The sequence below is a fragment of the Rhamphochromis sp. 'chilingali' genome (assembly GCF_963969265.1).
Source record: "Rhamphochromis sp. 'chilingali' genome assembly, chromosome: 16".
Lineage (NCBI taxonomy): Eukaryota > Metazoa > Chordata > Actinopteri > Cichliformes > Cichlidae > Rhamphochromis > Rhamphochromis sp. 'chilingali'.
The window spans coordinates 27904148-28021140 of NC_137943.1; the positions used below are offsets into that span (position 1 = coordinate 27904148).

At 40.8% G+C, this 116993-nt stretch overlaps 2 protein-coding genes across 6 annotated transcripts; both read right to left on the bottom strand.

The window, feature by feature from the left end:
- Positions 1-1487: 1487 nt before the first annotated feature.
- On the bottom strand, positions 1488-115444 carry cadm3 (cell adhesion molecule 3). Of its 5 annotated transcripts, XM_080861481.1 has the most exons (12): positions 115163-115444; positions 113391-113548; positions 70196-70345; positions 47249-47401; positions 39382-39519; positions 24052-24222; positions 23395-23485; positions 13040-13212; positions 12235-12660; positions 11787-11807; positions 8078-8203; positions 1488-5668 (listed from the first exon to the last, which is right to left on the bottom strand). In XM_080861481.1, exons 2-12 carry the CDS (start codon positions 113479-113481, stop codon positions 5550-5552), a joined length of 1659 nt encoding a protein of 552 aa, XP_080717607.1. In that variant the 5' UTR covers positions 113482-113548; positions 115163-115444; the 3' UTR covers positions 1488-5549. The 5 variants fall into 5 exon arrangements, with proteins under 5 accessions (XP_080717607.1, XP_080717604.1, XP_080717603.1 ...); XM_080861478.1 differs by lacking the exon at positions 12235-12660 and having other exon boundaries at positions 8078-8194; XM_080861477.1 differs by lacking the exon at positions 12235-12660.
- LOC308383452 (E3 SUMO-protein ligase ZBED1-like) lies at positions 98920-102689 on the bottom strand. Its single transcript, XM_080861413.1, has 4 exons — positions 102383-102689; positions 100368-101428; positions 99906-100222; positions 98920-99697 (listed from the first exon to the last, which is right to left on the bottom strand). The coding sequence occupies exons 1-4, from the start codon at positions 102584-102586 to the stop codon at positions 99342-99344; spliced, it is 1938 nt and encodes a 645-aa protein (XP_080717539.1). The 5' UTR covers positions 102587-102689; the 3' UTR covers positions 98920-99341.
- Positions 115445-116993: the final 1549 nt, after the last annotated feature.

The window sequence follows — 116993 nt, forward strand, 5'->3', positions numbered from 1 at the left end:
TTAAAGCGTAAAAGCCACCAGAACACCTGTTTAATTGCAGCTAAGAAGTTTCATTGCCTGCAAATACAGCAACATGTAAATTGCGTTAAAATTGCATAATTCACCACCCAAATGAGGTCAGCTTTGGCAGTGCACGCATTTGTTGGCACCTACATCAATGCATTTTTGTTCAGTTTGAGCGGGATCACATTTCTGAGGGTGAAAACTAATTAATTTATTATAACGGCATTCTGTTTATTCATCCCAACTGCGCTTTTATATGTAGAACAACTTCCGCAAAAAAATAGTTCTTTATCTTTAAATGAATGGAGAGCACGCATCATCCATCTGTTTTGATGCGACTACATACTGTGCAATTAACCAGTAGCATGTGCACAATATAAGGCTGATTATTAACCTCCAGTACCAACATGTGCTAACAATTTTCCCCAAACCGCAGAGCAAACTAAATGAGAGGACGCAAGGGAAAGATAAGAGCAATGAAAGGAAACCACACAGAAGAAAGAAAGACTTAATAATCGGTTTCAGACATAATAAGATGAATTTTGTTGCCAGTGTCCAATGTAAGTTAATAGAATTAAGTGAGAACATCAGTCAGTAGCTTTCTTAGTTTTATAACCAAAGATCATTTCTGTTTAAACAAGAGTGTTCAGTTTACTATGTTGCACTGCCATCTGTTGGACCTTCTTTTTAGCTGCATGCTAGAAACAAAATATGCAGTGTGGCTCATCTGGACCTGTTGATAACTTCATTCTGTGGCTTTTAGATTTATGAGCCATTTTATCACATCAATTACTTTCTGGGGGGAAAAGTGTTTTTCAAGCACAGAGACTGATGAAAAGTAAGATGTTTAATCACTGGAAAGAAAGAAAAAAAAAACAGGAAAAAAAAACCCCAGAATCCGCTGACAAAGAAAAGAAAGCTCATAAATCTCATAAGCCTGTTTAAAGTCCTAATCAAATCACTACAGATCTAGCATATAATATTCTTTTAAATATATATATATATGTATATATTTCTTATATTTTAGCTGAAGAGTATTTCCATAGGCACAATGCTTCGATTCAAATTGAGTCTAGAATCAGAAACTGTCCAGTCCATCTAGTTCAGAGAGAGATAGGAAGCTATTCTCAACAAATATTTCTCTGATATGATGAATATGAAGGCATTTAAAATCTTAAATAACAGAGAGCGCCTTAGAGGTCTTTGATCTTGAAAAGTCTCAGTTTTTTAAGAAAATGTTGCATTTTTCAATGATGCAGTAAACTGCCGGGACCACAAAATTTTACAGCGTGAAACAGTAAACACAGGTACTAATAACATTAAAGACGAGTCTGTGCTGAGTTATTAAATGTGATTAGCAAAATATGTGTTTAACCACACTTTCATATTAAAAAAAAGTTTCATAAGAAAGCTCTAATGGGCATTTCAGACCTGGAATTTTTACTGTTTCCCAGCATAAAGAACAAATGATAAGACACGTGAAATTAACCCAAATGCATGTTTATTGAAGTCAACAACTGAACTGTTATTTTAACAAAAGTAACCCCGAAAAACAAATACTTTATGAACGTAACAGCCAACAGATGCAAAACCCACCACTGCATGCGGTTGGGCCTCACCTTGATGACATCATCAGCCATAGTACAAATTAACATACATGACAGCACTACTCCCATGTGATATGGATATTTATTCAAAAGGAAGACTTGTCATTCAAAATAATAATGATAAGAACAAAGACATTGTCTGAGTTACTGAAATAAGAACATTTTTGTGAATGCAACACACATGAGAGTAAATCTGAAGTTTGTCTGGGTCAATTATTACACGCTTCACACTCATACACAAACACACACACACACACACACATATGTACAAATACACCATAGTAACAGACATCAAGCCTGCTGTGCATATCCAAATGTGTGTGTGGATGTGTTTGTATCCAAAGTGTATGTGCAAAGTATGTAGCTCGTAAGAGTATCTGGTAAAAGGCAACACTATATACATGAAATTAATTAAAAATCGTTGTTGAAACAATAACATATGCAAAAAACTAAATGTCTAACCTTCAAGTTTTGGAACATCTAAATTCAAGGAAAGAAAAAAAGATATCAATTGAAATGAAAACAATGAGATTATGCACAACTTTAATGAAACATAATTTAAAAATTAATTGGCTTATTCTACAAAATGAAAAGAGATGGGCGGCAGCTAGTGTGCGGCTGCCTGAAGAGGAGGTGGCGCGTCTGGTGGAAGGGCAGGACAGCTCGTACCGACCGAGGAGGGAGAAGAAAAGCTGTTGTTTGCTGGCATCTGGTGACAGTCAATCATTACTGCACTGATGCACTGAAATGCAATTAGACGTGAGTGCAAATCTCAGTCCAACACTATACCCCTACGTGGTTTTGATAAGGGCATAACGAGTCCTTTGCCAGTTGCTTCACTGCTTTTCTGCTGTGTTGAGGCGGTGCAGACGGATTTCACTGGGACATGTTTGCAGATCAGAGAAAAGCAGGGAGGTCAGCCGGTTAGGCCGCTGCTTCTCGTCTCAGGAGACGAACTTGTCATCACTGCTCATCTGCAACACTATCTACACTTTCCAACCATTTCTCATGCAAGCTACATGCTAGCAGACTAACTAAGACAAAGGACAGGACAATAAATTACAGGCAAATACAGGTCCATTAGTTTTTAAAAGACACTACACTTTGGTGAGTATGAGTCAGATATTCCTTTCTCCATTCACAGAGCAGAACTAGACTGAGGTTAAATACAAATCAATGGTAACATCTTCAAAGTGGACAACAATCTCTGTGAGACAGAGCCAATCCTCTGATCTGCAGGCATGATAGCAGTGAAATGATAGCAGAAGAGTGTTGTAGAGCAAACATCAGATAAACAGTGCAAGCTCAAACACACAGAATCCAAGCACTGTTTAACCCGGGTTCGCTACTACATCACCAGTCACTAAATAGTCTCACCAAGAGCTCTCGGCAGAAAAAAAGAACAACAGCTGACCCTGCTTCAGGTCGCATTACCCTTTGTAGAATAGCTAGCTTATAGACATACTACTTGCTCACAAAGAAGAAAGCTAGGTAGCGGTTAACAACAACACGGGGAAAGGAATGCAAAATCACATTCCCTGAACATTCCCATAAAATGTGTACAAAAACTATCAAAGACATAACTGTCTACAGGTAGACTGACAACAACAGCAAGTGGATTCCTCTCCAAACACTCCCAAACAGTGCTTCGAAGAGCCATCAGCACACGCCAGCAAAGCTATAGACGCTACTTCTACTGTACGTCTATGTGAACTCGTGGATGAGAGACCAGGAAGGAGAATCAGACATCAATCAGAGATGGAGTGGGGGAGACGAGTGATGAGAGGAGGGGACATGGGGTGAAGGTGGATCAGGACGCAGACGGGATGATTGATTAAAGAATGCAAGAAATGGACGGGCAGAGCAGAGGGGGAAAAAAAGAGAAGAGGACATTTAAGTTACTAAATGACTTTCTTCAGGGTTAGTGCCGCCCAGACTCGGCACCCTGCCCACCAAACCAAAGCTTGGCATGTGTACAGTCTAGAGCCCAGAGCCTCTTAGTTAGATTGCAATCAATTTCAATGACCGGGCCAAGTGGAGCTTTCAGTGCTAAGGCGAACTTCCAACCTTAATAAAACACTGTGCATTTATGGGAACCTTTTGCTAAGCTGGTAAATGATTCCTGCTTGCAATAACACACACACACACACACACACACACACACACACACACACACACACACACACACACACACACACACACACACACACACACACACACAAAAAAACAAACAGTAACAGAAAGGTTTTTTGCCGGGAAGTTTGTCATAATGCATGTAGCCAGTCCTATTTGGCCCTGTAGTGGAAAAGCAAGCAAGCATTTTCACCTCTGAAAGCAGCAAATGTGCCAACCTCTTAGAGGAAGTCATGATGTCACTACTCAATGAATTTAGCGCCAGGTGGCCTCGCCAAGACAAGCAGTCTGCTGCAGAGAGAAAAACGGCGAAGGTGAACCGTGGGATCAGCGGGGCCAGCTGGAAGGAAAGCCACAGTGGTCCACAAGTACAAACACTGGGCAGCAGAATTCAAGATAAACTCCACCACCAACTTGTCGCCGTTCAAAGCTCTCGACCGAAGGTGTGCTGCTGATTAGCATTTAGGAGCAGAGAGCCGACAAAGCAGGGAGAAACTCCATTCATCAGCGAAAAAAGGAACTAAGTACATAAACATTGTTGAAAACCTGAACATCAAAATCAAAATACAAGTTAGGAATTCGATTCATGGACTCCTGGGCTGACAAACTGACAAACACTGTAAAAATGTTAACACTGACAATAACATACTGAGACACTGACGAGAGAAAATCCCTCACGAGTCCCCAAGAGATCAAAGAAAAAAAGAAAAAAAGATCAAAGAAAATCAGAATATACAAATATTTGCAGTTAATGTTAGTCTTCATCGCAACATCATTGTTGTTATGTTTCTATTTTTTACCCAGATATTGATATTTCGACTCTGCATTTCCACGCATGTAATAAAAACAGGCAGGCTTTTTTTGAGTATATAAGTTACTGTAATGCAGTAACAGACTGTATGAGTTACAGGAGAGGGGGGGTGGAGAGAGAAAGAGAAGGGGGATAGAAGGAGAGACAGAAGGCAGAAACAGGACAGAGAGAGTGTATTTACAGCACACCAAACATTTTCTGTCAAGTAAAAAGAATGCTATATAATTCTATATATATATATATTTATATATGTATACTGGAGCCCCTGGGCTTTGTAGCACAAGGTGGGAATGCTGTTTTTGCATGGGTGTTGCATGTTTTTGTGGCGTTGCATTGTGGAAAACTCGATGGCTCGTACCGGGGTTTGCGAGGATGTAGGAAGAGGTTTGATGGCATAAAAAGATTAAACCGTGAGAGAGGGAGATTATGTTTGTCAGTAATAATTTGCTTTAGATGGATTTCTCTGTCACGAGGAGGCTTATAGAGGGATTCTGCCTTGTTAGATGTAGAGAATGAGGAGAAAAAAAAGTGAATAGACAGACCTGGTTTGGATTAAATGTTGAGAAGACTTGTGTGACAATGTGTTAATGTGTCAGAATTCGGATGCGTGTTAGTAGGAGGCTCCCGTTTGTTATTCTGAGCATCTATGAGCATTCACGTCTGTGTGAAAACAGATTCACCCCTTAACTGACACAAGTATGTTACATGTTCGTGTGTGTGTTTGAGTGTAACATTAGTTCATCCATATGTCAGTGCAAAATCTCACTTCCCTGTATCAATGCAAAGAGGGTAGTACCAGCTGAAGCTCAACTCAGCCCAGAGTCCTTTCCCCCCATTCCCATCCCAATCATCCCTCCAACAGAGTGAAGAACTGAAGCATCGTGAAAAAAAATCGAAGTTTCCTTTCCTTCACTCTTCCCCTCTCCTCCAATCCACGTCCTCCAACTTTTTCTCCGCCTCCTCCCGCTTCTTTCCTCCACCACTCTGTTCTCTATCTAGATAAAGTACTCTTTCTTGTCCTCTGCTCCGGAGTGACCTCCTTCTGCGTTGATGATGGCTGTGTCGGCATCCGGGGCATCATCTGAGCCCTTGGCCTCGTGGGTCAGATACGTTCCTGTGGCAGGAGAGAGAAAAATTTGGAGAAGTAAGATTAAATAAGGCAGCGAAAGTGCAACATTGTAACTGTAAAAATTAACCAGACAAAGACCAGCAGAAAATAAACCATTGCAGTTTGCTACACAGTGTGTTGCTAGCTAAAGGTCCAGCTGCTTTATTTAAACCTTACATGCAAGTTCTCGTGTTTTTAAATCATCCATCCATCCATCCATTCACTTCCGCTTATCCTTTTCAGGGTCGCGGGGGGCGCTGGAGCCTATCCCAGCTGTCATAGGGCGAGAGGCGGGGTACACCCTGGACAGGTCGCCAGTCTGTCGCAGGGCCAACACACAGAGACAGACAACCATTCGCACTCACTTTCACTTGCACATTCACACCTAGTGGCAATTTGGATTATCCAATTAACCTATCCCCACAAGTTGCATGTCTTTGGACAGTGGGAGGAAGCCGGAGTACCAGGAGGGAACCCACGCAAACACGGGGAGAACATGCAAACTCCACACAGAAAGACCCCGGCCTGATGGTGGAATTGAACTCAGGACCTTCTTGCTGTGTGGCAACAGTGCTAACCACCGTGCCACCGTGCTGCCGTTTTTAAATCAGATCATGAAATTATGTTTTTTCATATTGTGAAATGTGCTGCTAAACAAACTGAGGCAGACTAACTGTGCTATTATAAGGCTGCATGAAAATACTCTGCAGATAAACAGGTGAGCTTGCTGTACTGTGATGGATTAAAGTAAAGTGTGTGACTGGTGCACAGTGGCTGTGGTTTCATGGCCAGAGTTAGGTTACATCAAGTGTAGCAGAGATTAATATGGATTTTTGCTGATGATGCTGAGATCCATTGACTGAACTCTATCTTCATACCAACTTTATACCATCTAGAAAAAAGAGTGTACTGACAGTGTAGATGGAAATCAGCCAGAACAACTCATGAAACATCTGCTGACACCTGGTTCAATTCAGGTGTGCAAATGACAAAGAGCAGCAGGTCAGCTGATCACAGCCTGCACACTAAGAAAATCTACGAGAGCTCTCGAGTATAATTAGAATAACAAAAAGTATGCATTCCCATCTAGCCATTCATTTTATCATTATGTTAATATAGCACAAGGTTCAGTTAACTTTGCACAAAAATAGAAACATCCTTGTTACTTTCTTACTTTGAGTACATTTCAGAGCCTGCTATTTTGCTTTTACATTAGTAAAGAAGTTAAATCAGTACTTCAACTTTTACTGGAGTAATTATTAACAGCAGTATTTCTACTTAAGTACAGAACGTCTTCATGCCAAATATCTCTAGGGAAGAGACAAACCCCAAGTTGCTCTCTGATGCCTCCATCGCAGCATGAATGTGTATAAATGTTAGCTAGAAAGCAGAGAAAAAGTGATTGTGTGAATGGGTAAGAATGGGTGAATGCTCAGGTAGAGCAGAGAAGCGCTATTTAAGAACCAGTTTATTACTATTACCGTTTTAATATGATGTTGGTGCCTATTTTAAAATAATGTTAGGTCATCATAAGTCTGTTGAATCAAAGGTAGTTAGGTAAATAACCCCATCACCTATAAGGCTTTTACTTCTTACACAAATTTAAATGTAAAGGTCTGAGTGTTATTAGCTTTTTATTGCATGTACTGGTAGTTTACGTCTAATGAATAGGATAACTAGCATTGTGCCCACTATACTCATCACAAATTAGAAACCATATCCATTTGCTGACAAACAATTGCCTGAAACAGTCAGAGGTAATTGGTAGTGAAGGGAAACGGACATCATTCCTAGTAGATCTGGCACTTGTAAACAACAGCCAGCAGGCAGTCGCTTTCAATATTCTACCAGCTTGAAGCACCTAACTCAGGGATTGAATCTGGTTGAGTGGTGGTGGAGTTTGTTTTAATCAACCACCCCACCTGGGTACTGAAACAGGTCTTTATTGCCTCTGAACTTTGCATTACAGTATTTACTGTTTCCGTCCTAAAATTGGACTGAACGCATTATTTTAAATTCCAAATAAAAGTTGGTGATGTAACGAAAAGAAAAGGCTGGTGACACATCGCCGATGACAGGCAGTCTAATTTAAAAAGGGGGGTTATGTGAACCAAAATGTTTTAAAAAGAAATAAACATTCTCTTTGTGTGAGTCATTCATCTTCTTATTCTGATTTGAGCATAAATAAATTCATTAATTCCAAGTTTTAAGCTTATAACTCACATATACTGTAGGTGTAACTGCATTTGCATTTCTTTGTGTTCCTTCATTTGTTTGCATATTTGCAGGTGCGAGATCCAGTCTTGGAGCTCATGTATCCATATTTATGCAAGTGTATCTCTGTGTATACTCGTGCACGCATGAATGAGTGTGCGTCCGTGTGTTCATGAGTCCGTGTTTGTGGGAGGCAGTGACCTTTGTGTCTGATGAGGTATCTGCCGAGGACGATGAGGAGGCAAAGCAAGATAAAGACGATGACAGCCACTACCCCTCCGATCACGGCGTGGTCCACCCCCGAAGTCGTCGACATGGCTGTGGGGTCTTAAGAAAAGGTCGAGCAGTGTGGAAGAAAGAAGAAGAAAGGGGGGAAGGGGAAAAAAAGAGAAGGCATGATAAAGAAAAAGAGAAAAAAAAGCAAGAGAAAATGAGGTAGAAGCAGCGAGAAATAAGGGGAGAGCATGACAGAGAGACAGAGATTGAGAACAGAGGGGGAGACGAGGGGGTGGAGGAATATTGGTGGAAACGGATGATGAAAGGCGGTAGAAATAAAGAGAGTGAGAGAGAGAATAATGGGGAGAGTGACAGAGAGAATACAGAGCGAAATGACAAGAACAGGGGAGCAGAGAAGACTTGTCAATATATAAAACCCACTGAGGCAAAGTTTCAGAAGACAAAGACAGGGATGTGAAAAAGCCAGGCGAAAGAAAGAAGGCCACTGAGTCACCTTAAAAATTGTTTGCAGTCTACAAACCAAGTACCAATCACTTCGTGGGAACCTTGCGGGAACACACACAGACTCTTGATGTTGGCTGAAATCCTGACCCCTTCAGCCGTGGTGATTTCACTGTGACTGATTGATTTTATGCTCCTCTTTGAATTAAAATGTTCGGTCTTGAGAAATCCAAGGCAATGCACCAAACTGTACCAGAGTCCCAAACCTCCAGGGGCTCCCAAAGCCCCAGATTCTGCTTTTAGGATGATTTGATTAAGTATACATTTATCTAGCAGATTCATTCAATCACGGAGGATTTAGAATGAATATGTTTCATATACTCTAGCACATTTCAGAACTTCTTGTTGTTAATTTTAAATCATTGACATTCCATCAAACAAGTAATGAGTAAGAGTTCTTCATAACTTACTACAGTTTAAAATGATTGTCATGTATTGCAGGATAGTAACACTTAGCTTTTTAATGATTTAAAAGCTGTATTATGAATATATGTTTAAAAAAATATATACAAGTTGAAATTGCAGTGCAACCAGAAAATGCAGCAGATAATTTATTTGTTGCATCTTTTGAAGTTTATGATTCTTCAGTTTAGTTTTAATCCAGTACTTTGTGCAGTATTTGCCTCTGTATTTCCTTTTTTCCCCTCCTGTGTCAAGTTTATTCTTATGTCTGTGTTTCCCTGTTTAGTTGTTTTTACCCATTTAGTGTTTTGCTCTGCTAGCTAGTTGTGTCTTGTATTTAGTTTTATTCCCTCCGTGAGTGTTTTATATTGTCTGCACCCGCGTCTTGTTTCTGTCCAGCTGTGTCTAATCCCCATCAGCCCTCATTGTGAGCTAATATAATCCTATCATTCCTTTGTCCAGTGTCACAGAGTCCGTTTACCCTCCCAGTCTGTTTTCTGCCAGTCTGTTATTCCTGCTTCCTTCTGGATTTCTGTTACTTTGATCATGAACTTTATTGCTGGACTGCGTATTTTCATTTTACTTTTTCTGTGTCTACATATCGGTATCTGAATCCTGAGTTTCCTTCTCTCCACAGGAGTTTGCAAGCTCTGCAGACTCATTACACATAAATAGATTTCCCTAACCATTATGTGTAGTTATCTATGAGTCCTTACTAAGATAATATGACACAACAGTTTAAAAATAATCTTGTTTTTTATTGATTGCTTATGCTCTACACGACTCTGCTTGGATCAGCTTGTTGTTGTGTTTGTGGTGTTCCAAACAAATGCTGCCACCAGGGAAGTTGCAGGCCACCTTCAGATAGACAAACTATGCAACATCAACACCTAGAGATGAAGGCTGCTTCTCACGTCTCTTCTTTATTTTGTTAATCTTCATTTATTGGCCGTTATAACAGCTGACACCATCAAATCAGCAAATAGCTCAGCCAAGTCACGCTGTACATGACATAAAAGAAGTGTCATAAAAATACAGGAAAGACCTAACGGTAGCACTTTAGGATAATGTCACACTATTAAGCATTTGCAAGATATTATAAAGGTATTAGCAAGTGCTTAATTCATCATTCATATAACATTACTCCTCGTTAGTATGCCATTTATAAACACAAATATGTTTGTCGATCTGTTACACCAGTAACACCTATCATTGCTACTACATAACAGCTAGTAACAATGATAATCATGATCATAGTCATAAGTATTTATCTGTATTTTTTAAACGTCAAACTAAGGAGGAGTAATGCTATATAAATGATGGATTAAGCGCGTGCTAACGCCATAATAATGTTCATAATTATAAAAGTGCTAACAACTTAACAAAAATTTCATTTATGTAGCGTCTACACTTCAACACAATTATTTCAGAACAGTTTTTCATTTTTCTTTTTTTCTTGACTTGGGTAAGTTTCTGAATAATGTTCAGTTGACTTTAAGAGAAGACATCCTTTTCTCTTCTTTAAAGTGTTTTTTTTTCTGTTTGTTTGTTTGTTATGTTTTGAAGAGATGAAGGCTTTTCAGCCAACAACAGAAAATTTTGAGTTCCTCTTGTTGCCTCAAATCAGCCACTTAATCAACTTACTCTTCAGAAGAGAAAGCGATCTAAGTGGAAATAACACAATACATCAATCATTTCGCCTGGCTTTTTAGAACTGATCAGACACTGGGTGTTCATTATTTGAAAGTCACTTAGGCAGGAACAACTGAAATGCAGCGTGTCTTATACCAAAAAACACAAAAAACACACCTTAAAAAGATATTAGAGGAATAAAAAGGAACGATTTTGGAGAGGCTGTTTTTTTACCTGGCAATCAGCAAGTTAAAACAATGTGGAGGACAAGCTATTTTTCTTTACACTCAATTGGATTGCAGAACAGAGACACTAAAGCACAGCAATAGCTACTGTCAACCAGAAATAAAACTGAAAGTGAACATGGAAGAAAAGAACATTTTACAACCAGCTGGGTCACCAAAGGATGTAGTGAAGGGCCTTTTTGTAGGAGAAATATATTTCAGCCAATTGGAGACGTGAAGGGCCTGACAGTGGTGAACCAGAGGCCAGCTCTAGACAAGAGAATGGGAGAAAAGAGGAAAAGGGGAAAGCGGAGGGTAGGACTCTGTACGTCGATCAGAATAACACACAAACACAGAGAGTCGGGCACACACTCTGGTTGGCCAGCGTGGAGGTGAGAGAGGGGCATGCTGACGAGGCGAGACTGAGAATGAGCCCATAAATCCTGCTGTCAGCATCAAAGGAAAGCAGACAAGACCCAAGAACACCTCGAAGCCTGACCCCCCTCCCTCCTTGGTACGCGCACATACACACACACACAGAGAGAAACACACACAGAGGAAGTGGAACACTGTGTAAATGACTTGTACCACTTAAGGGGTCATGCTAGTCTGTGTGTCTTTGGGAGATAGAAGTGAGTGTGGATGTGAGTGTGTGCAGCACGTGGGAATGGTGGGTACTTGTGTCTGGAGCCAGTCTGTGTATGTATGGGCAACAACAAAGCATTATGTGGGCAGAGTATAAAATATTCATCCCTCTACTCACAAGTTCAAAGTGTCGCCAGACTACTTTTTCCCCCCAGAATCACAGACAGTCAAAAACAAAACTACAAAGAGTCAGGCGGACAGACAGGTGGACGAAAAGTTGGAACGACAGAAAACAAAAAGACCACAGGTGACTGGTGGAAAAGTTATACCTGTAATGTTGCGTGCTTCATCTTCAGAAGTGGATGGGTGGATGGATTGTTGAATGTATGGATGGAGGGAGGGATGGTTGGTGGTTAGGTAAGTGGAGGAATGTTTGTTAAGGAAGAGATTTGGGGTTCAGGATAATCAACGGGAGGAAAGAGGAAGACAAGAAAAAAATGTGAAACAGCTGTGACACAGCCAAACAAATGCCATTTTTTCCTTTATGGAGTGCTCCGTCATTTCCTTTGTTGCCACGCTTTTTTCTGTGTTTGCGTGTGTGCGCGCATGTAACACAAGGTCAGAATATTTTTGACTGCTACACAATTCAAGATCAATTTTTGGTACAGCGGGAAAACATAAGAAAGCTTCAAACGTTTTGGATTTTCTCGGTTATATTAAGATTCTCGCATCTCTTTGCTTACAGGTGTGTGTGCGTAAGTGTGTAACTGGTTTTACCTGTGAAAGTGTTAACTCCATTCAGCTGGACTGAAACTGGGGGCGTAAGGGAGGAGGCAGGGGATGAGTAGGCGGGAGTGGCAGTGATGCTAGAAGAGCTGGTGGAAGGAGGAGTTGGGGATGAAGTGGGGTGGGGGGAAGAGGAGTCTGGAGAGAATGGCAGGTTGGGGAAGAGAGCGTTGGAGAGGGTCATGGTGGAGGATTCAGAGATGGTGGTTGACACATCAGTTGATGAAGGGGAGGAGTTTGAGGAAGAGGAGGTGGTGAAGGGGTCAGTAGTGGAAAAGGGGTCAGAGTAAATGGAATCAGAGCCAGAGCCGAAGAAGCTGTCGGTAGGAGAGGAAGATGGGAGGGAGGAAGAGGGGGTGAAAGATGAAGAACCAAGTGAGGGAACTGTGACTTTTGGGGAGTCTGGGTCCATGGGATCTTTGAGGAGGTCGAGAAAAAAAATGAAGCGCAGCAGGAGAAAAAAACGGGTGAGCAAAGCGCAAAAACGACCACGAATTGAATGAACGGGTCACATAAAAGCAAAGGGAGAGAAGCGCAAGAAATGAACGAAAGCGGTTGGATGGTTGTGGTCAGGCGCGGTTGGATGAGAAAAAAACAAAAAGAAAAAACAAAGAGAGGAGGAAAGAAACAAAAGAAAATCAGAAGAGAAAAAAGATGGAAGTACAAGCAAAGCCACAACAAACAAAAGAAGGAATAAAAAAACGTGATGAAGAAAGAAAACATCCCAGAGTCCCTCTCCTTCCTCTTTCTGTCACCACACATCCCTTTTTTCCCTCTTTTTGCTTTTTCTCCTTACCTTGCACCAAGAGTGTGTACTCCCCCTCGCTGCTTCCAATGCCGTTGTCAGCGTGGCACACGTAGACGCCATTATCTGATTTGTTGAGCATCGAGAAATGCAGGACAGCACCATCAGGTTTGGCCTGTAAGGGGAGCCCTCCATCTTTCTTGTCCCATGTGTAGATAGTGGGCCTGGCAGACAGAGAGAATGAGAGACCTCAGCTGAAACATATACAGTCTGAACAATCAAAAGATTCTACAGTGATGAGAGAGGGGAGCTGTGACAAGTGCTTCAGGAGAAAGAAAAAAAGGTTGAGCGAGACAGGCGAAAAGAAGGAAGGGTCAAAGGAGCGGGGAAACTGGGAGGAATAAAGACAGAAAAAGAAAAGATAAAAGCAGGAGAGCAGAGCAGAGGAGACACGAGGAGAAACAGGAGGAGAAAAAAGGAGGGATAGGGAAGTTGTTGCAGGAGACAGCAAAGTAGATGAATAAAAAAGAAAGATGGAAAAAATAATGGCACGGCTTGAAGAAGAAAGGCACTTAAAAGCGACAGAAAGAGAAGAAGACAACAGAGTGAAGATCAGCATTTCAAATCAGGCTGCGCTAAAAAATCCATTCTGCATAACAGATTGTGAACGAGAGAGATAGCGAGACGAGCTTTGATAAAAGAATCAATTATGTAAATGTGCAAGTCCTTAAGCACTGTACAGTAATTAGGATGACGGGGAGTCTGAATCGGGCACAGACCTGAATATACTGGACTGATTAATCACTCTTGGAAATGTGAAAAAACTCCTAGCGACACCTAAAGGTGCGATCCGTAACTTCACGGCTTTGGCCAGGTTGGCATTCGTACGCTAACTGTAAATGGCAGGAATAATGAGCCTCTTTGAATAAGCTACTTCAAACCAGTATTTAAAACCTAGCTGGATGAGTCGCAGCTGTAAAGGAGTAACTCTGTTGGTCTTTGCTGCTGGGTAAAATTCTCCAAATGGCTGAAAGCTAATGAAAAACACAATCTGCTCCCTTGACACTTCCTGCGGAGATAACGCTTGGAAAGACCAAGTGTCAAAGTTTCGAGTATGCTTCATTTTAGGCAAAGAAATCCTAACAACCCTGAAGGGAAAGCCTTTCAGTGCCCCGAGGCAAATAAAAGATGATTATTCAACCATAAAATGTTTAAAAATCAGCATGTCGTTTCAGTGCATTGTGTGGTTACCTGCAATAAAATGTAATCTTCTGTTGTTTTACACCGCTTCCAAATGCTTGATAATGTGCAATTAACCGAACAATTAACTCCACATTTACAGGCTGTGACTCGTGTAGTAATATTAAACATAATGCTCGATATACGTTTACGTACAGCGGGGCAGCTTAAGTGGAGAAAGCGGATTGGTGAGATCACGATAATGATCTGATAATTCCCAGCATGCAGGTCTAAACTCTGCGCTTTATTCTTGGCTGTGAGCCCCGCTTAGGTGGAAAGTTTTCAATTAGCACACATGCATTAGTAAACACTGTACAAAAGTCATGATACGCTTGAAGACATTCCTTATTGCAATTATGGGTACTTTGGAGCTGCATACGCCTCCCTCTCCCAGTTGTAATCATTATCACTGAGAAGAATGAGCTTTTGGGTATTTCTGCTAAATTATTAATATAAGATTTGTTAAATTAAGCTAATTTATAAAATCTTTGTAATTCAAGAGTTATTTCAACCGAACATATCATGTCAACAGATAATGGTATTTTTACAATTAGAGATTATAAATGGATAAGCCTTGTGATTTTTTTTATGTTGTTTTTATTTTTGATTAAATCCCAGAGACTACACTGTTACTCTCGCTCTTTCCAACCCACTCTGTGGCGCTCAGTCCCAAGGTCACTGTTTCCTGCAGAATATAGACAGCCTTGAAGCTGCTCTAATTACCTTTTTTGTATTAACAATGGGTGAAATGATTATGCTACTAATTTTTTTTTTCTGTTTTCATCAGACAGACAAATTCAGCAGTTGAAGCTTGCAAAGATTTGGAGGATTTAGATGCTAAAGAGCCACAGCCGACCCTTTGGGAGTTTTTAGAGACTAAATCAGCAAAGGTAAAAGAACATCGCTCAGCAGACTCAACTTACAAATGAATGGCAATGTTGCTCTGTGTGTGCATGTGTATAAATAAACTTCTGTTTGACAACCTGTGTGCTGTAGAAACACAACAGCGGTATTTAACTTACAGCCAGTGGGCCAAACTGGGCCCACCACAGGCTGCCGGCTGGTGCACTTATTCATTAAATCAAATTTACTAAAGAGGCTCCAGCTACGTTTAATGTTGTTTGAACTCCTTCAGTTTAGGGCTGCCACGATTTGTCGATTAGTCACGATTACGTCGACTATCAAAATCGTCGACGACTGATTTAATAGTCGACGCGTCGTTTGAAACTTTGTACGATCACAAAAGACGCAGGAATAAGTGGCAGGATTTAAGAGTGTAATAACGGACTGAAACAGAAGATGGCAGCATTGCATGTACAAGGATGTCAGCTACCGTTAAACCCCGAAGAAGAAGAAGAAGAAGCAGCTGTGTCCCAGAATTCATAGCGCGGCCCAGCGCAGTTTCCAACAGTGGCGGCAGCTAGTTAGTTTTAATGTTACTCTTATTATTCTTTCTGGGTCACAAAATAAACGTTTAACATATTTTCAGGCGAGAATGTAGCTGTGTAAACCTCAAATATCTGCTCAGTTTATCAGGACACCACATATTTTCAAAAGCGCTCCGACGTTTTCGGAGACATCTGTTACCCACTAGCTCGTTAGCGAGCCGGGGGCTAGGTCACTAGCGCCGTGAGAACACCGGACTCCCCGCAAATCGTTTTCAAACCCACTGCCGTCTTTTGCTACTCAGGTTAAATATATATGAGTCACTTAGATAACTTAAAATGTTATTGTTTGGCTTTTTTTTTTTAGTATTTTATTTGTTCCTGAGTAAATCAGTTTGTCTGAGATTAAAGTTATAGTTTTTACACAGCTGAATAAACGTCAAGCAGACAGCTGATTATCAGAAGTGTGAGATGCTCCAGAATATACTCCAGTGTCCTGTTATATTTTAGATAGCAAGGAGTTTATTAATCTTCACCGAAACAATCTGCAAACTTCATTAAAATTCAATAAACTATCATCTTGTCTTTATTTTTAGTTAGCACAGACCTTAAACACTTAAAGCTGTAAGCCAGGGGTGCTCAATACGTCGATCGCGATCGACCAGTCGATCGCAAAGGTAGTATTGGTAGATCGCATGGCATTAAAAAAATAGATGCCAGCCTATCATCCATCCCATCACTTGATTGATACAGGGAAGCCAGTCAGATGACAGCAGATTTTTTCTGACGCTTAGGTCGCTGCGCATGCGCAAACAGCGGCGCGAAGTGTAGTAAAACTGACAAGCTAGTCAGCGAGTTAACTCCAATTTTTAGCTCTCGGTTTTTTCTCTTAAACCTGGCCGTCAGCAGCTACTGTCCGGACTATGCATCCCTGGCTGATTCAATTCAGTGCAAGTCATCAGAGTAAACTCAGGTAATGACAAAAAATTTACATAGTTAATTGTGTTGTGAAATATTGGATATTGCGGTTATGCATGTATATACATTGTAGATATAAAGAATCCTCAATATATTTATAAATAAGTATATGTTTTGGATTTTTGTAGTGGGTAGATCATTTTGACTTGGTCATTTTATAAGTAGCTCACATGCGGAAAAAGTGTGAGCACCCCTGCTGTAAGCTAATGATAGTTATATAAGAGCAGATGCTGCTGGTGCAATAAGCTGTAGTTTTACGTCTAATGGATGATGATCTGATTAGTCGACTAATCGCAAAAATAATCGGTGACTAGTCGACTATCAAAATAATCGTTTGTGGCAGCCCTACTTCAGTTGTAACCAAAGCATTTGTAACTAATTCAGATAATAAATAAAGTAAAATATGTGCTTTATCCGTATCCACAGGCATCATATCTATGCTTCCATGAAATTAATGCAGTTTAAAAGTCACTAAATCTGAAAATAAAATTGATGACTTGGAGGCCTTTTAATCATTATTCACTCTTTATTTATTTAGTGCTGTTAGGATAATTAACTGGACCCTGATTTCCTGTCATTTAAAAAAAATTACCCCCAGGCAAAGAAGTGTATGGAAAGGTCCTCAAGGCTGAGTATACCTGCCAGCAATGTGGCTGTATGTTAGTGACAAACAGTGCGTTGCAAATGCTACTCCTCATGTCTTTATACTTTCCTTCCAAGCAGACTTTCTTGTATTTTTTAAAGTGGTCTTAGGCAATAGCTCTCGAGGCATTTTGATCTTTTACGGTTTTTCTGCTTTTTCTACTCACTCTCAACTCAGTTGTTGTACCTGATCTTTTTCAGAGGAATTTTGGGAATTACAAATCTGTTAATGTAGAATTTCCAGATTATCTGTACTTTACTTGAGTATTTTTTTTTACGTTTACTAAATTTTTTAAACAAATATCGGTACTTTCTACTCTTTAGATTTTCAAAACAGACTTGTTACTTTCGGTTTAACACATTTGAAGGGAGTTTTTATTTCATGTCACTGCGGGCCTTCAAACATTAAACACATAAAAGACAATCCTAATAGCATATCAATCACCAGGGGTTATTGCATTAAAAAAAAGATGAAAGAGGCAAAACCATACAAGCTATGCATAATTTATATTGCCAGTCAAGGTGGGCCGGCGTTTGTTTTTTTCTTTGAACAAGTGGAGATGTTTTTAAGTTGTGTTCGCAGTACTTCAGTACTTCTAGCTAACCCTACAGAAGAAGAGCAAGTACAAAGGCAGTAACATTTTTTGAGTGGCAGGTAATTTCAAATGTAACGTTATTATCAGCTCAACAAATATCAGCAAGCGCACAAAGTGTGCAGTTTGTCACACAGTGTGTCTGCCTGCTAAGGGTCCAGCTGCTGTTCTTCACAGGGAGAGAAAAGAGTGCAAAATAACTTCACTCAAACAAACAGAGTTATACTAACTGTGTGTTATTGGCAGGTTGCATAGTGGATGTGGTGTTCCTGGTTATAGTTAGGTTACATGAAGGATAGCAGAGATTAATATGAATTTTAGCTGATGACACTTAATTCACTGAATTCCACCTTCATACCAACTTTATACTGGTATAAAGACAGAATAAACAATGTCGGTGTAGAGGATAGGAATCAGCCAAGATAGGACTGCTTGCATCTTTTTGAATACAGTTGTGTAACTCCACAAAGGTCAGCAGGAGCACAGATCAGCTCATCACAGCCTATATACTAAAAGAATCTACTGGAGCCCACAATATAAATTATTGTAAGCTATTATTCTTTTCCCCACTGTGAGCCACTACACCTGAATAAAATTTAGACTAAAGTAAAGTTTATATTCCTGTTTGCTAACATTATTTTATTACATTAATATAGCACAAGGTTCAGTTGCACAAAAATAGCTGATAGAGAGGTCCTAAAAATGACTTTTTACTTTCTTGCTCTGAGTACATTTCAGAGCCTGTACTTTTTCACCTTTACTTGAGTAAATAATTTAAATCAGTATAGAATATCTGTACTTTTGCCACTTCTGATAAACCGGTGTCTACGCATAGCAAACAACAAAAGAAACTATTTTCAATCTTCATGCATTTAACTACTAGCAGCCTGTTGCACAAACAGCAGGCTGCCTCATTTAATATAAAATAAAATGCCAATGATAACACATTGTGATTACCATGAAATAGTACTTTTGCAACAGTAAGGTGATTTTCAAAGAGTTAATAACTTAAAACCTGGCACATCTCTGCAGCGTGTCCTTTAAAAATTTTGAGAAACTGCACAAGTATAGGACAAATGAAGAGGTCGCAGTGCAAAAAGATACCTGCAGCAGATGAACATTATGTAAAAGTCACATCTTTAAAAAATAGGAAAAAATCCAGCGAAGACCTGACACAGGACCAGAAAGATGCATCTAGTCCTTAAGCTGATTCCTGTTTGCCGAAGCCACGTCAAAAATGTTCTCGAAATGATATTGGCAAATGAATGTGCTAAGTTACACAAAAAACTGGACTGAAAATCTGTGAAAAACATGCCTGGATTTGGATCCAAATGAGAAATTTTTAGTTGAAATTTTTGTCATGATGCACAGTCATGAAATGTCAGGAAAGAGGTACAACAGTGAGTCCCCACAGCCATCTGTAAAAAACACTGTCGTAGTTTGGAGCTGCACTTCAGACTGTGGTGTTGGGGATCTTGTCAAAATTGATGGAATTATGAAAGCAGAAAAGATTTTGATCCACCATGCAATACCATCTGGAAAGCATCTGATTGGCAACAACCTCATTTTTCAGCATGACAATGATCCCAAACACACTGCCAACATAGTAAAAGCAAACCTGGATAAAAACAAACAAACAATGGAACAGTATCAGTCATGGATTGAGTCTCCCAAGGGCTCAGCATTATTGAAGCAGTGTGGGATCATCTTGACAGAGTATCGAACAAAACACAGCCAACATCCAAATAAGAGCTCTGAATGTCCTTCCAGAAGCCTGGAGAAACTATTTCTTGAGACTACTTGAATAAATTACAAGAAAGTGTGCCTGAGAGAGTCTATGTAGAAGAATAGAGGTGGTCATACCAAATATTGACTTTCAAGCTGATTAGAATTATAGTATGAGCTTTGTTTTTGCCTTGCTTACTGCATTTCCATCTATGTTTGCATGTCTAAATAAACTGCTGCACCTATTTCCCATTTTCCTAGCAACATATAAAGAAATAAGATGTGGATCAAGACTTTTGCACAGTACTGTAAGCTATATTACGCTTTGGCTACAAATATTTGGTCTTTTTAAGAAAACTGAACTACAGGACATGGACGGCCTTGTCCGTTAACAAGCCACAGGTTAGTAATCTTGTAACGTGTCACCTGCTGTTTTCTAAACATAGCCACAACCTTGCAGACTTAAGGAAGCTTGCAAGCATTAGGTCAAGGTTATGTCAGGCTTTTAAGCTGTAAACATGTTAAGTGAAAAGTCTGGGGAGAGATTAACTCAGTTATGTGACTTGAAGAATAGAAATGTAAAGCGATTGTGAGCACTACCCCGTGTTCCTGATCAAATAAATGGGAACTATAATAGAATGTAGCGCACAAATCCTTTTCTCTTCTATTAGAAAGTTCTTGCCGCTGGGTGTCAAGGAAACACAGTATAGAATTTGATACGCTGTTATTCTTTTGAACCTGACAGTATGTGACCACAGAGAGAAAAGTGTGTATCCTGGAATAGAGTGTGACATTCATTGAATTTGATTGGGGCGGGCGGTTAAAAAGGAGGACAGGGAGCTGAGTGGCTGGGTGTGTCGGAGGAAAGGTGTTGTTGCAGTGATTGGGTTTTGACTGACAGCTGCAGGGGCAACCTGTATCTGACTCGATTGGACACTAGCTCATCCACAAGCAGCGGTGCACATAACTGAGCACACTCCCCTCTCTCTCCCTCACACACACACACTCTTGTTTGCGCTCCCCCTTTCTGTCTTAGTCATTCTCTGCTTGTCACCATATCTTTCTGTCTCCCCTCTGCCCACGCTTTTCTCCGCTTACCTCTCCCCTCCTGTCAGTTTGTTTTCCTTTCCTCTCTACCTTTATTTTCTTTGCCTCTTTTTTTCTCTCTTCACTTCTTCTGTGTGTGTTTTTTCCACTGCCACTCAGCAGTCATTCTTATCTAAAGCCTCTCCATGTACTCCATGTAAATTTTTACAGTGGGTGATCCCAATAGGAGCACCCTGAACGTTTGCCCTGTCAAAGCCATTTCAAAGTAGACACTGCAGATCCATTTATTATAACAGAACAAGACTATTCCTTATGCAGAACAAACATGATTCAGTGGACGGTTGAAATGTTTCCCAAACAAATGGATTTCTAGCATTGGTGGTCCCCTGACTGTGGCACACTCTCCATGCCTTGCTTCCATGCTGCCTATAATTTATCCACAACCATGCTGCCTGTTACAGCACGTACATGCAATGACAGTCACCTCCTCCTCCCCCGCCCCCTGTGCATTCCACCTGCCAATCAAACTTACCAGCTAGTCTTCTTCCTAGCCACTCCTGTGATGAGCTGACAGGGAAAGAGAATGAGTAGGGAAGGGATGACAGCAGAGTAGAGTGGGAGGGAGAGTGAGGAGGGGAGGGATGGGGGGTTTAGAGGGAAAAGGTGTGAGGAGAGATAGATGAGAGTTATAGGAAAGGACGAAGTTAGGAGGAGGAGGTGGAGGAGGAGGAGGAGACCAAAGGGTGGAGGCATGACAAGGCGAAGAGGCGCGAACGAGCTATGAGTGACAAGGCGGCAGAGAGATACGTGATGATGGAAGGAGGAAGAAGAGGGAGAAGAACTACAGATCGATGGAGATTCATCTATAATGCAGAAAGGCCAGGGGAAAGTGCTTTTGTGTGGGCAGGATTTAAGACGCGGCTTGCAGTTTGTTTCTGTGTGCATGCGGGTATCAGAAAAAACATGTACACGCTGTATCAGTGAACACACCAGAGCTTGTTTGAGCAGATTTTTGTTTTTGTCCGTGTGTGCTCGCACACAAGTCCTGTTTGAACAAGAGACCATTTGCACAAGAAGGCATCAGAAACCGAACATGTTAATTTTTGATTGCTTACAAGTGTTTCTGTGTGTGTGTGTACTTACTGTGACTGCTGTTACCCGCATAATTAGTGTGAGTGTGCGTGTGCTTTTTTTATTATACGATTGTGTACCTATGCTGTGTGACCTGACACCTTTACAGTGAGAAAATGTGACAGTATTTACACGCGTGTCTGTTTCATTGTATGTTGCTCTAAAATGCCTCAAAATTCGATTGAGGTCCTCCACACAACCAGGGTGAGAGCTTCGATTACAGTAAAGCCAGCCTGAACTGTTCATTACAGGCAGGGCTCCCATCCATATATCTTACAGTAAAACAGGCCAAAGTGCTATATAAGAGGCAGCATTTATCTGTGGTCATGAACTCGGGTTTACTAGACAGGAATCATGTCAAGCAATTGCACTTACTTCAGAAAAGCTACAGGCACTCCACAAAAGGCATATAAACCCTGAATTAACTGTCAAGAAAAAAAAATGGTAGCACATGTTGAAATTTTAGAAAATATTTCTGCTTTAATGATCATTGCAAGCAGGAAGAGGTGCAAGGAATGCGACTTAAAAAGTATTTTTTGACATCAAATACAATGACATCTCGCACCAAGAGTAAAAGCTGATGTCTCTTAACCATGACCACTAATGATTCTATAACCAATCGTAGCACTGTTACGTCTTTATTTAGTCCATTTTAGCCTGCCTTTTTTATTAATCCTTTATTTATCCAGGCAAAAAAATCTCATTGAGATTAAAAATCTCATTTCCAAGAGAGACCTGGCATCATGGCAACAGAGACCTGGCATCATGGCTTTTAAAGCCCACAAAGTAGAGATCAGAGTAACACTTACGCAACTTTAATACCAGGGTGGAAGTGTGAAGCTAAGTGGTTGCAACACCTTTAACTTTGGGTTTTTGTTTGTCAGCGACTGATCATATTAGTTTTAAAAGCTTTTCGGTAACTACAACAATAGGTGAATCCATTAGTGTCGACATTCAGCAGTGATCCTGCTGTCTTCAGTTCAGTAAGAGTGAATTCAGCCTGTTGCTCGGTCTAACCTGTCAGGATCAGTTGAGCACAAAACTAGCAATTATTAGCGTTGCATAGAGAGATGGTAGTTCAGCATCCTGTTATGTTGGACTGAATTATTAGTTACTGATAGTTAAACCTTGAAAAAAAAAGGTGCAACTTGATTGCTTTACCGCTCATTCAGCGGGATTCTTCGGTTCTAAAAGAGTCACTGTGATTGTCGTTTTTGTGATGTTTTTGTGTCTTTCACAATCATTTTTTTCTTTGTTCTGTGACACACTGTGAATCACAGCTCAGCATACAAGAGCGCCATCAGTCACAAGTGGGAGGAGCTTTACTGCCAATTCAGTCAATGACAAGGTTCACTCACTCCAGTCATTTAAAAATATTTCAGCTGTGAATCATTGAGTTTGGGCAAAGAGGAGAGCCTTGGTTTTCTCGCAAGCTGCTGGAAAATGCTGAAACATGACCATGACATTATGTGCTACATAGTTAAACCAGATATAGGATATTGTTTGGGATAGTATCTTTTTTATTCACTTTTTAAAATATTGTTGTTCTGACTAATAATTGTGCCTCGAACGGGGTACGTGTGACTGGGTGCAAGTGGTGTCTAGACTCCGGCTAAATCAGAGAGCACTGTATGTGTTTAAGCACTGAGGAATCTGTTTGTCTTACTCGGGGTTGCCGTTGCCGACACACCGAAGAGAAAACTTCTCCCCCTCTCTAGGCAGAGTGCTCTCAGGGTGTATCATCACGTTCGGGGAATCTGTAAGTGTACGACAGACACACCCACAAATATACACAGAGACACAAATTAAAGTTATATAACAGAAGACTTGTAACCGTGCGAATATGCACAATCCCATTCATCCCCATCTCCATCTCCTCCCATCTGCATCCTGTAGGCGTCACCATCTCTCTGCCTCCCACTATGACATAACCCCTTACACAACATCACTTTCCACCGGCGATGCAGTACTGTCATATTTCCCACAGGGTGGCAGCAGTGACACAGACTCCATAACTCCAATTATAGTTTCATTTTAGATGATAACCCTCTCTCCTTATTCACTGTGACTCAACTCTGGCTAAGTGCACCAGCAGAGGAAGGTGAATTTCCTGTGTGGTCATGATTACAGGCAGCTAATGTGGAATTATTGGAGCAAAGATCAAACCGAAAAAGGGGAAAATGGGCTTATACTGCCCAATAAAAGAAAAGGTCAGGATAGAAATAAAGAAACAGAGCAGTCTGAGGTTTTCCACTGCTTCTCACCCATCCCCGAGTAGCTTCTGTACCTGCCTTCCTTCCCCCCAATTTCCCAGTTGACTTACACAACACCCGCAGAGCCTGCTCGCTCCTCTTGTCCCCCGGAGAAAGAGAGGGGTGGTTGACGGCGCAGGTGATGAGCGTGTTGTCATCGCTGGCGCTCACCTCCAGGGTGAGCTCGCTGCTCACGTTGTACGTGGGGTTGCCATCAACAGTCTCCACCACCTGTGGACCGCCTGAGGTGAAGAGAACAAGAAGAATACGGTTAGGAGGAGAGCGCCTGCATCTCAAACTGGCACTGGTACAGTAGTCTTGAACAAAAAATTCACACAACTCACAAGCTATGACACAGAAAAGGACTTTGCACTGTAATTAGGATGTGGCGGTTTCATGTGCAGAACGACAATGACCCCCATTTGTTCCCATTAAATGAAAAATGCTTTTGCAGTTACCTTGTGCCCTCGGGTGTTTTGTTCTGCGATGTATCATTTTGTTCCGCATACACTGTATGTCTGACAATCCATTTCAAACCATATTTTAGCAATGTGAGAAAATATCATTGTTTTCTCTCGTCATCATCATTTCTTTTCCCTGCTGACTCATTCAGCAATGCATAAATCATTCTGTCCAATAAGACTTCACATCACAGAGAATCTTTGTGTTCAAAATAATTAGCTTATGGTACCTTAACCAGAGCAGGCATTAGTGAGTCGACAGAAAATTACTCAACAACACTTATAATTGATCCATATTTTAAGTGATTAACCAAGCCAAATCATTGCACATGTTCTTCTTTGTCAATAATAGGATGTCAATCGAAGACATCTTCTTTCCACTGTTTGAAAATAGTCTTATAATTGTTAACTGCAGCACCACATTTGTTCCATTTTGCAATCAACTACTGTGGTTGTGGTTGAATTTCCTCAAACTCATCCATTGACAGTTGAACACATGGAAACTGTTTCTTCTGGCAACACTTCTTTTAAATTCTCATGTAATCAAAACACATCTCAAAGCTTTGTATCTATCTTCACATGTGTTTTCTGTAAGGGTAAAACTTGCACAATGGCAGCTCCAAATTTCAGCTCTCTTCAGCACCCACAGCCACTGCAATGTAACATCAGTAAACTGCACACAGCACTCTCATGTTTACTAACCAGGCCAGTCTGTGATGTTTCATGCTGAAGGACACCAAAGGGACAAGAGAGGCTAAAGATCTAATGCTGCTAAGTCCAGCTTTCTTTGGACTCGCTTGCTCGCTGTTGCTTAGGAGACGGATTGCATTGCATATGATTTGATCCATCACTGTAGACAGACAAGCAACTGTACTGAAGCAAAGAATTTATCCTGGCAAATAAAGAGCATCTGCAACATCTTCCACACAATCTGTTGAAGCTCTATTTCTCAATTTAAAATGATGAAACAGGTCAGATATTATAGAAAAACTTTAAAGTAACAATATGCTCCAATTTGCATATACTGTAGAAACATTTCAAAAGCTGTTATACTTCTTTCCTTTAAATTCATGGAAGCTGCCACGAAAAACTGTGCTGAAGAAGAACTGGGCAGACGTGCCTGCGCCTGAGCGAGCAACAGCAGCATCGCTGCAGTCATAGTATGAAAGCATAAACACAGTTGAGTTGTTGTCAGCCAGAAATCGCATTCTATTGTAAGAAGAGATATCAAACTGGGTGGTCAGACCGTGAAAGTGGTTGGTGAATCTGGGAAAGTGGACCAGAACCTTATCATTTACTCCTGCATGGGTTGACGCACACACTCACACATGCACGCACAAGCATGGGCACATGTAGGTCAAGCTCATGAATAACATATACACAGCGGAGACAGATAGTGGCAGGAAAGAGGATTGAAAAACACACACCTGTTTTTTTTTTGTTTTGTTTTTTCCCCCCACTGTCTCACACTTTCTCTCAAAACCTCAGATATTATAGACACCTCCCTCTCTTCTCCTTCCTCCCCCAGAGAACTCTTCAAATACCACTGAATCTAATGACATCTCTCTTTTTATTACCATGACCAGTCCTCTGACCCACAGAGAAAATTAGTTTACTTTCCAGGTGCATTTCAATAATCGTATGCCACTCTAAGGAGTCACTTTCTGTCTCTCTCACTATCTTCTCTCTCTCTCAATCCACACACAAATACAGGCAGTATATTGCCTTTATTAAAGACCACAGATCTCCAAAACCAGACTTGGGAATGGTGAAGCCCTATTTGTTTACTCCTTGACTCTTGTGTACAGTATTTTTGAATTTGTGCAATTGAGTTTTAATACGGTTTTTGTGCCCAAGGGGTCATGGTACCGATTCAACATATTCATTAAGGAAAAAACAAGATGCAGTCAGTTTAAGTGCGTTTTCCCTAGACAGCTGTGATGCACATTTGCCCATAATTCACATTTCCTCAGTTCATTATTAGATAATCAGTGCAGATTTGCATGTCAGCTGCTGCAAGCAGAGCAATAACCAAATCAGACTGGAAAATAGCAAAATATTTTGCTACATTGGATTATGCATCAGCTAGCATATTCTAAAGGGTCAGTTTACCAAGAACCTGAAAATGGCTATAATTATTTAATAGTTAAAACACTTTGTTCATCCCTTTGAATTCAAGTCTTGGTTGTTTTATTTCAGAGTGATTGTAGCAACATACAGAGACACTCTGAAGTCTTTTTAACTGTAACACATAAGCATATCCATGCAGATCAATTTGTTTTGTCCCCTTGGTCTGTGATATTCATCTTGAGGACTCCTGTCTCCATCCATATAATGTGAACTTTAATAGAATCTGGTGCACACAGCATTAGAGAGCGAATCTAAAAAGAACAAAAAATTCTCCGCAGAAACAAGGTCCTCGTTACTGTTTCTCCAATTAAAGTGGTTCATAGTGGAATAACTAGGATGTTATTTCTGGAAACATAGGTCATTGTTAAATTTTTTAAATATTTTACTTCTGACTGCTGTGGGCATGAAACTCTATTCATCATCACCGAACTGAAGATGAGACAGAAATCTTCAGACAAACTCAAAACCTGAACAAGATAATGGATATAATATGTACTGAAAGCTGCTATAATGAGTACTTTTTCTATTAACAATGGCCTACATGACTCTGTGATTGGGGTGGATTCTAGCAGGGAAGTCTCTCCCACAATCTGGGAAGCATTCAAAGCTTATCTGGGGTGGGGTGCCTGTAACTCAGGCTGTAGCCAAATATCATCAGGAAACGTACCCAACTCCAAGTTGCACTCCAATGTATTCACTGGAGTGTGAATGTTAGATAGAAAGCACTTAAGCATAGAAAAAAAAAGTAGTTGTATGAATGGGTGTGAATGGATGAATGACGCAAGTTGTAGAAAGTGCCCTGAGTGCTCAGGCAGAGTAGAAAAGCACTGTATAAGAACCAGTCCATCTATCTTGGAGAGCAACTGGTCAACATGGGAGAGTAATCTGTTGCTATAGTTTACCTGAGCATTATGGCTATTGTGAGTACCAGTGTTGGTCAAGTTACTTGAAAAAAGTAATCAGTAACTAATTACTGATTACTTCCCCAAAAAAGTAATCCGGTTACTTTACTGATTACTTATTTTCAAAAGTAATTAATTACTTAGTTACTTGGTTACTTTTTAAACACACGATTTACAACCAGAATAGATACTAAAGCGATAGCTCTATCAGCCCAATTCTACTTTTTCTGCATAATCCATCATACAAAATGTAATCAAATGGAAAAGTCTCTTTTTTTTAAACTTGTTTTATCAGTTTTAATCTTTTAACTTTATGCATCAAGCAAAAATTTAATTATATGCACCATTCTCTGACTTGAAGAAATTAGTTTAACATTTAAACCTATTTTCTGCACATTCCAGCACATAAAATAAAATATTTTTTGTGTTTACACTCAGTCTTTCAAATAGATGCAAGTAAAACACAGCAGAAAATAAATAAAATCAAAGACTAGCGGTCCTGTTGCTCTATTTTCACCTGTAAAGCAGGAGTGGGGTAGGCGGAGATGTGCTCTGGTGCAGGTGTGCCGCAGCGGTAGGGATGGGTATCGTTTAGGTTTTATCCGATACCGGTGCCAAACCGGTACTTTTGAAACAGTGCCGGTGCTTAAACAGTGCTCGAACCGGTACTTAAACAATGGAAAACACAAACTTTGTCCTGAAACCTCTCATGTTTAGCTGTTTTTTTGTAAAAAGATAACAATGTTAGTCTTCTTTGCAGCTATAGGGCATATATAGTATCACTCTTGGCTGGAAGCAGTGCTTAAACAATGGACAAACACAAACTTTGTCCAAAAACCTCTCATGTTTACCTCTTTTCCACTTTTCCTTTGGTCATTTTAGCCTTTTTTGGCCAGGGTGAAGGGAGTATCTGCGCATTTCTCGGCTTTTAACAAAATGCTATATGTCGCCAGGTGTTTCATCAGATTCGAGGTGTTACCTCGTGTTACCTCCTTTGCACAGCATCACAGTATCAGCTTAAAGCACTTGTTGCAGGCTGCTGAGTTTGCATCTTTTCCTGTGAAGTACAGCCAGACTTTGACCGCTTCGCCTTGGCACCAGATACCGGTACCCATTCCTACGCAGCGGTCAGTTGAAGAATCCGCAAGTTTCTCTGTGAATTTCCCATTACGTCGTTGCGCACTCGGAGCATGTTTAGGGGGTTTTTTTCGGTGTAAAAAGAAGTTTTCTTCCCACGCACAACGGACGCTAATGTTTTTGTCACTTTTTATGGAATCAAACTCAAAGTAAGGTCAGTACTTCCACGCTTTAAACGCTGCATGCTCATACTCTCTCCCGCACTCGATATATGATCCATTGTTGATCTGCACACAGCTGTTGTCACAAACTGTTAGTTGTAGGCCTGAGAGTGTGTGTAATTGTTTAGAGAGAAAGGAATTTATGGACACTGGGGGTCTGCCTGCCATAGAAGGCGACAGGAAGCTACAGTTGGGGGTTGCTGATGCTGATGCTTGTACCTTTAATAAAACTCATAATTGTTATAAACTTAGAAGTAGGTTTGTAGGAGACTCTCCACCTTATCTGTAAATGTAAGACAACAAGAGGCCAATGGCCCAGTGGATGCAGAGTGGGAGTCTCAGTGTTTGTAATATGTTAACTCTGTTTTCTATGTTGTGTAGAGGAATTTGGTGTAGCTTGGGTGAGGAGATTACATTTATGACCGGCAGGAAGTCACGTACACAGAGACACACACACAGTGCTTTGACTGTTATGACGCACCCACACCCACATGCACACTCACTCACGTGCACTCACATAGACATACGGGTACGCGCACACACAGGCACTCACGTGCTCGTGCATACACACAGAGACACAGAGTTTGCAGCACACCGTGGGGGTTTTATGACGGGGTCGCGTCTATAAAGCTGACTGTAACAAACAAAGGAGTGGAAGATTTGCAGAGGGACACCGGCCTTGCACATCTCCCCTTCTAGAAGATGCATGCTTAAATGAAGATGAATGAAGATGAATAAAGGTTTTGTGAAAAAGGACTACTGAGTTCCGGTGCCGTCCCGGAATAAAAGAACCGGGGTGAAACTGATTTCGTAACACTATGAAAGCGAATCCAGGTTTGCTATTTCTTTTGGCTCCATCAACCAACATCAACTTTCTTCAGAGTTCGTTCTTCTTTTCCCCTCACTGTTATGGTGGTTTCAGACAGTGTTCTCAATCTTTGGGTTTGTATAACATCAATGAGAGGAGATGTCCTTAATATGGTCACACCAAGCACAGCAAATCTGCTGTTAATGATGGGCGACCAATGAGCAGACATTTGGCTTAATGAAAGTGGCAAAGAGAGCTAAAACAGCTTGGTTCAAACAGAAAGGCAGCACAAGTGTCTGGTATACAGTAAGAGCTAGCTCTAATTTCTTTATATTTTGCCAGGAAAGTGATAAATAAGAGCAGCAATTCATTAAAACATGTGCAAACTTAAGTGGAAATACATTATATAAGGCAAAAATAGAGTACGTATAATCTCAACAAGCCTGAAAGTAAATATTTGGTATAACCACCATCATTCTTTAACACTGCCTGAACTCTATTAAGCAAGCTTTCTTGCAATTTCTTTAAGTAGCCTTCATAATAATGAAGTAAATGATGAAGCTCTTGCCAATTAGGTGCTTTCCAGATGGCATTGCATGGTGGATCAAAATCTTTTCTGGCTTCATAATTCAATCAGTTTTGGCACGATCCCAAACACGACTGGCTGAAAAGCAGCTCCAAACCATGAACTTGACAGTGCTTTACGCTCACTTTTGCATCTCTCTCCTGACCAATACTGATGAACATTAAGACAAAACAACTTCAAATTTGGATTAATTACATCATTAGAACTGTTGCCACTGATTTAGAGTTCAGTTCTTGAGTAATTTGACCTACCTCAGCCTGTTCTCCACATTCCCTTCCATGAGAATGGCATCCTGTGAGTCACCCTGCTGCTAGCATTTATGCCCGTTATATATTACATGATTCATTATAATTAACAACAGTTTAAAAGTTAATGTCACAAAATACTTCACAAAAACACAAAATAATTACAAAAACATCTCATACGATCAAAGTAATGCCTTTAATGACTGCTAAATCTTTAAACTAAATCTTAATATTCAGTGTTAGGAAAAGTGTGTGCAGCATTCTGCTTCATTAATATTTAAGCTCAACGATACTCCAGCACCTGCTAAAAATTTCATGGGATACTGACACTTTTCTATAGAACTCGTATTCCTCGATTAAAAAAAAGGTGGCCAATCGGCACATCCTTGAAACTAACTTCCCCCAAGGTGGTGATGCCATGCAGATGAGGTGGTGGAGCTGCTGATGCATCAACCCTCAAGCGTCCAATCTGCTATAAAATAATCATATTATGAAAATCAAACAACTGGATGCAGCAATTACTGTGACCAGCGTGTTTGGGACTTCATGGCTAAAGAAGCGTGTTTGTGACCAGAAGGTCCAGATTAGAGCGGAAAAAATTATTAAATGAATCCATTAGTTCATGGACCAAATGTCCCAAAATCGCTGCTTTCGTAATCAAAGAAATTAAGCTGCCAGTGAGATTAAATTGTTTTGTTTGTGCTAAAGACAGACTCGACTGTGTGGTGTCCTTTAATTATTGCGCTGGGAAAATGTGATATTATCAAATCAAACTGTGACTTTTTTTGTTTGAAAAAAAATTCCACTGATAATAAATAAACTGATAATTTAACATTTGAAAACATTAACGGAGGAAAAACGATCATCATTTTGCCAATGCTTTCACTTTTAAACCTAATTTTTTACAATATGACTTTACAATATCTTAATGCGTATCTTGAATCATAAGGATGATATTTTATTTTCAATATGCTACGAGTATTTAGTGACTCTTTTTAGACAAAGGTGCGAGCAAAATTAATCCATTACTAAAAAAAGAAGAAAAACAGCTCAGTTCAGTGTGGGGAGCTAAATGAAATTAGTGAATAAGTTCTCTTATTCAGTAAGTACTTTACCCCCCACCACGACCAGTTGAGCTGATTATAAGACTCCAGTTTCTCAAAGGTGTGAAAATACATGACTATGAATAGGAAGAAACAAATGCTCAGCAAAAAGCCTTCCTGTGAAAGAGTAGAAGGTTTTAAAATAATCGAAACAGTCATCAGATTTAATCTTTAAGTGGATTAGGTCCAGAGAAAGCACTGAAGTCTGATTTAAGTGTTCATATGAGGTCATCTAATTTGGAAAGAAAGTTAATTAGTCTTGTTACTGAATTACTGAGTGAAGCTGATGGGATGCATCTGTCTTGCTGTGTCCATGTGTGTCCATATTCAGTGGTTCAGATGACAAAGTGCTATACTCAGGTTTAAGATATAGTATTTCCATTTTCTTCCACTTACTAGTTTAACTTCACTTCAATTAAGTTTTTACTCAGAACCACTACATTGAAAAGGACACTATTTTTTCCCATCTGCAGTAATTTACAGGGAGTGCAGAATTATTAGGCAAATGAGTATTTTGTCCACATCATCCTCTTCATGCATGTTGTCTTACTCCAAGCTGTATAGGCTCGAAAGCCTACTACCAATTAAGCATATTAGGTGATGTGCATCTCTGTAATGAGAAGGGGTGTGGTCTAATGACATCAACACCCTATATCAGGTGTGCATAATTATTAGGCAACGTCCTTTCCTTTGGCAAAATGGGTCAAAAGAAGGACTTGACAGGCTCAGAAAAGTCAAAAATAGTGAGATATCTTGCAGAGGGATGCAGCAGTCTCAAAATTGCAAAGCTTCTGAAGCGTGATCATCGAACAATCAAGCGTTTCATTCAAAATAGTCAACAGGGTCGCAAGAAGCGTGTGGAAAAACCAAGGCGCAAAATAACTGCCCATGAACTGAGAAAAGTCAAGCGTGCAGCTGCCAAGATGCCACTTGCCACCAGTTTGGCCATATTTCAGAGCTGCAACATCACTGGAGTGCCCAAAAGCACAAGGTGTGCAATACTCAGAGACATGGCCAAGGTAAGAAAGGCTGAAAGACGACCACCACTGAACAAGACACACAAGCTGAAACGTCAAGACTGGGCCAAGAAATATCTCATCTGCATCCTTCAAGAAAAACATGATTTTCATGCAGGACAATGCTCCATCACACGCGTCCAAGTACTCCACAGCGTGGCTGGCAAGAAAGGGTATAAAAGAAGAAAAACTAATGACATGGCCACCTTGTTCACCTGATCTGAACCCCATTGAGAACCTGTGGTCCATCATCAAATGTGAGATTTACAAGGAGGGAAAACAGTACACCTCTCTGAACAGTGTCTGGGAGGCTGTGGTTGCTGCTGCACGCAATGTTGATGGTGAACAGATCAAAACACTGACAGAATCCATGGATGGCAGGCTTTTGAGTGTCCTTGCAAAGAAAGGTGGCTATATTGGTCGCTGATTTGTTTTTGTTTTGTTTTTGAATGTCAGAAATGTATATTTGTGAATGTGGAGATGTTATATTGGTTTCACCGGTAAAAATAAATAATTGAAATGGGTATATATTTGTTTTTTGTTAAGTTGCCTAATAATTATGCACAGTAATAGTCACCTGCACACACAGATATCCCCCTAAAATAGCTAAAACTAGAAACAAACTAAAAACTACTTCCAAAAACATTCAGCTTTGATATTAATGAGTTTTTTGGGTTCATTGAGAACATGGTTGTTGTTCAATAATAAAATTATTCCTCAAAAATACAACTTGCCTAATAATTCTGCACTCCCTGTATATTTGCAGTTCGGGCTCTTTTCTAAGACCTCTCAGACTTAAACATGTATTTAGTTTTGGACAGTGACACGATTTTTGTGATTTTGCTTCTCTACATTATCGCAGTTGATTTTAAATCAAACAAAGTAGTTGAAGTTCAGACCATCAACTTTAATTCACAGGTTTAATTCAACAAGTTTCACATGAACTGTTTGGGAATTAGAGCCATTTTGATGCATAGTTTTCTGAGGCTTAAAAGTAGTTTCATGACCAGGCAAACTCTGCTCATTAATGATCATTATTAATCATTACCTACAGTCCACTTTTCTCCAAGTGCTGTGATTTTTACACTTTAAGAAACTGAAAAACTTTTTCCATCACTGTTTCTCTACCTTTCCTTTCTCGTCCATTATGTTGCTACACACAGACACACGCCCATGTACCCTTCACCATCCGCCCTACGTTCTGCATTATGACAATTTAGGTTGGAATTCAACCGGTATGGCATTAAGTGCCGCCATAAATCCCCATTATCCCCAATCCAATACATCGATGTCACTAAATGATCCATAGCCCTTTCACACAGTACAACTAATACAGTCTTCAAAGCTCTTAGACTTTCATTCTTCTCAATTACCACTCCCTTACCCGCATTCTCTCTTGCTCTCTCGACTCACTGCTAAATCCTCTTTCTGGATTTCTCTCTCCATTTCGTCAGCCTTCCCTTCTTTTCTACTTCCCTCTCCTGTTGCGCTCCCTAGTCCCCTCTTCTTTAAAACTGGTCCCCCTTTGCTTCATCCTTGCCCCCCCCCAATCTACTCCCACTCAGACATAAAGCTGCCTCACTTCTTCTGCAGTTTTCTTAATTCCCCTTCAGCTCTCTCTTCTTCCTTCTGTCTCTCTCAACATCGGCTTTTGCAGCTTCCATCACTCTCTCAGAATACTTGCAGTCACTCTGTCTATTTTTATGCACGCACACGCACGTGCTCCCGTTCATTCATTCACCTCTCTCTCTGTTCACTGTTTTCTCAGCAGCCCCTCGCTGTCACTTACTTGATACAAAGAGTCTTTCTCGTCTTTCTCACACACACTTTACTGTGCTGCCCTCATTCCCTTCTCTTCATCTCTCTCCATCTTTCCTTTTACTGTCAGTGAAGCTGTCACAGACATTGGTGAGAAACAGTCTATTGGCTCATCTTTCCAACATCCACACGCTTGGACTCGCACACAAACAAACACCGCAGCTGCATGAATGAGAACCTGTAATAATAGCACACTGACCCGTGGTGCTCTTCTGTGATATAGCCGGAGATGAGCACTTTGTGTGTGTATGATTATTATCTGTCCATTACTAATGTTTGTGTATTGAACCGAATGGGTTTGTGTTTCTGTGTGTGTGTGTGTGGGTTTGTCTTTGTGTTTGTGACAGAGTGTGTGTCATTCCAGCAATGACTGATTGGTGTTGCGCAGTGTCAGGATGGCTGAGCGAGGCCTCAAACACAACATCATTCATATGGAGTTGATCTCCTTCAAATCTCTCTTGGTGTGTCTCTATTACTCTCTGTGCTCACTCCATTTCAAAAGCTGGGTTCATCCAAATTCTACAAAATAAACTATGTCTGTATACTTTACATGCAACCCTTTCACCAAGCCAGATCAGTGATTCAGCAAAACCTCGAGGAACACTTAATGTTTTACAAATTCATTAATTTTTGCGATATCTGTACAAGGCAGGGGCACGGACCCGGTAATTTTGTACATGGTGTTTAATATCCTAATTATGACAAGGTGAATGATGTCATCTGGGCTATTTCAGTGGGAGGAAATGAAGCTGCTAAATGAAGAGGGCAAAGTTCAAAAGAAAAGGACTGGAGTCAAAAAGTCAAAAAATTTACCGCCTATGTGTTTTTACTCATGAGTTTTCCTTGACCTTAGTGGGAAACGTGATGAAGGTTGAGAGATAAGGAGTTTGACAAAGATAAATTTACATCCTGGCTGCTTGCTGACATGAATCTGTTATGTTAAAACTACAACATCCTGAAAATGAACTGTAATTACACCTCATGCTTTTTTACTATGTTGGTTTACAAAATATCAGCAACAACGGTGAAATTAAATGGTTGTGTTAGGAAATGCTGCTCACCCGCTGTCCACTCCTATTTTGTTCTCCTGCTGAAGACATTATCTACATTGAAAATTGCCTTTTTAAGGCTTCTGGCATCTCTGAAGTAAAATTAATTATCGATTATCCTAAAAGCTGGCAAAACAGCAAATTACGGCACGAGGGAGACAGCAGTAAATTATATGATGATCTCTAGCTTGTCAATTATGTTGATTGTTTCTGTTCCTGCGCCGTCTGATAGTGTGTCACTTTGAATTCTAGGACAGCATTATCTGCTCACCTTTTATAAAGGATGGCCCAGTATCCAGTGCTACAGGAGATAACAGAGGCTCAAAAACACCTTACCATAACATCAGGAGAATGTTATGGAACATGTTATTCTGTCTGACACTTCTGGGTCACTCAGCTGAGAACCTTCCTAAGAAAATTTGACTATTTAACCACAACCATGTGGCTTTAGCAGGAATAAGAAAGTCTGAACAACACCTTTATATTGCATTATGGGAACTATAGGATGAAGTATTTCAGAATTTAGCCCATAAATGGAACAAATTGTGAATGCATCAGTTTTGAGTCACGTAACATTCTGTTTTTCCACTAGAAGTCTGCTAGAGTGGCCATTTAAGATGTGCATATACAGTAGCTAAGACACACACACACAAGAATTGGGAAAGGTTCTGATGACAGTGAAATGAGCAAATCACAGAATACAAACTTTCTTTCTATCAAGTCTCAGAACTTCCACACCTTTAATTTCCGTCTTGCTGTGTAAAAGCCTCCCTACTCTGTGGAATGACATTAAACACTATGTATGTAAATCATGCAGTGTGGCTATGTGCAATGCAAATACATAACTCCCGGGGATACGACTGTTTCTTTAGCATATGAAATCGCCACCATGTCTGTGGAAAGACATGCTGCTGTTGAATTTCTAAATGAAACATATACGCTAGGGCTGGGCTATATCATACCGTTCACGGTAATACCGGTGTAATTCCGGGCAACGATAGGAAAATGAAATCGCGATAGAATATGGGTAAAACGCGCATGCGAAGTGCCTTTGTTTACATACGCACATGGCGGTGACGCAGAATGAGAAGAGCAAAAGTGGATCGTTGAATGAAACGGATGAACCAGAATTGGTTTGTAAAAATGCTGCAACTTCAGTGGTGTGGAACTGGTTTAGCTTTCGTCCATCAGATACACAACAAAGTACTATTTTTGGTAGAGCATGCTAGCGGGCCGTCGTTATTACTGTGTTGTTTGGAAAATACGACACACTTAAAATCAATCCTTTGATTTTTCTGAAAATCGACAGTGCCCCTTATAATCCCGTGTGCCTTATGTATGAGTTCTGGTTGTGTTTACTGACCTCAAAACGATTTCATGTACACGACGCTTGAAAATCTGTCAAATGTTTTAGTACGACTTTGCTAAGCTACGAACCCGCACCGCTTGATGGATTGTCGGAGCATTACGGCTATCGTAGGCAGGAGCCTCGCGGAGTGATACGTACTGTGCTTCAACATAATATTACCATGTTGTGTGTGTATAACCTCTTTTTAAGTTTTGTGGATATTATACATGGTTATGCTGAGGATATGTCGGCCAATTTCCACTGGAAATGCCTTTTGGTTAAACTGTCAGCAAGGAATTTGCACTGTTATATTTTTATATAACTTTAATGCACATAAAAAACAGCTGCTTGTTTAAGTGAAAATACATTGATGGGGTTTTTTGCACTAATAAAGTTGTGGAGTTGTAAAGTATTTTGTCTAGTGTCAATTATATCGTCAGTTATATCGTTATCGCAAATTTTCAAATGTATATCGTGATAAATATTTTTGGTCATATCGCCCTGCTCTAATATACGCAATAGAGCGCTACAAACAAAATAACATTCACTTACAGTTTTTATCTCAAAAACTGGGCAAATAAGACCAAAATTATTGGTGTAGCTAGCCTGTTCTCATTGCCGTTGCATTTAAAAGCAATGGATAAGCATCATTAGATGATATGCAGGACTTATGTTGAGAAAGGGACATATTTAAACCTTACCGCAACCTTTTATTTAAGAAAAAAAAAAAGGCAAAGATTTATTACTAATGATAATTATGAAGTAAAAGCAAAATTAAAATGCAAGAGGAAGACAATCCAATAAGCAATTGACATTAAAGTTAAAAATAAAGTCCCAAGCCTGGCCGGCAAACTTGTGACCACCACTCCAGCCTCTAAATGGAAATGTTGCCACTTTGCAAAAAAGGAGTGCTATCTCTCTGTATACAATGGCACTAGTGACAAGGACAATATTGTGTGTATCTCTGTGATGGCAGTGGCATCAAACAGAACGGCAGTATTTGGGCTGTGAATGCTTTGAAGTGGCATTACAGGTACATACAGGAAAAAAGCATCTATTTGTATTTTGGGTGAAGTGAGCCTTTAAACAGAAATCCAGTTTCTAAAAAGCAACAATCTCCTTCCTTTCTGTCTCCTGCTTTTAGTTCAGCTGTAACAAAAGGACCAGATAATCTGTCCTCAGGCGGGCAGCTCTCCCATTACTCCTTCACTTTGTAGCTTTAGTCCATTCTTTTGAGTCCTTTCAATCCATAATTATAGCAAACACTAACACAGTGCCAAAGCATCAGGGCAAATGATGGGCATTTTTGCATTACAAAGCCTGAGCGTCCATTTTTACATCAATAAATCTTTATCTTATTATATTAATGTAATTACTGGAAAAAAGTACTGTATATAAAGTAGGATTTGCGGCATCTGTTGGAGAGCTGTGACGACAGACAGAGAGCGCTGTTCTTCCAGGACAATGAGAGCTTAAAGCTTACAGAGTTTTGTTTTGTTTTTTCGTGTGAGGGCAGATGGTGGAAGGAGCGAAAGGGCGACAGAAACAACACTTCAAACATGTTTGTTCTGCTCGGTAAAGCAAAACAGAAAACCTCTGACTGATTTAGAAACAAGAAGCGGGGGGGTTATGGGAAAGATGGTTGCAATTTGGAGAAACGAAAGCACGGCCAATACCACTGTGAGTCAGAAGCTGCCAATCGTCTCCTTGATTTTCAGCTTATCTGTTTGGAAGAAGCCAGTTAATTTGTCCTCTCATGACATCCTCTCTGTCTTTGCTGTGCCTCTTCCTCTTTCTTCCCTTCTCATTTCTCCCGTTTATCTGTAACAAAAGACTAGTCAGCCTGACCTCATGCAAAGCTCTCCCTACCTCAGTTTCTCTGTTCAACCTCATCCCTTCATCCTCTCCTCCGCCCTGCCTTTTATTGCTGGATTCTTTCGTTATCCCTAGCTAGATCCGACCCACGCTATCTCTTGCTCTCTGTTGTGTCACTCCCAGTTGCAGATATGCTGCGGCTCAACATACACGTGCACTTGTGCAAATAAGCTATGGAACAACACACACAAAATATAATAAAAGCCACCACATGTGTGAACGAATGATGGGAAAGAAGGGCACACACGCAGCACGTTTCTGGACTCGGGCTCACAAGCAGCTTGCTCTCGCACATGCACACACACATATGCACACACAGGTTCAGGGCACACAGAGAGACAGCAGGCAATATGGCAAGGACGCAATACACACGCAGCATGATCTTGCAAATGCTCAAACGTGAGGCATATGCGCACCAATGTCGCATACGCGCTTGCAAATACCCATACACAGCGTACAATCAAGGATGACAGTCACCCATAAACACTTGTGACCACAGAAACCTCACACAAACACACCACAAGTAAAAACACACATCCTTGCATTCCTTCAGAGTATCCTTCCAGCTGCATAATGACACACAAGCTTTCCTAAACAAACACACAGCCACACCCATACAATCCTCACCAGGAGTACAAGCTAGAGTACAAAAACTAACATGTGCAACACACATTTTTCTTGACCTCACAACATCCTCGTGCACATAACACAAAATTATAAAGAGAGACACAAAGCATTGCACGCACTGTCCGTATCTCTCACCTTTCAGCAGCTGGTCTCCTTTGTACCAGTGCAACGTGGCGGGGGGTTTGCTGCCAGTGCTGGTGCAGGTCAGGGTGACTTTTTCCCCCTCCTTCACTGCATGCTCAAAGCCTGAGATCTGAGGCTTGCCGGGCACACCTAAAGAGTAAAGAGTTTTAGAGTTAGAAAGAGAGAAGGAGAAGACTTTTATGCAGCAGGGCTAACCTTGTAAAATTAAGGCCAGTTGCTGAGTTTCTAACAAGTACTGCATGTGTCTGCAAAGTTGTGGCCTATCAGCAAAATGTGCAGCAGCATCCACAATATCGCAGACAAGCTTGAATCTATTTGGGCAACTTGGAAAGCTCTGATAGAATCCAGCTGGGAGAAAAATAATGATGCAGGCTTGCTATGATTTGCACCCAATATGGTTCTTAACCATTTCACAGCAGCTCTGACCTTCCAGAAGAATCAGAACATGCTGTCTCTATTATAAGTATCTGCCATGACTGGTGCACTAGACATTTTTTCCCCCCAGTTTTGCTAACAGGCGGCCAATTAGGATGTGCAGATAATGACTGTTTCAGTCTCAGAAGGAAGTGACTTGCTTCTGTTAGCTAAACACAGCACAGTTACACCTCTTTGGGCTGAATGGGCATCCGAGTTTAATGTTTGCAGCCCAGAGGCAAAACACTCCCCCAGTTCCAGCTTCCCAGAGCAAATATCTCAGTTTTTTGTTTTGTCTTTTAAAATAAAATGAGAAAACAAGAAATCTGCATGCCTGTCTGAAAAGCAGTAAGATGGCATAACTTGCAGAAGCATTTAAGCTCAGTTGGTGAACTGCTGTGACTAAACAGCTCATTCTCATTACTAGGCTGTCAAATACTGACGTTTTCGTCAAAGCTGCTGGTGTCTCACATCTTTCACTCCCAACCCGTCACTTAGGGATGCTTGTGTCATATTTAAATGACCAGTGTAATTGTTCAACTTGCAGGGTTGATGTTGTGAAGGGGTATACTTTAACACAATCCATCCATCCATTCTCTTGCGCTTATCTGGGGCAGAGTCGCAGAGGCAGCAGCCTAGCCATGTACTTTAACACATGTTACAATATTTTCCTGAACCCAACTGAACCAAGGCCAGCAGTTTTAAGTATCTAAACTAGTGGATATGAGTCAGATGATAACAAATCGGTGAGGGAAAATAAAGGAAAAAATGCAAAGCACAGCATTCCAAATGGGACACAAACTGCAGTCTCCTGGCTAAGAAACCTGCGAAAACCTCCAACTTTGCAGCTTCCTAAAGCAGACATTATCACTTTTTAAAACATGGCCGTGATCCATCAGTGTCCAATATCGCCGAGAGGGACACAATCAGCATCTGACAGAAGGCCAGTATTTGATGCAGTGAGGGGAAAATACTTCGGATGAAATAGATGTTGGTGTTAGCACAAACAATACATTTAGAACATTCGGAAAGAAACTCGTCTCTATAAAACTGCCAAAGGACCCACCCCATGCATGGGGCTGTAAGGAAATTTATAGCAATGCCTTTTATTGCAAAAAAGTGTACAGTAAATCAATTACAAGAACAAAAGTGTTTTGTTTTTTAAATTTATGTTTGAATTAACTGCAAAACACATTTCACTGGGTAATTACACAAAAAACATACAACAAACCCTTAACTCTGTCTAATTTTTCTCTTTATCCACAAAAAAAGGTCATATTCTCCTGCGCATTTCACAGTCTCATGAAAAATTTGAAACGCTCACCACATTTTTTTTTTTTCTTTTTTTTTTTTAAATGACATCAGAAACAGCAGTATGCGACATTACGTGATGGCAGAGCTTCAGTTCATCCTTTGTCTTTTTTTTTTTTTTTTTTTTTTTTTTTTTTTTTTAATAAATAGGACAGGGGGAATGAATGAGAGAGAGAGGGGGAGAGAAAGACAGAAAACCAAAGAGGAGAAGAGACGGTGAGAAGGGGGGGGAAGAGAGAGAAAAAAAAAAGAACTCCTGGGTCACCTGTATGGAGAAAAAAAAAAAAAAAAAAACAAACAAAAAAAACAAACAGAGGAGACAGCAAACAACAAAGAGCAACATAATAATAGAGAAAACAAAGCACCATCACAATAAACTAGCTAGTCATAGATATCAATATTTACTAAATAATAAACGATATTGTGCAGCACGCAAGATAGACAGCGCACAGTGTGCTTTGAGGCAGCAGCCAAGAAAGCTTTAGTCCGTGTCTGTGAATACCCATGTGTGCATACCTGTGTGGATCAGCATGCTTGCATTCCAAAGGTTTCTCCATGTAATGATCTGCTAGGGAGTGTGGGGGGGCCACAGCCCCGTCCTCCAGGGTGTGAAGCGGGTATGGAGGAGATCAAAACTCCAGACATCCAGAGGCCCCCAGAACACAAGAGACCATGGAAGACCAACAGAGGGGCAGCCGCGCCACTGTTCCAGTAAGAGCTGAGGAGAGTCCCAGATGAGGGCTCGCCCAGCAGCCGCGGAGCAGAAGTCAGGGGGAGTTGCAGTGACGCGCCCGTGAGCTCCGCCGGCCCCCAGCTGCGCCTGAGTGACCGAGCCCTAGGCCGAGAGGCCGGGGGCACCCCACCTCCAAAGGGGCCCGAGCGAGCCCCAGGCCCCAGGCCCCGACAAGCGGCCGCCAAGGAGTGAGCCGGTGTGTACCCGGACGCCCACCCCCAGACACAAAGAACCACCAACACACCGACACCTGAGGGAGTCCGCCACCGGCAGGGGAAGTGGTGGTGGGTGGAGATAGGCCTCCAAACCTTGGAGGGCCTGAGGTGTCCCCAGAGAGGTGGCGTCTGATACCCAACCTGACATATAGACACAGACATACAGGCACACACAGACACAAACATCCATTCCCACCCTCATGCTCTCATATGCACTCACTCCACACTCAACCAACGTGGAGACAGACATAAAGAGACGCTGTACACACAATCACACTCCCCAAGCGTACTCTACAAACCGGGTCTAGGTACCCTTGCCCCTGGAGGGGGGAATTGCACCCAGACCCAGGTGGTGTTACCCTTTTCCCTGCGGTGGGGAGAGGCAGACCACCCCGACTCCGCAGCAGCAGGGAGGCCCCACACCCCAGACCGCAGTCGGACGGCCAACTCCTCCTACTAGCCCTCCCGCTCCAGCAGGCCGCAGAGAATGGGGGTGGGAGAAGACTCCAAACCTCCCTCCACCCGCTCATTGTAGTGTTGATGCATATGTGTTCTAAGGTGCAATTAAAACCCAGGAGGGCATGGAGCTACCTGCCAAGGAGCAGCAGGTAAGCGCATAGTCCCTCCTGCTAACCCTCAATGACTAAGTGTATTTAAAATTGAGAGGTGGGCAACGACGTCAGGGGTGAGGTAAACGCTCACCACATTTTTAACAAGACTTCAAAACACGACGGTAGCTTACAGAAACCAAATATAGAAGAAAATATTCCCAAAGGAAAACGATTAAATCCTTCATTAACTTAACATTACAACAGTACTTGTGGCACACATATTAAGTATTCCAACAGTCGCAGTGAAGCCCCAAATGGCACGACGGCTGTCTACTGATGATCATGGAAAAGCAATTAATTCAGTGAGAATAATAATAACGCATTATCCCTTCAAAATCAGCAGCAAGGGTTCTGCATGTATGTATTTCTACAGTTTCAGTCAGCATTGCATTCATTCTCAGGTCAGCTCATAATGTCAAGTAGATCATATTTTGCATACAATATTAATTGCAACTTCCAGGATTCATTATCTAAAAGACAAGGTGAACGCAATTTGTGCAAGAATACTGGTGGCCTGGATGACCATTTACAGGAGTGAAAGAGAGGGACAGAAACACAGCATGAGCCAAAGGTCAGGTGAAAAAAAACCAAAAAACTTTAGCCAAGTGAAACACCAGATGCCCTGCTGCCAAACCAAAATTTCATGCTACTCTCCCAGAGGGTGTTCTTCCAGATTCTGGCACAGTTGGTTAAACACATTTTTTGCTTAACTGCTATTTTAACTTGGAGCACAAGTGAAAACAATGCAAGCAGAAAAAAGACTAAACATCCATTCTGCCAAATATTTCAGTATCCACTTTTCTTCACCACCATGGCTGAAGGTAAGAGGAGAAAAATTTCTAAACTTGCAATACACCATCTGCAGCTTTTGCGAGCGGCACATTTCTCTAAATGTTGGCGGCGCTTACTGTCATTCTGCTTTTGCAAATAATAAACATTCGGTTTGACTGCAAACTGCCTTCTTATGCATTAAGGCAGGAAAGACAGAGTTGCTTATATAGCAGGAGAGAAAGCGGAGATGGTTAAGCCAACAGTTTAGATGGATTTAGGACCAGGCCATAAAGGAAAGAAAGAAAATTTATATTTTATTACTTTTTGTTCCAAAATATTTATAAAATTCAGGAAACAGCAAATGACAGAAAACAGATTAACAGAATGTATTTATAGTATTTTGTCCAAACCACTGCAAAAAGACGAACAGAAGTGTCAAAAAAAAGTGCTGTGAACTAGCCATGGTATACATTAAAAAAAAATGTGGTCAATTTTTAATGTAGCGGTATTTGATGTAGTGCACTGTGTGCAGAAGCTCTCTGGCAGTAAAGTAGCATTGAATATTAATAAGGGAATAATACTGGATATATAGAATTGGCTGGAGAAGTCCTGTTGAGACCCTTTCCTCTACAAGTAGAATAAAAGAGAATAAAGCCATTATAAATTATTCTATGGTTAGCTCAAGAGCGGAGGCATGCCACACGTTTCCTTCTCACAGACACATGCAAACTGGCCACGCTCACCAGTTATGTGCTGATGTGTGATTGTGCACGACGGTCAGAACAAGTCAAAACAAGGATGAAACATGCACACACAAATGCTGCTCTGCCAAAACTCGATATCTTTGCTTGATTTTCCCATAGGGGGTCCATGCGTTTTTTTAGACATTTTACCATACATTTTTAATGGGTTTGCTCCCTCTCAGGAGCCATGAAATATTTATTGAACGCAGAATACAGTGTCACAGCCGTCAATTACAGAGAATAAAAGATGCTTGAAACACAATTACTGCAAAACTTAAGTAAATACTGAGAAATGATTCTCGTGTTAATTTGGCTCTTAAGAGCTCAAGTGGACCCGCCCTCATGCTTGCTTCAAAGTATACCTCCCCCCCCCCCCCCCCCCCCCCCCCCCCCCCATATGAATTAAAAAAAATCATTATTGAGCACACTGCTTATGTTGTCCAGGGGAACTAGGTTTTATTATTTTCAATATTGTAGCACTGACAAAACATTTGGGATACGTTTCAACAATAGTGATTGAATCCATCATTTTGGTGTTGTTGATTGACTAATTTCAAATATGGGGGAAAAGCCTTTGCCCGCTGAGCCACAGAACAATCACAGAGCAATCATGCCCCACCCTAAATGTAAATCTCTTGTTTCCACTAAGTGCATTCTCCAAGAGAATTAGGCCGAAACCCTCTGCAGCTTGGTTTTTCAGCCAGGAATTTGCTGGCAAATTATAAAGTGCTGAATCAAAAGCGAGAGGAAATTGCATCTCATCAATATCACAAATTAACTTACAGTAAATATTAATTCTATCTCCATGTTAGAAGGAAATGCAAAATGAAATAATGGAAGTCCACTTTATTGAATACATACTAATGTGAGAGTTTTCAGCACAAATAATGACTTAAATTCATTACACACCAATTTAGAAGTGGCACTAGATGCCCTTAAGTGTTGGCTGTGAATTTGTCCATCATTGCCTCCCAGAAATATCCCGCCAGTTGCTTTTTCCATGTATAAAATAATTATCTTTTGTTTATGCGTTGGTGCATTCCACTATTGCCAAGCATGCAAAGTAAAATCATTAAATATAGACAGAATAAGCTGACACAGAGAGCCAGTAAAAACTCAGCTAATAAAAGTCAATACCTGAAAGAGCGTCCAAAGCCAATTACGCCAATATCCAATCAATAAAACAGCCTACTCTCCACTGACGGGATGATGGCAATTTATTCAAGGCTGCAGGCATTCATTACACTTGCATTACCCTTCAGATTGCACCAATGTATTCAATTTTATTTTTATTTTGACTTTTTTTTGGGGGGGGGCTAATATGTGCAGTTTAATTCCAATGTAAAAATACCAAAATGTAGAAAAGTAAGGTAAAGAAGTTTTAAAAGCTCAATTTCCGATTAAACACACTTCTTTCACTGATTACAAACCTATTCATCTAATGCTTTGTAGCTGTGGAACTAAATTAACAGTTCTTATAGATGCCCCAGCTTACTTACCTAAACCTGTGTCCATATGAGGGCAATGTTGAAAGAAACTGTTATGACACCCACTGGTGTATTTTTAGTACTGTATACTGCTGTCCAAATGGTGGGAAAAAGGCAGCGGAAGACACATTGGTTTATCCGGGGCTCATTCTACAACAAGGTAATGACCCAAAACATTAGGAGAAAAGAACTAGATGGTAGTCTTTAAATGATGGAAGACCAGACTTAAAAGTCATTGAGCTGGTTTGAGATGAAGTGGACAGAAGCAAAAACAAAGCAGCAAACACTGGGACACCTGTAGGAACTGGAAGATAACACATTTATCATTGTGCAAACTGTTCTGTTAAACTTGCATAACTTTTCACTTTTTGGTGACCTAAACTTTATTTCAATTTTGGAAAATCTGGATGTTTTTAATTCTTTGATTTATTGGCAATAATATCTCTCAATAATATCTCCACAACCTTATGCACAGATTTAAGCAACAGTATGAAACCATTACATGGAAGACTATTGAGTACTAGCATTCAGATGTTCTGTTAAATATTTAAACATGTTTTCTTGTTTTATTTAGTGGCACAGAAGATTGGCAGAGTAGACCTTTTGATTTGAAGTTGGGTAGCTTAATGGGAAATGGTTGTTTTAGGTGCTTTTCCAACTTCATCTATACTCTGAACTAAAGGTGGGGATCTCTCTGTCTTTTACTGCACAAATTAAACACATTCTATTTGATTCAATCATTCACCAAACTTTGTGAAGATTCAGCATTAAAATGCTAGCGTACCAGTGCAAGCAAGTTTGACATTAACAAAGGAAAATTTCATTTAGCATGGGGGTAAACTCTGCGAGTAGGTCGCACTAGCAAAATACCACGGCGATGTATCAAGATGAATTGAAGCCAGTTGTTTACAGCTCGACAAGTCAAGTTGGACTTTTCTGCAATTTAAAACACCTGCGTTTACTTTCTGAATGTGCACTCTGAATGCAGCTTGGAATAATTGTAGTAGTATTTCCCATGAAAGTGGGAATAAACAACTTGAAAACTGAGTGGGGTGATAATAGCATATGTCAGAAGCTTTGAATAATCCATTTTAATTTGTCACAAATTAAGACAGACTGCAGTCAAGCTGATTTGTACAAATGTCAATCAGCCTCAAAAGAGGCAAGCTGAGGGTGAACAATGGAGACAAGAATGCCATTGTGGACCATTAGCCCTGAGTGTGAACAAAGAGATATTTTAGAAAAGCCTACAAGAGACAGAGAAATATGAAAAATATGAAAACCTAGGGATCCTTCAAGGACATACAGGAGACAGGAAGGTTAGACTTATAGCAAATAAGGTTTTATTGAAATCAAAAAATTAGCAAAGCGTCTTTCTTTTATACTTTTGTCCTTTTATCTCTTTACCAAGTTAAGACATGAAAAATCCACAGGTTTCTTTCTGGATAAGTTCATATAAAAATATGTTTGACAGTATCAAAGGTAAAGCAGTTTCTATACAAAATGACAGATTTCTCCCACAATATGAAGAGTGACTGACAGTGTGTGCTTTATACATATTTTTGTGACCCACCTAGCACTGTGACGGTGGCGCGGGCGGTGCGGACTGGCATGGTGAAGATGGAGCAGGTGTACTCTCCCTCGTCAGACAGCTGCACCTCCGAGATGGTGATGGAAAGCTCGGTGGATGTCGAGCGATACAGCTGGATGCGGTTGTCTCTCAGCGCTGAGGAAGAGAATATCAATTATTAGAAATGTACTTTATGAAGTGTTTGAGGAGATTTAGCTTGTATTAGCTGTGTTTGTTTGATTTATCAGTTATTTTTGCCTTTAAACTTTAGTTAGAGAGCGAAATAGTGTTTTTTTTTTCCAATGACTGCTATATATGGGTTTCTTTTTTTAATGAAATAAAAGAGAAAGAAATTTTTTTTTAAAAAGAAAGAAGACAGAAGAGAGTGGAGCATGATCAAACACAGCAGAGAAAAGGAAAGAGGCAAGAATGGAAAGGAAAAAGGATGCGATAAAAGAAATTATGAAAAAAGGAGGGAGGTGACAGAGGTATGGGAAGAAAGAATACCGTCACAGACAGTTAAAAAAAATAAAGTGAAGCAGGGAGGATGGTGATAGAGAGGAGGGTGTACAAGAGGTGAGACAGTAGGGAGAAAGACTGAAAGAACAAGAAAATGGGAGTTAGAAGGAGGGGAATGAGTTAGAAAGGAAGGTACATAGGGAGAGAAGAGAAATGAATAGTTAAGAAGGTAATGGTGAAGATGAAGGAAAGAAAAGGCTGATAAATGTTTGTAAGGAATATATGAGGGGGAACAGCAAATGCACAAGTTCGAAAAAAGTACGAAAAGAAACAATAATGAAAGGGGTGGTGGAGCTGAAGTGAGGAAAACAGGAGGTGGGAAGAGAGAAAGAAAGTGCGCTAAGGAGGATGAGCAAGGAGGGGAAGGGCAGAGTGAGAAGCAAAGAGGAAAGTAAGAAAGATGATCCGCAGAATTTAAATCATGGGAAAGAGAAAGGTAAAATGAGAAGAAGGAGGAGGGAGGGGGAGAGGTGTTTAGAGAAAGAAAAAATGATGTAAGGCGGAGAGGAGAAGGACGAGTGACGAAGATGAGGTGCGAGAGGAGTAAAAAATAGAGATGCAAGTGCAAACGAGGCAAAGGAAGACAAAGAGCAAAGAGAGAATGGAAAGGAGACGCAAATTGAGAATGAGAGACGAGGAAAAGTGCAAGAGGGAAAAAAAAGCTGAAAAATAAAACAGAGGAAGCATAAATAGCGAGGAGAGTTAGAGAGAGACCAGGAGGAACAGAAGGGAGAGGAAAGGGAATGGGGGGGATAAAGAGGAGGGAGGCGAGAAGGGGGAATAAGAGAGACATAAATGGCTTTGTCATCAATGAGAAATCCAGCCATGAAAGAGGGAGAGAGCGCAAGCGACCGAGATAGATGATGATGATGAAATGCTACGAAATAACCGCTCGTTTCCGTGATAGCATTGACCTCTGCAGTGTTTGTGCTCTGTGATTGCTGCCGGTCTCCCTGCCTTCCTATCTGTCTGTCTATCTAGATGTATATCTGTCTATCTCTCTGTCTCAAGAAAAACTTTTCAGCTTTGTTCTCTGTGCAGAGCTGGCTCTCTGCAAATAATGGCTAAACGCAAAACAAGCAGGCTGTGATAAAGCAGACACCTGGAAAAAGCCATCATGCTTAAGTACAGTGAATAGTCAGATTTGTTTTCACATTCAAAGTTTTTGTTTTTTTAGCAAGTTCTTCTTTGTGTTTTCTCCCAGTTTCAAACTAGGACAGCTATGTTAGCTTAACTACAATAAAATGGAAAGTCAGTGCAGACAGAATAATTATAAGAGAGGAGGAGAGCGAGATAAGGATCTCAATCCTTAGAAGGATCCATCCATTCTTCCAACCATCATATACTGCTTCTACGAGTTCTAGCTGTGAGGGCCTCAGTCTACCCTCTTCCCAGTCACCTCCTTCAGCTCTTCTGGTGAGACACTGAGCTATCTAAGCTATTCTATCCATTTGTCCTGGGTCTACCCCAGAGCCTACTCCAGGCTAGCCATGCCCAAAACGTCCCACTTTGAAGTCAACTGGTGGTTGAAGTGGTTTGGGAATGAATGACTGAGATTTTGGTCACTAACCACAACTAGTTGCCTTAGATGAAGATGGAAATGTAAATCAGCTCAGCTTTCACGCTCAGCTGTTTCGTCATCGCAAAAGACCAATCCAGCACCATTATGTCTACCAGTACCACACGCCCTCCTTCGCTCTCTTGTGAATGAGAGATACTACTCCACTTGGGCAGCAACTCAATTCCAACGCAAAGTCGGAGCTGAGAACCAGACTAGGAGGTTGTTACGGCCCTAGCTGGGCCTCCTGAAACCGCCCTTCTGTGGGTGTGGTGTTTTCTCTCCGCCTCTTCCTCTCTTGCTCCACCCCTCTGTCTCTCTCTTGCTCTTCTCTCTTCCCAGGACACAGCGTCTGCTCATTGGCCTCATTTACCACCTGGGCCCAGTTAGCAAACACCTCTCTGAGGTCATAGAAACTGGGGATGAACTGGATGTGAGAGGGTGGTTTTTCTCTGGTGTTCCCACATTGTGTGTCGAAGGTGATCCTATAGTGTGGAGTTTTGGAAGCAGTGTAGCTGCTTCACGTGAGTAGTGTGGCTGTTATGTTCTTTGTTGTTGCGACCTTTTTCTTTTTCTAGTGTTATTGGTAAAACGGCATTGCCGGCTCTTTATGTTAAGTTTATCTATAATAAAAACTATTTTATTTACTAAACACCTCTGTCTGTTTTCCTTTCATTCTGTACCAATTTGTTACCAGTCCCCACACACACCCCTGGACCTTCATTGTGGGGACGTAACAATGTGGGGGCTCGTCCGGGATATGAATGGAAGGAAGAGCAATTGAGTATTAGTGAGTTGTTTGCCAGTGGCTTATTTGGTTGTATTGCATCTGCTGCGCTCTCTCTCCGGTTAGCACAGTGTCTAGCTGAGCGTCAGCTCCTCCTTCAGGCACTCATTTTTTATTTTGCCTTTTTTATTTTTGGAGTAATCGCGGGTGATGTTTAGTTCCCTGTCGGGGGTAGGCTTGTCGATGCTTTGTGCACTTGATGCTTAGCCTTTAAAGTTGCCTCGAGCCTGGTACACTCCAGAAGCTAACTAGGCTAAGATTTTAGTAGGTAGGTCTGGGGAGAGGGTCGGTGGTATTTTTATTTATTGGTTAACCTGTGGCCACACATATTTCCCACCTGTTTTTGATTTGCGTGTTGGAGATGGTTCTTCTTTGTTGTTATTGTTAGCCTCAGGTAGTTTTTTGTTGTGGTTTTGAATGGCTACCTACCTTTTTACAGGCGTCCAGCTGGACGCCTGTAAGAAGAGGGATTTGCATGAGGTGGCAGCATTTTATGGCATTTGTGTCTCCACAGCTCTGCGTAAGGCTGAGCTGAAAGCTGCTCTTGTGTCTGGATTGGTGGAGAAAGGAATAGTGGCCTTGCCAGTGTCTGCCAGTCCACCTGAGCATGGTGTATCGTCTCAGCCTGTTCCGCAGGTGCTACTTCACGCTCGGCCGGAAACTGCCCTGTATGAGGTCATTTGATGAGGGTAACAAGCACCTTGAGGCAACAGTTGTTGTGATTTGGTGCTACATGAATAAAATGGAATTGAACAGAACCACATCATCTGCAAAAGCAGAGATGACATTCTGAGACCAAGGCAGCTAACACCCTCCACAGCTGCATCTATAAATTCTGGTCATGAAAAAATCATGAATAGAATCAGTGACAATGGGCTACCCTGGCTGAGTCCAAGATCCAGCAATAGAAAGAGTAGTGGATGTGTGCTTTCACATGAAAAGATATTCAATAAAATACAAAATTGGACAGCAGAGGTTCAACAGCCTCAAATGGGTGTCGAGAGAGATATCTACTTGTTATCATAGTAAAGATGTAAGTGTGCCTAATTAGTATTTTCTCTTGATTTTCTCTACCCAAAATGAATCTTTAAATCTCATTTTGAGACAAACTTTTTAAGCAGTGTTTACTATTACTGCTAATTATGTGCGAGTTTTTAATATTCTAGAGACCATTAAAATTCATGTTACTGCACCCACCCCACTCATTTATAAAGCGTAGTCAAAATAACTGACCATATAATCACACTGCTCTCTGACCAAGATGTTTGCTAAGAGTCAAGGCTTGCTTTGGAGGGACCTCCTGGCAGGTCACACGACTGCCTGCAGAAGAACTTTTCGTGGCTGATTCAGGTCAAAAATTCAAGTTAGCTAGCTTTAGCTTAAGTTATTATAATTTTATAAAGTGTTTTAATTGCTTCAGATTATTCACCTGTAACTTAAAAAAATATATATATTTGAGCTGTCGTGGAAGAGTCATGGAAGAATCCAAAAACAGTTTACCCACTCTGCTAAAATGTGTTCTTTGAGAAAGAATAATTGAATTTAAATGGTCAAGCTAAAGTTCAAAATGAAAAACTTGTGGACAGGAGGTAGGTACACGTACAGCTTATTTACACATCTGTCTGGCTCTTTGGTTGACCACCTTATTTTAAAAAATATAGTTCTCCTCTCCTCAAATACCAGCCCAAGTAGAATACTTTTGTCACTATAACTTGTTCACAAAAGAGCAAAGGTATTGAAAGTCACAATCTAGGAAGAAAACAGCTAACTTGGCAACACTGTTCACCTCTTCCTGTTGATCTTGCACCTCTAACAAATCACACTTATCAGTGATTTCAGTGTATTAGGTGAAACCCTGCAGAAACTACAAGTGGTCAGCAAAAACAAGAGTTCCAGGGGGTAAGAAGCTATTTGATCTTGGAAATCTTGAAGAGAGAGCATTAGGTAGGTCAGTCCAAACATGTGTGTCAAGTTTCATATTGTCTTGCCTCTGTTTTCTTTTCTTATTGTTTATCTGGCGTTCTCGGTATTGAGCCACATCTGTGGCTGCTTGTCTCATCACCCTTTTGTCATTCTTTCTGTCTCACTATTGTCACCCTTTCTCTTCATCACTCCATCTGTCTATTCTCCCATCTTTGTCTTGCACACTCCCACAAACATGCACACATGCGCACACACAGACACACACACACCTTTGTTTCTCTTGGCATTTTTTTTCCGTTATTTCATCCAACACTACTTTATCTTCATGCCTTATCACTAAGCAAGGTCACTACATTTGTCTTCGTGAGCTACCCTCTCTGTGTGGGTGTGTGTGTGTAGGTGTGTGTGAGGCATACGGTCACTCACTCTCGCACACACAGACACACACAAACACTTATCCATGCCCCCTGGACCTTGTGCTCAACTATCAGTCTCCTTAATTCTCTTCCCCCTCATCTCTACTCATCCCCCCCACCCCCACATCTTGTTCTTCGTCTTTCTCTCTTACATCTCACCCATTTCTAATCATTCCAGGCTCTTACTCTCTCTCTCTCTCTCTCTTTTGGGGGGTTATTTCTTCTTTCATTATAAACGATGTATATTTCTTGCCAGTACAGGTGTGATGGATTTTCGAAAACGATATGATATCTAGTTACGGGGACGTATCGATCCAGAAGCACCTGAAAATTGTACATGTGCTGTGCCTTGCTGATGTGGGCAACATAAATAGTCTGTCAATAGGTCACACACTGATGTTTGGTTGTTGTTCCTTCGATATAATGAATTTCTTAGTTTTGAGATAAACTGGATTGGCGCAAACGTTATATATGAGTGTGGCTGCTTTATGGTAGAGGAATATAGCTCAGAAGTGAAGGCCTGGGCCCTGTGCTTCGTACGTCGCTTACTACATCCAAGATCAAATGAAACATCCAAGACCAAACCATCGCGCTAACCGTGAGCGCGCTAATCCGGTTCCCCGAACACACCTGCTGTTGACGATTAGTACAGCTGGACGCAGTAATGTGACATCACTGGGTGTCGTAAAAGGGGCTACGCATCGATAGTAGAAACATTGATCGGCAACCCTCTGATTGGTCGGCGAAAATGTCGACGGAGCGCGCTCGGCTCGGTATTTTTCGGCAGCAGAGCAAGAACTCTTGAGTGAGGGATTTCAGGAGTTTCAGAGTTTAATCAGAACGCAAGGGAACACTGCAAAGGCTGCAAAAGCAAGGAGCGAGGGCTGGCAGGAAGTTGCTGACAAATTAAACTCGTAAGTAATTTAATAATAACAATAATAATGGAGTGGATTGATATAGCGCTTTTCAAGGCACCCAAAGCGCTTTACAATGCCACTATTCAGTCACTCTCACATTCACACACTGGTGGAGGCAGCTACAGTTGTAGCCACAGCTGCCCTGGGGCAGACTGACAGAAGCCAGGCTGCCATATCGCGCCATCGGCCCCTCTGGCCAACACCAGTAGGCGGTAGGGTAGATTTATTATATTACACTATATTATCCAATATTATATTACATTATATTATAATATGTTATATTTTATCCTCTTTCACATTAGAGCCACGACAGGACCCACTAGAACATGGGAACAGGTAAAAGTGAAATATAAGAATGTTCTACAGAATGGTAATATTTATCACTTATATTGCTTTTAGTCTCTTGGAAAGAGACCCTGGAATACTCTGTTTGTTTATAACAGCAACCAAGAAAAGGGCAGAGCAACAAAAGACAGGTGGTGGTCCTGCACCCCCTCGTCAACAAGTTGGTTAAGTAAATAATACCCTCACGGGAAAATCGATATCTCTCTATGAGCACACTGTCGCGCTGAGCTAAAGGATCCTGTCTGTCCCGCAATATACGCTGGATTCTGAGGACTCTCCTTATCAATCTTGCACCTTCCGCAATGGGTGGCTCGCGTATACGGACAGGACATGGCTGCGACAGACTTCCCAAATCCACCTTGGCTTTTATAGCCGTGGTCTCTCATCTTGATTACACGAAGTAATTTACAATTGCTACTCTGAAATATGAATTAAATCTGTAATAATCACATACATGTAATAGAATGTTAATAGTACATTTCCCTTTTTTAGGAAATGACCTGTGTGAAATCAATAAATGGATCAGGTGCTGCATTGTCTTTAGTTACATTGATGTTATTTATTTATGGTGAAACAGTGGTGGAATATCGCTGTTGCTTTCGTATGAATGACGCGGGCATACCTGCGTGGCCGCGATCTAATCCTGTTTACATAAAGTAAACCTGCTCCCCAGCAGGTTTACGCTTACGGCTCTGTTGCTATGACAGCAAGTCCCGGATGGGCTTCGGGGAACCGAACGATCCAGGATCACGCGAAATCGTCAACAATCTCATCCAGCTAACTCACTTAGCGCGGTACGAAGAACAGGCCCCTGCTCATTTTCTCACAGAACTTGTTAGGTGGCTGACATTTGGAACACATCCAAAGCTTGGACAGACATGAAACTCTGAACATCTAAGATTAGACTTCACAACTTTAAACACACACAGACATTTTTTCAAACTTTCTGAACCAAAGGAAGGCAGTGCTCTAGTCTCCTCTGCTGAATCCGAATGTTTAGAAAGCAGAATATCCAAAACTCTGCACTATTTGCAAAGATTAAGATGTTAACGTTCTCAGTGGTATGGATATATGACAGAAACATAGCCTGGCATTAGCAGCCTGTCAGGAGGCCAAAAGGGCAAAAAAAAAAATACACTGCATATCAATGATGGACGTAGCCTCTCGGTCTGAAAAATGAAGCTAATTTAGAAGCGCCTCAAACCTACATTCTGATAAATGGTCAGAAGGTGGCAAATCCACTGCCTGCAAAAAATGCTTAATTCTATTTTAAAAAAGGCCATCACTTGATTTAGGGCCACAGTAAAAGCTTCCCTTATCAGTTTATGAAGTCAATCATTAGCCTTATTGAAAACAACACCAGCTTCATTTTAAAAACGTATTGTTCAATTTGAAGTAAAACAGATGATAAAACAGTGTTTGATTTAGGAAGAAGCTTCTTTGTGATGGGCAAGCCACTACCATGTTAGGGTCCTCGGTTTCTCACTCACACGTTGCGTCAGGATTTTAAAAATGCAAAAGAGGGACAGTCAAGCTAAGGCTTCAAAACAGGGTTTCATAAACCAATAGGTCCTGGAAGCAATGTCCATCTTTCTATATAGTCTACTGTAAAATAAAATAATCAACAAGTCCAGCTGGTATTTCTTTTGTGCATCTTTGGCTTCAGTTGCCACCAAATGAATAAAGTATTCCCTTTATTATCTATGTCTCCCAGGAGCATGCAGTCTTCAAGCTTAACATTTTGCTGCATGCACCAGTATTCGGAAGCTAAAGTTAAAGATGCATTTTTAGAAGTGACGAAATATACAGCTGTTGATTTCCCTTTTAATTCTGGTTGAATTCAGAGACTGTTGCGCAGTATTTTGTTCCAATTTGTAACAAAGGCTCCTTTTGAATTTGTTACAGTTGCTTTTTGTGCCTCTGACTGGGTTCTTCAGCATAGCAGCTTCAGCTGCAGCTCACAGGTTTCACAGCACAGAGAGCCATCTGCTAACCAGACAATAACCATGAATTCTCAGTAATAAAGCTGAAATAATTAAGTGTTTCAGAAGGAGAACATGCTACCATGTAGAAGTCTGTTCTTGCCAGCCTCTTTTCCATTCCTGGGTAGAATCATTTAACATTTTTGTATTAAAATCTCATATTGAAAACATGACAGCACGTAACATTTATGATTAATACACAGTATATTCTGATCCTGTGCAGATGCACTTTACTTGTTTAACACTGCATACTGTGTCACTTTTTGTTCTGCGCTCCATCAGGTATTTCACCTTTCATTCTAAAGCTTCACAAATCTCAGGGAGGAAACACAATATGATAAACAGGAACAAAAATCAATAACCAAAGTGCATAATTAAATCTTAATTCTGTATCAATTACTAACAGCTACAGAAAATTACATGCATTCACAAAGGGATTTCATGCTTTAGCCACACTTTGTCCAGAGGTGCAATGGAAACACACACACATTGGCACTAAAGAGTAAGAAATTTCCACATTAATCACAGTGCAGGACTCACACCAAGTATTATTACAGTAGAACTACCGCCATCTCTAATAAAAGCACTTCAGTGATTAAAATCTAGCAAGCAAGTATCATATTATCTGCTTTTTAGTTGCAACTATATTGTTGTTTTAGTTTTTCTACTGCAAACTCCATAAACAGTTTACTACCGGAAAGTATCATTTGTGTCCTTGCCAAGGTGTCACTGTGAACAACGGTGACACGATATCAGCTCTGTCCCAATTACCCTGCTCCTTGCACCATACAGTTATAGTAATGCTCTTGAATGAAACGGCGGCCTGATGGGATTTATCACTAAATCGCTCGCAGTAATAGTGACTAATCAACAATGTTTAAAGCCTAAATGCAATCAGTAGCAATCAATTCTAGATTATTCACTTGAATTTAAAAATTTCTGTCTGTTTGATTCTTTAGTCAAAGAAAAGAGAGGCTGCATACTGTAAAAGTATGTTGTTCTACTTTTTCCTCACATGTGTCTGTAGCATTCGTAGTATTTGACTGTATTCACAAGGAAATGCACATTACTGTGTAAAACTTCCTCACAATTTATTACTGAATAGCTATATACAGGATCAAGAAACCCTTGTGCTACCAGCCTAAACAAGTGGTTGGGAAGTGTAAGTGGTTTCTAAATGGTATCGGACGGATAGATTTAGCCTTTGTGCGCTCTTACATACCAACTACAAGATGTGTTTATCAGTGTACACATATTTTTTACATCCGTGCTGATGGTGTCTTTTCATCTTGTGCTTATGTGTGTGTGTTTGTAGTTCTTTGGCCAGACGTTGGTTCTTGTCTGCCGCTCAAACTCGAGAGTTGATACTCCCCAAAGGTCTAACTGTTGATCTGGTCACAGTAGCTATTTTCGCCTACTCATCTTCCTCCTGCACCTCCTCCTCTTCCTCCTCCCTCAATCTTCCTCATGCTCTTTCAACTTCAAACATTCAGGTGGGGTGGGCTGGTAGTGGGGTTTCTCTCGCAACACATACCGAGTGCAAATCCATGTATTTTTTTTTTTCATCTGCCTCTTTATGCCTTTCCAGCCAAGTTTCCACTATGCTGAGAACTCTTTCATATTCAAAATTGCTTTTTTGGCACAACAGGAGAGAAACCCGTGTTGTTGAAAAAAAGTACGTAAGTTACAGACTAATATTTTTTTTCATATATAGTTTTTATATGTCTGCGTCTGTCTTCCACCCGGCTTCTCCGTGTCCTTATCCTCCTCTTCGGTTCAAACCGAATCAGCATTTCACCCCTCCCTCCTACGTCTGTCACAATTGTTCTTGTCATCAATCCATTCTTTCTCCAACCCTGCCTTGTTCTTCTCTTTCCACTTCTCCTGTCCATCCCCCATCTTCCTCTCCATCACTCTCTCATTTTCCCATTTTGTTTTACATTTCATGCATTTAGCTCACACTCTCATCGAAAGAGACAGCCTCCATTCTTTCTTCTCTCTCTGTCTTTCTCCCACACGTCTCACCCATCCTACCATCTGTTTCTGAATATTCTTTCCAGCTCCCTAATTATCCATCCTAACAACAGCTGATCTGGGTTCAGTGACCACAGGCTTCCCTTGATCAAGCCGTCCCCACTGATCTGAGAGCGTCAATTGAACCTGGATCAGTGCGCCAACTACGAAACGCTTGATAAACGCACATCCCTGTCTGTTTTATCTACTTTGCCATCCTTCCTACTGCCTTTTGCTGCCTCTAAATTCACTTGTCCTTCTCACCCTACTTTAAGATTTCAAAAATAGTAATTTAGAGGCAGCGGCATGAATGTATGCAAAATCAATGGAAAGAAGCAAGCTGAGGCAGATGAACTAAACTTTGCCCAAGGTGGTGCAAACTGAAGCAAGGAGGCATTAGTTCCAGTTGAAACTTGAGAGAGAAATGTTCCCAATGGTGTAGCGGCTTCAAGCAACATGCCAACGAAATCCTCCCATGTAGTTTTTACAGAAGTGAAAAATGTCCACTGGGGATTTCTTGCAAATAACACTGACCGATGACACATCCTAAGACCCTAGCGAAGCCATGGCTTCAGCTGGGAGCCCGGTCCAAAAGGATTAAAAAGGAAGCACATCAGAATGAAGTATAACAATAAAGCACAGAATATTTTCTCAACTTTCTTCACCTTTATAGAAAAAAAAAAAGTCAAGACGATCATTATCATAATAGCTGTCACTGTCAGCCTGCTGCTTTTGAATGTCTGCATGCTATCATTAACTTGCTCAATTTTCTAAGTCAAAAGATCAGATTCATGCAAAGTAAAGTGAGATTATTTTCCCCTGATGTCCATTTATGTCCCACAGTGTTTTGACTGGACAGCTAGTTGATACAGTTTTTTCTTTTTATCTTCTTTTTATAAGGGTGAGAATTCCTCACATGGTTTGTTATTACTAAGGAAAAGGTTTTGGATACAGGCTTTTTTGCATGCCTTCAAAAACATCAATACCATAGATTTACCCTTGACGAGGTTTCCTGTGAAGTGAAGTTGTCAAAGTCTATGGGGAAACCAACTGTAATGCTCACGTGTTCTCTGACCTCAGTAAACTCTTTCCTGCAGGGATTAAGGTTTCATTTGCTATATTCACAACCAACTACAACAACAACGCACCATGTTAATTTGTAAATAATGGTCCCAAACTAATGTCTCACTGATGTATTTGAATCTGCAGCCTGTAAAGAGACGAAATTTCACCACTGGACAAACCTGTTACAAGTTTTGTCCAAAGATGAACAATGCTACAGTCACACTAGGGAAAACAGAGTTTGCAGATCGTGAAACAACTAAAATTACTACAACTGTGCACAATGAACTTGCAGTCTCATTGATTTTGAAAAGTGTTGCTTCAAAAATGGGTGACCATGTCAGCGACAACTTGCGCTCTGTTGACGTCCTCAAAGTCACTTTGGTGCATTAAGTGATAAAATGGCAACAAGATGGAGTCTGTCAGTCTGCTGTAATTCATAAAAATGTATATTCGAAGAAGAAATTCTGAAATTCCTGCACAAATAATAACATCAACGCTGCAGAAAAGCAATCTAACTGCAAAATACAGAACTGCTCAGCAGCCCTGCCTTTACAAAAGACTATAACCAGAATAAAGCCTGTTGGCAAACACTTAGATCTACAAGAGAAGTTGTGCTGATTGGTGCAGACTCAAATTGACTGCAACATCTTGGCAATGTGTCTGCATTTATAAATTAGTTTGCAGTTATTTGCAAACCCTCGGCAATCTGTCTGCGAGCGATGACGGTCAGTCTGGGTGAGACCACGGCTGCTTGGATACAGGCTGCTCGACCCGTGCAATCACCTTGTGATTAAAAGTTGTTGCCTAGAGGCAGACGATGCTGCACGCTCAACCTCTGGGCAACCAGGCAGTCACTACAGCTACTTGCAAGAAAAGTTCAATATAATTACCAGACAGCCAACACTTTTTCCGAGTTATAAGGTTCTATTTTTACTCTGGTATGACTAAGACAATGACTTCAGAGTGATTTTGAGAATGACAAGAACATAATATAAAACAATTTTTATATGAGGTTTTAGAGGCATTATTTCTTTTACTTTGAGCAAAGCAAAGTCTGAAGTGATTGTCTTTTTTCTACGCTACAATAACCAGCTGCTGGCTTCATTTTTAGTATTCTAGAACAGATCCTCTAATCATCAAATAAGTGAGGACCCTATTTACATAAATGCCAAACAATTCCTTAAAGGGGGGCTCTGCTCTTTTATAGTGAAGGTAGGCATTAAACTGTAGAAGAACAAAAGGAAAAACACACTTGCACTAATGACGTGTTGGTGAAATATTACATTATAAAGATGAGATGTTCACAGTCACAACTCTCAGTTTCAGCTTTTTATTTATAATTCTATGAATCAGGGTTCAGTGCAAGCTGAGGAAGGTCGTAAGTGGCAAAATGTCACTTTATTGATTTAAAAATAAGGGAGAAAAAAAATAATCCAAGGAAAAGAAAAGATAAAAAATAAACAAATACAGTAGCAGCATATGTATGCCTGCACTGCTTTATGTGTGATTTATTCAACTTAATTTTATTTCTGAGGGTGAGTGGCAAAAGGCCAATTTTCGAATCACACAGTGAATTTCTTCATATATTTACTTCATTAACCTGAAAAATATGACTGTATATTTGACTTTGAATTCCCTGTGTGCCTTTCTCTTTCTTCTCCTCGTGCTTATCTGCCAGTATAGCTGATTATTTTAAGGACACGCGGAAAAATAAGAGTTCAAATAATACAGAGAGAAACTGTATAAAAAGCCATCTTTCAAGTGCTGGATTTCAAAAGCATCTCCTGCAGTCTTTCGGTCCTGTGATGGTTGTTGTTAATACATTCTCGAGAGAGCCTTCCAAGACACCAGGAAAACTCTGACTGATGTGATGTGGATCAATAGTTTTTCAGAAAATGTCAAAAAAACATCTCATGCGCTGCATTTGGAGTACCGCCTCGCGCTGTGTTGTGAGCACTCATTGTCAGTTTGTCTCCATCTGTGAGAGGCTGAGTGGGGAGCTCATGCAATCAATTTCAATAATTCTGTGCTCGTTTCACTTAAGATTGCTTAACACTGTAAACTTTAAAAGTGCTTAGTATGCGTTTATAATTAAATGATGTACAAGTTACAGTCAAATTCACCACAGTTAAAGTCTTCCTACTACACACCCTCCCAAAAGGCACAAGCCCTTCCTGTCCACTATGGTTTGTAAATCACCAGAGAGCCATTACCTTGTTAAATTGCACCGAGGCAGATGATAGCTGTCTGATGTCTGCTCATATGCTTTTATGGAAAGGAAGGAAGGAAGCCACATCACAAATAAATAAATTTATAGATGGACTGAGAGCGTATACACAACTTTCAGGTAAGGAAATGTGCCTGCAAAATCTTAAACTGAGTATTTATGCTGCAGGCCTCTTTTTATTATTCTACGCTGTAAAGCATATGAGGGCTAACTACGCTGCAAACATGGTGCCGTAAAGCTGAATGGAATAAAGACATCTTAAAATATCATAGCCATCCTCTCTATTTTAAAAATAGAGCAAATAGTAAGTGTGCGATGCGGTGGAGACGCGGCTGGAAAGACCTGACCTAGTTCCACATACCTGTTAGTCTACGCAGTTTTAACACTTTTGTCAATCATACAACACAGTTTAGTATGACTCGGCTGTTTTTTTCTCCTTACAGAGTTTATTTTTTTAATCGCAACCAACCAAACAAACTACCCCTATTAATCCTTCTTTCATAGGCTGAAGGTTAATCATTGTGTAGCACGTAAATATAAAGTGTCTAATTTGTTCTGTTGTCATATAATCCTTTCAAGATGGAGGGAACCAATCTTCATATTTTTGGAGACGTCACGCAATATGCATTTCAGAGTTTGTGCTTAATGTTTGAAGTCGTTCTGAGATGCTATTTAATTTTACTTCTGTGGGAATGTACTGCTCTGTCCTACTGCTATTTAGTCTGTTAAGACATTTCTGAAGCACAATGTGTATAACACTGTTTTTTTTGTTACAAGAGAAAGTCATGGGCAAATGTAGAAATGCATTAAGATCATTTCACATTTTAAGCTTGTTCTTAATATAACTGTCTAGCTAGTTAAACGCTAATTGGCGCATAACATAATTGAATTTCTCTCATAAAAATACAACTTATGGTGAAACAAAGTGGAAAAGTGCCTCAAGTGAAATGTAGAAGCAGCACATTCCCGTTTCTGTTTTTCTCTGCTTGACAGTATAGACAGTGAAAATTGTTGCTTTTGGACTGCAGTTTAAATAAAGCAATGAATAAAAAGATGTTTATGTGATTAAATCCGTGTCATGATAATTCAATGAAATCCCACAAGAACTGAACAAAAAGAAATAAATTAAAAGTCAATCTAAAAAAAAAAAAAGTGAATGGCAAGATGAGCTCAAAGGCAGAGCGTTCAATCACATTATGCAAGAGTGATGTTTGATTACGCTCTTGCCTGCTTTTAATGAGGGGATTTCTTCATGTGGGCACTTTCTTCTGTTTCGCTGGATCATTTCTGCAGTTTCAGTTCCAACACTGATTAATACAGCACTACATTCCCACTGGACTATGGAGGTCAATGGGTCAGCAGTGCAACAAGTTATAATGCTTAATGCCTTTTCCTTCGCAACTTCTTCCATAGCTTGGAACTGGATATCATATCACATTTTATTTTATTAGCAGTAATGTTAGGGTCCTTCTAACCTAAGACAAATAAGGAAGAAGAGTCTGTTCTTATATTATGACTGCTAGTTACAAAACCTAGGGGGAAATGCAAAATAAATTTGACTCCTTTATATTGCATTTCCTGTCTATTAAACTGTCTATCCTATTGCATTGGGGCAACTGAGACATAGACTTGTCACACCTGCTCCTGTTAGGTGTTTGCATCAGAAGTAAAACTGGAAGAAAAAATGAACCAAAACCACAAAACTGAGCCGACAAACCGGAGAAAGTCACCGCAGGAGAGAAGTCTGTATCAGGGGAAACAAGGAGGCAATATTATAATCAAACTCTCACTCTTGTATAATTTTATTGAAAGTTCTGCCTCTGAGCTCATTTTTATTCACTTTAAAATTATTTTTTTCTGAATTTGGGGGGATTTTGCTCATTTACTGCAACATTTATTTAATCCCAAGGATGTCACAGTGTACTGTGGGAAAACGATGCCAGGTCCCCCAGAGGTTAGGGTTTCACAATAAAGTATGAAAAATTATTATCAGGATGCTCACAGGTTTGTCTCTTTTCTGACAGAATACACAAGTCACTCAGCCTCATCTTGCCTTCCGGTGGTCTTGCTAACTATATTGTAGCAAGCTCACCCACAGCTGGGAGTTCAGACAACCAAACAACTATGTCAAGCACGCTAAAACAAAGTTTCACAACTATTTTTTTTTAAACTTAGTGACTCTATCTAAAGCTACTGTAAGAAATGACTAAGAGACCTTTCACAGATGTACTGAAATGATTCTACTTAAGGGTTGTTTTTGATAAAATAACAAACTGAAAGTTCTCATACAGAAGCAACTTTCTGTGAATATTTAACTCCCTCATGTCCATCATTTGGTCTCAGTATCTCTGCCCCCCTCCTTTCCCCTGGCTTGTCTCCTGACAGTTCAGCATTAATGTATGAACCCATCTGTTTTCATGCCTTCCTAGCTGGCTAATCTCTTCTATTAGCAGCAAAAGGTCTTTTTTTCACTCATCCATCCATCCATTCACTTGCACATGTTCCCTCCAGGGTGTATGTGAGTCCTTAAAAGGGTCTTAAAATAAATGATCTCAAATTAAAGCCTTAAATGTATCAAAATATCCTGTGTTGGCTACAGTTATCAGATCATTTATTTATGCCATGCAGTGACAGGCTCCTTTGCACTAAATGTGCACGCTTGGATTAATGCAGGACAGGATTAGCTGTAAAAAGCATTTTTTTTGTAATTGTATCTGCTTTAATAAACACAACTGGGCTTTATGTCCCTCAACAATTAATTTCCTGTTTTGCTTCATCTTTATCTGGTCTGTTATAGCTGCAGAACTCTCATTAGCTCTGCTCCACTGGAACCAGACTGGTTTCCTCAGTTTTGTTCTTTTACTCTATTTTTTAACGTGTTCTCTTTCAATTCACTTCCATGAAGCTTTAAAAAGGATTTGTATTTCTTTTTTTTTTTAAATGTGCCCCTTTTCTCTGTTCCCTTCTCTGTGTCACTGCCTCTCTGTATCACCTCTCATCTGTGAAAGCAGGATCAAATTTAACTGATATCAATGGTTTTGGCTAAGTGATTAATGATAAAAGTCAGCTTGAGCTTTCAATCTACCATGGAGAATTGGATTGAATTGATGTGACCCTGTGATAATGCCAACAACGTGAACATTTCATATATCACAGCATGGGCTTAGATGTTTCATTTTTCATATTACTTGTGAATAAAAATGTATTTATAAATTGAATTCCAGGTCTCTTTCCAAGTTACTTTCCCTGTATCATTTTTATAAACCCAATTCTGCTCTCTCTATAGTGTCACATCTACCACTCTGCCCTCATACCCTCCGTTCATTTTTGCATCACATCTCTCTTTATCTCCTCCCCTCCTGTTCTTCTCCTTGCTTTAATGATGGTGAAACTGTCATGTATGCATCAACGGCAAGGTTTTCATTTTAATAGGGATACCTGTTTAAAGAAAAACAAGCATCTGTCATTCCATCTTTGATTATTCCCTTTTCTCCTTTGCCATCTCAGATTTTGTCACAGAACAGTTTCGTCAGTTCCACAGTCTGCTGTGTGGTGGCTATCTCTGTAAGGAGTTGTCACTCATCATTTGCTTCGTCCTTTCTTGTGCGTCTTCTTTTATCGCTCACCATGCTCTTCGCTCATCCCTCACTCCCTCCCGCTACAAAGCCTGCTGCATGCTGTGCTATGTTGAAACATGATGGTGAGAAGTTCTGATTCCTCTCATTCCCCGTTCTCGTCTCCTTTTCTTTTCTCCCCCTCTGATTTTTTTTTCAATCGTATCTCTAATTTTTTCCGCTTTTTTATTCCTGTTCTGATATGCCCTTCTTTTTTCTCCTCACTCTCATCCATCTATGTCTTGCTGTCTCAGTTCTGAAGTGCACTGCCTGCGCTTTACTGTCTGGGCCAACCGCAGAGATGACTTGCTGCCTCATTTCTATCTATCATGTCCAAACTGGACAACTGAGGAATTTTAAGTCACTCTTTTCCCGCTCTCATACTGCACTTTTTTAGAGCCAAGCATCCTTTCATTTAACCTTTTTAATCTGACTTTGACTTTTTTCTTTCTTGGCTCGACAATTACAGTGAACTACCAAGACAATTTGGGGCGGGAATGGTAATGTGTGGAGGGCGTTAACTGAAAGAGGAAGAACATTTTCACAAATTACTGTTATAACTAAACACTGAAAGCTTTTGACACTTTTTTTGAAATATATATGGTGCTGTACAAAAGTGTTGAGCAAGGCTTTCTTGTCATTTTGGAGGAATGGGACTAGGAATGAGTATAATCAGAGGGCAGCTCAGGTTAGTGGCTGTCAAGGAGTCGTTGATAAGGAAGAGAAGCAGGGAGAAAATGCTGCGGTATGCTCAGTTACACAAAAACTGGCCTGAAAATGATTTCTATTATTCTATTATTCAGTGATGAATCCCAATTTGAAATTTCTGGTTTGAATCATACTATGGAAGAGGGCAGATGCTCATTGTTTTTATTTTCCACTATACTACATCACTGTTTCACTTAAATCTCATAAGCTTTGTTTCCAGCTGTTTCCAGTAAAAGCTTTACTGCTACCTGCTTAAAACTAATGACAGAAAACGGCAGGTGATACCACATAAAACAGTGCAAGCATTTATCCTAAGCATACTAAAATGGCGTTATAAGAAATTCAAATGACTAGACATGGGAGGTGAAATCATACATTTCAACAACTACCGAAAAAAAAAAAGTCTCCTCTCATTTGAATTCTTGCAATCCGTCCTTCAAGGCCATTTCCTTGTGCATCTTGGACATGCTTTTCTGCTTTTCAATGCTTCCATCACAGTAATAGCATCTGCTTAAAGTCAAAATGCTCTCTCATCTTCTTTCTCTTTCCTCTTAGACAACCGTTGTCTTCTATTTACTATCCAGTCTCCCTTCAGCCTCGTCATTATCGTCATTATCTTAATCTTACTCAATACCTCCGTAGCTTTATCTTTTTATATCATTACTGTAAAAAAGACAAGAACCTGACGTTACCTTCCTTCTTCCCCCCATCTGCTTCACTTTAAAGAAAAGACATGGTCGAAGATTTCTCAACTCCCGTCACACCTTCCACCCCTCCAGCACCACCATTCACCCAGATCTGGTTCTTAACTCAGCTTTTTAACCCACTACAATGGGTTGCTTCTCAGCTTCCACCACCACCTCCTTCTCCAATACTCGTCTCAATTCCCTACCAAGTAGGGGTTCGATCTGTAAGTGTTGTATCACTGCAGAGAAGAGCCTCACTTTCTGTCTTCAATCTCTACACTGTGGTTGAAGCTCCGTCTGGAGTAAAGACTCGCTGCGCTTTCAATTTGCCCTTCCCCACCTCTGTTCCCCATTCTCTCGCGCCTCTCTCTGTTTTCCAAATTGTTTGTTTCAAAAAGTCTGGCCCTTTGCAGTGAAAACTTCTCAGCCTGTAGCCATCTATACTCTCGCAATTCTCAACTCCATCTCTCAATTACTTGACTTCCACTGTTAAGCGTGTATTACTGCATATGGGAGGCTTTCTAGCACTCTCGTCTGGCTCGTTTGTAATTCCCCAACTATCCTATCACTCCTTCCATCTGTACCACTCTCTCCTTTTTTCACTCCCAAGTGCCAAGCCTGCTCTGTGATGCTGGACTACAGAAAATGGACAAACTACAAGAAAGTTTCAGAGATTTTTTTTTTTAATGTATTTGTCTTTAACCACCACTTTGGCAGTATTTTTTGTCATAATGTCAAATAAAGAAAAAGCAATTTTTTTTCTCACAATCATAGCCTATTAATGTCACTCCAACTAGCTGCTGGGCATGCTCCTTTTCACTCCTCATGATGTTTTGAGCCATGGGTTTGAGCACAGTCAACAGGCATGATTAGAGCCAAAAATCCATATTTAATGTCAGTCCTTATTTACAGTGTCATTTTTTTAACCCCACCAGCAGCACCTCTTTTTTTTTCCCTTTTCAAATGTGAGGTCTGTTGTGTGATATTTTTTTTTTGACCACTGTATCATTGAGTGGGAAGTCTCTCTTTTCAAAATGTCAATAAAAGCCAGCCTGGCACAAAAGCTAGTTCGCCCATCAAGTTGCACAAAATGGGTTATTAAAAAACTGTGACAGATTTTCTTAAAAACAGTTTGAATTTTTCGCTAAGATGCACTTTAGCCCCCCAGAAGTTTGTTTATGTCGTCAGTTTTCATTTGTTGCACTAACTGAGCGCTTTTGGCACTGTGCAATATTAGAAAAATATGTTGCTTGCCATCTCGGTCTCCTAATGTCGTTGAGGCTTTTCTCGAACAAAGCACTTGACCCTGTTTATATGAAGTAATTATGGTGCCTCATTCAACAACATTGCAGCAGGAGACATCTTTATTGCACACCCATCCTCCAAAAATTCCATTCAAACAGAATTAATATTCTTCAGAAAATATATTGGAAGCATATACCTTTAAAAAAATCTAAATAAGACTCTATTTACATCTAGTTATGATACTTCATGCATCCTTGATACATGAGATAGTGTGCAATATGCAAATGCAATCAAGACATATTCAAGAGGGAGTGAAATCCTATTGTTTAATTCACTTTTAGGGGTCATTTTAGTGAAGCAAGCTGCTGAAAAATCATAAGTGCAGCCATCTGTCCAAGGCATATCCATAATTTTTACGCCTTCCAATTGTTACTATAGCTGGGGTGTTTTTTTTTCAACATGCTAGGTTGTGACTTTGCCTGCAGTTGTCTTTTCTCAAATGTACAGCAGCCAGTCAGTTTCACAGCCATCCTCACTCTCTCTCCATCCGTTTGCTTTAGGTGAGGGAGCTGCCTGAGTAGAGCGAGCCGGAGGCAGGACACATGACGCCCACTCATTTGCTGTGAATTCACCAGAGAATTAACTGTGCTATTCTCACATGAGCACAATCAGACATCACATTGTACTACAGAGTGGGAAGGTTAAAGACCGTTTAATGTCTGTTCTCACGTACATCTCTGATGGGTAATACAGAGAAAAGTGCAGAACTGAACTTCTTGACATCACTCTGTGTTAGAAAGCATCATTAAAGTAGCCTTTACATGGGTTCCCTTGCAATAACACACATCACAGCTAAAGTGAAAATAGCCATTGTTTTTCCAAGTTTTTTGATCCTTTAACAGTTCAGGGGCTTAATGATCTGTGTGTGCGTGAGACAACTTGTGTATGTGTGTCTTCGTCTTTAAGCAATTACTTTGCTTGAGGGACAGAATGAGTAGCGCGAGGAAAAGCTGGAGCCACGATGACTACTCAAGCTCAAAACTAGTAATCTAAGCCTTGGAGCAACGTGGCGGATGACACTACTTCACCATTTATATCCTTATAGTTCACAAATACAATTCATTTGTGACACTAGCAGTTTGTGAGCAGTTGTTAGCTGTTAATTCTGTTTGCTTGTCTGCTATAGCGACAATCAGAAAGTGCACAAATTCTTCTTTTTTCCTTTTCTCAATTACACCTACTTGTGACACAAACAGGGGTGCACTGAGCTTTTAAACCCCATCCATTCATTTTCTTATCTCCTTATCCAGGTTTGGATAAGAAGCTAAGGATCCTCCTGTGGGGAGCTGGAGCCTATCCCAGCTGTCATTGGGTTAAAGGCAGGGTACAGCCAGGACATGAGCTTTAAAATGCTTCACCAAACTGTGACTTTTGTTTTAGGGTTGTGGTCTCACACTAAAACAAAATTTATGTCACAGCTGTGTAAGCCCTGTGCATTCCATCAGTCCCCATAACAAATCATCAAATAGGAATGGACTGGGGTGAGAAGTGGCCTCAAATAGTGTCCTGGATGTCTTACAGGAGTGGTTAATACAAGAAAGAAGAAAAAGAATACATACATATATATATTTAGTTTTATCTAAGGTGTTTTTTCATCTGACCCAGAAGTCTGACTCGATCTCAGTTTTACAGCCTTCTTTCTAACAATGATATTAAAAAATGGAAAACTGATACAGGATGTTGAAAGTTCACGTTTTTTTGTTTTGTTTTGTTTTTTTCAGATTGTACCAAGGAAGGGAAAATTTTATGTGTTTTTGTTTTTTATATGTTATTATGCAATGGGTCTTTACTGGGCCAACATAGATATATATATGTGTGGCTGATGTACTAACATCAATTTGACACCCATGATCCCCATATAGTGTCCACTGGGGTAAGTCCAGGTGTCCAACATATGTTATTATCACAATATATTATTGCCAACCCCGTATCACAGAAAAATGTGTAATAGACATGCCGGTCCACCGTGTCCATTCCACACTTTGCTTCTTCTAAGTGTGAAATGGACACGCATGTAGAAGTTGCAGTAAGCTGGAGTACCAGCAGAGGGAGATGTTTTATTTTAAGCCAACAAGAATACGAGCGTTTAAACAGACATTTTTAGCACATTTACATGTATATACATATTAACCACCTAGCTTCATGATTTCTGGTGATTAAGGACCCTGAAACCTACTTCATACCTTCCTTGGTCACTAGCGACTTTTTGGCTTTAAATATATTATCTCCCCTTGCTGTTACGGCAACTTCTGCATGCCAAACGGCGTGTCTATTGCACGCTTTGCCATGATTTCAGGTTTGAATTGCACAAAAAGCTATGGATAAACTAATAGGTTGTTTAGTACTTTTTACATACTAATTTTCTCTAAATAACCATCAGTGCAAAAAATCTGCTGCCTTATGGGAGGGAAAAAAACCCGCTTCTTTTGGCTTCGACAGCTGGACAGGGGATGTTAACAGCCCTCAGCCTGAAAGTCATCTGTCAGGAAAAGCTGGCTAAAGCTAACACGGTGCAAGCTAAAGAGGCACTTAGAAACTAAACATCCTTCTGAGAGAACCTTGGCTTTTTTAAAAAGAGCACTGGATAGAAACCAGAGGCAGCAAGACTTTTATATGAAAGTATCTGAAATTCAGGTGTCAGGCTGAGACCAGATGCTGCAAGTGAGGTGACAAAAATCAAACCAAATAAGAACTGGTGACTATTTTGTGTCACATTTTGAGGATTAAGGTGCGCACTGAAATGTTGGTCTGCCCTTTGGTGTGACTTGAGCACAAGTGGTTTGAAAAGCACTGATCCAAAGCACATTTGGCAAAGTAAATTAGCAGAATTTGTACATATTCTGTAATTAGCTCCTAATGATACTCCATCCCTGACTTCCTCTCACCTCTCTTCTCTCCAAAGTACAGGGTCTGCTGTGCAGTGTTGGACCACTGCAGTGAGGAATTGTCGCTCTCTGCCACCCGACAGGTCAATGTCACCGTACCCCCCACGGGCACCGTCTCATCGGAGGTCATTGGCTGCAAGGGGTCGTCTTCTAGGTAACAGGAGAGAGGGAAGAAAAAAATCACGAGACTGAGTGATATAAATGCATCATAAGTTAGTGAGATGCAGTGCTCATATGAAAACACAGGCAAAAATAGTAGCACACACAAACACACAAATCAGATAAACCCACAAAGTGCATTACCCGCCTCGATCTCACTCTTTCTCTCTATCTCCCCCCGCCCATCTCTTTCTCTGCTTGTCAGATTATCTATATATCTCTATCTGTCTTTCTGAAAGCTCAGACACAATACGCACACACACCGACACACAGACAAGCTGTCAGAGGGACAAAAAAGTAGACAAATGGCTATCTACTTGTATGTCTGCGAGGCCAGTGTAAGAGCAATGAGTCAGTTGCAGCCCTGGCATCCAGGGACCATGCGACCTGAGGGACCAGCAAAGATGAAGCGACTACAGCAGACAGTGGCTCTCGACGGGTCAAAGCAACAACAAGAGCGCTGTCTCATACCTCTAATGGCATTCTAACTCTCCTTTGTCAATATCTGTGTCAGTTTTTAACTCCATGCATATGCATCGGCTGGTCCAGAGGAAGCTCAAACAGGACAGGCATTATGGAAATGAGCAGGTCAGAGGAAAAGGAGAATGAGAATATAAATGACCCGACATAATGAAGGGATTCTAAAGGCTGTAGCTGAAACTGGAACACCGCAAAAATCACTGAAGAGTGAACTGTCTGGGTGTATAACAGTATTCAAATTGGCTCAAATTATGGTATTTAACAGCGCTCCCTTGATAACGGGTGATGAGGCAAGCTAATTCTCCTCTGCATTCAATGAGGGTGACAAATTGTGAATCAGAACCAGAGATCTATACTAAAACATGGAGTCCCTCGTTACGGTAAGTAAAGCCTAACATGGTAGCTGCGGTTTCGTTTGTTTGCCACGTGAAGTTCCACATATCTCGGCCTCGTGTGCACCCTTCGCGCCCTCTCCTCTCCTACTATCTTCCAAATATGCCGGTGCTCACTCATTCAAATCTCAACCAAAAGGAAAATATGACATAATTGACAACAAGACCAAGCCAACGTGGGGGAACTTCTTATAAGAAAATATGCCTCAAAGCGGTCTCCTCACCCCTGAAAATACGGCGCATATAAATAGTTTAATTGGAACCAAATTGTCAAGCGGGAGACAGGTTTATATTCGGTGTGGAGCGTTATCGCATCCTTGCACCGGCGGTGGAATGGATTTTTTTTTTTTCTGCAGGAAGAACATCTGCTTAAGTGCGCTTCAGCGGAACTCCCATCAAGACACGCAAAGGAGGGGCACACAAAGAAAGGTTGCAGAAGAGGAGGAGAGCAAACTAACTGAATGTAGCATCAAAAACACACGTTTGCGGTACATGAGCCAAGAGCACCTGGGAGAAACTATAGGCATCTTTTTTTTTTTTCATTTTAAAACTGGCCAGCAAGTCCAGCATCACAGAAAACATCAGGCAAAAAAAAAAGGCTTCAGGTTTGCCTCTGGGCTATAAGGTTTCAGAGCGATAATAAAGGTACAGCTGCTCTTTGCCAGCGGGATTCAAAAGACACTCAGAGACTTCCAGAGCCCTTCATGTCAGGAAGTCGCTCACTTGCTCTCTCTCCTGTTTTACTGCAGCTCTGACCTTGTGGTTAGTTTATCTAAGCACCATGATGGCTGAGGGCTGAATGTGTGGTCAAGTGTACCACGGATTAGTGTCTCCTTTAATAGCATCTTGGGCTAATTCTTGTGGCTGATCGCACAAGCTCCTCCACTTGGCATGAACACTTTGGGTAAATTGGCTGTCCCACTGCACTACCCATCAAGCCAACCGCAATGAACGCTGACAAGTTAGCCAATCTTGCGTTGTCTAGCTGCCACAGAGTGCTGGCATTTTCTGATCAAGGACAACCTGAGTTTGAGGCTCAGTGTGACATTTGTGCTGGTAAAACAATATCAGTAGCCAATTAGTGACTTTTCAGCGAGGAGACATGCTTTTAAAGTGGACATATTTTAAGGATCCTTTACATAATGTTGAATATTTATCACCAGAAAAAACCCAGAAATGTCGCTTTTTATCAGTGGAACACTAAATGCCAGTGTTAAGGTTCGTTCGATTTAGGGAAGAGAAGAAAGCAAGCCCAAGCCGAAGTAGGTTTCAAAAAATAGTGACCTTTATTACACACTTTGCGCAGTCAGTGTGGGAAGACAATTTGCAATCCAATCCTTCGTCAACTGAACCATCCCGACTCCTTATATTGCCATTATGACATCACAGTTGGATCTTTACTGGAAATGATAACAGTCTCCCCATAGTCCAAAGTTCTCCTTATACAAACATCAGATGATACTGTAGAGAAAAACAAGTGTGTGACATGTCATGTTGTGCAATTCTGTCTGTGTCCAACTAGAGAATGTCCTGACATGACCTCCCTGTGTAAATAAGTGTGTATGCGAACGTGCGTGTTTACATAACTCTGTATGTGCATGTTCTGATGTAGGCCTGCAAATGAATTAGAACAAGGTCCTGCTGGACCCTCCAGTTTGGACGGTGAATACAATGCTGTGGATACCATTTGAGACTTGATTACAATGATGATAATATGCATCCATTACTCTTTCCTCAGATTACCATAGATATAAAACAAAGATTATACTGTCATCAGATTCCACAATGGTAAATGATTAATCAATGATAACTGATTATGAGAATACAAAATAAAATATCTCCTGATCACACCAGACAAAGCTTTTCCTTTAGTCAAGGTAATATCAACCAGTTAATCATTTCATCAAATTTGTGTGGGAGTAAAGTTTTCAAAGCCATCACGTCACATTTTTTGCATAAATTACACTTTATCTCCCAGATGTTTCTCCAAACTTCAATCTGAAATAAAAACTCAAAAGCGCAACAATTAAATGTCTCAAGGTTTCAAACTAAGCACGCCCCTGTAATAAAGAACGACCCAGAGCCAAGGAGGTTAACTTCCAGAAAGGTAGCGGCCTTTGTTATTATACCTGTTTGTTTGTCTCGTGGTTATTTGTCATATATCGGTCTTTTATTTTCATTTAAAATTATTGATCTGGGGTGCCGGTTTGTTAAAGGTTAGAGAAGTGAAAGGGTCTGAGGAAGATTGCAGATTCGATCCATGAACTGGCATGGTAAATGTGAAAGCTGCACTTGTAGCTCGTTCATTAACACTGCTGGAGTGTCTTGGAGCAAAACATAATTTTCAGCTACTCCAGTACGCCCAATACATCAGGCTCCGGTTGTTGTTAGCTACAAAAACATTGTGTGTAAATTAATGAAAGCTAACAAATAAAGGTTAATCTCACTCTTATGGACCATAAGGCCTAAAATGCTTTAATCATGATTAACAGGCATTCTACATCTTAAATTTAAAGCTCCACTAATGTATACAAATTATTTGAATTGTACAGTATACGAGCATGCTGACGTTTTTAGCACAGTTGGTCAAATATTAATCAAAGAAAAGTTTGGCTTAATTAAGTTGAAGGACCATGTGTGTAGAATTTAACTGCAAGAGCATAATTTATCAATCTTTTAGCAATATCTCAAATCGACTTAAACCGTTATTATATGGTCAGAGGGGTGCGGTTAGAAGCAGTGGGTATTAAGATGGATGCTAGAGATATTACAGTATTTGAAATGAGTTATTAAAAAGTTTGTGGTTAACATATTTTATGATACAGTCCAGTGTGGCGCACCCAAACCATCTGCTGTTTGAAACTGGTTCATACAAGTGCTAAAGAGTCACTCGCCACTAGAATCTGGCTCCAATAATCCTGGGATTCAGATACGGCTGTGCTTTTTACCTTTGAATCTCCTTAGCAGCAAAGTTAAAGGAGGGAAATGAAGTTCATCCAGAGTTTAAACTGTTAAGTCAGGTTAAACACTCAAGCTGCAAAAATAAAAGGAGAGACCTATCTATCCTTAGCAGACGTTAAGTTAAACTCTGTGGTTTGCTGCTCTTTCTTTCCCTCCTCACATCCACGCCTTCCCTCACCAAGCTTAGAGCCAGAGTAAGACACGGGTATTTAAAGCAACACAATTTACACTTTCCCTAGCCAGAAACAAGGTGAGAGAACGCAAGGGGAGAAGGCTGACTGGGATATCAAGTCAATGGAATGAGGGAGGGAGGAAGGAGGACACAGAGAGAAAGATGGATGGATAAGAGTATGCAGGGTGGGTGATAAAACGAGGTGGGAAACTGTGCGCGTGTGTGAAAAAAAATGAGAGGGAGGGGAAAGAAGGAGCTAGTGAGACAACAGAGGAAGTGAGAAGCGCTCGAGAGATCTCCAGTGACAAAAAAAGAAAAACAGAGAGAGAGAGGGAACAACCTGAAAGAATAATTCCACATTTTTTTAAACATATGGTTTATTTGTTTTCTGTCAGAGAGTTAGATGAGAAGATCGCTATCAATCTCATGTGTGTGCATTACATATAGAGCTGCACTGCAAACTTGTTCAGTTTATCCAAAGAGAGACAATATACCAACTAAAACCTCTCTTCTGTTACAGTTAGCTGCATTTCATATCACATTTAATTACGTTTTGGGCGGTTTATTGTGAAAATGTATTCATGCGCACTGAGTTTGGATATCATTTTCAGCTTGTGGTTAACTTCAAAAATTCAAAGTCAATCTGTGAAGATGTCTAGACAGAAGGTACTTATTCAGTCAAACACAAATTGTTCACACAGTGCTGAAGAAGAGTGTTGCCATAATGTTTTGAATGTTGACAATGAACCGTACTCCCCAGGCTTTACGTTAGAATGAAATTAAGCAAACGTGTTTTTTCTTTGCCTTTACAAACTTCTGCAAACAAGCAGCTTTAATGATAAAATACAATACTGTGAGGCTTAAGTTCATCCTGTATGGCCCAATGTTAGCCTGGTATCTATGTATTTAAGCTAAACTACATAAATATGTATGAATAAGAACAGGTGAAACTAGTTTAACCAGGTCCTGACTTCAGCTCGGTACCACACACAGACTCACACACACACACACACTGGATTAATTTTAGTCACCTTATTTCACTCTCTGGAAGTGTGTTTCCCAAAAAGTTTGAACTACTGCCTTAATAAGAAAAAAAGTTCCCTCTTTATTCCTCCAATTTCTCTCCTTACAAAGAACAGACAGTGAAAAATTCAAACCACCTTGCACATCTCCATGTTCACCCTCTTTTTCCTTCTTACTCCATCTGTCTCCCTCTAGCTTCTCCCCCCTCCTTCTCTCCATCTGCCCTGATGTCCTCCCTGCTTTCCTATCGTGCCCCCTCACCTCCTCGCCCTTCTGTCAAGCCTCCTTCCCCTCCTCCTCTATTACTGATCAACTCGCTTAATTCTCCCCATCCTTAATTCCTTGTTTTCCTCAGTTTTTTGGTCCCCCAGGGTGGATTTACGATGTTGTTGCTAATTAACTCAGGTTAATAAACTTTATTTACTGTTAAACAACTGTGTGCGGGTGTGTGCGTATGCGTGTGAGAGTACCTTCACATGTAGGTCTGGTCTAAGTGCGCATTTGTGTTTATGTGATAAGATTTTTATCCTCATATTTGCGCACGTGTGGTTTATATTTGTAAGCAGAGCGTATTTGTTGCTTTGCAGGGAGGTAATTATCTGACTGTGTCTCAGTATGTGCACGTCTGCGCGTGTGTGTGCGAGCCCCGAGAATCTTATTATCGAAGATGTTTGCATGCTAGTGCGTGTTAGCGCTCAAGCACACAGTGGTATTTGGTTGTTTTGTTTTGTGGCTAGGAATATATCTGTTTGTGCACAAATACGTGGGAAGAAGCGTGTGTATCTGTGTGATTTATGAGATGCTTTTTATCTCCATGTGGTTGAGGCGAAGTGCATGTGCACGTTACCCTGTGCATTCCTGTGCGTGTATCCATATTCCACTGCAGCTGCACTGAGTCCAAGGCTATGGTGTGTGACAGACACAGTCATGTGTCATGGTGCCACTGATGCTGTACACATTTGATGGGAAACTCAGCCAACAATGTGCGGGTTGATACAGCGTGGTATGATACAGGCCATTACACACACACAGAGGCATCCACTTGCGCAGACTACAAGAAAGCTGACCCTCCCCCCAAACACACACACAAACAGCCCTCCTCCATACAGACACACCCTCATGTACTCACCACTCACCCCCAAAACTGTACACAGGGGCATACACACACAAAAAAGAGTTACACATCTCTCAGGCACACACATCAGACACGAGGACATTAATGGATAAAAATGTGCTTAATAAAGAAATGCAGCATTAGATACAGCTGGACTCCAGAAGGGGAACATGCGAAAAACACATGCATGCACGCTCTTTCCCCATAATGCACAGAGGACACATTCAGAAAGACATACACACAAACATACACCCACCCTGACAGATACGGAGCAGCCTCCCCCACACCATCCATCTATGCCCAGCTGTCCCAACTACCACCCCCATCCCCCTGGGTAAGTGTGTGCATATCCGGGACTGTAAATATGTGTGTGTGGGTGTGTGTGCCCTTCTGCCCACCTCTACCATCCACAAGTTTACTCCTCCCCAACTATTGCACCCCTCACTCCACCCTTTAACTCTCCACCATTACCGTCCGGCTGTTACGACTCACAAGATGCAGATTGAATCTATTTTCTTTCTTAATTCCTGGTGAATTAAGAAAAATCTGCAAATCATAACAATTTTGTTTTTTTTAAAAGAAGCAGACCCCCCATTCATGTCTGACTTATGAAATGCAGATCGTTTGGAGCAAAAAGGCTCTTTACAGCTTTGCAGTCTTTAACAGAACAGCGATTGTTGCAATCCTCATTCTGGTGCCACATTATTTGGGACCGTGAACAAATTACTTAAAATCGTCAAGGGATGTAGATGAGTGTGGAAGTAAAGGGGGGGAGTGCTGGGTGGGACTGGATGTTGGGATTTAAGGACCCCCTATCTGCCACCTTAGGACAAACAACCTCCTTAGCCCTTAGTTTTTACCCCAGCCCGCCTTTTTTCTTAATCAGTCCTACTTGTGGGGGATTCTCTGAGCCCACAAAAGGCCCCACCACCTCCCATAAAGTACCCCTCCACTACCCTGCCAACCCACCCTCCCTATGTTCCCTGTCAAACATAGTTAGCTCAGAAATCGGGCAATCCCCTCCTTACCCGCATCCTCCACGAGCTAGATCCCCCCCATTCACACGCACTCACACACCACCACCATCATAGCCCAGCAGTGTCTGCAGCAGTAGTCAGGCGCCAAGCCGGCCGCCCCACCCTGCCACTGAAACAGCACTATGAGAATGAAAAGGGAGCGCAAGCAGGGAGAGAGGGAGGAAGGGGGGATTCATTTTGCAGAAAAGGGCTTCACTGCTGACAAAAGAAAAAGAATAATGATTTGCAAGGAAGAGAAAGACAGAGAGAGTTGGGATGGCGAGAGAGCAAGACAAAGATAGAGAAAAGCACAGGGGAAAAACAGGGAGAAAGCAAATGAAAGAGGGAAAGGGAGAGTGAGAGGTGAGCGAAGGACATGGCAGAAATAAGCATATATAGATTGATGAAAGCAATGAGGAGAGATGACAGGGTGACTTAGAAAGGGGGCAAAAAGACCGAAAGAGTGGGAAAAAAGAAACAATGAGAGCAAGATGGAGGGAAGTAGAGCAAAGACAAAAGAAAAATGAGAAAGCTCACATACAGTATGGATGAAAAAAATGAAGAGGTGCTGACATAAGTGGTGAGGTGGGGAGAAAGAGCAGCAATAAACGGAGATAACTGTTAATATAGGATAGGATATTTTCAAATGCGTGACCACAAGAATATTCACACTTCTTGTTATCATTCCTTGTCTCGCTACTGGTTTGAACTTATCTCTTTCTAAGGTCACTTTACTAGTGCTTAAATTTGTTTCATCCCTACAAAATCAGAGTGAAATAAAACTTCAGTAGTCTGAGGGAGTCAAATCAAGTGGGTATCTTCCAAAGCTATGGCCTTTTAAGCATTAAATTCCTTCTCCATGTTTCCTAGGATAGTATTCCTATGATGGGAGCAATATTTTTTGGTTGTCACCAAAGTGAGCAATTGCTTGAGTGTTGTAGACCCAAAGAAGTCTCACACTCTCTGAATGTCACTAGTTTTACAGATATTTTAACAGGTCATAAATTTGCACCGGTTCAGCTAAGATTAGGTTCAGCACAGGAAAGTTCTGTACCCTATGATTTAAAAAAAACAAAACCCTACGCTTAACATCCAGATTATCAGATATTAACCGTACCCATCATCTTTCCCTTTAGGCACCTTACAATTTTAGTTGCCTAAACCCATCTGCACTTTAATCACTTATTTGAATGTTTCTCATCCTCCATCATCATACTTGGAATGCACAGCTGTCTGTGAAAGAAAGTGCATCATTTTCTGTCCTTCTCTTTGTATAAAAAATGTACAGGCATAAAAAACTGTGGCTAGCTTTGAGTAAAAGCTGTTCATTTCCTGCAGCTCTCTGAGCCACACAGGTTTGTGGTTGGGCTCAGCCAGCAACATCAAACTGTAAGGCTGAAGAAACCAACCTCAGAATGTAAACACTTCATACTAATTTAAAATGGTGAAAGAACAATTTGACCCTATTTTTTGATGCAGTGGAGTAAAACTGAGTATTGCTTCAGAACCAGTATGCCTACTGTACATACAGATAAAATGTGCGACTTGAATCTGAACCTATACTTTAATGGCATATATGCTTTATTGAGTTGCTAATCAGGCTGAAACCCATTATTCAGCTGCTGTTTGTTACATCATAATTACCTCTATAATTATCTCTGCAGAGTTTCAATACAGCTTTGTCAGCTAAGCTTCTTTAAAAATAAATCGGACACAGTCGGGTTGGGAAGACAGAGGAAGACAGATACTTTAGATTTTAAAGAGAGAAGCCCTGTCCTGAACCAGTACACCCACGATTTAAAAAAAAATCCTCCACCACAAATCATCGCATGATATCAAAAATGGCAACCAAGCTTTATCTGTCCATCTGCACTTCCGCACACACACGCAGGAAGATAAAGAGAGTTAAATCTTTAATGCTTTGGCAAATGCACCGACTGCCCTTGCCAATAGGCCACTTAAAGAAATGAGTAGTCAATTACCAGAAGTCTGCCCTTTTGACTAAGATCACTGGACCTGCTATGGTGAGACTCAGAATCTGCTTTCTGTCTTTCTCTGTGCTCATCTCTCTGTGAAAGATGGGTGTTGTCTACCCATTTTTCAAAAACAGCAATAACAAGAAGTCTGGAAAAAATGTGTGTACTGTTCTGGAAAACAAAAGCGTGCCGCAATCAGATACTTGGACTGTTAGATAAGCAGGAGAAGGACACACACACACACACACACACACACACACACACACACTGGCTGTTCATTTAATATAATTTACGTTTGAGTGAAATTACACCTTGATGATGTCTTAATGATGTCTCTGTAATGATTCTGAACAAACTGATTAAAAACTCGCAAACTTTTTGTTTTTTGTTATGAATGACAGGTTTTGTTTGATGTAAGGCACAACAGCAGAACACAGCCTGCTGTATTAAGCAACGGTTAAACATTACAGTTTGTAATATTATGACAGAGTGTAGCCTCAAAGTATGTGAACAAACTTATTTGTTAAATTAAGTTTAAATTCCAAAATGTCTAAATCTTAATTTCTCAGAAGACGAGAGTGATGCTCCCACATTTTTGGCAACAGTGTCTTGACTTTCAGGTCATATTCTCTGGCTTCAGTCTGTGTCCAACATCAGTGCTTGACCCTTATAAATGCTCTTACAGCTGAAAAGTATTAAGTCCCTGCAGCCAGGCTTTTGTGGACAGCCTCTTAGAAGAACGGAGGCTGGCACAGCTGCCGATTAGTTTCCGTCCATCCATTTTCTTAGCCACTTATTCGAAAACCAAGGCGAATTTAGAATCCCCAATTAAATTTATATGCATATATTTAGACTGTGGGAGGCACTTACAGGCAAAGGAAGAACATGATACAAACCCTTCACAGGAAGGCATTGGAGACGACAGTGCAAGTTTAGATCCTAGATTAGTTTATGAGAAACATGAAAATGTACTCTGTATGGCACAGTACAGAAAGGCAAGTACAGTCAAGCAAAGTCACCACCTTCAAACTCAGCAAACTCACTCTTGTGCTCTCACATAGTCACACACACACCTATCCGCTCGTAAAACCTTCTGATAACAGGAGGGACTTACAGGACAGGGAAAAGAAGGATTGGGCTCTCGATGTCAATGGAAGGGCCAAGATTTAAAAAAGGGGAATTCAGTGAGGAGGGTGAAGGAAAAGACTCAGCAAGCAGTGATGGAGGGACAGAAGGAGGACAAGATCGAGGAAGAGGGGTGAGTCAGTGAGCCAAGGGTGACGAGGGAAGATATGCTTCAAATTAAATCATTTGGAACAAAAGAGGATTGTTGCCAAGCAACCCAGCCAGAACAGGGTTACCAGGGCAACAGAGATGACCCGAAGCTTGACCTAAGAAATGGAGTCGCCCTTGTCGTCCATCAGCATACACACATGGGCACACAAACACACACCTCCGCCTTGCTCTCCGTGCCTGTTGCTTTCAAGGTCCATCTGACAAACACAAACAGACAGAAGGTTTCTCCTGGAAAACGCAGAGCACAACCGAAATGTCAACCCGAGGTACAAACAAAGTGCAGTGCTTTCAATCAAGGCCAGTTTTAAAACTGAGTGGGGCCAGGGTTAGGCAGTTATGATGTTAGGCAAAATCAACAGCTAGTGAAGCACAACACAGAAATTGTCCAATGTCCAAGATGAATAGATGAATAGATAGATAGAATAGATGAACATTGCTGTATGTTTCACAGGGTTTTGGCAGCAATATCAATATACAAACACTATTTAGAGCTAATGGATGGCTCCCAGATTCTTGCTTAGTGAGGGAAACCGCATATAAAGGCTTATTTAAGGACCTATTAAGAAGTTTAATAGAAAGGAGAATTTAGTTTAAAATTATGGTGTTACTTGAAAAAAAAATGCTAACAAAATACTGCAAAGCAACAAAATCAAAGAAAATCCGGAAAAAATTACTTGAAACAACTATCTGCCAACAGAACAGGACAGTTTCACTTATCAAATAAGGTAAGTCTAAAAAAAAATCTTCAAACTCATACAATCAGGCTAAAAAAGTCAATTTGTTTAGTTACAAAGAAAAACATTGGGGAAAGGTTCTCAGAGAAAATTGCATATTGTGTTTAAAAAGCGCAATCCTTATTAAAATGATTATACTGGTACTTGAAATTGTATTGGCTTGGTTAAAGAAAGAAATTATTCTCAATGTTGTGATAAGTGGTGAATCATTATGAACAGGAATTGAGAAAGCTTTGGTTTCTCTTCAAAGGTCTTTTTTTAACATCGAGCAGAGCATCACTTCTGTTTTTGAAGAATACACCTAGAATACATCTGATATCACAAACTCATCAACTCTGCAGCCCATTGCACTCATGGTGTCACAGCTGTGTTACGCTGTTATGAAACGAAGTAGCAAATGCGTATTGAGGCTAACATGTTTAATTGCTATTTCACTAGCTGGGCCGATGTCCTCACTTTAGGTTTGACAGTGTTTTAGTAGGTAAAGGTGAATGCTTGGACATGAATTTAGCTGCGGTTTGGGGAAGGCCTTGAAGGGGATTCGCGACAGCTCCCGGGGGTGGCAGATCTCCATGTACTAAATAGGAGTAAAGAAGTTAAATAATTGAAAAGGTGAGGGAGTGAGGGTGGGGCACGTAAACGAGAATGAACAGCTTACAGAACTGAGGGAACCTATATAGATGAGAACCAGAAGGAGCATGTTTGGAGGCGCGGTCCCGCTCCTGAAATTCTGATACATAATCTCCAATACAGAGCTTCCTTTGACAACGACTTGGGATGCAAAACTACTTTTGTGCACTTCATGCTCATGATTAAGCAGTAATAACTGTAAATTATAAGAAGACCATTTTGGCTATTTATCAAAGTCAGTGGCTGAGATGATAAACACATTACTGCTGTTATTTTCTGTCCTGTGTTTTGTTCATTGGAACATGTGATTGCTGTGTTGTGGTATAAGAATGACAACTGAATATTGAATTCCACTGGATCATTATGTGCTCTTATTACACAGAGGTGTATTATGTATAAGAAATGAAAAGGATTGAGTCATTGAAATAATAAATCCTGCCTTTGACAAAGTAATATCCTACTTATCAGTGCTGAACAGTGCACAAGATTTTTAAGGCTGATTGACCAATTTCATAACCATATATCATCCTGTACAGGGAGTGCAGAATTATTAGGCAAGTTGTATTTTTGAGGAATAATTTTATTATTGAACAACAACCATGTTCTCAATGAAACCAAAAAACTCAGTAATATCAAAGCTGAATGTTTTTGGAAGTAGTTTTTAGTTTGTTTTTAGTTTTAGCTATTTTAGGGGGATATCTGTGTGTGCAGGTGACTATTACTGTACATAATTATTAGGCAACTTAACAAAAAACAAATATATACCCATTTCAATTATTTATTTTTACCAGTGAAACCAATATAACATCTCCACATTCACAAATATACATTTCTGACATTCAAAAACAAAACAAAAACAAATCAGCGACCAATATAGCCACCTTTCTTTGCAAGGACACTCAAAAGCCTGCCATCCATGGATTCTGTCAGTGTTTTGATCTGTTCACCATCAACATTGCGTGCAGCAGCAACCACAGCCTCCCAGACACTGTTCAGAGAGGTGTACTGTTTTCCCTCCTTGTAAATCTCACATTTGATGATGGACCACAGGTTCTCAATGGGGTTCAGATCAGGTGAACAAGGAGGCCATGTCATTAGTTTTTCTTCTTTTATACCCTTTCTTGCCAGCCACGCTGTGGAGTACTTGTGTGATGGAGCATTGTCCTGCATGAAAATCATGTTTTTCTTGAAGGATGCAGACTTCTTCCTGTACCACTGCTTGAAGAAGGTGTCTTCCAGAAACTGGCAGTAGGACTGGGAGTTGAGCTTGACTCCATCCTCAACCCGAAAAGGCCCCACAAGCTCATCTTTGATGATACCAGCCCAAACCAGTACTCCACCTCCACCTTGCTGGCGTCTGAGTCGGACTGGAGCTCTCTGCCCTTTACCAATCCAGCCACGGGCCCATCCATCTGGCCCATCAAGACTCACTCTCATTTCATCAGTCCATAAAACCTTAGAAGAATCAGTCTTGAGATATTTCTTGGCCCAGTCTTGAAGTTTCAGCTTGTGTGTCTTGTTCAGTGGTGGTCGTCTTTCAGCCTTTCTTACCTTGGCCATGTCTCTGAGTATTGCACACCTTGTGCTTTTGGGCACTCCAGTGATGTTGCAGCTCTGAAATATGGCCAAACTGGTGGCAAGTGGCATCTTGGCAGCTGCACGCTTGACTTTTCTCAGTTCATGGGCAGTTATTTTGCGCCTTGGTTTTTCCACACGCTTCTTGCGACCCTGTTGACTATTTTGAATGAAACGCTTGATTGTTCGATGATCACGCTTCATAAGCTTTGCAATTTTGAGACTGCTGCATCCCTCTGCAAGATATCTCACTATTTTTGACTTTTCTGAGCCTGTCAAGTCCTTCTTTTGACCCATTTTGCCAAAGGAAAGGACGTTGCCTAATAATTATGCACACCTGATATAGGGTGTTGATGTCATTAGACCACACCCCTTCTCATTACAGAGATGCACATCACCTAATATGCTTAATTGGTAGTAGGCTTTCGAGCCTATACAGCTTGGAGTAAGACAACATGCATGAAGAGGATGATGTGGACAAAATACTCATTTGCCTAATAATTCTGCACTCCCTGTATTTATTGGGATATGTGCTTGATGAAAAGTGTTTTGGGCTGTTTTATTATGACACTAGAGTTCCTCATGACTGGAAGAGTTTAGGGCTGAAAAATAAACGTGCGTTGACTTGGCTATTTGATGGACAAACTATATGTAATTGTGACACTGATGCTAGACTACATCAACCACAGCAGAGGATTTCTACCCTGAAATTCAATGTTATTTTATTTGTTTGCTTCTTTACAAAAAAAAAAAAAAAATCATGTATGAATAGCATGGAAATCATTTGAGAAAAAATTCGGACAAAAAGACGAAGCGTTAAGCTGTCAGTACGCTTCACACAAAGTAAACATTGTGCAGCGTATAAAACATTCTCATCCAAACCTCTTTGACATTGGAAATGGTTTGTTTCCCCAGCGTCATTCAGAAAAAGTATAGCCTAAACATTTTTACCTTTACACATGGTTGCACATTGGTTACAATGTACAAACCACTTTGTTTCAGCCTTCAACATAGTATTTACAAGAGCAGCCTTTATAGTTTCAATCATCCCCCCTTCCAGTACAGACATGATCAAAAATCCACTGAAATTACTTTAGGAAACAGCCTAGTATGGTTTAACACTTCTGTTTTCTTAAATGCACAATTAAAAAAATTATTAGAAACCTGTTCGGATACACTCGTACTACAAATCGTGATACTTGCAGATGCTACTGAAGTTTCTCTGGTATCATGTCAACTCTCCTGTCTGGCTGCTTCCACTTGAAATCACAAATAAACGTGTTCTCTCGTCTCGTCATGTGATTGTTGCTGAAGTACATGAGAATGGGTGTTCGGGCTGGGTGTTTTTTTGTTTCGTTTCAGGCAGACCTTCTTCCTTTCTTCTTTCCACTCCTCTCTTCTCTGACTGCTCAGCAACATGACATGAAAGGACGAAGTGTTTTTGCAAGCGTGCTGATGATGGGGGGGAGTGTATGGGAGTGCGTGCACGATTGAGCGTCTCCCTTGAAATAGCACAGAGAGACAAAGCAGGGTTGAGAGAAGCAGAAATGTTAATGTGGACCAAAGTTTGCAGTCTGTGTAATGTGTATGAGTCTTTGTATTTCATGCAAGGCCTGTCTTCTCTTCGCTGAAAGTATGTGTTTGCAGGTGTACAAGAACTCTTTCTGCTTCGCTATCCCGACATGTTTCTTGTCTCGAGGGACCACTTTGAGAATATGTCTTCGTTGCTGTGTGTGTGTCTCTGTGTGTGTGCGTGTGTGTGTTTGTGTATGAGAGAGAGTGAGAGGAACCATGATCAACGCTCCTCTTCCCCATCATGTCTACTGGAATGCGTGTATGCCTTGTAACAACAAACCTCAACTAACGAACGCAACCCCCACGGTTTGTCACTCCCAATGAAGATAATGGAGATCAATGAAAAAGCAAGACGAGGGATGAAGAAGACAAAAAAGACGGGGAGAGCGGTGGCAGCTTCCAACAATGGCACCACAGACACAAACAGTGAAACAATAGAGCCTGGACAGTGGCGGTTTAATCTGCGTGTGCTATGAGTGGCGGGGTACCTCTACACATTGTCAGGGTGCCCCTTGCGGGGTAACTGACTAATTAGGGTCACTCCAAGTGGTCTTAACTGTAATGACTGCCTAGATTGGTAAATTGGCGCGGTCCTGTGACCATCTGGTGACGCCCTTGACAGAAAATATGAGGGCAGCACCTCACAGTATACGATGCAAATGTACACAGATGCACACGCGGCTGAAATGTTCTCTGATTTTTTTTTATTCAATATCAAAAAATGCAAATTCAAATCATAATATACACTCTCATTTATTCTGATTGATGTATTTCTACTGAATTGCATTACACTGAAATTAAATTATCACTTAGCTGGAGACCTTGTGGGATTTTTATCAACAACCCCTGGACCGTAATCATTTTACAAATGCGAGCAAGGCAGCATACAGCGCACACCTACACACTATAAATACATGCCACACAGAGGGCACTAGAAGATGGTGTTATTACAGTAAATATAGCAAATAGGTGGGTAAAGAATCAGGACAAGGCACTACTTATGCAACCAATAATCTTTTATGTATTAAAAAAAAACGTTTTATTCCTTTAATGTCTCAGTGTAACTGACATCCGTTTGACAGTACTTACCATAATGTATTCAAACTGAATTCATCTTTGCACAGCATTTCCATGTAAATTTTATTCTTGTTCTTCAAGGTAAAAAAGGCTCAGAGAGAACACTTAAAGCACCACAGATCACTAAAAGACTTTTCTAGACAATAAAACTCTTACCATCTCCTTAAGATCAATTAACCCATTACACTGATCCCATGGTAGGTTGAGGGCTCAATTATACTTGTTGGTAGAACAGAATAATCAAACTATAAACCCAAAACAAAATCATTTTAAAAAAAATCAGTAGTCTCTCTTTGTGCACATACAGTAGAGAGGAACCATCACTTTAAGCAACAGCCTAACTATCTGACACAACATATAATAAGGTAAATACTGGCTAGATCTATCATCCTGTCCCTAATGGGTGCTATAAATTTATATTATCAAGTTATATGTCAAGCTAAAAACCTGGAAAAACACCCAACACCCCCTGGTACATCGTCGTGCATGCAAGCACAGGTGGCATGATGGATGTACAGTAGACTGTGCAGATGTGTGTGCTCTGCACCAATCAGTGTCATTTAAAAGGACCACATCAACAAATCTGCAACTGCCAGAAACTATGAAACAAATGTTGGAAATTTACCACTATGGATTTCATATTCATCCACTTCTTGCACTGCTATCGAGTTCAGGGATGCAGGGCGGCCGGAGCCTGTCCCAGCTGTCGTGGGGTGGGGTACATCCAGTCTATCACAGAGGTAGTTCCCAAGACACAGGGTATAATACAACATTAGCAAAGGTTGGCTGAAAGGTGGGGCGTGTTCTGCTGGTGGAGACTGCCACTGTCATGGTCCTGGGTCGAGCGACCCAGTGTTTGAGTTTTATGTATCTTTTGTATTTATTTGTGCCTTAGCTTAGTTCACCTAGTTAATTTCTAGATTGCTGTTTAGTCTTGTTGTCTCCCCCTGTACTAAGTCTCCCTGGTTCATGCGTCATGTCTGCGTGGTTATGTTTAGTTCATGTCATGTCTAATCTCCATGTTTCCTGTTTTACTTTGAAAGTCTGTATTCAATGTCAGTGTATTTAGTTTCACCTCTCTTGTCCTGTCGTTAGGTTCATGTGTGTCAGCTGTGCTCCCATGTGTGGCCACTTCCCCTGATCATCCCTCATGTGTATTTAGTCTCTGTGTTTCATGTAGTCTGTGTCGCGTCGTCTGTGTTCCCACCCTCCATGTTGTCACAGCCAGTCTTAGTATTCATAGTTATGGTTTCCTGTGTCTTCATAGTTTTTCCTAGTTTTACTTTCCCAGTTTAGTCATAGTTTAGTTTGTCACTGCGTTTCTGCCTTGTCACCAGCCACAATAAAGGCTCGCTTTCAGTTAAGTTTACTCCAGTCTACTCTCGTGTGTTCGCACCTGGGTCCACCACACACACCACCGCACGGTCTGCCTCCTCAGATCGTGACAGCCACGTGCCACTGGGATTTGTACTTGTCATATGTCAAAGTCACATCCCTATAAATGCCACGGTATGACTTCCCGCCAAAACACTGTAATAAAATGAGAAATCTCATTCAGTTTGCCAGTCAGTGGTTTCAATGTTGTCGTGGTTGTCTTAACTGTTTTCACACACCCTACTTGGCTCTTTCCTGAGAGAGTAAAATCTCACAAACTGGTATTTCAAAACAGAAGTAATCCAAGTTAAGCAGTCTGCATGTCTAGAAAATAGTTTCTAGTAAGAATCTATTCTCTTTTTTTTGTTGGATAATCTGACATTTTTCACACTGTACAAAAAAACATTAACATCCAATCCACAGGCTTGCACACTACATTTAATTCCCCCGGCAAAGCTACTGTACAGCAGCACATTACTATGATATACTTGCGCTCTCCATTCATACACTCAGTCCTGAATCTGAATCTTATTTAATGTCACGAGCCACATTTGCCTGGAGTGGAGCCCTACAAGCTCAGCTCTGAGAGGAAAGGACTGAAGTCATCTTTCTTTTCCTGCCGTCTCACTCTGTTTCAGCTTTCTCTGTCTCGCTTGCTCTGCCTCTGTATCTCTCCATCTCTCTCTCTGCTGTGATCACACCCACCCCCCTCTCTCTCTCTTCCTCTGTCTCCCTCTATCTCTGTTTCTCTACCTCTCTCTTTCCCTCTGCAGTCAGTGAATTCCCCCGGGTTCGACAGCAGGAGACTATTACACTCACAGACGGATTCTCTCTCCTCCAATTTCTCTCTGTCCTCTTCCTCCCAGCTCTGCCTCTCTTTCATCATTTCTCTCTTCCTCTCCTTCTCTGTCTCCTCTGTTCCTCCTGTGCTCTAAAGCCTCTATCCCCTTATTCATTCTCTCCATCAGCATGAATATGTGTTTTTGTGCATGCACAGGTCTTCCCACCCTCCCTCCTCTTAGTCTTCTTTCCCTCTTCATCCTTCCCTTCCTCTTTCTTTTTCTTCAGTCAATATAATTGGCATCGCAGGAGTGCTCCCTGCAGAGTATGCTAAAACAGCAAGCACAAAAACAGAGGGAGAGCAAGAGAAGGAGGCAGAAAGGGAAAGACATAAGGATAAAGGCAAAAAGACAGAGAGAAAGCAATAGGAGAGGACAGAAAAGCAGAGAGCCTGAAAAGAGGGAAGAAGATATGATGAAAACGGGACTTAAAAGTGATGAGAGGGGAGGAGATATAAACATAGAGAACGGAGGGGAAAATGACATATAAAAACACAAGGAGGCAAAAAGAAAACAATGGCAAGAAGATTTCTGAGAAAAATAAGAAAGGGTTGAAAGAAGGGAAAATGAGGAGAAAGGAGGTGGATAAACAAGAGAGGAAGTAAGATAAGACAAAGCAGATTAGGTAAAAGTAAAAAAAGAAAAAAATCTGAGAAGCAACAAATAAAGCAGGAAGCGAAAGAGCTGCTGTGACAAAATAAAGAAGAGACAAAAAAAGAATCCTGAAATAAAATTACGGGGTGTTCAGAAAAAGGAAGTAAGACAATGTGGAAATAAGACAAACAAAAAGGAACGTGAAGACAGAATTAAGATGCAGATGTAAGACAAAGGCACCTGCAGAAAAGGAAATGAGGGAGAAAAATAAGGGAGAAAAGTCTCAACCACAGCAATCAGCAACCAGAGAAACCAGAACGCATCCATTCAATTCCATTCAAAACCCAGCCAGCCACTCAAGGCAAACTCAGCCATATATATCCTCCTGACTAGACACACAAGTACCAAACCACATTACACTGCAAGACAACCATCCTGAAATAGCCCAGACCTCAGCTGCAGCAACAGCAGCACTCTCTGCTCTCTCTGTCTCTACCTTTACAAGCTCTCTGCAGGTTTCACAAAGAATAATTTTTTTTTCTTTGAACTTATGGGTAATATTTCAAGGTAAATGACCACGTTTTATCAACGTAACTCACAGATTCCTTACAGGATTCAGGAAAGGAGAGCATCAGACTAATAAGAGCTTCTGCACTGGTCCCAATTAGCAGCACAATGTCAGCAACAGGAAATCTTCTTGGCAAAAAGCACATTCATCAAAACTTCAGGTGACCCATCCTGAAAAAGAGAGCTGACGAAGCTGTCCAGCCCCCCGACTATGTTCTCACTCAATTGGCAGAAACGCAGGTCAGGGCAGTGCAAAGTTTACTGCGAGTATAGTACTTATATTGCCAAAGACTTAAACATCACAAGACTTCTGGCTAATGAGTCTCACACTAATGAGCTAATGAATCTCCTGCTGACACTCAGACTTGCTGAAATGAAATGCTATATTGTGCAGTCTACAATGTAACACACATGTAGGGCTGCGACTAATTTTTGTTTTTGTTATTAATTCGTCATTCATTGTTTCATATATTAATTGATCACCTCAGTGGGGAATGTGTCAAAAGCTAAAACAAATGAGTATCGCAACATCAGAGAGGAGCCTTAAAGATGCTTAAACTGAATGAATGTCGCAAACTCAAATGTGTTGAATTCCCACTCCTCCTTTTCTCATTCTCTCTAATAATAAAGAAAACTGCACTTATGTGAACCTGCACCGCCGTGCCACTTGTGGAACAATCAAAATATGCTATGCACATCCTACTGTTCAGTCCAAAAACAGATTCATCCACACACTAAACCACTCCCCTTAAAAGATTTTTCCAGCTAAACAAACCATCACAAAGCAACCCTTACGTGGTCGTTCTGTGGCCCTTCGCTCGCCGCTCGACCTTTGAACGAAAGCATCTGCCAAATGGATGAATGTAAACACCAAGTAGCGTTTCACACGCTGTTATTTCAACGTATCTTATCACAATTTAACTATATGACAATTACGAAATTACAGAGAAACACTGCGGGTTATCTCAGCTTTACACTTTTATTCTGCTTTGCAGCTCACAACTTTATGGTTTTGGCTCAGGCCAGAAAATGTTATTTTCATTCCTTCATTTATTTATTTATTTATCTTTTAAAATTGGCTCTAGAAACTCACTGTAGCTACTCAGCAATAAAAAGCGAACAGACACATACTTTCCCCATTCAGGCTTTTCCCTCAGGAGTTGGTGGAGGCCAAAAATAGAGCTAAAAGGGGTAAATACTGGCCTAGCAGTCACCAGATGGCCAAACAAACACTAACTGAATGATAATGGTTGTTTATTTGCATATATAAGTAAGAGGATAATGTCAATCCATATTAAGTTATTGTTTTGGTTTAGTGTCTAGTTTAGCTTCATATACTTTACAAAGAAACAAAGTAACACCTTCATTTAAAAAAGAAGAATATGAAGAGGAGAAAAGAATATTGTTAGAAGAATACATGAGATTAATACTCTTAAAGAAAAAAGTGGACCAAATGCTGGACGAATAAATCCATGTATATATAAAAAACCTGACATATCTAACATCAGAAAATTGTATTTCATTTCTTTCACTTAAAAAGAAATCCAGATGACAAATATTTGCCATTACTGTTAATGAAAATGTGCCACAAGCTTTAATACTGTAATGTAAATTCTTGTTAACAACGTACAAGATTTCCCAGATTTCCTCTGAAATCTGACACTCTCTAAAATGCAGCACAGAAGCCCTCCGAGGCTGACAATCTCCCTTGTAATAGTGTCATTTGTTTATGGTAATTACTTTATTGTCAAAATCTGGCTAGGGTTTACAGATCTTACAGTGCAACAAATAGAACACGATAAAACTGCCAAAATGAACTTATTTGAGATTCAGTACAGCTTATAAAAATTCTGATATTATGAACGGGCAGTGTAATTATCTGTTAAGGAACATGAAGTCCAATTTTGTTTGCTAAAGCAGAAATGATGAATAAAACATTACACAGCCTATTGTACTGCTAACCGTGCTCTGCTCTGAAATAATCTAAGACGGGACGTGCAGGACAAAGAAACTTATCATAGAGTGGTGGAAAAATAAGACCCTTAATACAGACGTTTCACACATTTTCACACTTCTCAAGGCCTTAAATTTAGATTTCTTTTAAGGCTCTTGCAATTTTAAAAATCCGTGGACGCTCTCGCTTGCTCTGTATTTCTTATTATCCCTCTGTCTCCTTTGACTCTGCTTCTCTCCCTCGCCATATGTGTCTCTTTCCCGCTCTACCTCTATCTAATCTTGCTTTCTGAAGCCAGGGAAGCCAAAAAAAAAAAGAAGGGCCGATTCTATTCTATTCAAATCCAAAGCCGGGAGAGCAAACTCAAATCCAGCTGAATCGCATTTAAAGCCGGGTTCCACTCTAAATGGAACTTTGTCGACTGACTGTTGGTTTGGGCACAGGGGCTACTGTGATTGACACTCTGTCTACAGCACAGCTGAGGTGACATGTTGCAATGATGACTTCAAGTTTTTATTTTCCATGTTTGTAAAGTATTTCTATGAATATAACCAGAATGCCAGTTATTGCTAGTAATGCACAGATTAAACTTTTGAGTTACGAGCTTTTGTTCTGGAGTACACCACCATCTTGCTGAAACATGTCAACAACTAGTAGATAGATTGCCATGCAACTTTGTTCACATCTTAATCTTCTCTAGAGGGTGAATCCTAATGACCAGCACTCTCCATCATATTCAAATTGAAGGCTATCAGTTAAATATTGGATCAATTGTGATGAAATTTGGTACAGACATTCACGTTCCATTCACGATTCTTCTTTCCGCTGGTCCCACAGCAGATCATCTCCCTCCATCTCAGCATCCTCTTCTTTTACACTAACCCTCTGCATGTCCTCCTTGACAACATCCATGAACCTTCTCTTCATTGGTCCTCTTTTCCACCTGGCATCTTTAACATCCACTGTCCTTCCTCTGCAAATCTGCACATTCGCCAAACGCACGATCTGATATCATCGTGTTGGTGTTGTTCCCAGCTCATCATACTAAATGTTGTTCCAGGATCAACATTGCAAGTGACCAATCAGAATGTTGTGACGTCATACTTTTGCGACTTCGGGAAAAACCACTGTAAAACAAAAAACTGTACTTAAGCTGCGCGAAACCGCCTCTGTCCGCCGATCAACAGACCCTGACCCAAACCCTAACCCTAATCCTTTAATAAACGGTAAGCGGAACTGATATTGTCCTTGCAACATTGGAATTTCATAAATGCACGAATGGCTTGGTGTGCAAAAGAATAACGTCACAACAATGTGATTGGTCACTTGCAATGTTGAACCTGGAACAACATTTTCATGATGATCTGGGGGACAACACCAACACGACGATATCAGATCATCCTCCACCAACTCCATCTCAACTCTGACTCTCTTATTTTTTCTTCACCCAAACACTGAATTTCAAGTTGACTTTTTCATGCCCCATCATCTATAAATAAATTCAGTCTGTCCACTTCTTTGGGTTATGACAAAAAAAAAGCCTTACCTGAACTTTTTGGTTGTACATATTAGGATGCCAACAAGGAACAATTTCATTACTGTTAAGAATTTTATTTGATGCATTTTCTCCAGAGCTAAAGAATTAAAAAAAAAACAAAAAACAAAACAGGAGATGAGAATTTTCCCTCCAAAAATCATGCTTAATTCAGCTTAGACTTGCTATTTAGCATCCACTGTGTGGTAGGCTCACTGCATCATCAGCACTTCCACTGACCTCAGGTAGCCACAGATAGCTGATGGCAGCAACACTGCAGCAGGTGGCTGATGTGTGAAAGTGCCAAGCAGCATGCCATTCAGTATAAAGCGATCATTGTTACCCTATTGTGTGTAAGAAGAGGTCAAAGAGGTCAAAACAGAAACCCAGTACTGAAAAATGTTAAATACGTCTTCTCTGGCCGTGATGAAGGCTTGGCTTTCACATTAAGCCCACAGGCAACACAATTTATTAAAAGGCAGCTTACAGATTCAGCTTACACAGGCAAGGTATCAATCTGATAGTTGGCCATAAAGCATTCCTAAACTTAAACTGGAAATGTGTATAAGAACATTAGCTTACCTCACTATTTTACAAGTATTGGCCCTTGTTATAAACTGACATCATCAGCATGTCTTTGTAGGCATGTTGTGAGGATAATTTTAGCACTTTGCTAACCTTAATACTATCCACAGTAAGCACAGCCTCAAAGAACTGCACTCTTTCATGTTTTAACATGAAATTCAGTTGTCTGCGCTTGCCATAGGCTTAAAAGGTAAAAGCTCAGTGATAACGAATCATTGTTAATGAAATTCTCCTTCAAATTAAGTGAGTGATGTAGGATGTTAAGGTCAGGAAAAAAACTTTATCACAGATAGAAGTCAATTTCTGTCTGTGACAGTTTCAAATATCAGCAGCACAGAAGTGCCAATGAAAGACAATTAGATTTCCTGTTGTATCGGAGCTAAAGGGCCTTGTATACGGCAGGTGGAAGATTTCAAACACCATGGCTAATCAACTCCTGGATATAAATTATTGTCATTCCAGTGAGCAACAAAGTACATTTCCCAAAACATTGTCATCCTCTGTTGGTCTTTACAACTTAAATCTTGCATAAAATCTGCTGCATTGGTATATGTGTCTGCAGACAAATCTATGCACTAACACTGTCATGGTTAGGGATTCCCCCTCGGGCCACTGGCGCTCGAAAATGTATGCAGTCATAGCGGCACAGTGGGAGAAATCATCCGACAAATGGCAGGTGTTGTATCACTTTTATATTTCTTGTTTTTAATGGATTTACTTTCCTAACAGAGCAGATATCTGTGACTTCACTTGAAACTGTTATATAAATAGTTATTTTATCAGACTGTCTATCATGTCTGGCACTCTGAATTATTCATACTTATCTTAGTAGTATTAAAGTAGAGCTTTAAAGGTCCCGTTTCAGTGCTTTTTTTAAAACAGAGAGAATAATATGCATGATGATTTGTGTTGAAGCAGTGCATGTGTTTTTAGTCCTCCCAACAGTGAGGTGCTTTTCAAATTACATGAGCCACTGTGGCTTTGTTAGTATTGGTGTATGACTATTTGTATGTCTCAGCATGTGTTTCCCTATACCAGGGGTCAGCAACCTTCAACACCCAAAGAGCCACTTGGACCCGGTTTCCACGCAAAAGAAAACACTGGGAGCCGCAAATACTTTTTGACATCTAAAATGAAGATAACACTGTATATATTGGGGTTTTTTTTTTTACCTTTATGCTTTGTGTGAACAGCTAAAGTAAGTAAGTAAAGTTTATTTATTAAGCGCTTTTAACAGACAGGCAGTCACAAAGCACTGTACACAAAGATTAAAATACACAATACAATCAATAGACATTATACACAATGTAAAAGATCAAATGTAAATAATGTAAAGAATCTAAAATAGGTAGATCAACAAAAGGCTTGTTTGAACAGAAAAGTTTTTAACTGCTTTTTAAAAAAATCCACAGAGCAACTACGGTGTGTTGCTTATGAAATCCATGAAGTGCTACAGAGAAAATTCCATTTTATTTATGTAATTAACACATTTTGAACTCTTAAAGAAATATAACAAAAGGAAAGACACCCAGCTGAACTAAAATGATCCAATAGCAAACAAAAACTGTTGTGAGCCGCCACCCTTATATCGCCTTTGGGCTTTTGGAGCCTTGACCTGACTTTTAAAAAAATAATTGGAAAAAAAGCACTATGCTGCTAAAAAAAAAAAAATTTGCTAAATTCTGCCTAAATATGTATTTTACCTGGTTAATGTGTGTGGCGGGGCGTGGTCTGCAGTGCCGCTGCAGGGGAATCGGGCGCACCCGCGGCACCCGCAAACACGCCTTTCCGCCTTAAAGTCTGTGCTCTCTCTGCTGTTGTGTTGGTATGTGTCGGGCTGTGAGCTGAAAAGCTACAGCCGGCTGTATGCGTATAGCAACCGTGTGTGAAAAGTGGTCAATAAAGAGATGTTAAAGCGTCCGGTCTGCCGTGGTATGTTTACAATGGAACTTCTGCTCCTAAACCTCTGCGCACAGCGTCTGCAAACCGGGGCTGTACGAAGTTCCTTTCATCTTTACGCAGGACTGTAAGCTGTCATCTGTGAGGCGTGAGTGGTGTTTGTTTTTAACATAGTTCACGGTGGAGAACAGCTGCTGACATAATGTGGATCCGAAGATCCATAATTGGCCTACCTGGGGTTGAAAGTCTCGATAAATGCACGGCATTTCGGCATGTGCTTATTTTGAGCGATGAAAAATAATAAAATATAATTTTATTTTTATATTTCAAAATCACAATAATCTTCCAATTTAGAAACACAAGTTAAAAAAAGAACTAAACACAAATAAAATAGACTTCAGCTAATTACTTCTAATTTATTTTCCCAAACCACCCGGAGCCGCACTATAAGGACAAAGAAGCCGCATGCGGCTCCAGAGCTGCAGGTTGCCGACCCCTGCCCTATACAATAAGAAACTAATAACAAAAATTAATGGGATATTTGTGAATAGCTAATATAGTTTTGTTTTGTTGGCATTTGTATGTGTAACAGAATAAAGTCCCAGAGTAAAGTGCTCCTGTAAATGTTTGAGAGTGGCTCACAAAATGTGCTCCTTTATCAGGTGTTTTTTTTTCCCCTTCAAATTGAAGATGTCAGATTTGATTCAGGTGGAGCTTTCATTTTTCATTTCAAACAGTGCAATATCAGTTGATTGGAGGGAGTTAAGAGATTCAACTCTGACAGTAAATTTGATAGCAGTACTTGAAAGACAATTAATCAAGACACCAAGATCGCCGGATCCTTCATTCGGTTCTCAATTCACTGTGCTAGCATGTGCCCCCTGAAACAACTCCTATTTGCATGTATATGCATGCAGTGCGGGATATCTATTGTTTAGAGGATATGTGCCAGTCAATTTACGGCATACTGGCTGAGGCTAATCTGAAACTGCCAGTGAAAATGATTGAATTTTTGTAATTACTTCACATCTTAACATGTCCGCAATTTAGCCGATACTCTAAACCAGAACCAAACGCAATGCCTGAGCAGATGCTGCAGGAGTTATGTGATTTTTACCAAGGCCATATTTCCAGGCCACATTATTACAGTGGGGCTTCAGTATGTGACATTTCACTTAGTGTTTTCTTAGTCAGGGCTGAGATCTGAAATGTGTTTTCTCACTCAGAGCAAAGTGTGAAAGTTTAGTTTGACACAAGCCCTAAAAATAAAAAATGAGGACGTTTGATTTGACTTGATGTGACACTTGAAAGCAAAAACATAATCAAGTTTTTAGTTTTGACCTGGTAAAATGCAAAACAGTAATAGCAAAAGACAGTAAATAATTGTTTAAGGTTAAAAGAAATGATTATTTATTCTGGATTGTGAAAATATCTTTTACTATTTAAAATTTTTTTATTAAAATGCTTCTTTTGGTGAATTCAGCACTCCAAACACGTCATCTCATAGGACAGAAAGCAGCAAATTTTTACTTAAATTGTTACACGATTATCAAAGTTGCAGAATGATTTCCTGTTTATGTACTTTGGACACTGCAATTAGTTAAGCAAAGCCTGGCAGGCTGTGGATTTCCAGTCAATTCTCATGCCAGGGTTTCAAATAATATTATTCAGATGGTAGCACCTGTATGTATCTATGTCTGCACGTACCTTTAACGGGTGGGCCAATCTGAACGAAGCATTGCATGAACGTGTTTTTTAAAAAAGATTGGTTATAAATCCCAATTCTTTTGATTTTCATATAAATGATCTTCATCTCATCATCCTCCTGCAAATGCAATGTTACATTCTAAGTTTGTGTTTCTTTCATGTGTCACGTTCAACATGCGGCACCCATAACGTTCACCAAAATTTGTATCCACAACAGAATTTTGTGTGAATCACCATTTAAATTATTTATAAAATAAATCAATATTTGTATTATGTCACTATTTAAAAATGACAGGTTAATTATTACCAGCCAACATTACAGTACTCTATATAAGTATCAGACCCAAGGTTTACAATTTAGGGGTTTTTGTCTTTTAACTTGAACTCATTTCTATGGAGCTCGACTACATTGATACCTATCCTTTAGCGCTTGAGCACTGACACATTGGTTGTGGTATTACCTGTCACAGAGTGATCAGTCTTCTTTTGCAGAGCAACAAAGTCCACATTTGCATGTTGTAGGGATGGAGGATACAATGATTTATGTCCCATTTGATATCTTACAGATTTTTAGTTTATTTTAATCGTTCACTTGCTGGTTAGGTCTTAGGCACCAAAAACAACTTGCTTAAATTTACCACATTAACCCTAAATATTAAAAACTTAAACTTCATTGCAAAGCAATCCTTTCAGATTCCATATCTGTCAAGTTCATCTCACGACTGCATTAACCTGGTGTGTCACTGCACCAGCAGCGACTATTATGAGAAGTCTAATAAAGGTAGTTGGTTGTTGAAAGTTTAGCCTTCAAACTTTGAAAACTTCTTAAATGAACACGTCCAGCCTGATACAATGCAAACTCACAAAATGGCCTTGAATGTAAAGTATACAGTAAAACTGACAATGGCGATTACACATTACACATAAACTCAATGTGCTTAACATAAATGATAAAAACTGAATGCCCAAGGGGAATAAAAACATAATAACAGGCCTCACAAGCAAATAAAATACTAGCATTAATATTTCTAACCAAGATACTGTATCTTATATTAGATTAAATGGTAAACTTATGTCCAGATAGAAGCATTTTTCTAAGCTACACACACAAAAATAATAATTACGCAAAGGATATTGAAACTTTTGAGATATATTCTTAAAATGCCTTCAATTGCATGAGGGCTTGGAGTGGTTTAACACTATTGAATGGCAGCTGATTCCACAGACTTGCAATACACAGCAGCATGAAGAAAAGCCAACATGTAGCCACCCTTCCTCTGGCAGCTGACCCTATGACGTCCTGAGTAAAATGCACTGGGTGGTTGATGAAACCAGGCCAGCTGTGAATCTTACAGCCCTGAGGGGAAGAGCCAGAAAATGTCACCAAACTCTTCAAACAACAACAAAAAGATGCTCTCGGAGGCACGCTGCTGAGCGCTGTCACAAACTCAAGCATGACACCTCCCATGTACAAGTCTATCAGAGGTGGAAAGAGTACTCAAAATTTGTACTCAAGTACAAGTACTGTTACACTGGTTAAATTGTACTCAATTACAAGTAAAAGTACTGGTGTTAAAAAAATACTTGAGTAAAAGTACAAAGTACTGTTCTCAAAAACTACTCAGAGTATTAATTACTTTTTAACAGACTGATGTTTTATTCTGTTGTCAATAGCAGGCATTCAACTCGATTCACCAGTATAAATATTTATGTTCAAAGCACATTTTTCAGATGAACAAGGTATAGAAAGGTAACTTGTTTTGTAAATAAATGTAGATATAAAAGGAGGAATTTTGTTTGTTAAAACAATGACAAAAATGTTTCTGAACATGCGTAGAACCATTTAAACTTTTCCCCATACACTGAACAACAGGCAGGTAAGTGTCTTAAACTCTTAGCATTTCTTTCACACTTTACTTTCTGAACCTTTTGTTCAGTTTCAGCAAGAGCTGGTTTTCTAAATTAACAGAGGCAATCCGACTTCGTTTGGCAGTGAAGAGTAGACCAGCACAGCTAAAAAGTCGTTCACACGCAGCAGAAGCAGGCAGAGCTGTGTTCAGTTTAAGAGAGAGGTTTTTGATGGCTGAGAAGGAGTGCAGCAGCTCCATGGTGTCTGTGGCACAAGCAAGATAACCATCAAGCTCAACTGCACTTTGCAGCCTTCTGGAGATCGGTCTGGAGAAGAATTCATCTTCATCAGATGACTCTCTTTGCTGATCCTCACTCTCATGCTCTGTCGTTTCAAGATGTTGTTTGATGTATGTCAAGGCTGTAATTGCAAGTAGATAACACAATTTTGTTATTTAAATTTCAGTGATTATTCCTGAACACAAATTTAAAATCGGCAAATTCTCAAAAAGGATTGTTTAGTATTCAGGACAGACCATCAATAACTTACAATGTATTAGGTGAAATACTCACTTAAGCATGTGTTCAAATGTAAAAATACACAAAAATGGGATCACATGAATCCTTACCAGCCTCTATTACATCTGCTCTGTCAGTCCAGGAAGTCTTGAACTTGGGTAAGAGGACTGCAGCTGCAGCCAACTCTGGATCCTCCATCATCGCTCCAAAACGCTTTTGAAGGCCATTTTGCAGGGCTCTGATGAGTGGCACGCATGTCTTGCTTGATGTCTCCAGCCTGCTAAGTTTGGACAGTAGTTGTTGGATTACTGGCAGGAGCCATCCCATAAAGGAAGTGGACTCAGACTGAAGGATGTTTGAAGCTTTCACCAGTGGCTTCATGGTGGTACAGTACTCCCTTAGGAATGCAACTTCTGCAGGACTCAACCTGTAAGACACAACAACAAAACCCACCATGACTATAATAGGGATCTTCTGATTTAATATTAAGAGTCTGCTCACGTTTTTAACCATACATTAAGGAAAATTCACAAAATTTGCAACCATATTGGTAGGTGTCCAATTTTACTCACATTTTCACCTTGAACTCCTCACAAATGCTCCTGATGGCATCTTCCCCCTTCTCATCAATGATGCGTATTATCCTTTCAATGGCAAGGTAGGTTGAATTCCATCGTGTTGCATTGGGACGAATGATCTGTAGCTCACACTTGTCCTCTACCACTTCATTAGCCAAATGAGATCGGCCAGTTTTGTTCCAAATGGCCTGGCATTTTGCAAAGGTTGCACGGGAGAGCCTCTTGTAGGTTTCATTCATGCTCTCTGCTAGGGCAGCATCAGTTGTTGCCACAAGGTTTAGCAGGTGACATGCACATCGCTGATGAGGCGGAAGTTGATACTCCAAACCAGAGTCTTCATCAAGAATTGCACTTGCCTCATGGTAGTCAATATGGTCAGTCAGGTCAAGAGTTTCTGGGTCTGCTTCATCTTCAGCTTCATCTGCATCATTTTGTGCCCCAAACATGTGGAAGGCCTTGACAAAGTTGGATCCACTATCAGTTGTGGTTCTTACAACTTTGCCTCTAATCTTGTATTGGCAATGGATATCATCAAGCGCACCAGCAAGCATGTCAAATGTGTGAGACCCTCTCAATCTTTTGCATGCTAGTGCTGCAGATCTTCTTTCCAGGGACGCTTCCTCTATCCAATGGCATGTGACTCCAAGGTAACTTTTCTGATGAGCTGACCAACAATCAGTAGTGGTAGCAACAAATTTGACTTTATCCAATGCTGCAACCAAAGTCATCTTCATGTGATCAGCAGCTTCACAGATTCTGGCACGGACAGTGGGTCTGGAGATGACTTTGGCTTGAGGTTGTAATGTGGTAACCAATTCTTTGAAAGATGGCTGTTCTACCACTGCAAATGGCTGTAGACCCTCACATATGAAATTGATGACAAGCTTGTCAACAGTTGCTTGTGGAACATGTTTGTTTGCAGCTCTCAACATCAGGTCTGGTAACTTGGCTTGTGTATTTGCTGAGAGCTTGTTTGGTGTGGCTGTGGTCTTTCGCTGTCGAGATGTTGATGCCACAGTGATATTGTACTGCTCAGTCTTCGATGGATGTTTCCTCTGTAGAGATAAATATTATCATACGTCAGGTTCATACATTACTTCATAACATCACTGTGATTAACACTAAAAGAAAACACATTTTTAAAACATTATTCAACTAGACTTGAGCTAATCTTTGATTGTTGAGCATAGTATAAAAGAGTGGTGAATTGGTCAAATTTTGCAGATATATTGCTGTATTTATTCACAAGTGTAAACCAATTTTGAACGATCATTGCAAAAAACATGAATTTCTGTATACATTCTAAGTTCTGTAATATGTATACTATCTGTAAAAAGAGTATCGACCAATGTATCAGTATCTAAATTTTTAACTCCTTTTTATCAGTATCACCCTAAAGTTTTCAGTATTAGTCAGGTCCTAAAAATACTAAGAGAGCAAAATATGTGTATCTAGCAAATCTAATTTAAGAAAAGGGATCACATACACAAAAATGCTGCCCATACAGCTAACAAATAAAACCAATCCACATTATGTTCTTTAAAAAAAGATATCATATTGGGAAACATATAACCCTACTGATTAAGAGCCATGTCACTATGATAGACCTATATCAGGCCAATGATACTGATCCATCAATCGGGCTCTGGTACATGTCAGCTGAGAGCTGGAAGATTAATTTGAGATGCAGCTCAGCACTGTGTTCAAGTTTGTTTGTTTTTTTGTTTGTTTGTTTTTTTAAATAGGCCAGCTGATTGTAGGCCTGTGAGTTTTAAATGACTACAAGTTTAATTTATTGTAATGACGGTGGTTATCCAAATAATAAGCTAAAACATTCCTACGAATTGTAGCTCAATTATGCATGCACACACGCACATTAGCTAGCTCCGTCTTATTTTAATATCAGGCTAACCAATGGCGGTGACAATATCTTAGCCAAACTAGTAACCTTAACACACATGAAAAATAAGAAAGCAATATCATACATGTATAGTTGTAAAACCTCTTACCTCAATGTGTTTTTTTAGATTAGATGCTGAAGTCTTGTAAGCTGAAATGACTGTAGAGGTCAAACAAAGTTTGCACTGCATCTGGACGCTGTCTCCTTTTCTTCCTCTGTACACGAAAAATTCCTCCAGGTATGGCCACAGGCACGCGTCCTCCGTCTTTTCTACGTCGTTTTCATGGTTGACAGTGTTGTCCTCTGTCTCCATTTTGGCTTCTTTGTCTCCAAATCTTTCGTCTATAAAGTAGTTTATACTCCACCATTTAGCACCTCCAGACACCTGTGCCTGCTGCTGCAGCGGAGTTTATTCTTTGCTTACGTCTTAAATTGGCGCGGTCTCGATTGCACGGCCTTATTGGCTGCAAAAATGCAGACGAAAGGTTTGAATATTAATTCAAATTGTGGGCGTACTCAGTAGTGACTTTTGATTTTATAAGTAGCGAAGTAGATTACATGGTGTAAGTTGTACTCAAGTATGAGTAAAATTACACACTTGAAAAATTACTCGTAAAAGTACAAGTACCCAAAAAATGTACTTAATTACAGTAACGTGAGTATTTGTAATTCGTTACTTCCACCCCTGAAGTCTATATACCTCCCCACCCTCCTGCCTGTGAAGATATCAACCTGAAAATAGCTCAGTGAAGCTGAACACCGAGCCGCCATAAATAAATCACAATAATATTTAAATATTCATTGTAGAATAAGAGAATAAGGGGGGGGGAAAGCAGAGGATAAACTCCTTCTTCTTTGGTTCACACATCAAAACAGTTTGCCTTGAGGAAGTTTGACTGCATTATCAAATTCTCCCTTCAAGGTACTCATCAAACATACAGTAGCTTGTGTAAGAGGCTGATAGTCGTCACGCCTCGGGCTGCCCGTGTGAATGAACAGCAGATAAGGGCGTGTAGCTCATTAGCTCAATTATATTATTCACTTCTGCCGTCTGTCGATGCACTACAAAAATAGGATCGAATGTGCCGGTAGATATGAAGACATCTTCATTGACACACAGGCCAAGGTAGAGTGATCATACTGTAAATATAAAGAGATGGGGGTTTCCATTCAGAAAATACATCAGCGTGGGGTTGTAGAGCCTCGCAGCAGGAGCTTGGTCAATAAATCTGTTCTTTAAAAAAAAAAGCCTATCCTTTTGTCACACAGAAGCAGGAAAAAATCTGAAACAATCAAAATAGCACTCGACATGCTGCGGCATTCTCAGCGTGGAAAACGGGAGGTCTGGCATGCACTCCTCAATCCTGCCCCGCTGTTTGCTTTTGATAGCAAAAGTCATAATGACATTCAAGTACTCACCAGGCTGAGAAATGAAGCTCTGACAGAAGGAGAGAGAGATAGAGACAGAAGGAAGAGGAGAGCACGGAAGTGTGTGTTACTCACATAACACTCAGATGAGTGTGTGAGTGCATGTGTGACCCACTGTACGTGTTAGGGTGAATGTGCTCAGGGTCGGGTGTGCCAAGTGGTGCAACTCGCTGCGGTGGAGACAGCAATGTTCCGCTGAAACCTAAGTCTGTTAATAAAGTGCGTGATTAATTTGCTCTGTGTCATTTTCCCAGTGTCCTCCTACAACACTACTTCAGAGATGACTTGAAGAGCCATTTAATTACTCAGCACTTTGCTCACTCGGAATTGAAGAATTGCCAGTTGGACAACACCTTATGGGGAAAAAACATATGCATAAGCAATTTGGGAACTGTTACATATCAAATGCCTACACTGTGTGTATACAAGAGGAACACAGTGCGGGGAGTATATATATGTATGCTGTATGCGCGCTCCCCGGCTAAACACAATTTTTCATCTGGCAGTCAACAGCCTGGCTCACAGGGGTATTTTTGTTTAAGTAAAGAACAGAGTGCCTTCAAAGCTCCATTTGAATATATGTTTGTGTGTGTCTTATTCATGTCTTTATGCATAAATGTACACGTGCATTTTCCTGGAAGTGTTTTTGTGTGGTCACAAGCATCTGCTTGTGGGTTTGCATTGCTGCCTCTAAGACCCTGTTTATAATTGGTTTGAGCTGGTGTCTTGGGCCATCACATTACAAGTAAATATCACCATATGCGCTTGTCTTTATCATGTTTCTTTAAAGTGTTGAGCTGACGACTAGTGTTCAGATTTCATTAATGTTTATGTAACCCGTTTTAGGTCAAGAGTTCGTTTACACAGATATCTTGTCACTCGCACAATCAGATATCATCCGATATTATCCCACATCAGGGAAGGACATGCACATGAGAGAGGGCTTTCTGGCAGAAAGCCAATCAGAAACAGTTTTAATACAGCGTTAATACTGCAAAAGGCTCTGTTTTAACAGAAACTACTATCTTTTCCTCAACTTAGCCATGTAGGTACTTTATCAAAAGAAGAAAAATGCATAAAAAATGAAAATATAATGTAAGTCTAATATAATTTGGGTTTCTCGAGGGTAAAATCCTGTGTTTGACCCTCATCTTCAAATTGACTTTATTGTGCTACACGTCTTCCACTACAGGACGCGTTGTGATTTAATATTTGTTCCTGAGTTATATACATAATTTGTCAGTTGTAATGATGGTCATGGAGCATCATTAACATGATTATGTAGGAGCAACACTAGCACGCTACAGCACTGTTAGGAATACATGAAGGTTGCATTTGTGTTTGCATAACAAAAACACCAAAAGCTAAGCTAAAGTGGTTTAAGAGATTAGAGCGATGTGTCTTGGTCATCTAAGAATCTCACTGAAACTGTCCACAACCTAATTTCTAAAACTAAAAACAATGACTTGCAAATCATTTTCAATACAATCTCAACTTTTTTTCTCCAGAAACTCAGTTGTTTATTCATGTCTATGTGTGTGAATGGCAACGTACAGTCAAGAACTTCATGTTCACTGAGCAAGGAGCATGTTTAAGTCTGCGTGAGAGGAAAGCTGGCTGAAAGACAGATAGATAGACTGCGTGTTTGTGTGTGCGTGCGTGCGTGCTAGCATACTGGGGTTTCTTAACAGTCTGCCTAGCAGAGGGTGAGAAAGCGAAGTGAAGGAGAGTGAATCAAAATGAAGTGTGTGTATCTTAGAGAACTGGCAAAGGTGAGTGTGTGTGTGTGTGTCAGTGTGTGTAGCCGATTCCCATGCAGGGATAAGCAGCTTAGAGAAGAAGCATATTCTTTTCTAAGTAAATCTCATTAATTTTAATTAGCTGTATATTTAGCCTGTACACCTGGATTGGGTGTAATTCCGTTTGTATATATAGCGACAGGTGAAATGAGTCAGGTTGCAATTATATTGCTGAGCAGTCTCGCATTAGCATAATGTCCTGTTTTTTGATTGTGTCGCATGGCTAAGAAGGATATCAGAGGCAAATATGCATTCCCTTCATTTTCCTATTGCATGCTCTGTGTAGCGCGCCAGGGCTCGTCCTTTTAAGCGTTCACCTTTTTTTCTCTTGTGAGTTCTTTCTCCCTCCCTCGCTCCCTACACTGTTTCTTTTCATTTTCTCTCCGGTCTGTTCACCCCATCATTAGAGTGCGCTCACTTTTTTTTCCTCCTCCCTCCCAACCCCTCCTCCTCCATTTCCCTGCCGTCATGCACCCTTACTGTATGGTTTTCTCTTGTTCACGTGAATGCCTCTGTCTTTCTCCCTCTGTCTCCCTCGCCCTCCCTCCTTTCCTGGGTAATCAGCTTATCCCATGTGTGTCCAAGCTTCTATGTCTGCGTTCCTCCTCTCTTTGTTTCGGATTCATTCAGCAGGGAGATTAGAGATGCCTATTTGGTGCTTTTGTCTTCAACCGGCACAGTAATGCTGAGTTACACGGTGTGGCGATGGCCCCATCGTCAAAAGTCGCATCTACTCATCACGAGTTCATCGTACCTTGATCGGTGCAAAGGGTCAGGTCCAGATTAAAAGCCGAGCCTGGACCTCTCGACTGGTCACCGTGAGTTTAAAGTCTGCACTTGCATTACAATGACTCACTGATCATAAGACCTTATCTACCGCTTAAAACGAGGCATTATATTCCTTTCGTGAGTTCCTAATAGAAAACATAGATGTGGCACTTTTTAAAAGCTCAAGGATGACAGAATAAAGCAAACAAGATTTTTTCATGCTCATCAGCAGACTGCTGCTTTTTTTTTTTTCCTTTAAAGTGATGACTTCAGTTCCTCCACTTAAGACAAGAATAGACGGGAGCAGCAAATCTCATAAAAGTGTAATGATACTAATTTAGGTCATATCGCTGTGTACAATGAAAATGTTCCAACAATGAAAATATTCACTGTATCAGGCGGGTACCTGTCTAGGTTGTGACATTGAAGGAGAAGAACAATAACAATAAACCAAAAACACTTTAAAAGAACTTGAAATGAGGTGCATGAACACAGAGGAAACTAAACAAAAAGACAATTTACTTCCTCTTTCTTTTAAAACATTTAGCACTCTTGCATAATTTACACCTTGTATTAAAATTCAATTTCTTTGGATCTCTTTAACTCAGAAAAAAACATGGCTTTACAGAGAGTAAATACATGGCACGATCTTAACGCTATCAGGTCCTCCACACCACCCACAGAGATGATCAAACCTCAGCCAGGAGTAAATAAAGTGTATATTCGCATCCTGCAACCACTGCAGAAAAGTCTAAACTTCTCCAGAGTTTGCCGTTCCTTGAGCCTCTCCAAAGACACCTACAGTGGTACAATACAGCACCACACTCAGATCCCATCAGTTTCTCACTCCTATCCCCTTTTTCCCCTAGCCTTTACAGTAGTTGCAAACTGCAGTAAAAATCCCTCGTCATCATTTTTGTTGCCTTCCAGGAAAGACTCGTAAAAGACGACCTTTTCCACTTCAATGAAAAGTAAATCCAGGCTCTATAGTATCATGTCTAATGATCCTATGCCCGTCATGGCTGTTCTTGTTGACAAAGCAACCTCCCCAAATGACACCCCCGCTTTGCATTGGCTGCATTAAAATATTTGATCCGATTACAATGCAGCCATAAATGATGAAAACACATACACTAAATGCCAGGTAGTGCATTAATTCAAAGGGCATTTAAATAATACAGAATTAATTTCAATAGCAGATCTGCAGTATATATAGAAGCTATGAGCATTCAAGCAGGGTGGTACAATATGATTGGGAGGCATAAGGAGTGCAGCAGTGCAGTGGAACCATAAATGAATTCCACTGAGCAGTGGCTGTGTTACAATGCAAAAACTTTAATAATGATACTGTCCAATAGTTTCAATGCAGAAAACATATCTCTGTAAACAATAAACTTGCAACTAAAACAATAAATAAATATGCTGTGTATAGGAGGCAATATTCAACTCTGCTCCGGCACAATAATATACCACTAAAAAGTAATTGTATCCGATTTTAGGATCCAACTGGCACTCAGTTGAACTGATAATCAGCCAGTCGATGGTAAAGCTATTAAAAAAAACTTTGCCGCATGTGCTGATGAAGGACACAGATTCAAAGACCTTGTCACTCTGTCTGCTGATTCACTTTAATAGCGCTAAAGAAAAAGTGTCAGACATCAGATTTATTCTCCTTATTCTCGTGAGACTTTATACTACATTAAGTACTAATCTGGAGAACTGCTTCACAGTCCTTTTCCTAAACTGGTTCTATATTTGACAGTTATATTAGAGGCTCAATAAGACTCACCATCCAGTCAATGGACAGTGATATCCTCAGCAGAACTAGGTAGAGTTCCCTACACAACACACAGGTGAATTGAAATGGCTTTATGGTTGTGGTATCAGTGATAAGATCCCCCCACAGACACACTCTCTACCACAAGCTGAAGTGATGGCATCATTAAAAAGAGGCAATATATAAGAGCAACCTCCGCTCTTTCATTGGTGGAGCTCCTGCGCTCAGGGGGAACCCTCAGCACTCAGAGTCAATCAATACAAATGCTTCGCTTTACAGCCATGCACTCGAATCTTCCAGCACACGGTCATAGTTGGAGTTTACACACCGCACAGTGATGTGCTTCAACAAACAGATACACCTTTCCAGGAAGCCCTTGGTCTGACCACCCATGCGCTAATGACACCATTGGTGATTTCCACCCCTGCAGCAATCAATTAAAATACCCGCCAGAGAATTTCAGCAGATAACATGAGAAAAGCAGGCAGGTAGGAATGGGGGAATGAGCGCGAGGGCCTTGATCAAAGGAAAAGCCAGATGAGTGCTGAACACAATACGGGCTCTTGTTGGTGGAAACATGGTAAATTAATTTATTTCAAGGCTGACGCTGTTGTTGTTGTTGTTAGGTTTGTTTAATCTGTAGTGTGTTTGTGAGGTGATGGTTTTGAAGCTGGCTGCTCTGTAAATGCGGGACCCCTATTTTTCACAACCCTGAGTTGCTGCAAGGTGATGTGTCTTCTGCGAAGCACCAGAGAGGGCGACGAATGCGTTGCCGCTCATCAAAATCTCAAGAGCACTTCTTTCTTTTGGTTTCTTAATGGCATTTGCTGTTATTATGATGGCAGCATGCAAGACTGATCTGTTCTGATGTAATCTCACTTTGCCTGAGAGAGCCTGGGTGGATGAGATCTGCTTCAGATTGATGAGGTCTAATAGAGTCTTGTTTGGGTGCAGTTGATACTTCTAACATCCGAAGATACTGGCGCGCCACTGCATTTTAATTCTGCTTAATTTAGCTACAAATGACTTATCAACACTTTTGCCTCGTTGAACTGTGACCTTCTCTTCCTGCCGCTTACGCATGTGTAATGTTTCAGCATGTCGAGAGATGTATGAGCATAACATGAAGAAACAGCAATGTGTACAATGTGTGATGCAAATCATTCCCGGGGGCTCTAGTGCTCATGGTTAGAGCTTTGTTGGAAGTTTAATCAATCAGCCACAGCACACTAATTAATCGGCATGATGAACAGGAGAAATAATTGGTTTTCTGCCAGATGTGAATCTGTTTCAAACTAATGCCAGCCAATCAGAATCCAATTTATAATCAGAAAACTGATCTGGACAAGAAAACACTTAAAGGATCAGAGAAGAATAAACACACAAGACAATAGAAGTAATATGGCTTTAGATTTAAAATTCCGATAGCAGACAGTCTCCTGGAGCTTTACTACATGTTTTAGCATGTGTATTTTAGATGCTTAATTGGATCCATGTAGTGTCACAATCTCCTTCAGTTTCACAGATTCAAATCTAGGATATGTGCTAGATTATGTCATTGTCGTTTTTCTCTTAAAAGACAATTGTTAACTAACTGGCATGATTAGTATAAGAATAATTAATTGGGCTCCTCCCCAGATGTTTCTGAATGAATCTGCAGAAAACTAATGAGGGCTGTCTGGTTTTTCTATTGAAGCGGCAGATGTCATTAGCTACAGCCCACATTGACAATACTGATCAGCCCACACTCCAATCAGACCAGGTAACCAGTGGCTGAAAGTAATAGAAGAGCACTGGAGGAAATAAATAGCCAGCACTGAGATTGGAAACCACTGGTTTAGCCCCATGCCAGTGGAGCCAAATGGAAAAATAGCTTAGGCCTCTTATTAATGTCACAGTGGCTAGGCGGTAATTCCCCCAGGCTCTGTGTACCTCGGCTTGTTAATGAGTCACTGCTTATCAGTCAGCCTTGTTAACAGGCAGAGGCCTCCCATCCAAACCGCCTACTGCTATTGTGTGCTAGCCGTACTGTGTATTAGCCAAATGTTCCCCCATCTTGGCACACAGGAAGTCAACACCAAACAACAGCAACACACACAGGAAGTGGGCTTTTAGCCAATGAGAAAGAGCTGCTCCTGGGGGAAAGGAACCCATTCTGTAGCAGTATAAAGTGAACCACTGGCAGAGACACACACACGCAGAGCCCTCCCGCCTATAAATCTTACCACACTAACAACTGGTCCACACTGCTCCCGTCCTTTAATCCTTATCCATTACTAGCCTCAGCTGGAAGCATCGGGATTCATTCAGTGTTTCTGACTAGCAGAACTCGCTGAAGTAAATAAACTATTAGGCATGTTTCCTGCCATGAATGCAAACACTCTACTGGAGTCTGAGATCAGACTGCCATCAGGCTGCCATAGCGTTGAGGGCCAGGTGGTTGATTGGAGGTCGCAGCACACTGTTCTACGTGCTGTCAACCGAGTGCTTCAGCAGACGGACCCTCACACTACACAGCAGTCCTGTGGCAACTGGGTCAGCGGTACAGAACCAGGGCACAGCCGGCCAATTGCATGCCTAATCTGTGCCCTTCTGAGAGGCACTTTCCATCTACAGCGCATGGCTGCACATCCAGCTGTGGAAATGGATATGTCAAATGGCATGCAATTAGTGTCTCCCTGATTCGTTCACATGCTCCAAGGATGCCTGGCCACAGATAAATCCAGAGCAGAGTTAGTGCTGTCCTTTCCATGACTTTGACATACATCAAATGGAAGTCCAGGATTGATCAAGAGTTTAAACTATCATGAACGCTATCATAATACATGATCAACCCCATATGTCCTGGGAAAGTATTTCTTTTTTCTTAATTGTACCTCTCTGACCGATGATAAGAGACAAACAGTCAACATATTTTTAATCCACTGTGGACTCTGAGTATAACAATAATAGACGGTCCTACTCTGATGGCTCATCTGCTTTAACGTTGACTTGCTGAGCTAATCGTTTTCCTCTCTGATACATAACACTGAATTATTTAAGCTAAGTAGACCCTTCTCTTGCAAGGCCACTTAGCATGGAGATCTCCATTATGACGGCATGACCCACCCTACTCCACCTTCTACTAACAGCTCTGCTGCTGTGTCACAACATTCAGACAGATCGGAGCGGATGTGAGTGATGGGCTGGTGCTTTGCGGCTTATGCACTACATTTCCCTCTATAACTGCAACACCATTGCTTACCACATTACTCAAATGTCAAGAACAAAGCAGCAAACACAAGATTTATTCATGAATATATCTATTTTTCTGTATCTTGAATTTTTTGGCATTGTTCCTTGGTGTTGTATGTGTTGAATAAAAGCTGGGTTCCTTGTTTGCCAGTGGGAAAATCTACAACTTTTCATTATTTCTTGCATCAAGGCCACTAAGACAAATTTCAATACTACTGATAAAAAAGTATCCGGTCTTCTTCTGATTAATGCATTTCTATATGGTGCAAAAAATATATTTTCAAACATTTTTGACAAGTGATTCTGACTGATTTCACTGCAGTGATATTATTAATTTGGTTTCTGTGGAATTAATACAAGTACTTGATCATTATTTGATGACACATATTACTGACAAAAAGACATGGATGCCAAAATTGTTAACTCAGCACTCCACGGTTGCTTCCCATCTCTCAGCTGTGCTCTTTGACGTGTTTTCTCATCTCCTAAATGCTGTCAGACGTCCCAGGCTTAATTACTCTCCTTGACTGACATGATAATGTAAAACAGCACTTAGGTGAGACCAAAGCAAGAATTGGTCACGCATGGTCAGGCCTCCCTCCAGGCACACCTTAATCAAATGTGACATGCGTGTGAATGCGAGCCAAAATCATTTTCGGACCCAAATAACGAACCAGCGCCTGGGTTTCAATGACGAACTACACAGTTGGGGTCAGCATCCTGACAGGAGATTGATGTTTCATCATCAGTGCCTCAGTCTGAGGTGATTGTTTGTGCATTTCTCATCTTCAGCAACTCTAAAGGTTTTGACATGCTTCCATTTGCATTTGTATTACAGCGGCCTGATCCCAACTTCTAGACATACCCATATTGTTTCTCACTTTCTACCGCACTGACCAATGTGAGCTCACACCGACAATCCTTCGCTCCCCCAAATTGAATTCATAAATGCACGGAAACTCAAGTATACCTATTTCAACCTATTTTATTCAGAAAATAAAAACAGCTGATGTGGATAAACAAATTCAAAGTACAGTAAATGTAGTCTGTGTGCGTGCATATCTATGGGCGTATACTGTGTATTTCTCCATGCATATGCATGCAGTGTGTATTCACAGGTGCATTCAGATTTGTGAAATAGTGTGGGTGTGCATAAGTGAATACAAGGGGCCTCTGAGAATATATATTGGAAATGCAAATCAGGGAACATCTATTAGGAGCCTTATTACCTGCTATATTGTCTTACAGTTCTTTGTCAAACTCTGTGCAAAAAAATACCAAGTGTAATGAGAAACATGCCGACAGGATTCTACCTATGTCAATCAATTTTCTGTGGATTGAGGGCCAGTGGTGACGCACCATTTTACCACTGGCAAAACTCGTCCTCTAAAGGTTGTATTACCAGCAGTCAGTCACTTGAGTGTTATGTAATTGGAAAGCACATCGGTCTGTATATTCTCGCCACTCACAGCAAGGATGATATCATTACAAAGTGCTTCTCTCATCAAATCCTCTCTTACCATCCGCTTTGAGCCGCACCCAGCTCATCGCAGTTTGAGCTTCAGCCATAAGGACTGTCATATGTCTGTATAAGAGTTTGCACGCTGCTTTGCCCCTACCTGAGAAAGCACAAGACAATCGCTCTTTATCTCCAAGTGTATACTCATGAGAAAGACAGAGAGATGCTAAGCAGGTAAACATCCAAGACTGCTAATGATGAGTGTTTGCCTGTGTTTTTGCATCTTAAGCGACCTTATGCAAGTAATTTAAGATGTCACTGAGAGAGAAAAAGAAGAGGAAGTTACTGGGCAGTGTGCTACTCTGGCAAAGGACCTGCAATGCACTGCTGAGCCCTACACCCACGTGCGAGTCACACACATTCCTAAAAAACAACAGCAGAAATCCCACTGGGGTCTGGGGAGGTGGGAGTGTCCCATGTGCTTATTAACGCTGCTCTGATTCCCTTGTCATAATACAGGAAACAACGAAAAAGCCTCAAGTAAACAGATAAGGGCCACCACAAGAGACAGAGAGAGAGGGTCAGGGAGGTCAGGGGCCCAGGGAGAGACAGTAAGAGGCAGACAGATACAGAGGGAGAGAGATGTGCTTACCAAAGCTAGTATTGCTGTGAACCGCAGCTGTGAAGAGTACTGTCAATAAGCTGACACTCCATAATGCAAAGGGGGCTGATGGGAAGGCCATGTTCGGGCACACAGATCCGCCTGTCTCACTGAATCCTCAGGAGGGCAGAGGAGCTCTGGAGTATCACCTGCAGGGAAAGCAATGGTGAGATAAAGAAAACAAGCAGGCAAGGCCAACTGGCCACTAATTGCATCCCCTGCCACTGGTTGGCTGCAGCTGAATAAACGCTTGGCCCACCCGTTACTCACGCGTTGCTCCATGGGTATTCATCGATCTGGTTGTGTCATACTATACCGACGACTGATTGAGGGAGGTGGGAGTAAGGAGAGAGTGGGCGGTGATAGAGCCAAACAGAGGAGTAGACGGAGATGGTGGCGATGTTTAAGTGTTAATGAGGGGAGACGAGACGAATGGGGGTGGTGGGGGGTGGTGTTCATATTACTGTCAATTTATTCCACTTTAACAAGCTGTGCGCATGTGGAAAGAAGGAAAACGAATGTTTCTGGGGCCATTTTCGAGCTCCAACTAACTCACTCTAATTAAAAATAACGCTAAGCAACATTCCCACAATTGGCAGTGAAAGAAAAAAGGAGAAGAGGAAAGACAATGAAAGACACAGCAGCAGCGGAGAGATACACCTGCCGCCCGCTGAGAATACACGGTGCGCTTTGCACTAGACCGGAGACGGACCGTCGTGCTTAATAGCTTCTCTGGCACTCGCTCTCACTCTCTCTCTCTCTCGCACTCCTTCTCTTCCTCTTTCTCTCACGCAGATTCCTTAAAATAGCAGTAGCTTGCGCAGAGGTGAGCCCTCGGTCCATCTGTGGACGGCTCCCTCATTGTCATCGCCGAGAGGGAACCGGGGCTGTAACGTTGGCTGCGGGACGGACGCACGAGCGGGCGGTTAGGGCGGGGACAAGGGGTGGGATGGAGTAATGGAGCGGAGGGGGGACGTGGAGGAGGGGGGGCATGTCATGGGAAAGGGATGTTGGGGACTAGAGACGGGGTGGGGGGTGTCTATGTTTATTGTTGCTCCAGCCCTTTCTGTTGAGTGATGTCGAGAAGCGAAAACAAAACTGGACCAAGTGTATCCATGGGAAATAACGCGGAAACTGAGCGCGAAGAACAGAAGTTCTTTGCTTACGCTTAACGTGGAGAGTGAAACCAATAAAGATGACGACAATAAAAATAATAACAACAATAATGAAAACAACAACAGCTCGCGCATGGCTACCTGCATTGCTGCGACGGACCGCGAGAGCACCAGAGGACTGGTTCTCAGGTCGGAAAACCAGTCCTTCTCCCGCGCTTGCAGAAAAATCTGGTGCTCTTGAGAATTTGGGAGACTCTTGAAAAGGCTGGAGAGAGGTGGCTGCTGCACACCCCGCGAGTTACGATCTTTTTTTCTGCAAAAGAGCGCGGAAAGAAAAAAAAGGAGGAGAGGAGAGGAGTCGGGAACAGCGCAGACAGCCCGACAACAAAACGTACATTTAGAGTAAATTATGAAACACTCAGGGATTATACACTTCTCTCCCTGGGCAGGCATAACGGATTACAGAGAGAGAGAGAGAGAGAGAGAGAGAGAAGGGAGACTCGCAGTGCGCACACGGACACATTCCTGGAGACGGAAAAGCGTCACCACTGACAGGTGTCTCCTGTCCGCCCTACAGGCTACATCCTAACCCTGTACATTAATACAAACTGTGAAACATTGCACGGCAATAACCACACGCTCACACACCGGTATAGTCCGCCTCCGGAGTCGGGTTTTGTTGATGCTGGTCTCCAATAAGGTCCCCAGTAAGGTCCCTCCTTTGATGCGCAGCAGTCGCTTGTTCAGAGCCTTCTTTCAATCTGCTTTTATCGACTTTTTTCTCTCTCCTTGTTCCTTCTCCCGACTCCTTGTTTTTCTTGCTTTTTCCCCCTCCGCTCACTCTCTCACTCTGTCTTTGTATCTCTATCTCTCTCTAGCTCGCTCTCCACGGCTACCGTTCACTGCAGCAAAAACAGACTGTCTGAAAGACGAGCGGGAGGGGAGGGGACACGGGAGGGAGGGATGGAGGGAGGGAGGGGATTTTAATACGATTTGGCCCGTACCACCGGGATAACAGGGCCAGAGCAGGGGCCTACTGACTGAGAGCAGCATGAAGGAGATGGAGCGGATAGTAAGATCTTACCATAGCGAAAAATCATCGTAATGTTGCTATAATATCCCACAGTGAGTCATCTGACCTTATCTGCCTTTATGGAATTTCATTATCCCCTGTTGTACATAAGCTCGCTTTATCTAAAGTTTCCATAGCCTACAGAGTAGGTACAAAATTCTTCTCCTGAATTCAGACCTACATATCTCATATCGGGTCATCTGAAGCTGATTGTCACGGTTCTCAGTGGAGTATAATGTTTCTTATCATTGATGCTTTGGAGCTATTACTTATATCTTGCAGATAGGCCCACTACTATTTCCCATCGGTTAGATAATTTCCATGGTTGCCTAATGATTTAACCGAGTCCTTGGCCTTGTGGAGTTGTGGGACTTCCGTTTCCTCCCTATTTTCCCAGAATACTGTAAGTCCTACTTTGCTGAGACGTTGTCGTTTCACAGTTTGTGCAGTAGTCCATTAATGTTTCTACATCATAATGGCTACACCCTTGGGAGTTTTGCATATGCTTGCAACGTTAAAGGGGAGAGTCCTTGTAGTTTTGACGTTTTTGACGTCAGTCCCGTTTGGGAATCAGGATCCAAGGGTGGAAGGGAGAGAGGGAGGAGGGGGAGGGGTTGTTCAACTTGCCAGAGAGGATTAAGGATTAGTTTGCGGGCGGATTAGGTCTGTGTGTGGGGAGGCATGATGGGGTTAAACATGGATGTCACGACAGCCCAATCAGTGGTGGTGGCAACAAACTGAAACCGAGGAGGTGGGGTTGAATGAAAAAATTAATAAATAAATAAAAAATTATAAAAACCATGGGGAGCGCGGGGGGAGTGTGGAGTGGTAGGGGAGTCGTGGCGTTTGAGAGATCTTCAAGCAAGCAGCTGCTTTCCCACACTGAAAGCAAATAACAATATCAGCTCTGGGCTCCCAGATTTGGGGGGTTTTAAAGATGGAAATAGTCCACCTTCGGGGATCCTTGAAAGGATTCAAGGTCCCCACCCTGATTTCCCTTAATTTAAAAATACACAATGACTTCCACCAACTCTTCTTCTCCACTCGCACTGTACAATGTAGTTATGGTCTTTAATTCAATACAGAATCTGCATACAAAAAAAAAATTCTAGCACTATGAGTCATTTATGTTCAAAGTAAACCGGAGCCTTTATCTCTCCCTCTGTCTCTGAACCGAATGGGAGGATGGAAACGCGGCATCTGGCATCATTAAACACTTGTTACGAGGACGGCAAAAGGCTTTAAACGTTTAGCTGCTGCCGCTGCTTCAGGAAAGCTTTTTGCTCTGGTTTAAATGAGCGGACAGCCCCAGGTGCCGAAACCGTGAGCGTGCGCGCGTGTCCGCTGGTGAGACTGTGCAGTAATGTGCTCGCGTGATAACTTAGCGCGCAGCCTGGACAGTAAAGC

Bases quoted from the DNA above. Each gene is read 5' to 3' on its own strand.
- LOC308383452 (XM_080861413.1), bottom strand. From the start codon at position 102,586: ATGGAGACAGAGGACAACACTGTCAACCATGAAAACGACGTAGAAAAG. The intron at 100,223-100,367 runs GTGAGTAAAATT...TGTGTCTTACAG, and splicing joins GAGGAGTTCAAGGTGAAAAT to GTTGAGTCCTGCAGAAGTTG. The intron at 99,698-99,905 runs GTAAGGATTCAT...TTGCAATTACAG, and splicing joins AGCAGATGTAATAGAGGCTG to CCTTGACATACATCAAACAA.
- cadm3 (XM_080861481.1), bottom strand. From the start codon at position 113,481: ATGGCCTTCCCATCAGCCCCCTTTGCATTATGGAGTGTCAGCTTATTG. The intron at 13,213-23,394 runs GTAAGACAAACA...TCTGTCTGCCAG, and splicing joins GTCGGCAACGGCAACCCCGA to GCCCACTATCTACACATGGG. The intron at 8,204-11,786 runs GTATAACTTTTC...CCTTTTCTTAAG, and splicing joins TGAAGCACGCAACATTACAG to ACCCCACAGCCATGTCGACG.